The sequence below is a fragment of the Berghia stephanieae genome, chromosome 5 (assembly GCF_034508935.2).
Source record: "Berghia stephanieae isolate SIO BIC M18660-M18661 chromosome 5, UCSD_Bste_1.3, whole genome shotgun sequence".
Lineage (NCBI taxonomy): Eukaryota > Metazoa > Mollusca > Gastropoda > Nudibranchia > Aeolidiidae > Berghia > Berghia stephanieae.
Window position 1 is genome coordinate 5005483 of NC_088364.1, and position 144179 is coordinate 5149661.

The following is a 144179-nucleotide window of genomic DNA, read 5'->3' on the forward strand; positions in this document are numbered from 1 at the left end:
GTTATTGTTTTTAGTCAACCGTTTTTATGAGTAGCTCTCACTAAATTGTATTATTTAGACTATAGATAGTTCGAAGATGACATCACTCAGGTCTTTGTTATTGTTTTTTGCCATCCGCGTTTGTGAATAATGCTCACTGAACTGTATTAACCTGACTATAAACGTTCATGAATACACACAGTTTTGTGTGTTGGTCCGTTACACTTCCGGATGGCAATGTTATGAGCTTCTTAGCCAAGCGCATACTATCTATAGATGCTGTGTGCTTAGCTATGAAACTCACAACATTGCCATCCAGGAATATAACGGACCAACATATAAAACTATGTGTAACCTTGAGCGTTTAGAGTATGGATAATACCGCTGAGTGAGAATTACTCATAAACATGGATGGCAAAATAAAAACAACAAAAAAAAAAAAACAATAACAAAGACTTCGTTTTATTTATAAACGTTTAAGGTTACACATAGTTTTGTGTGTTGGTACGTTATGTCCAGCTGGTGAATGTGGCTCAGCGCAGAGTATCAAATCGACAGGAAATGTATTAGTATTAGTATAAATAAAATATTCGCCATTGCTGACCGCCAAATTGATCGCACCAGCACACAACATTATGTTTTCGGAGAGAATTCAGTGAGAACTATTCATCTAACTTGCTGTCTAAAAACAACGAAGAACTGACCGATCTCATCTCGAATTCATTCATTCTATAGATAGAATGCGCTTGGCCAAGGAGTTCACAACATTGCCATCCGGAAGTATAACGGACCAACACACAAACTCTGTGTAACCATGAACTTTTATAGAGCAGTAAAGTTAGGTGCCCCAAACGTAAACAATAACAAGTTGCTAGTGATTTCCGTTAGGGACCGGAACAATTTACGCACAATATAGGTCTCCCAATTTTGTAGTTTGAGTTGTAGGCAATACACTTTCAGTATTGAAAATATGTTTACATAAAATCTAACAGTTGCAGAAATAATAATATAAGGCTAAATTATTATGAAAATCAGGCTCCGAATAATTCTCGTTTTGTTCACACCAGCGCAATAATTTGCTCTGGTCTAAAAATAGATAGACTGTAACTTTTGATAAATTTTAGAAAATTTTACCTTTTGTTCCATAAAATATCCATATCTAGACATTATTTGATGCATGATCGAGTATTTATGAATATGCGTTTCTTTTGCCACCTAACAGCCAAATTTTAAAGGTTATTTTTTTCTATTATTTACATTGGAACGTGAGCTGTCAAGACAGGAACATGTGGTTTGCCACGTGCTTCTCGACCTTTGTTTACGTTTTGGGCACCTAACTTTACTGCTTTATAGTCTGGTTAATACAGTTTAGTGAGAACAACTCACAAACGCGGATGGCAAAACCAATAACAAAGGCCTGAGTGACGTCATCTGCATACTATCTATAGATAGTGAAGTTGATGTCACTCGGGTCTTTTTTGTTGTTGTTGTTTTAGCGAGCCATTTTTATGAGTAGTTCTCACTAATCTGTATTCATCAGACTCTATAGATAGTATGCGCTTGGCTAAGAAGCTCACAACGTTGCCATCCGGAAGTATAACGGACCAACACACAGAACTCTGTGTAACCATGACATTATATAGTCTGGTTCACACAGTTTAGTGAAAAGTACTCATAAACGTGGATGGCAAAAAACAATAACAAAGACATGAGTGACGTCATCTTCGTTCTATCTATAAGACAATCTGTTAGTATTGAAAGTGTCCAGAGGAGAGCTACCAAAAAGATTTATGCCATACAGTATTTATCTTATAGATAGAATGCGCTTGGCCAAGGAGTTCACAACATTGCCATCCGGAAGTATAACGGACCAACACACAAACTCTGTGTAACCATGAACTTTTATAGTCTGGTTAATACAGTTTAGTGAGAACAACTCACAAACGCGGATGGCAAAAACAATAACAAAGGCCTGAGTGACGTCATCTGCATACTATCTATAGATAGTATGCGCTTGGCCAAGGAGTTCACAACATTGCCATCCGGAAGTATAACGGACCAACACACAAACTCTGTGTAACCATGAACTTTTATAGTCTGGTTAATACAGTTTAGTGAGAACAACTCACAAACGCGGATGGCAAAAACAATAACAAAGGCCTGAGTGACGTCATCTGCATACTATCTATAAGGAGAAGTTAGAATTTCTTGACTTACCAAGTTTGAAATATAGAAGGAAACGTGGGGATTTAATTCAGGTTGATAGATTGGTACATGGTCTGGATGGGATAGACTTTTCTGATTTTTTTGCATATTCTAACATTACTTTTACTAGAGGGGACAAGTTTAAGATTTTTGTCACTAGATGCAAGACAAACATAAGACAAAACTGGTTCTGTATTCGTATTGTCCAGAAATGGAGCAATTTGAAATTTGAAACAAAGAATGCAAAAGCTATGGATTATTTCAAGGTGTTAGTAGATAGGGAATGATATGATGGGAGATTTATATATGACGAATGATGCTTGTTTGCACTGCTGTTGACATGGCTTTCAATCTTGTATGTAAATATCATGCATTGTTACCTTATTAGGTTATCTTCTATATGTATGGATGTATGAGTGTTTTGTGTGTGTGCGTGTGTGTGTGTGTGTGTGTGTGTGTGCCTTGCATGTCAAGGTTAAAGATATATGTTTGAACATCACACATACATGAGTACATTTTAGTTGTTATACTAGCTGTACCACGTGTATCCTTATTGTAATCTTTCAATCAATTTAATATTAAGCCCATTCAAGGAAGTTTATCCTATTTGGCCCTTTTCCATATGTTATGTTATGTTATAGATAGTTCGAAGATGACGTCACTCAGGCCTTTGTTATTGTTTTTTGCCATCCGCGTTTATGAGTAATGCACACTGAACTGTATTAACTGGACTATAAACCATCATGGATAGACACAGTTTTGTGTGTTAAGCGTTCATGGTTACACATAATTGTGTGTGTTGGTACGTTATTTCCGACTGGCAAATGTGCTATTTTTGGCAAAGCGCAAACATCAATAAAGTCTAACAAAAAAGCGATTTCAACCACAGCTGTGTTAAAACAAAATTGTGATAAATACTCACAACTGGCACGCCTTTGGTGAGCGATGGATGTGTCGTGTGTAGCCCTTTTGTGGCCATGTCATGACACAACGATTTGACCATCACTTCACAAGAAACTGTATCAGCAGAGGGACATACTGTCTACAGTCTACATTGTCGCAACACAGGGTGAAACCACAACTAATCTCAACAGTAAGTTGACGGGGTTTTTTTTAAAACTGTTGTCGAAATTCCACATAGGTACATGCGCCACTTCAATGACTTATGGAAAATATACTGAGTTACTCACAAGGAGTTAAGTTTTATTTATCTTAAGAAACTGGTTAATATTAAATAGGCAAATCTAGCGTCTACAATTAATCTTTAATTTGGTGGGTTGGAACGGTCGGGAGTCTCGTTCACAACTGGGGTGAAATTCCACATACAGGCGCCACTTCAACGATTAATAATAAATATTATACAGACTTGCTCACGTGGAGTTAGTGATATTATCCAAATGAAAAAAGGGAGGAATTCCATATACAGGCACCACTTCAATAACTATTAACTTTAATTGCTCGTCTTGAATTAGTTTTACTTATTTAAATAAAGAAGCAAATAGACCTCCGTTAAGCCACCAAAACGACGCGTTTTCATTATTTTCGTGGTTATAATATTTTCAGTCGAGCGAAAGTTTACGGCCATCTTGGTTAGTACCACCGTTTTATATGGAGTTCCACCCCGATTTTCAGAACACACAGTAGAAGGTGCAAAGCGCGGGTGGTTGGATGGGAGCATCACCCTTGAATCATATACCTATGATGTTCGCATGGGTGTACGATCCGATAGTGATGTCGTTTCTTCTTCTCTTTACTAGCCTATCCTGCTTCTTTGTGATTGTATTTTTGACAGGGGATATTTTTTTTCTGTAAATCTTCTGCCTGTTCTTGGTTATTTATAATTTAGCTTATGATATCTTTAGGTTATGATTTTGATTTACATTTGTACTATTTTTGTTAGATTGCTTGTTTTTTTTTTTGTTTCAGCGGTCTCTCATATAACCTCAATTGTGTTGGAAGAGACCTAAAGCAACAAACAAACAAAAAAAGGTGCAAAGCTTTAGTCTAACACGAACTTGTATAATTAGGGTAATATTCTCTAAATCTCACCCATCGCCTCAAAACCAACGTGGACTTATTTGCAAGTCTTAACCCAATTGGTTATGGGCTCATTGTTGTAATGGAAATACCGAGAAATATTCTCCATTACAATGTTAAATCTGGCCCATAATTGCACTCGCGGTTGTCAGACCTGCAAATACGGGCACGTAGCTCATAACAGTATTGTCTCGGGTTGCTAACACTGAATTTGTAGTCTGAAATAAATAGGAGTTAAATGTTTTGAGGAGGGAAATAATCTACTTTTCTTATTTTAACTTTCTGACAGACACCGGAAGGCTTTTCCGTTTATAAAAGTTATGGTCCTCGAGATAAAGGAGCTGCTTCAAAACGCTGCTTACCCTGTTTTGTTTTGTTTTTTGTTTTTCTATAACTGCACGTTTTTAGTTATTTGAAGAGGGAGGGAGGGGGTTAATTCGGACTAGTAGCATTTTGAGCCGGTTTCGTTACCACGAGGACCTTACGGAATGTTTCCCAAGACTCCTTTTTTGGCATCCGGTTGAAACTGAAACCCACACGACGACAGTGATGATGCAGAATTCTTTTAAAAACACCCTAAAACGCTTCTTTTTAATATGTAGCATATAGTAGAATTATATTGCTTTGTTTCATATCGCATGTTTGAGTGGTTGTGTGTTTGAGTGAAAGTAGCCACGTTAATGTTAAGCGCTTTGAGCTTGTTGATATACGGGGAAAGGCGCGATATAAAACCATATTATTATTATTATTATTATTATTATTATTATTATTATTATTATCATTATTATTATTATTATTATTATTGTTATCATGTGGTCTAGTGGTATGACACTCGCTTTCGGATCGGTAGGTCCTGGGTTCGTCCCTCGATCGGCGCATAGTTGAGTCCTTGGAAAAGGCTCTTTACTCACATTCTCTCACCGCACTCAGGTGTAAAATAAGTACCTAGTCGTTAACAGCGTTGTCTTTGTCCGGAAAAAAATTGCAATATCTAAGTGTTGCTGTTGGTTAGTGACCGCTTGTAAAGCGCTTTGAGCACGTTTAGTGGAAATTGGGCTATATAAAAGCTCAAGTTTTTAAACATTATCATTATTATTAATTTATTATTATTATCATTATTATTATTATTATTATTATTATTATTATTATTATTATTATTATTATTATTATTATTATTATTATTATTATTATTAATATTAATATTAATATTAATATTAATATTAATATTAATATTATTATTATTATTATTATTATTATTATTATTATTATTATTATTATTATTATTATTATTACGTTTTGAGGAAATGCACGTTGCGAGGAGGTCGAATCTAATGCCCATATTCAAATAAATAAATGTTCCTACCTCCCATAGTGGGCAGGGAGGTACGTATTGTGTCTTCTATCCCCCTATATTGTTTTCCAACTTGCATTCTGTCTTTGTCTTGGAATGAGATTGCTTGGTTTTGTCCTGGCCCTGGTCGGGTCCTGGCTGGGAGGAAGACAGTCAAATGCATAGTTATTGTTTTGGGAGATGATATTTTTTTTCCTTGTAAATCATCTCTCTGTTATGTATTATTATATATGTTATAATTTATAATGTAAGCATTTGAGTGTGTTCCTCTTAGTGGGGGCCGTGCTTGTGTCCGGATGAGACTTATTGGTGATCTCAAACTAAGTACATTGAAGGTATGCTCTTGGAATCTACATCTGATCCCTATTTATTCCCAGTTCCCCTTTGTCTTACTTTTTCTTGGATGCTTTAATTGTAATTCTAGAACTTTTTACTACCCCATTTTCTTCCTTTTTACTGGCGCTGATATAACCTAAATGTGTTGCAAGCGCCGTAAAACCCTTAAAAACAAAACAAAAAAAACAAGTAAATAAATAAATAACAAACATTGAACGCGCATTTCCAATGTGTCACCACGCTCTATGCGATTACTAGTGGAAATCCACTTCCTGCGGGGAGGAAGGGTGCGTTGACGACTGACGGCCCTTCGGGCTGTGGAATCTTCAGCGGGCGGTTCACACTGATGTGGACATATAGATAGTATGCAGATGACGTCACTCAGGCCTTTGTTATTGTTTTTGCCATCCGCGTTTGTGAGTTGTTCTCACCAAACTGTATTAACCAGACTATAAAAGTTCATGGTTACACAGAGTTTGTGTGTTGGTCCGTTATACTTCCGGATGGCAATGTTGTGAACTCCTTGGCCAAGCGCATTCTATCTATTGGCAGCCCTGATAGCCCAACGCAATTTGCGGGCTTGATATGACATTGTTGTAGTGGACAATATTTTGCGTTTGTTCGAGAATATAATTTACATTACAAAACAATGAGCCCATAAAGATGTGTACTTGTTTGCAGTTTTGATAAGCGAAAGTTTTAGTCTCATTGTTGTAATGGAAATACTATCAAATCAACGCAAATATATTCCCCTTTACAACGTTAAAACGAGCCCATAATTGTGTCCGGTTATCAGACCTGCAAATATGTACACCCCAGTTCACAACCTTTCTGTCTCTTAAAATGTGTCCCATCACGTCAAAGTGGTGTTTTCTCGGAATGAACCAATTAAATCAAATTTGAGTTACGAGTCAAAATGATCAGAATATAGAAATTAGGGGAGGACTTCCGTAGTTTCACACCACATAAAGAGGGGATTTTTTCCTTATTGTGTGTGTGTGTGGGGGGGGGGGGGGGGGCATCAACTCAAACATATGGGGATCGCTTGCTGGACGACCGTTGTCGTTTGAGATATGCGGCGAGGGAGGGAGTCAAGGTAGGTGAGATGAGAAAAAAAAGTTTGAACCAATTACCGTTCGTCTTAATTTTCCTTGGGTGATTTAATTGTAATTCTAGAAATTTTGACTATCCCACTTCCTTTTTACTAGCGCTGATATGACCTAAATGTGTTTGTTGCAAGCGCCGTAAAACCTTTTAAATAGTTTTCTTTTAATGGAACAACCTACATGCCTGTATCAAAGTCAAAGCTGTACTCGAGCTTCAAAGCAATATTTTTTTTATTTGATTTTGTTTTTTGTTTGTTTGTTTGTTTGTTTGTTTGTTTTTTTTTTTTTTTTTTGTTTTTTTTTTTAAATGTACATTAATGATAATACTTCGTCTGGTTGAGTCGTTTTGTTATCAGGAGGAGGAGGAGGAGGAGGAAGAAAAGGAAGAAAACCATGAAAACAGGATTAATATGCCAACCAGTAGTGTTTGAGGAGCTGGGTCTGCTAGTTGCGGTGGACAGGCGGAAATTACTTTTCAATGGTCGATTGTCCTTTCCAAATCGTACTAAGTAATGTTGATATCCATTTAATGCCCGAGAACACGGGTCAGGGGTCAGGGGGCCTTATTAATCTTGACTGGTTTTTTCCCCTCATATTATGTGCATATTATTGTAACAGTTGCGTCTCATTCAACTTTTATTTCAGATGGATGAAGCAGGGGCGGCACCACACGATGGAAACGAGGACCAGAGGCGCCGTTCGGACCTGAGATACCGTCCGGGTGTCGTCCTCATTTTGGTAGGAAACTCGGGAGTTGGGAAAACTGCCATCATGAACCGTTACGTTCAAGGCATTTTTGAAGAAGTTGAGAGATATGAAAATAGAGGGGATGGAGATCTTCGAACCACCCCCAAAACGATTCGAATCGGAGGGAGAGAAGTAACGTTGTCGTTCGTGGATGGCTCTGGGACGCACGAGTAAATATCATTTTCATTTGTCTTTCGATATAAAGTAACAAACAAAAATGAATATTACGGCTTCAAAACACAAACAAAAGAACGTCAAACACGGAACTTTTCGGGCTCAAAACCCTTCTTCAGTCAAAAAAAAAACTTAACATGAATTACATTTCTTAAAAACCCAGATAGACGGCAGACAAAAAAAAATTGAGCCCGTCCTTTCTGACGCCAAGATCTTTTTACAGAAAGGACGTGTTTATTTTTCTTTCTCAGGCCAGGCCTTTTCGTTGACTGAAAATATAGACGAGAGCCAAATGACAGGATATAATTACAATTAGCTAATACTTAGGCTCGAACGGTCAATTATGGCCTTGATTCGCGTTATTCAATGGACAATATTTTGATAACTTGAGAGTTTATCAATAATAACAATTTGAGTTTTCAGACTAACGTCAATATTACGTCATAAACATAAAAATGTGCTTTTAATTTTTTTTTTCAGGGTTACAGAACAAACTGTTAGCGATTTGAGGAATCACCCACGTGCCATTATGATGGTTTATGACGTAACGGAACCGCGCAGTTTCATCAGCCTCAACGGATGGATTACGAGAATTGAGAATAACAACACCGATATATCGCCTGATTGCTGCCTCCTCGTTGGAAACAAGACAGACTCCAACCCGATACGGGTCCCGTCTAATATGGGTATGCAGTATGTACTAGTACACGGGTACCGCTGACTCTGGTTCAATTGATGTCTAAATACTGACATTTGTACAAAGCACTTCTATAGATCTTGTCTATTCTCCCCTTCCCCCTTAGCAGTAGCGAGCCGTGATCACCACAGCATAGTAATAGCTGGCACGATTAGAAAAAAAAAAACTTCAGTTAAAAAATAAAACGAAAATAAATTCGGTTTCTTTTGGGCACCACCTTAACAAATAACACAACCCCCCCCCCCCCCCCCCCCCACCCCCTGTTGCTTTTTCTACCTTTTTTGTTCTTGCATCCTTAAAATATCAGTCACTACTCAAGCCAGGTACTGATTCTAACCAGATTCTACGACTGTTTCCATACATTGGTAGGTGCTTGTACGGGGAGGCGAACTGAAATGGTCTTAAAATTTTGCATCGCCGTAAAACTTGTTTCTAGTGGGACATTTCGTAAAGGGGGGAGGTCCTTCTTGTTGCCTCTTCATGAACCCTTTTGGTTATACATTGGCCATTATGACTTGAGGGTTTTCGTTGAATTGAAAGAGGCCCTTTGTCCCCCAAAATAGATAGGGAGGTCACTAAAACTAAATGCATCTTCTATCCCCTGGATATGTTTTCCAACTTGTTTTCGATCTGTTTTGGAATGAGATTTCTTGGGTTTTGTCGGCCTCGCCGAAGTCCTTGGTTCTGAGGAAAGTCAAATAAGTTATAGTTTTGGGAGATGATATTTTCCCCCTGTAAATCACTTCTGTTGTGTACTACTACCGTATATACAATGGCGTGGCATGGTTACAGTATAAGGTGGTGCCAGAATCAAAAGAAAATGACTTAAAACATGCTGTATTTGTAAATACCATTTCTGTTTTATTTTTTTAAAATGCTGTATTCCATATTTAAAAGATGGATGGCAGGCACCAAATCAACCAATATTCCCACGCCCCTGTATATATATATATATATATATATATATATATATATATATATATATATATATATATATATATATATATATATATATATATATTTGTACACACTCGAGTGTATCAGTATCAGTTATCTTCTTGGGATCCTGTGCCTATATGAGACTAGGAGATTTCAAATCAAGTCAAGACTTCTTGTTGGTCCCAAACGTTTTTTTATATCAGTATATTCCATTGATGGAGTCAACCTTATTACAGTTACCGTGCTTTAAAGTAACTGGTACTACTGAGTACTGCAAGGGCACAAAAGGTTAAAGCCAACCAATCTTTCTGCTCAGACAGGTGGCGTTTGTATTATCAGGATTCCGCTGTATTCTTGGAAAATACTTCTGGTCCCAATTCGAAGCAGTTACTTTGTCGTACTTTCCATTCTGTGCTTTGATTGTAAATCTATAAATGTTCTTCCCTTTTACCGGCCCTGATATGGCCTAACTGTGCGGCTGTGGTCTAGTGGTATGACACTCGCCTTTGGATCGGCAGGTCCTGGTTCGAATCCCGCTCTAAGCGATGCATAGTTGAGTCCTTGGAAAAGGCTCTTTCCTCACAATCTCACTGCACTAGACAGTAAAATGAGTACCTGGCCGTTAACAGCGTGTCTCTGTCGGGGAAAAAATTGTAATATCGCTAAACAGGTGTCATGTCACGTTCTACATGTTAAATGTTGTGTTGCTAGGGCCCCCCTGTAAAGCGCCTTGAGCATGATTAGTTGATATAGCGCTATGGGAAACACGTATAATTTTAAAAAAAAACAACTCATATTTTATAACTTTATATTTGTATTGTCTACAGCTCAAGACTGGGTAGGCAGCAAGGGAATTCACAATTTCGTCGAGATGAGCGCCAAGGACAACATAAACATCAAGGAGGCGATCGAGAGCCTCGCTGTGAGGGTGTTGGCAAAGTACGGGGTTCATTTCGACACGGGGGCGGAAGCAAGACACGTTAACGCTGGCAATCAAAATGATGGTGCTGGTAACCGTAATCGTCGTTTTTTTGGTATTCCGAATTATGGTGGTGATTACGGTTATGTTTGTGGTTTTGCCAATCGAAATTATGGTGCTGGTTACGGCAATGCCGGTGGTTTTGGCAATCAGAATTATCGTGCTCGTGACTTTAATCGTCGTTATTTTGGTATTCATAATTATGGTGGTGATTACGGTTATGTTTGTGGTTTTGGCAATCGAAATTATGGTGCTGGTTACGGTAATGGTGGTGGTTTTGGCCAAATTTATGGTCCTCGTTACGGCAATGGTGGTGGTTTTGGCAATCAAAATTATGGTGCTGGTTATGGTAATGGTGGTGGTTTTGGCAATCAAAATTATGGTGCTGGTTATGGCAATCAAAATTATGGTGCTGGTTTTAGCAATCAAAATTATGGTGCTGGTTACGGTAATGCTGGTGGTTTTGGCAATCAAAATTATGGTGCTGGTTATGGTAATGCTGGTGGTTTTGGCAATCAAAATTATGGTGCTGGTTATGGTAATGCTGGTGGTTTTGGCAATCAAAATTATGGTGCTGGTTATGGTAATGCTGGTGGTTTTGGCAATCAAAATTATGGTGCAGGTAATGGTGGGAATGTTGGCAATCAAAATTATGGTGCAGGTAATGGTAGGAATGTTGGCAATCCAAATTATGGTGCAGGTAATGGTAGGAATGTTGGCAATCCAAATTATGGTGCAGGTAATCCTAGGAATGTTGGCAATCCAAATTATGGTGCAGGTAATCCTAGGAATGTTGGCAATCCAAATTATGGTGCAGGTAATGGTAGGAATGTTGGCAATCCAAATTATGGTGCAGGTAATGGTAGGAATGTTGGCAATCCAAATTATGGTGCAGGTAATCCTAGGAATGTTGGCAATCCAAATTATGGTGCAGGTAATCCTAGGAATGTTGGCAATCCAAATTATGGTGCAGGTAATCCTAGGAATGTTGGCAATCCAAATTATGGTGCAGGTAATCCTAGGAATGTTGGCAATCCAAATTATGGTGCAGGTAATGGTAGGAATGTTGGCAATCAAAATTATGGTGCAGGTAATCCTAGGAATGTTGGCAATCAAAATTATGGTGCAGGTAATGGTAGGAATGTTGGCAATCAAAATTATGGTGCAGGTAATCCTAGGAATGTTGGCAATCAAAATTATGGTGCAGGTAATGGTAGGAATGTTGGCAATCAAAATTATGGTGCAGGTAATAGTAGGAATGTTGGCAATCAAAATTATGGTGCGGGTAATGGTAGGAATGTTGGCAATCAAAATTATGGTGCGGGTAATGGTAGGAATGTTGGCAATCAAAATTATGGTGCAGGTAATGGAAATGGTGCTGCTGCTGCTGCTGAAAGCAATGACGAGAATTCCAATGCTGCTGGCGGTAGACGTAGAGGTGGTATTTTTCCGATGGGTTTTCCTTTTTGATGACAATGGTGCTTACTGCACATCTTATTACATGTTTTTTAAAATATAACTTTAGCACTTTTAAAAACAATATTTTTATGTCACAGAAAATAATATATTATGTTCCCTCAATGCCCTTTATCTTTTAACTTTATACCGTAGCTCATACAGCAGGTTTTAAGTGCAATTATTGTATATGTTTAAGTTTTTATCTAAATAAAATTTTTAACTCCACGATTTGTCTTTTTCCTTTTTTAAATTTACAAAGAGAAATAGAAAAAATATTCTTTTCTAATACCAGTGTCCGACGAGTGCAAATATACATCCTTGTTTTGGCACACAAACCTAATTATGGGCCTAGTTGAACATTGATGTAATGGTCAATATTTTGCACCATTTTATTTCTTGAGATTTCCATTACAAAAATTGAGCCCATAACGAATTGGGTTGTCAGACCTGCATATTGGTGCACGTCACCACGCCTCTAGCTATCTGAGTTATCGTGTTTTGTTGACAAACAGGAAATCTTAACGTCCACATTGTCTTCGATAATAAAAAAAAACAAAATACTTGAGCTTTTATATAGCGCAATATCCACTAAACATGCTCAAAGCGCTTTACAAGGGGTCCCTGATCAACATCAACACTTAACATGTAGAACGAGACTTGACGCCTGTTAGGCAATATTACATTTTTTTTTCCGATAGAGACAAACCTGTTAACGGCCAGGTACTCATTTTACACATGAGTAAAATGAGAAAATGTGAGTAGTAAAAAGCCTTTTTCAAGGACTCAACTATGTGCTGAGTGAGGCTCAAACCCCGGACCTTCTGATCTGAAAAAAAAGTGTCATACCACAAGACCACATAGCCGCACAATTGAAGCTTCCATTTGACTATTGCATTTCATTTCTTTGAGCTAAAGCACCATTTGCAAAACGCAATGTGTACTTATTCATAGGTCTGATGACCCAAATTGTTATGGGCTCATTGTTGAAATGGAAATACTCTCAAATAATATAAGATATTGTCCCATTACAACGTTATATCAAGCCCATAATTGCATTCGATTATCAGACCTACAAATATGTGAACGTCAGCAAAAAAGGATTGCAAAGTAAATATGACTTGTTGAGTTGGGGTCCTTGACCTCCCACGGTGGAAAGGTTACTGTGTTTTCTACTTCTATACCCTTTAATCTGCTCTCCGGACTCTCCGAGTTGTTTTCTGTCTTTTGCTTGGAATGGGATTGCTTGGTTTTGTCCTGGGCCTTGCCAGAGTCCTCAGTGAGAGGAAACAATGTCAATGTTTATTGGTTTTGAAAGATGATTTTTTTTCCTTGTAATTCATCTCTCTGTTCTGTATTGATAGCAATGTTTTGTTTTTGGATATATTCTGTAGACATTTGAGTATTCCTCTTGCTGGGATCCTGCGCTTAATCCAGATGAGACATTGAGGCGATCTCAAACTGTCAAACCTGATAGGATCGATGCTCTTGAAATCTACACCCTTTCCCTATTCGAACAATTCCCCTTTGTCTTACTTTTCCTTGGGTATCTTTACTTGATGACCTAAATGTGTTGCCAGCACAGTAAAAAACCTTTAAAAACAAAAACAAAATGACTTAGAATTATTTGTCAGATTTTTTTTAAAGATTGATAATTTTCCAAAATTAAAATTTCAACTATCCAAACATATCGTTTTGAGATGGGTGCACGTCGCCAATGAGTCTAGCTGAGTTACAAATGTGATCAAAACTCGGTGGGGTTCCTGACCTCCCATAGTGGGCGGGGAGGTACATACTGCGTCTTCTATCCCCTTATCTGTTTTCCAACTTGCTTTCTGTCTTTGTCTTGGAATGAGATTACTTGGTTTTGTCCTGGCCCTGGCTGGAGTCCTGGCTGGGAGGGAAACAGTCAAATGCATAGTTATTGTTTTGGGAGATGATATTTTTTTCTTTGTCAATCATCTCTCTGTAGATCTTCAGAGATAATAGGCCAATGGAACCAGAGTTTATCCTGGTTTCAATATATAGCGTGAAACTGACAATGACAATTGCTTGCTACCATTTGGAAAGGACTCTAGTAATCACAAAGTACTTTCCACCAGATCTAACAGACCCAGCTACCCAATCAACGCTGAGTGGACAGAGGGGTGGGAAGAAAAATCTTGACTTCACTGTCTGTTCCTTTATGTCTGAAGCGAGTGCTCTACAAACTGAGCTATTGGGACCTCCAAAAGCTTACATATATATAGATAGAAGAAAAAGAAAAGACATCAATTGCACCCAAGACAGATCACGATGTTTGTGCTTGTGATCGAGATCTTTACCAATAGGGTTCAACAGTCGTGACATCACTTCCCTTGTTATGACGTATAGTAACTGGTTTTAAACTATCGGAACAATGGCGGACACCATTATCTCCATCACCACCCTTATAAAATACTTCTCTGATGAGCATAAAAGTGTATCCAGATGAGAAAATCATTATAAATCTGATCATGTTTTGACTAATACATTCTGATCACATGACATGTGAAAAAGTTCTAGCCAGCATGAAGAATAAAAAGTACAGATTTTTCTTGTTTAAAACCAAGGTGCTGTTTGCTGAGTGGATGTGACGTCATCAGACTATTGAATCCTATTCAGCTGTTGGGACCTTAGAAATCTTTTGTTTGTTTGTTTCTTTAGGTCTCTTCCAACACAATTGAGGTTATATCAGAGACCGCTGAAACAAAAAAACAAGCAATCTAACAAAAATAGTACAAATGTAAATCAAAATCATAACCTAAAGATATAAGCTAAATTATAAATAACCAAGAACAAACAGGCAGAAGATTTACAGGAAAAAAAAAAATATCCCCTGTCAAAAATACAATCACAAACCAAAGAAGCAGGATAGGCTAGTAAAGAGAAGAAGAAACGACATCACTATCGGATCGTACACCCATGCGAACATCATAATCATAGGTATATGATTCAAGGGTGATGCTCCCATCCAACCACCCGCTTAGAAATCTAAAAAGGTTTGTTTGAATCTGTGCCAGACACAGCAGAAATATAAATACAAATACAAGAAAAAAAACCATCTCAACTTCCTCACTCTACATACTGTCAACTGGGGTAACTTTGCTTTAACTGGAATCTTTGCCTCTGTGAATTTCAGCTCTGTTGTCGACATTTTCCTGACTTGGCTTGTTATCAAGAGAAATGATTTGACACATTACTAAATATAATCTAAATGGCCCAAAATTCAAGAGGAAAATTAATCGTTTAAGGCAAAGTTACTCCAGTCCATGATACTATATAAGGAAATAAAAAAAGAGAGGTTGGAAACGTGTAGGATCACCAAGATTTATTGAAGACGAGGGGTAAGTCGATGACTGATTGAATGAGATGAAAGAAAACAGTTGAATTTATTTACAGAAAACAAAGCAAATAATCCACAATGAGAATGTATTACCATCAATCCTTTTGGATGACAAAATTCTCCAAATTTCTTTTGAGAGTGCGAGGTGCCAATTCTAAGGGAGTTTTCTTGTCCTGTAATTAGACAAAAAATAAAAAATTGGGCTTTTATTTAACACAAGATCCACTAGTATTTTTTGGGAGACATAAATTGTAGTCGCGATAGTTGATTTTAAAAATCAACTATATACCTTCACAGGGATTAAATGGCACTTCAAAATCCTTAAACTTATGAAGTCTGGCATCAACTTTCATTTTCGATAAGATTTAATGACCAAGAGATGCTCATGAAGGTCTGAAATTGGAGGCAAAATTTCGTAATTTTACGATTTTATGTTATTGCAGGGAGGTCTGTCAAACCGAGGACCTACCAGTCTTTAGGTAGGTGTCTTACCACAAGACTGCAAGTAGGAAAGAAGAAGAGAGAGAAAAAAAATGGCTCTTCTTCTGGAATAAGAAACAATAAAAACAAAAAAAATATATGTACTTCTTTAATTTCAACCCATCAACATGGACTGAGAACCATGAGTGTCCGAGGTTAGATGGACTCAAACTTTAAACACAAATGTCAACATTTTACGAAACCAGAATAGAAGAAGCTCAAACTTTGAATCAACATCCACATTACAATTAATTGGACTTCTGATCTTTAAACCAAAAAGATTTATGATATTGCCAATCTCTTTTCATATAACATTTTCCACAGACAATTTATTTGGGACTAGATTGTGCAGCAATGAGGTCTATCCAGTGGTATGACAGTCTCTTTCGGATTGGAAGGTCCTGGGTTCGAGCCTCACTCAGCGCATAGTTGAGACCTTGGAGAAGACTCTTTACTCACATTCTCTTATCTTACTCAGATGTAAAATGAATACCTGGCTGTTAGCAGTATTGTCTCTGTCAGAAATATGGTAACATTGCCTAGTAGGCGTCATTTCTTGTTCTATATGTTACTACTAATAAATCTTTATTGTCCTCAAAAAAGTGGCATTGCTGTTGGTCAGGGACCCTTTGTAAAGCACTTTGAGCATGCTTAGTGGATATTACACTAAATAAAAGCTCAAGCTCAAATTTTTTAAACCAGATGTTTCCAGTTACCAATATTGTGAAACCAGAATTCTGGATAAACCTGAGAAGCATCACCCATGCTGGGAAAGCCTCCACTACAGTCAAACTTAATCCTGGGAACAGACGCCGAAAAAATATTAATTTTTAAATTAAAATCTGAATTTTAAGAAAAGAAAATCTGAATTTTAAGAAAATAATATCTGAATTTTAAGAAAAGAAAATCTGAATTTTAAGAAAAGAATATGTATGAGTTTTAAGAAAAGAAAATCTAAATTAAAAGGGAAAAATAATCTGAATTTTAAGTTTTAAATATTTATATAGAAATATCTAATTTCAACTATTTATATGAATTTCAATAAAATACCCAGACTGCCTGGTTTGTATTTTATTTCCCAATCTTACATTGTTGAGTACATCAGTTCTGGCCCCGCTTTTAATTAACAACATGGCAACCTCTCCGTTGTCATCCTCACAAGCCAAGTGTCTGAGATTTTTAAAAAATAAATTTAAAACTTTGAAGGAAAAGGGCAGGCAGTGTTAGAGATCATGTATGAAGAGAAGGGGGGGAAATGAAAATTGAAAATATAACGATAAAAACAACAAACAAGAGAGGTTTCTGGTCGTAGATCCAATATGACCAACAAAAATCCTGTGTATAAAAATATGAATAAGGAATAGCTCAGCTGGGGCAGACTTTCTACCATTTGTTTATCCCAATAGAATTCAATAGTTTGATGTCACGTCCGTCCAGCAACGAGCAGCTTGGTTTTAAAAAAGAAAATATGTACTTTTTATTCTTCATCTGGCTAGAACTTTTTCACATGTCACGTGGTCAGAATGTATAAAAGTCAAAACATGATCAGATTTATGTTTATCTCCTCTGGATACACTTTTGTGCTCGCCGGAGAAATATTTAATAAGGGCATCCGCCATTGTTCGAGTGGTTTAGAACCAGTTACTAAGTTACTATGCGTCATTACAAGGGAAGTGACGTCATGACTGTTGAAGCCTATTGGATTGGCAGAGACCCTTTATCTGGTTAAAAAATTTTTGTTGTTTGCAAGAGAAAGGCGTTGATTTTGAAATGTTTTGAATGAATGAATTTATATAGCGCCTAGATCCACAAAGTGCTCAGAGGCGCTTTACAATATGCAAATAAAACAAAATAATAAATTAATAGGTTTTGTGTTAAGTATTTTGTTCTTTTTATGAAACTGTTATCATATTCTATTTTGTTGATCGACACTAAATTCACAATTTTGTTTGATAACTAAATTCACAGTTGGGAGTCCCAGTAGCTCAGTAGGTAGATCACTCACTTCACATACAAAGGGAATTGGATTGAACCGGATTGAAGTTGAGATTTATTTATTTCTATCCCAATTGCCCATTTAGCACCGTAGAAACCAGAATTAACTCCTGTCCCTTGGTCCTTTGGCTTTTGTTTTGTTTTTAAGGGTTTTACGGTGCTTGCGACTCATTTAAGTCATTTCAGTGTCAGTAAAAAGGAAGAAATGGAATAGTCAAATAAATTATAGATTTACAATTAGTACACAAGAGTACACAAGAAAAAGTAAAACAAAGGAGAATAGTTTTAAATAGGGAACAGATGTAGATTCTAAAACCGCACCACTTAGTCTGAGATCACCAAAAAGTCTCATCCTGACGCAAGCACAGGAAAAAAGGAACACACTCAAATGTTTACAAAGCATTATAAACATATAAAACAATTAAAACAGCGCATAACAGAGAGATGATTTAAAATATTTAAAAAATCATTCCCAAAACTAACACTATACATTTTACTGTTTCCATTTCAGCCAAAGACTCCTGCAAGGGAAAGGATAAAATGAAGTAATCTCATTCCAATACAAGGACAAAAAGCAAATGGAAAATGGATATACGGGTATAGAAGACATAGTAAGCCATCTCCCTGCCCACCATGGGAGGTCAGGAACCCCAGCCTGGCCGTTGGCTTTGAAGGACTAATCTCTTTTTTATTTTTCATAACAAAATATACAAGGAAATCAGCGGAGAGTTCTTTATACTAGACTATTGCCTATCCAAAGGCTAGCAAGCAATCACTATTACCTGTTTAGTGTTAAAGAAACTGGGATTAACATCGGCTTCATCGGTCTTATGGCTCTAAAGGACTACTTTTAAAAATATTTCATAGTAGGACATACAAGGAAAACAGCAGGAAATAATTTACGATATATAGACTATTGTCCTATCCTAAGGGGTGGCAAGCAATCACTGTTGCCTGTTTAACAATATTGAATTTGGGATAAACTCCAGCTCCATGAATCCTATGATTTATGATTCTGAGGGACTACTTTCTCTTCGAAACTGAGAGTAAGACCTACAAGGGAGTGCACCCCGTGTTATCCTTCATGTTCATCTTGGCTGACTTGGACAAGAGCAGAGTGACCACAGTCAGGTTGCCTTTGCTAGCACTGCGGTGGAGAGGGGTGTGGCCAACAGAGTCCACACAGTCAATGTCTGCTTCGTGGTTGATCAGGGTCTTGGCTATCTGGACAATGGAAACCAGTGGCATGTCAGATAAACATTTATTGACGGTTCAAAAAGTAACCCAGACCTACCAAAGGGGACCAAAAAAAAAAGAAAAAAAAAGAAAAGAAATTGAAATAATAAATTTTTAAAAATTAATCCGAATATGAAGATTAAAAAATTTGTGTTTACCAATGTGTACTTATATGCAGGTGTTGTTTTTTTTTAGTTGTTGTTGGCTGAAGAAGGGTTTTGAGCCCAAAATGTTTGTGTTTGGTATTTTGTTCTTTTATGAAGCTGTTATATTCATTTTTGTTTATTACTATTACAGTCCACAGCTTCTACTATCAAAGTATCACTTTGACTCATCTCAACTTTTTTTAAAACGTTTTATTAATAGCAATATCATAGAAGGAAAATAAATTTTTAAAAAACAACAATACTGTCAAGCCTTACTATTAGAAATATATGCTGACCCCTTCCCCACAACTGTTTTCAGGCTAACATTGGGAGAGCTGGATTGCTACAATGACTGGGTCCCACTCTTTCAGTGATATTGATCTTATTGTTTTGATCAGTGCTGATGGTGACAAAAAGTGAAAAGGGAGGAAAATCATGAACGATTGCCTTTAAGCCCCAACTTTTGCTGCACTAACTCCCACTTTTAGAGCAATTGAGATGATAAACTATCAAGTGATAATCTAGCTTAATTCTTGAGAGTTAGAAACTGCCCCTAAATGTTCCATCACACATCAAGTCTCTCACTGTCAGGGAATTTGATTAGGGGAAATTAATCTTTTTAAAGGAAGAAATTCCTTCTCTGGACTCCAGAATTGTGTGTTTCTGTGGATCCAAGGAAAACCATTAGCACTGATTGATTTGTGTTTTACAGCAACAACCTGGTCGAAAACCCAAGAGTATCACAACAGCTTCGTCTGAGGGACTGTTGCATGTAGGGACTGTTGCATGTAGGGACTGTTGCATGTAGGGACTGTTGCATGTGCTTATCCACAATATTCAACCCTTTGAGAAAAGCATACTTATTTCATCGGGTAACTTGTAATTTACCCACCCTGGAATAAAACTAGATTGAAGTCAAAGGTCACAAATCAACACTTTTCAAGCTTGCCTGTCATTTAAAAATCAACAAACACAAACCTCAAGATGTCCTTTGGAGGCGGCATAGTGTAAGGAACTCTGACCAGTACTGTTGACGGCATTCACCTGAGCTCCGTGACCCAAAAGATCATAGACTATCTGGGTACGTCCAGCAGATGAAGCAATCATCAAAGGGGTCCACTGGGTCTGAGGAAAGCAAGACAACCAATCAAACTTCACCTTTCATCTTTTAAAATTTGGCAGTGGCTTTTGAAGAGATACTTCACATCCAGGGATAGCTGAACTGCTTTTAAGTTTTTAAGGCAAATAATTTTTTTTTAAAATAAAAATTCCAAATTTGAGGAAAATAATCTGTTGTTATCAAAAATTCATGATAACCAATTTTTAAAAATACATTAGTGCCAGCACCCGCGGTTTGAAAAACCAGCAGGACTGGAAAGTTTTTAAAGAAAAACTCTGCAAACTTCCTTCCTTTAGGAGCAAATCTGAGGTTATCCGATAAACAATAAACTTACCTATATCAGAAATGGAGCTCGCTTATACAGAAAGATTTTTTTAAAAACTGGCCAAACTTTTTAAAAGGTAGCTATATCAGGATTTCTGAAAAGCAGGTTTGCTGGCCAAGGTCAGCAATCTAGTACCCATTTTTATATGAACTGTCACTTTAAAATGTTTTGTATTTGATGATGTGAAGTTCCATTTAGTCACATATCCGTTCCTGGTGAAAATAATATTTTGATCAATTTTCCCTAAAATTTTCGATTGAAAAAAAAATCAAAATATGGCTAAAATCTGGCTACCAAAATTAAATGTTATAATGGCAAGTCTTTGACAGACAATCCATATTGATAAAATTTATATAAACTTTAGAAATTTAGAGACTGGGGAGCCATCGTGTAAAAACAACAAATGTTATTAAAGCCATCCATATCAATAGGAAAAGGGATGAAAGAGTAGTGCCATTCCTACCTTCTAACCATCTGGATGTATAAGATTTGCATCACAATTGTTACATTGTATGGTCCATAACAAGTAATGGTGTCCTAACTCACAAGGTGTTGTTCTTATGGCATTCATAACAAACCTATGCGATGTTTATCCTTGAATAAAAATTAACATTTATTGGATTAAAATTTTAGTAGTCCTTCAGAGCCATTATATCCATGGAGTTTATCCCAGTTTCTATGCATGAAACAGACAACAGCAACTGCTTGCTACCCTTTGGGTGGACAGGGGGGTAGAAAAAATCTTGACTGCACCCAGGATCGATATTGATCCCTTTTGTGTGTGAAACGAGTGCTCTACCAACTGACCTATTGGATCCCCATTGGATAAATATAATCAAGGTTTAACATGATTAATGCTTACACCAAAAAAGAAAAAAAAAAAAAAGAAAGAAAAGTCCAAACCTCATCTCGTTCATCCACTGGGACTTTCAACGTCAGCAAGAAAATGACAATGTCTTCATGACCACCTGATGCTGCCCAATGAAGTGGAGCCCTTCCACTCTGGATTACATACAAAAAAAGAGCAAATAAATTGTCATTACTGTATCCTCTTTGTCCAGCTGTGTCTTTGATTATTATCAAGGGGAGACCCCCTCCCCCCCACCCCCATCCCCAAAAGAACCCCAACTAAAGATACAAAAACCAGATGAAACATAATGTTTACCATCACTTACAATATCGAAACTGATGGGAAACTCAGTAAGTAATAAATGGCATCGGCCGGAGTCATAAATGACAGATGACTCAGCAAATTGATTTTGAAATTAGAAAAATCACACCACTTATAAAAATGAAACTTATCTTTAAAACAGTAATATTTATTGGACATTGTAACTTATTGAAAGTTCACAATGGCTAAAACATTAAGTAATATAATAAAAGTGCTGTGAAAATACAGACTCTGAATTGAAGAAAAGTATACATTATCTTTAACTGAAACTTAGAAAAAGTGCTTAGCCCGAATTAAAAATCACACCACTTATAAAAATGAAACATCTTTAAAACAGTAATATTTATTGGACATTGTAGCTAATTGAAAGTCCATAATGGCTGAAACATTAAGTAATATAATAAAAGTTTCATGAAACTAAGATTAACTAGCTAGGCCTTAGATTTAGATAGATGAAAACAAATGATTACAGCAGAGAAAAAAAAAATTTCTCAGTTCTTGTTTGCATCAGATAATTTTTACTTTGATATTTTAAAACTGGCTATTTACCCATAAACAAAGCCATTTAGGCTGGTTTTCACGAGAAGTCTTGTGAATTTTATTAAAATAAAATGTTATACTAATATGGGCTTGACTCTCAAGTTAAGTTGGTTTAAGTTGTTCACTGTTTACAAACTTGAAATACCTCTCCTTTCGTTTTAGTTTTAGATACGATACAGCGACTAAAATTGTGTTCATTTATAAAATGTTAATACCATTCCTACACTATATACAGTAGAACTCGGAAATAGCGAGTTCGACGGGTCCACTCCTGATTACTCGCTATTTCCGAGTTCTCGCTATTCCCGAGTTGCCAGGAAAGGTCACTCGGCCGGTGGAAGAAAAGGTTATAATACTGCTGGTTATTTCCCTCGAGTATGTACTTCGAGTAAAAGCCGTCGCCCCTATTTCAATTTCTTCACAGAAGTGGCAGAATGCTTGGTTTTTTGGGTTTTTTTGTAAAATCATGACTAGAAAAAACAAGAACATAGAAGTATGTGTGTGTGTGTGTGTGTGTGTGTGTGTGTGCGCGCGCGAGTGTTTGTATGCACCATAGATAACACAGGACCCCTCCTAGTAGTCTTTGGTATGCACTAGGCATGTTTGATGAGGTAAGCAAGCGCATCACTCAATCACTGACCCACTGAAATAATGGTTCCAAGCTCCCCTCTCTCACTGATCGTGTCGTTCGTTAACGAATGCTACCCGCTGACCGATGCTGCGAAGTGAGGCATGTTGACATGTTGGCTGCCAGTGCTTACCTCGCGCGTCGCGTGGCACCACATTGGGTGAATAATTGACCCCCACCCCCAATACACACACATGCACACAAACACACACACCCAAGCCCCACCCAAATTTGTTTCGCCTACTATGTACTACTACAGACTAGGCTACTATGTAATATTACTCGTAACAAAAAATAAGAAAAGAAAAGAAACTAGGCTAAAAATATTTAAATCGCCCTTGTCTCTTGTTTTGCTTTACTTCGTACGCAGTCCTAGGCTGGGGCAGGAAATGCTCGTTATTTCCGAGTTTACCTCTTTTTCATACTCGCTACTTTCACTTTCACGTTCATGTATTGACTCAAATGAGGGGGAAAAAACGGGGATTTAGATTTTACTCGCTATTTCTGAGTACGTTACTTTCATCTGTATCTTGTTGATAATATATCAGGAGTGAATGAGCATCAAATTGGGACCGGGGGAAAGATTTCGTCGTAGTCTGACTGCTATGTGACACTCACTCATCACCAACATCTCTAACTCGAATGAGAATGCATTGCTGTCTGTCGCTCGTGGGTGAAGAATTTGACTAAGACTAATTCGGTAAATTGGTTACAGATAGTATGACTGAGTGAGGGCCGAGGGACCACACTGTACAACTTCGTCTAATTAGAGTTAGTGAGACTGTGGTGAGGGTCGAGGGACTCGACTTGAACTTGAACTTGAACGTGAAATTGAAACTTGAACTCGTAGGGAGTTTAATAGAAATTCTAAATGTACCTCACACGCTTGAAACCAATGTCATATGAAAGAGCTGGCAACACAGATTACAAAACAGTTTGAATTTTGTTTCTATCTTGATTAGAAATGTAGTTACGACAGTTCGAAGTCTCAAATTTCAGACGGATTTTTACCCCAAAATTACCATTGCAAAGTTGTGACCGAAATCGCGTGATGTTAATAAAAAATGGTTAAAACAGTCAATATGGAGTTCTTATCATATATTGTATACCAAAATGTTCGTCTTATCGAGGACAATGCATTTACATTAATAAAGAGGAAGATAAACATTTCAAATTAACACATTATTACATAATATGACGCAAATGTTACACAATCAAAAACTCGGCTAGACGTAAGAAATAATTTGCTCTATCACTTTTGGATTTATCCCCAATATCTCACTGAAACAATTGCAAATAATTACCCTCTTTTAATTAATACATAGAGAATAAAAAAGGGTTTGAGTAGTTTGAGAGAATTTAAATGAAAAGATATAAACATGTTGTGTAATGACATAATGAGTTTATTTTTACCTATGGCAATTTAATTGCATATAAATGAAATGGTAGATTGAAGAAGTTCAAATAAATTGAAACAGATTCCCTATTATAATTAGAAGGAAAGTTCTGGCTTTTAATACTTTAAAAAATTCTGCTGAACCACTTTGGGTTTATTGCTATTACACCATTTGAACTGACAATTAATATAATTTTATCCCCCCCCCCCCCCTTCTCTCTCAATGTATGGGGGTGTCAAAACTAATAGAACTTCTTACCATAATAATTATTAAGGCTAAGGCCTTTAAAATATGGATACAAATGATAAACATATCTAAACATATGGGAAAGAAACTTGATGATTTGATGGCAAAGTAAAATAAAATAAAATTAAAGCAATTGGTATTTTTAAAATATCGATATTATTAATATCGGATTTCACAAAGAGAAGAAATGTACGAACTTTTAAAACAAAAACTATAAAATGCCTATAAATAAAGTTGGAAAGTATGATTCAAAATAAAAACATAGTAAATAATAGTACTGAAAATATTATGTACTAAATTTAACATTATACATAACTAAATTAAAAATATCGATATGAATATCGATATCGCCCGGCAGCCATGATGAGAAGATAATGTAAACAAGGCATTTCGGCGCAGAGTTAAAAGGTGTCTGCGCATCGATATAGAGCCCTGAAATTTGGCATGAATAAAGTTTAGATGTTATTCTAAAAACAAGCGTTTAAATTTTTAAAACACACGCGGTAAATAAAAAAATAAATGCATTTGAAAATTGCCAAATTTTAACTTCATATAACTTCTGGAATTATTCATTGGCACCATTTAAAAGGAAATTGAAAGACGAAAATAATGATACCAAAATATCTGCGATATTCCTCTTTATAACGAAGTTATGCATCTTTAATTGAACCCCCCAAAACGCGAACGGCAATTTCCAGTCACAACTTTCCTATGGGCGAGTTGGGTCAAAATTTGACTGCCACTGCTGCTGCTCACTAAACTGCCTACTCGAACCCAATTTTGCACTGTCACCCTGTCTGAGTGGACTGAGAAACTTCGAGTGAACGGCAACTTAGTTGGCTTTTAAACATATCGATTTACCGTATCTTTCTTTGACGCCAATGCAGTGTTTTGGCTAATTTTTGCTTTTAACAGGCCAATACTACCGAGAAATGCGTGCTTGCAGACTTCATCGGCAGTTGGAGCTGCCGCCATTGTTGTTGATATTGTTACCACTTCCGTTTATTCTCGTAACTCAATGAGCTCGTATTTTTTGTAAGTATGTTTTTACATTGAGTGTGATTTCCAGCATTAATGTGTGCTCAAAGCGCTGTACAAGGTCCTAGCAAACAGCAACAATTAAGATATACTAAAATGAGACGTGATGCTTTTAGTACGCAATTAGATATATTGTTTTAGTTTTTAAGACGCTGTTACTGGCCAGACACTAATTGCTCATATGAATATGATGAGAAAATGCAAGTAAAGAGCCTCGCCCAAGGACTCAACTTTGCCCACCGAAATCGTGACTAGAACCTTTAACCTACAAGTCACAGGCCAAATGCGATACCACTGTATTAGAGAATCACAAATATGTAACTTCTTTGTTACTCCATTGCCTTCATGTCGAGTCTGTGAAGGAACGCCTTTGTCATATACCCCATACACTGGTGCAAGTTCGTTTCACAAATATTGCAGCCAGCTTTACCCCATCCATAAGTCATAAGGGGAATTCTCATCATGTCTATCGGAGTGGTTGTTAGTTTATTTGTTTTAAGGGATTTTACAGCACTTGTTACATATTTAGGTCATTTCAGTGGTGAATGCACTGTATATACCAATAATAATAATAATAATAATAATAATAATAATAATAATAATAATAATAATAATAATAATAATAATAATAATAATAATAATAATAATTATTATTATTATTATTATTATTATTATTATTATTATTATTATTATTATAAAAAGTCATTCAAACGTTTACAAAGTATAATGAATTAAAAACTAAATACATGTACTTTACACAAGGACAAAGGAATATCTCACACACAAAAAAAAAGAAAAAAAAAAAAGAAAAACAAGCTAAACATTTTGAATGTTTCCCTCCAAGCTAAGGACCCCCCCCCCCTCCCCCTTTCCCATTCCAATGACAATGAAAAAAAACACGAGCAATCTCAATCAGAACTAAGACAGATAGTAACTTATTGTTTTTGTTTTTAAGGGTGGCAGAGTAAGCAACAAGTTAGTAAGTCACATCAGCGCCATTAAAAAGGTTAGTAATTCGGAGGAATCAAATATTCTAGATTTACAATTAAAAGCACACAAGAAAAAGTAAGACAAAGAGTGAGGAATGGTTCGAATAAGGAACATGTAGATTTCAAGAGCATACCAGCAGTGTCAGTTTAGGATTACCTTAAAGTACCATCCAGATATATACGCAGGTCCCCCCCTAAGAAAAAACATACTCAAATGCTTACAGGACATCATATTGATTCAAAACAAAAAATATGTAAAATATGTAAAAGCCAACAGAAATATGATTTACAAGGGAAAAACTATAATTATGCATTTCATTGTTTCCCTCTCAGCAAAAGACCCGAACCAGGGCCATGACGAAACTTAATCTCATACCAGGACAAAGACAGAAAGCAGATTGGAAAACAGGTATATGGGGGGTAAGGGACACAGCAAACTATGATAGTTTGGGAGAAACAGCAAGTGACCTCCTTGCCCACTATGGAAGACAAAGCAAGTGACCTCCCTGTCCACTAAGGAAGACAAAGCAAGTGACCACCTTGCCCACTATGGGAAACAGCAAGTGACCTCCCTGCCTACTAAGGGAGACAAAGCAAGTGACCTCCCTGCCCACTATGGGAGACAAAGCAAGTGACCTCCTTGTTCACTAAGGGAGACAAAGCAAGTGACCTCCCTGCCAACTATGGGAGACAAAGCAAGTGACCTCCTTGTCCACTATGGGAGACACAGCAAGTGACCTCCCTACCAACTATGGGAGACACAGCAAGTGACCTCCCTGCCCACTATGGGAGACAAAGCAAGTGACCTCCCTGCCCACTATGGGAAGACCAAACAAAAAAAAAAAAAAAACACCCAGAAAGAGCAACAAAGCTAGGGATAGTAGACATAGCAAAAGTGACCTCTATCCGCACATCATGGGAGATCAGAAAACCCCAACCAGTGATCAGACAGAGAACAGAAGAGCTTTATTATGATTTATGAGGGGACAAAAATATCTCTCAAAATAGGCACCTATACATTTGACTGCCTTCCTCTCAGATAAGGACCTCTGCCAGAACCAGGAAAAAAGCAGAGCAATCTCAATCCAGACCAAAGACAGACAGCGACATGGAATGGAAAAACATAATAAATATAAAGAGGGATAGAAGATAAAGCAAAAGGGACCTCTCCACCATGGAGGTAGGAAGAGCCAACCAAGGTATTGTCTTTTCGTACAGGACAGGTTTGTACAATTAATAAGAACTTGAGGAAAAAGTAAGACAAAGAGGAGTTGGTTCAAATAGGGAACAGATGTAGATTCCAAGAGCACACTATCAAAGTACTTAGTTTGTTTTTTTTTATGTTGTTTTTTTTGTTTTTAAGGGTTTTACGGCGCTTGCAACACATTTAGGTTATATCAGCGCCAGTAAAAAGGAAGAAAATGGGATAGTAAAAAATTCTAGAATTACAATTAAAGCACCCAAGAAAAAGTAAGACAAAGGGGAAATGGGAACAAATAGGGATCAGATGTAGATTCCAAGAGCATACCACCAATGTACTTAGTTTGAAATCACCTATGTCTCATCCAGACACAAGAACAAAATCCAACAAAGAGGAACACACTCAAATGCTTACATTATACATTCAAAATAAAAATAATAATACATAACAGAGAGATGATTTACAAGGAAAAAAATATCATCTCCCAAAACAATAACTATGCATTTGACTGTTTCCCTCCCAGCCAGGATTCCGGCCAGTGCCAGGACAAAACCAAGTAATCTCATTCCGAGACAAAGACAGAAAGCATGTTGGATAACAGATATAAGGGGATAGAAGACACAGTATGTACCTCCCTGCCCACTATGGGAGGTCAGGATCCCCACCCAGAAAGTACTTAGTTTGAGATCACCTAAATCACCCAGACACTAGCACAGGATCCCACCAAGAGGAATACAATCAAATTCAAATGCTTAGATTATACATTCAAAATAACAAATATAACTATACATAACAGAGAGATGATTTACAAAGAAAAATATATTAAATTATCTCCCAAAACAATTATGCATTTGACTGTTTCCCTCTCAGCCAAGCACTACGGCCAGGGTAAAACCAAGAAATCTCATTCTAAGACAAAGACAGAAGGCAAATTGGAAAACATATAAGGGGATAGAAGACACAGTAAATGCCATCCTGCCCACTATAGGAGGCAAGGAACCCCACCCAGCAGGATGGGTTTTTGTTTTAAAAAAAAAAAAAAAAAAAAAAATAAACAAAAAAAAAAAAAAAAAATATATATATATATATATATATATATATATATATATATATATATATATATATATATATAATATATATATATATATATATATATATAAAGAAAAAAAAAATAATTTAATGAAATTAATTCCAAATAACCAAACAGTGACTATTGAAACGAAATACAAATTTGTTCAAGATCTTTATTTGAATTTATTTACTCATAACACAAAATTTAAGTTGTCAAGATTTTCTTTACTTTTTTTTTTTTTGTTTTTTTTTTTTAAATCTAAGAATTCTCAGGACATTGTTACTAACCCTGAGCGACATACTGAATGATGACAATGATGATTATGATGATGACGATAATGACAATGATGATGGAAAAAGCGTAGGCTGCCAAAAAACTTTACATTACAAGTTTGGCAAACATGGGTTTGCCATTCTTTAAAGAGACAAACTGGTAACATTTTGCATGACAATCACAATTAATGAATGATAAACAAATCACATATCCATAAATCGTACATAATTTACAATCTTACACTAAATTATAATATTGTCCAGTTCTGTGATATGAAAACTGCCATACAGGGACAAAACATCTTTATCTCATTTTAGCCAGAAAATTTATTTTATCATCAGATTGCTAAGACGACCCCACAAACTTTTCCCAGTAACAAAGTCTTACAGAGGGGAAAGACTAGATGCATAATGATACCGATTTGCATGACTGCCTATTGTATGAATGCAGTTGGCCATTAAGCACAATCAGTGCATCCAGCTCCATTCTACATAGTGGCCATCCGCATCCATACAATCAGCATGTCAATGTCATGCTATTAAACCTGAGACTTCTTTAGAACTCAGAATCCGGACTATTTGAAAATTTGGTGGACCATCTTAATCTTAACGACATAAGTAAACATTTTCTGGTCAAACAGTGTTTTGTGAGAATACAACAGAATAGCCAGCAAAGAGGAGCCATATATATTCCGACTTCTTTCCTTTAAACCGACCAACTCAGTTTTGTCAAGCCCATGGTTTACTCCTCGACCTCTCTTAAAAGCTGTGAACACGCTGCTTTGTTTATCAATTTTGTAAACAAAACCTACAACTACAAGTCTAAGCTCCATCAATTATATTGATGACAATTTTCGAAGTTGTGATCACTGTGACTAATGTGGGTTGTTTTAGACACACTTTTTTGTATTGTTAGTGACACTAGAACTTGGAAAAATTACACAGTAGAAAATATTATTTCAATTTGTCTTAGAACATTTAATCCTGCCCCCCCCCAACCCCTTCCTGCCCAAAACATTCCTTTCAACCATCCCCATCTAAGTCACTTATCATCTGCTTCGATTGATTATGTTTTAAGAGACTGTAACTATATATATATATATATAAGAATTTAAAAAAAGAAAGATGATAGCCATTTCAAAACACTTTATGCTCAATTATTCCAAACAAAACAAGCATCCAGTAAAAGGTAAGAAATATGGAAAAGTTCCAATACAGGGTGATTCCAAAGTCCAGTCAGGGTTTGTATCTTGAATTGTAAAAATATTGAAGAGATGAAAACGAAATGGTTTTCTCAACACTTTGCAACAAACTCTAGAATTTTCATTCAAATCATATCTAACTGTAAACAACTTTGTTAATACTCTATCCAGTGTAGTTTGGAGATGGTGAAGCAACTTTGTCTTAGAACCCTTGTCGGGGTTAAGAATTTAATTGCTAAAGAACCATTAATGTCTCCAACATGCGTTTTTTTGACATGTCAGCACAAACTTGAGGAATTTTTGGAATGTGAACAAGACTCTCAAGAATTGCTGTTTTCTGTGCGACATCAAAATCAAAATGTGATGGTTCTTTCTTTTTTACAGAAAACACAATAATCGGCGATTCTTATCTCCACGTGTTGTGAATCCGTGGCCAATGCCTCAACTTAATGACAATTCTACAATCTGTATCCTTCAACAAGATATAGATAGCTCCACCACATTGGCATTTGGAGCTTTGACGATATCTGAAAAATGAACTCTCACAACAAATGCTTGGATGCATTGGCATGAATAATCAGCTATTTGAAAGCCAGTCCCCTAATTACCAGACCTATCCCTTTGAGATCTTTTTTTTTGGGGGGGGGGGTTAATTTATCAACCACCATTACCATCATCAATAGACGATTTGAACAGGAGAATAAAAAAAAAAACACAACAGAGTCTGTAACACAAGTGATGGAAGATCGAATAAGGGAAAGTTTGCGTCACTGTCTCCAAACTACACAGGAGAAACATGGTGGCTCTTCACAGTATTAGTCAAGTTGTTTACGTTCCATCATGGTTTGAATTAAAATTCCAAATTTGTTACATAATGTGCAAAATTTTCTCACATTGAAAAAAAAAAAGGTACAAAAATAGCATTAATTAAATTGAAATAAATTAAAATCAAATTTATGACAGCAATACAATGATCCACTCTATAAGTCTGACTGGGTGTATGCATAGCCTGACGCTAACCTAATAGGCAATGATCACCAAATGAGTGAGTTGTCATTAGAAATTCTCAAGACAACAAATGATCCCATGGATTAAACTACTGAATACAAATCTCTATTCACTTTCTTTTGGTGATCGTCGCCTTGCTTTGTGATGTAATTTGTTGGTCAGTGTCAGGCCAAGAGCTTAGTTAGGCTACTGTGTATGTGAGATTTGACTCGCAATCCCCTTTGTCACAAACAAAGAAAGAGACACGCACAACTAATTTATCATTTTTATACTGATTATTTTCTTTAGCTCCAAATCATGCATGAATAATAATTTTTTTTGTTATTGGACAAATGCTGCCACTTTTCGATCTTTGTCGCTGATGAAGAAACAATCAGGGGGGGGGCAAAACATTCAACACATATATGACTGACGCCTCATCAAGGGTGTAAGCAATACTGGCACTCTTGTTTCAATTTGTTTTCTTTTTTTTCTTATTAGGTATTTTTGAAATTGTCATACTGTTGGTTCCTATAAGGATATTTTAAAGAGAGACATTCCACAAGTGGTCAACCACAAGAGCTTTGCCCTACTGTCGTAGTCCAAAGCAATTAGAATGTTGATTTCAAATTATCTTGAAATTTATAGCATTTTGATTGATGAAAGTAGGAAATCTAACTAGCAGTCAAAAATCTCTAGAACATTTCTTGAAGATGAACACATCTAAATATTCTTGAAAAATAGTCTAGTGCTATAGAAAAAAGAAGAATTAAGGTGTGAAGAATAGCTTGGGAAATCATAACATTTTTCTGAAACAGTGTGGACAAAACAGTGCAGACAAAGCAGAAAGAAAAATAAAACCATCACCAAATCAAATCCGTCAGCTTCGACTGGCAGGCTGATTGATTTCTTGGATTTTTTCTTTACGCTTAGTCTGGCACTGTTTACGACTCACCTTTTCACATTGTTATCTGATACCAGTGCCTGCTCTTAATTTGTCGTATTGGCATAAAGTATACTGTTTCTCTGTGTTCACTTTGTAAGAAGTACATACAATCTTAATCCATCAAATCCTTGCACAGAAATGAGCACGAGAAGTAAGAAGACTGATCTCATTCAAAGATAATAGTAATAACCAAGAAGATACTTGGAGAAAGGTTACTGATACACTCCTGTGGTACACGCACCATTCCAATGAATAGGTCCGGTTTATTTCCAATGGTATATGAAAAGACTGCAACAAAAAGTTATTGTAACATTCGAAACACAATGACATAGGTATTAAGGAATTTATGTAACTATACTATGAAATTATACAATTTTCATTAGATTCTCTTGAGTTGAACGATGATAAATGATTCAAAAACTGTGAGACTGACATGAGAAGATGAGTGGGTATAACTTTACAAACTGATGTAAAAGAAAGGACAAGATGCCATTTACCCCCCCCCCCCCCCCCCCCCCCAGTTCACTACACTTTGAGACGCTGTTCCTGATATTCCTTTGGACTTAGTTTTAGTCTCTCATTTTTTTTTACATTAGAGTTAGAGGGCAGCCTGGCCTAACAGTGTGGCCTTTGGTTCGTGCCCCGAATACAGTGTTTGATCATCCCTGCCAAGCAGTGTGACCTTGAGCAAGTCACCTCGATCACACTTACTTTGCAGAGCTGCACTGGGACAGATGCCTAGGCTATTTTACTCTAATCTTACCTTGGAATAGACCAGTGAAAAAATTTCCATTGGGATGAATAAATGGAATTTTATTAATTATTCTATAGTTGCATATCATTCAACTCAAAGAAATGGATTAATATGAACTAGATCATCCCATAGTTACAAAATAACTTAACATCATTGTCTTTCTGCATCAAAACATTACAAGAGGGTCCATTGTCACGGTCTAATATATACAAAAAGCAATCACCACACACTTGAACAGACAACAAATCTATAACACGACCAGACATCGGCATTCCCACACACAATGGCAGATTCCAGAGTGGTGGGGCGTATTATCTATGTGTGTGTGTGTGTGTGTATGTGAATGATTTTTTTTGTCTAAGCCAGCAGCCGTCGTTAAGACAATGGCTGTTCACTGGAGGGAAAACTGTAGGGGGAGAGTGCTATTTTGTCCAGTATGTCGCACACATATGTTGACACGTCTACCTCCAACTCTTCATAACGTTTGATGAATGGATCCTCCTGTAAAAAAGAATAAGAAATAATAATGATGATGATGATAATGATAATAATAATAATAATAATAATAATAATAATAACAATAATAATAATATAATAATAATAATAATAATAATAATAATAATAATAATAATAATAATAATAATAATAATAATAATTTGTTTTTTGTTTTTTTTGTTTTTAAGAAATTTAAGGCGCTTGCAACACATTGCCCATTGGGATGAAAACTAGAAGAATAAAAGTCTCATTTGGCTAATACAAATGCAAACCACACTACGACATAGCATTCAACCAAAAAGCATAAGCTCAAAGGCCCTTGTATTAGAGACAATAACAACAACAAAATACAAATGCCAAAGATGACACTCACCAATAATTTGTTATATTTTGGTCGTTGTCGATCTTCTTTTGTCAAACTGAAAAACAAAAACAAAACAATTAGTCCATATATAGCATATTTATTTCAATCTAACACCTTCATGTGCCTTTGTATATTCTAAACCAAGGAAAAGTTTTTCAGACAAAAATTCATATATCCTTTTCACAAAGTACGATGCAATAACGAATTTACCAATAAACCTACCAAGTATTGATAAAACTGATACACTCGGGAGAAAAAGTTCCGTTGTTGGGTAGTCTGGGGGCCGATCCCTGCACCACCTGTTGCAGCTGATCAAAGACACTCTGCCACTTGGGATAAGGAAATCGACCAGTAGCCAGCTCCATCTGGGGAGATAAACAAAATTGCGAGTGATTCAACAGTTACCTTAGAGAGGTAGAAAGCTGGCCCAGAACAGGTGGAAATGGAAGAGCATAGTTGCACCCCTTCATCCAAACAGGGGCCAAGAGGATTAAGTAAGTGAGTAATTCATTAATAAGATTCCAGGGTACTGAGCAATACAGGAGATACGTGGGCCAGTTTAGGACGAAAAAAAATGTACTAAATTTTACGCAAACACATCTGCTGACCCCTAACTGAAGTCTTGGGTTTAAGAATCTCTAAACAGGTAGGACAACATTTTTATTGATTGATATTTGAAGAATAAGTTTTCTGCCCACTATGTCAATAAACGCATTTTAAAATAAAATAAAATAAAATTCCTTTTATTCATCCCATTGGAGAAATTTGTCTCTTGGGTCTATACCAAGGGAAGACTGGAATAACCCAGACATCAGCCGCAGTGCAGCACTGCAAATTGAGCTAGGCTGAGGTGACTTATTCAAGGTCATACAGCACAGTGGAGGGTGATCAAACTCAGCACCTTTTGGGTATGAAGAAAAGACCGCATCGCTGAGCCACACTGCCCATGTACTGCAGAATACAACGCTGTATAACGTAAAAACACCTCCCTCCAACTTTTTTATTGGTCTGGTTTGAGTATAACGTTCGACAATGATTCAGGCGAATAGCTTGTGTAGAATGACCAGAACTTGACAAGAGTTTGAGCTTTTAAGTTTGCAGCCCTCTCAAGAGAAGGTTTAACAAAGGGAGCTGAATTAAGTGAGGAAGCAGTAAGAATTCTTTAAAGCCACAATCACATACACACACACACAACAAAAAAAGAAAAAAGAGGAAAAAAGAAAAGAAAACCTAGAAAAAGCAAACACTCACAAAATTATAATAATTAAACAAGCCTAGTTAACTTTTGTTTTTCAGACGAAATGATTGAGAACAAAATATATTTTAAAGTGATCAATTTCCTCACCAGGGTAATGCCTAAACTCCAAACATCTGATCGCACATCATAGCCTCGACTTGATGCCTTGGGGTCTATTCTTTCAGGCTGAAATACAGAATAATACATGAAAAATATGAATCCATTGATTCAAAATTTAAGGAAAGTTTTTTTTTAGTTTGTCACAGGAAGAACCTTTTCCAATCCATTCCTGACAGTCATTTTGAAGGCAACACTGCCATTATTTCAAAGTTCTTGCATCCATTACAACTGCCATACTTGTATATCATGTGACTCTTGTTTTATCAAACATTGAAGAAATAGTGGCCAAGTGATATAGTTTTTATGTTTTTTGTTTTTAAGGGTTTTACGGCGCTTGCAACACATTAAGGTCATATCAGCGCCAGTAAAAAGGAAGAAAATGGGATAGTAAAAAGTTCTAGAATTAGAATTAAAGCACAAAAGAAAAGGTAAGACAAAGGGGAATTGGTTCAAATAGGGAACAGGTGTAGATTCCAAGAGCACACTGTCAAAGTACTTAGTTTGAGATCACCTAAAAATCTCATCCAGACACAAGCACAGGTCCCAACTAAGAGGAATACACTCAAATGTTTACCAATCTTATAATACAAGGAAAAAAATATCATTTCCCAAAACTATAACTATACATTCGACTATATCCCTCCCAGCTAAGGAACTCCGGCAAGGATCAGGACAAAACCAAGTAATCTCATTCCAAGACAATGACAGGAAACAATTGAAAAGCAGGTACAGGGGGATAGAAGACACAGTAAGTACCTCCCTAGTGGGCAAGTGATATAGTGGCATGATTTGGAACACAAGAGGTTCATCATCATCCTGGTCTGTGGTAGTCTGAATTGTTTGAAGATCAATCCACAGTTTACAATTTCACTTTCTTTCTCTCCCTCACACATTTTGTACACCAAAATAATGTAGACACACACAGGTACATACAGGACATATTTAGAAACAGGATATTTAGTTATTTCTAAAGTGGAACCTTGATGGATGATTACTTCAAACAATGAGCCAATTACAGAGGATGTACACCAACTTCACTTCAACAGCATTGAATCAGATCTCAACAAAAACCAAATATATTCAGAAACAACAACTGAAGAACTGATTTCAACAACACAACGAAACATCCAATTGCCCAGCACCTTAACACACATGACCACCTTAAAAATCAATTGCACTGAACAGAGACTTATAGAAACAAATCAGTAAATGGATACAATGAACACACTGATATACTCGAAATAACACACATATTGTTCACATAGCGTCCATAGAGACAGTGAAGCCATATTCATTCATTCAAAGTAGAAATGAATCATTTGTACGCAAGCTTTGACAGAGTTTATTTCTGTGAAAGGTATTTTACATGAATAGCCCAACACGACTCAGGCCTGAATGAGTTGAATCACTGACTCATTATCAAATTAACCATAAGCAAGGCTGGCAGCTTAATGAAATTTTTACTGTAATTTTCTTGTATAAAGATCTGTTGCTATAAAATCAAAATCATTTTCAATAATTAAATTTAAACAAAATAATTAATTTGTATAAGTGGTACTGAGGACAACAATATCAAAAATCAAAAGAATATTGCAAACATAAATCTGACAGAAGTTACTCACAGCCATGTACGGCCGACAGCCGGCATCCCGACTTTTGGCGATGGAATCTACAAGATGGCCACTGATACCAAAGTCACACAACTTGATGTTGCCCTTTCTGTCCAGCAGAATATTAGAAGGCTTTACATCTGGCGGAAAATTCAATAAAGGCTTATGTGAGACTGAGTATTGAGATAAAATGGAATTAGAAACGCCATTAATCAATCAAAACTGTCAAAGATATCAACAGTGAAAAAATAACATTCAATTATTACAAGGAAATAAAAGTTTCTGTAAGAACTGTGTCGGCGTTGATGTCTTTTATTCTAATCACATTACAATTCCATTTTTAAAAATTCAATTCTATCTATCTGTATTTTTACAGCTTTGCTTGTACCAGCTACACATTTTATTTTATCTTGAAATAGCTTCGTATTTTTATCAATTAGTTTATGATAATGTATAAATCTTTGTTAATATAACAAGGACTGATGTGCACCATATTAAGATAATTTCCATTCAGGATCATTAAAGTATACCTTGTCTCTATAAACCAATGTCTTGGCATAGTTGAGTCATTGGAAAAGGCCCTTTACTCACATTCTCTCACCGTACTCGGGTGTAAAATGTGTACCTGGCCATTCACAGCATTGTCTCGGTTGGAAAAAAAAAATGTAATATCGCCTAACAGGCGTCATGTCTGATGCTGTTGGTCAGGGACCCTTTGAAAAGAAATTTGAGCACGTTGAGTGGATATTGTGCTATATCAAAGCTCAAGCTCAAGAAACCATTCCATCGTGGTGGCAGCAGTGGTCCATACAAATACTATGGTGTTAATGTTCAGGGCTATCATTTGTTGTGGTGTTGTATTCTGTGATAGCGGTGTCGGTGGAATGTCCATGATCCTGCAATGATATTGGTGGTATTGGTAATATTCTGCTCACTGAATTAAGACTATCAAGACAGAAAAAAAAATTAAGTTAAATGAAATTAATCCTTTTTTTTTTCTTAAAAGAACCTTTTCTCCAAATAAATTTGCAACAAGCTTAAGAAAGACAAACTCACCTCTGTGTATGATTTTCAGCTTTTCTTTTAAATAATTAAGTGCTTTTAAAGTCTGGGGATGTAGACAAAAATGAAGGAATTTGGCTTATAATAGGAATAATGATAATGATGGTGATAATGATTATTATGATAACAATAATAATAATAATGATGATGATGATGCACACATTCACACTAAATCCAACACAAAATAGATGAATGGGTTGCATGGTAAATTTATCACACCTTAGTTTTAACATCATTTTGACACAACCTGACTACACAGTTATAGATGATATATTGTTACAATGACAAGGACCAAAAAAACAAAAGATTGTCTCTTCCAATAATTGATTTGACATGATAACTGACATATCACCAGGTTGAAATAAGAAAGAATGACAGCGTTTCCATGTAGAGATTATCAAGCTGTAATAATTCAATGGAATAATTTCAATCATTTTATTTATTACTTGAAACTTGAAACCAATTGTATCTTCATACAAATACAACAAATACACGTTTTGGATAAACCATTGGAGGAGAGAGAAATTGTAAAACAGACACACACACACACACACAAATATACCTATTCAAACACTAGCATAGACACATGCCATAGTTGATTTCGTCAACTCCCAGCAATTATTCAAAAGCTTGAATAATCCAGGTTTTTGTTGGGTTTTTTCCCCCTCTTTACTTCACTGATACTGACTTCAGTAACATTAGAACAATATTAAGAAAAGAAGCATAAGAGTTTTTAGAAAGACAACAAAAAACCACCACTCACAGCTACTGTAATCTTTCCTATGATTTCTTCTGGAATGGATGCGAGCAGCTCGGTATATACAAACTTGTAAAACTTGTCTAGTGAGATGTCCATTAGCTCCATACAGATCCAACAATCACCCTGTAATCAAACCAGCATACATTTTAATTTATTTTATGCGATGCAACAGACTAACCCAAAGGTTATGAAATTGATCAGCCCTTTGGACTTGATTTCTAAACACAAAGTTTTTTAAAATGAAAAATTGAAAAACAAATTTCTATTTTTTATCAAAATCATGTAAAGCAATCTGTAAAAATAATGAACTTTTTATAAGTTACCGCTGTCCCCAATCTCCACCCATTCTATGTTTGGTATTTTACTCTTTTACGAAGCTGTTGTATTCATCCTTCTTCATTACTTTTCACAGTCCTCACAGCTTCTAGTAGCCTAGTATCACAAATGATTGCATTGCGTACCTCTTTGAAAAGTGCCCCAAAAAACTGTACAATGTAAGGACAATCGTTACTCCTCATCACCACATCCAGATCCATTAACAACTGTTTCTGGTCTCCTTCTTCCACTGTTGATCTGATTCGCTGAGGAAAGGCAATCATGGATTCAATACTGGTAAAACGTTATTAGCTTTAATCAAGACAACTGCTTTCAAAAAAGATTTTTTTTAAACTCATGGAAAAAAACAAAAAACAAGTTTCCCTTCCTTTAAATTTTGTGAGGGAATGATAGGAATAATCATAATAATAATAATAATAATAATAATAATAATAATAATAATAATAATAATAATAATAATAATAATAATAATGATGATGATGATGAAGATCTTTAATAATAATAATATCAATCATACTATGCAGGACGCATGTTAATTGTCTACTTCTTTTCTGTCATTATCATTGTTTTTTCATATGGTGGTAATCAATTCTGCGTACCAACTTAAACTTTGATAATAATAATAATGATGATGATGATGATGAAGATAATAATAATAATAATGATGAAGATAATAATAATAATAATAATAATAATAATAATAATAAGAAGAAGAAGAAGAAGAAGAAGAAGAAGAAGAAGAAGAAGAAGAAGAAGAAGAAGAAGAAGAAGAAGAAGAAGAAGAAGAAGAAGAAGAAGAAGAAGAAGAAGAAGAAGAAGAAGAATATTAATAAAAAATTACTTTCTTTTAAAAAAAATAGGGTGAGGATGAACATTGCTCCGTAGAGCCAATGTTAAATTTTCACTATCCAACACAGAATTACTGGCAAATCTAAAAATTATAAAACTATTTTTCACAGATTAATAATTGATAGTAATTCTATTGCCCATTGATTCAAATAGTTATTTAGAATATCTGATGGGGCATAATCATGAGTCCTTTGACCTTTGGCCTTCAGATTTGACATAATTTGGCCGCTGATGGCTCAAAAGATCAGTCTCGATTAAATTACATAACTCTTTTGTTTCGTTCCTTCATAAATGTCTTATGTTATTTATATTAATTTGTTTTAATCATGAAGATGTACATGACTCAATTGGGATTTCCTGCTTTCATAACTGTTGTATTCTAGGATGACATAGGAGCTTTCCCTAATGTCCGCGTTGGAACTGAAATTAGCCAAAAACATTGCACTTGAATCATTCTGTTGTCACTATTGCCCAAACATCAGTAACATCATCTAACGATTTAAAAAGATCATAAGATAAGTTGGCCTGGGATTTTTAAAAAACAACAAAAAAACGTTACTCTTGAATAAAGCCTTCCTTCATTGTAAAATTTATCTTTTTAAAAAGCGTCCCCTCACTTGGGCATTATGATCAGTTATTTGACGTTGGGAATTGTAATCTTGCTGGCTGCCTTATTGCCAAATTCATTTAATGTGCACCAACACACTTTATACCTAACCAATTTTGATCGTTGATGGCTCAAAAGACTTATTTCGACCTGTGTTAATTTCCACAATATGGTAGTATAATAATAATAATAATAATAATAATAATAATAATAATAATAATAATAATAATAATAATAAAATAATAACAATAATAATAATAATAATAATAATAATAAAATAATAATAATAATATAATAACAATAATAATAATAATAATAATAATAATAATAATAATAATAATAATAATAATAGCAACAAAAACAATCATAACAATATGTTATTAATAAGAACTTTGCTATACAGAGGGTTAAAGTGCTCAAAATAATTTTAAAATTTGAAATATTTAATGGAATAATTCTTCAATACGTATAGTGAATCAAAAAACGAACTAGATTTATCAAGGGATAAAATAGCTGGCAACGTATCAGATTTTTATTATTTTCTTTACCTTTACGGCCATGATCGTCCCACTCTTGTCATGCCTCATCTTGTTGACAAAGCCATAATTACCCCTCCCCATCTCACCCAGGTCTACAAGGTCATTGGATGTAAACTCAAACGACTGGGGGGGGGGGGGGGGGGGGGGAGAAATTGTGTGATAATGATGGAAATAAATAACTAAGAATAATAATAGCAATACTAATACTACAATTATTAATAATATTGATACAGTAGAACATGAAAGTAACGTACTCGGAAATAGCGAGAACTCGGAAATAGCGAGTAAAATCTAAATCCCCGTTTTTTTTCCCTTATTTGAGTCAATAAAATTAGCATGAAAGTAGCGAGTATGAAAAAGAGGTCAACTCGGAAATAACGAGCATTTCCTGCCCCAGCCTAGGACTGCGACAAAGTAAAGCAAAACAAGAGACAATGGCAATTTAAATATTTTTAGCCTAGCCTCTTTTCTTTTCTTATTTTTCGTTACGAGTAATATTACATAGTAGCCTAGTCTGTAGTAGTACATAATAGGCGACACAAATTTGGGTGGGGGTTGGGTTTGTGTGCGTGTGTGTGTATTGGGGGTGGGGGTCAATTATTCACCTAATGTGGTGCCACGCGACGCGCGAGGTAAGCACATGTCAACATGCCTCACTTCGCAGCATCGGTCAGCGAGTAGCATCGTTAACGAACGACACGATCAGCGAGAGAGGGGAGTGTGGAACCATTATTTCAATGGGTCAGTGATTGAGTGATGCGCTTGCTTACCTCATCAAACATGCCGAGTGCATACAAACACTCGCGCGCACACGCACACACACACTTCTATGTTCTTGTTTTTTTCTAGTCATGATTTTACTTGAAAAAAAAAAAACAAAAAAAAAAAAACAAGCATTCTGCCACTTCTGTGAAGAAATTGAAATAGGGGCGACGGCTTTTACTCGAATTACACACTGAGGGGAATAACCAGCAATATTATTATAACCTTTCCTGGCAACTCGGGAATAGCGAGAACTCGGAAATAGCGAGTAATCAGGAGTGGACCCGTCGAACTCGCTATTTCCGAGTTCTACTGTAATAATAATAATAATAATAATAATAATAATAATAATAATAATAATAATAATTTTTTAATAATAATATCAAGGAATCAAAGTGTCGGATTTCACAAATATGCAAGAATGTGTTTAACAAATGCAATAAAAAACTTTTGAGATAAGTTGGTAGAACACTTGACTTTCAAGCAAAATGATTATCATAAGTCTTGAGTTCCTGCAAGACTTTCTCCTGAACCCCTTGCACACTCAGCAGATATGAGTTTCCTGGGTCTGCTTGATCTGATGGAAATCATTTTGACATGGACTAACATCCAATCCAAAGGGTAGCAAGCAATTGTTACTGACAGTTTAAGAACACTACAATAATCGAAGTAAAAAACTAAATTTAAGTCACATTATTTCTATTCACCCAAGACTATGACTTACAACATCAGGTGATATCTGTAACTTCCCTGTGGAACGTTCTATACCCCTGGACCTTAACCGTTCTCTGAAAATAAAACAGTGAAATAACAAAATGAGAATTGGCATTGGTTACTTACTGGTAGGAACTAAAAATTGTGACCTGAAACTTTTAACATGCAGTTTTCTTAAGGGAGAAAAAATAGGTTTCAACATTGAAAAGCATCGCTGTTTTTATTTCACTTGCAGAAAACTAATTTTTAATCAATAATAAAATTAAAACCAATACAAAATAAAAAACACCATAAAATCCTCATTATAATTAAATTTAAAAATAAAAGGTCCCAATAAGTCAATTGGAAGAGAAGTAACTTTTACTGCTCAACTTCATGAGCTGCACGGCTCTGAATGCAATTTCGACACGTTTTCTCTCTTTTTTGTCTATTAAAACATCCATATGTTCAACAAGTGCAACGATAAAAATCTGCATTTAACATTCGCTGAATTTAAGGGATGGTTTAGGCCTTTTCTAAAAAAAATTTAAGTTCCTGTATTGGCTGTAATAATTCTGTATTGTCATTATAGGATTAAAAAAACAATATTTTTGGTGAAAAAAATACATTATCTGTGTTGATACCCATTTTGCATCCTGATTCGAGGATCTGGCATCACGATGTATAACAATCGTGTGGTAAATTTTAAAACTAATGGAGGCATAACCTCCATATTCTTCCCTCTTTTCAAAAGTGTAGCATTTTGTCTCACCATAGAGATTTTACATTTTTAGCTTATGGGATTTCTTTTAGAACATTACAAAGTGGTAAATCAAAATTTCTCAACAAAACAGGATGAATGAAAGGGGAAACCTGAAACATCCATTTTATCTGTTTTCGTATAATAAATTGACGTTTACATTCAATTTCACATTGTGTCATTTATTTCTTCAAGCAGCACCATTTCTGTTTTCACCAAAACCTTAAAATCAATTTTTTGAAATCTCTCTAGTTATTAGACCCAAACTGCCCCTTAAGGAAACTTATCAAGCTAGCAGATGGAAGGAAAATCTGTAATCCCAGTGACAGCCATCTGTCTTGCTACCTGGCTCCATACAAGGTAAGACAGTAACCTAATCTTTTTTCTCTACTTTCGTTATAAACTACTTTTGCACTTGGCATATATTGGTTAACATTGCTACATTATCATTTCATGGATTTTAAACCACAATAAGTAAAACATGAGAAATAATACTGGTTTGCAAGTCTGATCTATGACACGAGTGATGATTCGATGACTCACATTTGTGTGGTGTGTCCTAGATTGGCAACAATGGATGAATTGGAGGGAGAGATGTGTGGTATGTGAGACGCAGTTGTAGTAGTCGTCGTGCTCGTCTGCTGGAGTGGGGCTGAAGGGGCTGGGACTGGGGCTGGGGCTGGGGCAGGGGGAGGGGGAGGAGGAGGACAGGTCTTGGCCGATTTGAAATCCAAGCGGAGGCCCTGTCGGATCTCGGCTGTCGATGAAAGAAACAAATTCAGCAAAAATTCAACCAAATTAGTTTTATAAATAAAAGAGTTTACTTTCACAGTTGATCTGCGAGTCAGTGAGTGTCTGTATATAAACGGTTTAATCCTCCATTCCATGATCTTTTAATATTTGCTTCATTCTTTACAGATACGATTCACTTTTACTTTTCGTTTTATCATGACATCCTATCTTATCTTTTCACCAAGAGAGCAGAAACAGCGAACCCAGTCGGACTTTGATGAAGCAAGAGTCACATTGCTCTTACAACTCTCCTTGTGTAAACAGGTCTGAAATTGCAACCCGATAGCTAAAGGTAGACATTAAGACAGAAACTCCCACCCTTAAAGAGAAAAATAAATAATGTTGGTAACCCTTTTATACTTCAAGGATTATTTTCCATCCTATTACTATTAATATTCTCGTATGTAAAGTAACTCTAGCTGAGAAATAATTCTCTGTCGTGGTCTCAAAAGTATGGAACAAATTAGAGAAATCAAAGATGCCCCTAAGCTAACTAACGTTAGTAAACTGTTAAAAATATCTTTGTTCAGGCAGGCTTTTGAGCAGCAACAGTATTTGTGTTTTGTGTTACCTTTTGTCTTTGCATTTGAAACGCCTTAGAGCACTTTGTGGATTCTGCGTGCTGTACAAATGAATTATTACATTACATATTGAACAATATTCTAATGAGGCAGAATTTTTTAGTGCACCCATCATTTATTAAGATTCTTCAGTTATATCAATTTGACAGACAGCCTTAAAATCAATTTCAAAATGAAAAAATAAATAAAATAAAATAATAAATTAATAAATAAATAAAATGCCCATTATTTATCCCCAAAGATAATTTTTTTTACTAAAGGCCTATTCTAACACTGGAATAGCTGAGGATTCAGCTGCAGTGCAGTACTACAAAGTGACTCAAGGTGAGGTGAATCACTCAAGGTAACATCGAAAGAATCAAACTCAGTAGGGATTTTCGAAATATGAGGCAAAAATTATACTACTGATACACAAAACTGCAATGGACAAAATCATTGCATTGGATTCATAAAATGAAATATATAAATAAGTAAAAAAAAATAATTTTCTCAGTCTGTTGCAATAGAGATCTCATTGCTTATTTTACAGTGAAACGTCCCATAGTTATGCAGCAAATTATTTAACCATATATATACTTATTTCAGGCATTAATATCATTCTTATAATCTTTTTTTCATAATCCTCTCTGAAATGTGCCCTAAGGACAAATTTCACCACCATCATAAAGAACATTTTATCTTTAATATTATTATTATTATTAAATGATGTGCGACAAAATATGACTTGAACTTACAGTTAAGGATGGACACAAAAAGTTAGAAAATATCAAATATGATTGAAAGCGCTGATTGGTTAGAAGTAAAGCAATTCAATAAGATATCAAAACTTAAAGTTAAAGGGGAAAAAAAAAAATAATAAAATATAGCCAGAAACCAGAAAACCCACACGGCTCCTATAACTTAGACTCAGTGTCACTATCACACTGGTGTAAAAACTTTGTATAGCTGTTATGTGTAGTATGTAGTGAAGAAAAAATGTTTCCAGCTCTTGAATAATTGAATTTAGTACTAGTACCTTTGGAATGGAAAGGAAAAGAAATGAAGAAATTTTAGAAATGGCAAACAGAAAAAGATCACTGATAACAAAAATCATCAAACGCCAAATGGAATTTTTAGGACACATTATCCGCCACCCTGGTTTGGAAATACTCGCCTTGACTGGAAAGATGAATGGAAAAAGAATAAGAGGAAGACAAAGAATAACGTATTTGAAAGGGATAAGAACTTGGACAGATGAAGCTGAGAAAGGTGGCGCTGCTTTAATAGAATTGGCAAGAGATAGATCAGCTTGGCGGAAGATGACCTCCAACGTCTGCTTCAGATATGGAACTACATGAGATGAGATGAGAGACTAGTACCTTTGTGGTTGTAATAAAATATCTTTTTGTTTTCTTGTTCACATTTTTTTTTACTTACATATGAATAGTCTTGTTATTGCAAACCTCAAAAAAAAAAATATTAAAAAACCCAGAAAAACTATCTTTTCAATATAATACCAGCTGTAACTATACTTCTTTAGAAATTTAAAATTCCAAAATTTGAAAAAAAAAAGAATTATATGTTGAGAAATAAATTTCTTTCTCTAAAAAAGTGACATAGGCTTTTTGTTACCAGCTTATCAGACGTTATAAATAATTTAAAATGTAACCTAATTTACAACAATATGACAACATCAATCTATTGGACAATGATCAATGTTAACATCAACTCACAACAAACATGCAAACCCCAATGAAAACAGACCTGGCAATCTTTTCTTTTTGGTATCATACCAAGCGGACATCTTAAACATATGTTGCTGTTTAAAAACTATACAAACTGACTGAATGCTGTTAATGATGAAGTATACAGAAGAAGAAAGGTGTCACTAACTCTAACACGGTAGTGAATGGACCGCGCCTGGATCTAACAGAATTGGACCTCCGAACAATGACTGAATATTTCTTTAAATCCATTTTATTATTTTATGTATTTAAAATCCCTAGGACGACAATTTTAACATGCAAATTGAGAAATGACACATCCTTTGGATACAACTTTGCAGACAGGGTCTCACACAAACAAAATGGAAAGATCGAAGTGGGCCCGTGATTTACCTAATGGTATTTCACTACTAAGGCATAAAAATGTCAAGGAGCTAGAGAGGAAGTTGGGTGGGACGTTCTAATAATGCAGTAGGTTTTGTCACAGGTCAATGATTTCAAAGACCGAGAGGCGGAATTGTTGGGACAGGAAGACATTGACAACACTTTCGACCCTCAAATTCAATCAACAATGGACTTCGGCTTCGGATAATATTTTGTTGTTGAACTCCTACTCAAATTGAGATTGATCTGACAGGATTTTTTATAAAATATCGAAACATATTTAATTCGGTTCCTTTAAGGCTTTGATCTTGAAGGTAAAGTTGAAGGTTGGTGACAGTGACACGGACGAAGGCCAAAGGAATTGTTCTCTTTTTCTGGGAAGTGAGAGAGAATGGAGGCGAGATTGGAGGTCGTGTCCCCATTTGAAAAAAAACAAAATAAACAAACGAAAATAAAGGCCGGGTCAGCGAGCATATGCTTTAACGAGTAATTTTAATACTTTTTCAGAACTTAAGGACTCTAGCCACCGTTAATGACTCATTCAGCCTAAAATAGGAAGGTTCACATGGGGTTCCTGAAAACAACACAGATACCTTGTTTACCCGAGTCCGAGGCCGCCATCTTGGAGTTTCGGCTGAAATTTGCCAGATTTGTAGAACCCTGGTGGGCAGCGTTTTGCCCATATAAAACGTTGTTTTGTGTCCAGTCTCTTGTAACAGTTTGTCGACGACTTAACGAAGGTAGTCTTAGACCTCCAAATAACGTGAGTGGACGTTTAACATCATTTCTTTTAGATGACTCATCGATGATATCGTCGGGAAAATCCCTTGACGTCATCGAGCTACCTCTTTACAGTCTCTCACGAGATCACGCGAATTTCTCGACAAGGCGGATAAGGTCAAATTTTGTCATTGCGTCAGTTCAGCGAGGACAATCGGTCTAAGGGGGAGAAGCGATGATTTTCAAACAGAAGAATAGTTTATCGTTGATTACATACCTTTTTATACATCCCTCTTTGGTTTTTTTGAACGATCGGGTAAAACCTCTGTAGTGTACAGGATAAACTCGAGCACATATAGAGCAATATCTAACAAATGGTCTTAAATAGCTTTGCAAAAGGCACATACCTAGCCTACAGCTATACTTAATACGTAAGCAGGATACATGACGCCTGTAAGGCAATATTACGATTTTTCGACCAGGAACTCATACACCTCATCACGATCAAATAATGTCAGTATAGAGCCTTTTCCAATGACTCAAATTTGGGATGTTCCTAACGGGCGGAATAAAATTCAGAAAAGGTGTGGAGAAGTCACTTGTATCAATAATGATGAGGAAAAAATGGTATGGAGAAGTGCCAGATGAAAACAGAGAATAAAAAGTCACGGATCAATTGTATCCTGAGTTTGGCACTGACCACGTGACCTTTTATTCTCTGCTTTCATCTGACACTTCTCCATACCCTATTTTTCTCATCGGTGTTCAGTATGGGAATCGAATTTGAGGCGAAGGTGAGTGTCATAACACAGATCTACAAATCCAGGGAGAAATATGAGGTCTGAGGTTTTATATCCCCTGTCAAGACAGGCAGGGTTTTTTAAAGGGGTTTTTTGTTTTTTCGTGACTTTTTCTTGTATTTTTCTCACTTCTTGTTTGGCACTACTTCATAATTTAGTGATTATTTTGTCATTAAACACGAGCTTTTATATAGTGCAATATCAACTAAACGTGCACAAATCGCTGTACAAAGGGTCCCTGGTCAACAGCAACACTTAAAAAATCAGTTTTGCGTCTCTGTCTTGAATATTTTGCAAACGCATCAACTTGGATTCACACCTAAAAGCAACGAATTCCAGTCAGTCACACCTGTTGGTTAGCAAGGGCTTTTACTTCAAATATCGACTTGTTGAGATTTAGAGTTCGTATGATTAATTGGATTCAGTAGTCTGATGTCACGCGCCCGGCAACGGCGGCCATCTTGGTTCTAAACAAAGAAAATCTTTACTTTTTATTCTTCATGCTGGCGAGAACTGTTCATTCCCTTTTCATATGCCTTGTGATCAGAATGTGTAAAAGTCAAAACGTGATCAAATTGATGGGGTTTTTTCCCCTCTGGATTCACGTTTAAGCTCGCCGGAGAAATATTTCATACGGCGTCCGCCATTGTTCCGATAGTTTAGAGCCAGTGTTACTAAGTTACCATGCGTCATTAGGAAGGAAGTGGCGTTATGACTGTTGAAGATATTAAAAGGTAACAAAATATTATGTACCCTTCACTTAAACAAGAATGGTCAGAGACACCAAACAATATCATTTTGACATCTCCTACTCAGCTATAAAAACATCACATTACTTACATTTTTTTTTCTTTTCTTTTTTTTTTTCTTTTTTGTCTATCCTTTTCTATTCATTTTCTTTCAACATTGCCATCCGGAAGTATAACGGACCAACACACAAAACTGTGTGTATCCATGAACGTTTATAGTCAGGTTAATACAGTTCAGTGAGCATTATTCACAAACGCGGATGGCAAAAAACAATAACAAAGGCCTGAATGACGTCATCTACGTTCTATCTATATATTCTTTCTTTTGAACATTATTATTCGTTTTACTTGACGTGTGCCGTTTAATGTGGACGTCGATTTGACCTGTTAAAATATATGTGAAAAAAAATATTTTTCATTTTTTGTTTTTGATGTTGTTCTGGGTCTCTCATCTACGTCTTTGTTCTTCTTCAAATGCTACACCGGAACCAACGTTTTCCCCCACTCTACAATAGATAGTTCGAAGATGACGTCAATCAGGTCTTTGTTATTGTTTTTTTTTTTTGCCATCCGCGTTTATGAGTAATGCTCAATGAACTGTATTAACCAGACTATAAACGTTCATGGATACACACAGTTTTGTGTGTTGGTCCGTTGTACTTCCGGATGACAATGTTATGAGCTTCTTAGCCAAGCGCATACTATCTATATCAGGGCATTCTGTCCAGTCCGGTTGTGTTAAAAAAAAAAATTATTGTATTAGTTCATTCACGACTCTTATGTCGTGTTCTCTTCCAGACCAATCCGACAATGAGTGAGTGATAGTCCGTCCCATAATCCGTGTGCACGCGTTAAGGTGGATATCTTCCTTCTGGTGGATTTTAATGATAATGGGCTCGAACACTAGAATTGTTAGTGACATCAAGTCGATTTTTTTTTTTTTTTTTTGCATCGGTTACAGTATCAAAATTGAGAATCTTTCTTCTTTACGGTAGATATAAAACGAAGGGTCTGGGATGAGTGAACATTTTGATGTTTTACAATGCCATCCGGAAGTATAACTGACCAACACACAAAACTGTGTGTATCCATGAACGTTTATAGATAGTATGCAGATGACGTCACTCAGCCTTGTTATTGTTTGCACCGCGTTTGTGAGTTGCTCTCACTAAACTGTTTTAACCAGACTATAAAGTTAATGTTACACAGAGTTTGTGTGTTGGTCGTTATACTTCCGATGGCATGTTGTAACTCCTTGGCCAAGCGCATTCTATTTATAGTCTGGTTAATACAGTTCAGTGAGCATTACTCATAAACGCGGATGGCAAAAAACAATAACAAAGACCTGAGTGACGTCATCCTCGAACTATCTATACACACACAGTGAATTCTGTTGTGATAACGATCGCTAAACTCGCCCACAGGCTTGACCAGGGGTTTCCATTTCACGAGATTCACGTGCAATACTCACTATTATTGCCATCTTGAGCTCAAACTGACACAGCAAAATGTGAACTTTGTGTACACTTTACATGAACAATAGTCTTCAACAGTCGTACTGTCACTTCCTTCCTTATGACGTATGGTAACTTAGTAACACTGGCTCTAAACTATCGGAACAATGGCTGACGCCGAATGAAATATTTCCCCGGCGAGCTTAAACGCGTATCCAGAGGTAAAAAACCCCATCAATTTGATCATGTATTGACTTTTACACATTCTGATCACAAGGCATATGAAAAGGGAATGAAAAGTTCTAGCCAGCATGAAGAATAAAAAGTAATGATTTTCTTTGTTTAGAACCAAGATGGCCGCCGTTGCCGGGCGCGTGACATCAGACTATTGAATCCAATTGTTACAATTTAATATTTGAAAACCAGAGGCGTAGCTTCCCGTTGCGAATTCTAGATTCATAAAATCTGATTAAAAATATGGATTAAACATGCACATTTGTAACAGAGGACAATTTACAAGTAGAGAGGTGAAGCGGGGAATTCTTTTTCAATGCGACAAATAGCAGCAGGAACTCAGAGGGGAGAGGTCAAATTAATAAATGTTTATGTCATCTTAATTATGTCTCTTGTATTTGAAAACTGCGGTTCCTTTGAAAGATAGTATGCGCTTGGCTAAGAAGCTCACAACATTGCCATCCGGAAGTAATACAGACCAACACTCAAAACAATGTGTAACCATGAACTTTTATAGTCTGGATAATACAGTTAAGTGAGAATTGGATTCAGTAGTCTGATGTCACGCGCCCGGCAACGGCGGCCATCTTGGTTCTAAATAAAGAAAATCATTACTTTTTATTCTTCATGCTGGCTTGAACTTTTCATTCCCTTTTCATAGGCCTTGTGATCAGAATGTGTAAAAGTCAAAACATGATCAAATTGATGGGGTTTTTTTCCCTCTGGATACGCGTTTAAGCTCGCTGGAGAAATATTTCATACGGCGTCCGCCATTGTTCCGATAGTTTAGAGCCAGTGTTACTAAGTTACCATGCGTCATTAGGAAGGAAGTGACGTTATGACTGTTGAAGACTATTACTCATAAACGTGGATGTAAAAAAAAAATCACTAACAAAGACTTGGGTGAAGTCAACTTCGTTTTATCTATACTGTACAAACTTACACGGATTCTGGTGTTAAAAATTTTTGCACTCAGTGATATTTCACATTAATACATTCCCCTGTTTTTTAACATTTATGTTTTTGACTTTGTCCGAAAAATGTATAAGCACCTAACGGTTTGCTTGTGTCGTCCAATGTATTATTTGGCCGTTTCCCACTAGGGTAGAGATATCGTATAAACACCGCATGTTTTCAATGCTGTGAAGTACTAGATAAATGTTATCTATAATTAAACTATTTTAAACAACCCAAAAATATTTGTTAACGGCCAGGTACTCATTTTACACCTGAGTACGGTGAGAGAATGTGAGTAAAGAGTCTTTTCCAAGGACTCAACTATGCGCCGAGCGAGGCTCGAACCCAGGACCTTCCGATCCGAAAGCGAGTGTCATACCACTAGACCACATAGCCGCACATATATTTATAAAAGTTGAAAAGATTTAAGTTTAAGTTTATTGACAAAGTGCGTGCGGGAATTAATATTTCTTCTTTGCATTTAGGAAACCCTGCAATCAGCCTTCTAATGGAAGAATTTACTTTGTCTCCAATTTTATAATTAAGCCTTTACATTCAATTTTCACATAAGGTAAACTCTGACATAAATTACTGCATGAATCACTACCAGGTAGGTACTAATTCAAACCTGAGTAGACACCTGGTAATAACAACGACAACCACTCTATATATGACAAGCAGGAAAATGATCGACCACTTAAAGTGATATGATTGATACCATATACTCAATATAATTACCAAAATTAAACTAATTAAATTAAAGTATTAAATTTTATGTTATTGAGCTCCGCTCCACTGCAAAAAGAAACTTATTATCTTTTTTTTCTTCTTTTTCTACACAAACTATTCACGAAGGAAGGTTCTTTCTAGTTTACCAGTTTGGTAGTTTGGTTCTTCAATTTGGTTTTAACTGCAGTTTTATAGTTACTTATTAATAGGGACCACATTAATATTACACAGACAGGGACCGATTAATAAATCTCATCAATGAGTTAAGCCGAATGATCTAATAAATTTAAGTTGTTTTCATTGTAATTTGAAATCATGATCTTTATATATTATGTCGCATATGTTAATTACGGATGATACTTTATGTTCACTTAATGCTTTCAAATGACAAAAAACCCAGAAAAAATCCCCAACATTACTCTATCTTAACAAGACAAAACAAAAAAATCTCTTTTCAATTACGTCAAAATCCATAAATCTATGATCAAATTGTATCTTTAATTACGATTATAAGAGGATTGAGAATTTTCATATAGCGAAACCTATGTGTATGTGTCCTAAGCGTAGAAAATTAAATTTGGTTCTTGTTATAATAACAAACTGGCATTCTTTTTCATTGATTTGTGACAGAAGTCAGGGTTGCCAGTTTGGCATTTTAAATGCCAGATTCCAAAAATCTGGCATTTTTAAAAACCGTTTGGCATTAGAAAAATCATTTGGCATTTGGCATTTTCATTTGGCATTTTCTTTTCTTGTATATTATACTTCAAATGACACCTTTCCTTAATTATTTCTAAACGCGTCATGTTAATGTATTTCTTTTTCATTCTTAAAATCCAACCCTGGTGTAGTGGTTTAGCACTCCACTTAGTAGTCAGTAGGTAAAAAAATTACCCCAACAGGAAATTTAGTATAATTAAAAAAAAAAAAAAAGAAAACACGCAAGCCACCAGGATAGGATAGTAAATTGTCTATCAAAAGTGAGTAGTTTTCTTAGTGGGGGTGGGAGTCAACAGACTTTGGCATTTTTTTGAGTGTTTTGGCATTTTTTGAGTCTTCCCCTGGCATTTTGTTGAAAAATAATCTGGCAACCCTGACAGAAGTAAGCAGAGGTTTCTGAGTCATTTGACAGACATAGATTACAAGATAAAAATAGTGACCCAAGACAGACCTATCGGCTTTTGTTGTTGAATTTGTTTTGTGCTTTCTGATAGCACCGGTCAAATATGTTTTCAAGTTCTTCATCAAATTTTAATCGTAATTTAGGTGAGTTCATTATGTACGGTTCTGTCACCTCGGCTTGAGATTGACTGACTGAGACTCGAGAGATCCACCAATTCAACAGTCATCAGTGTCACTTTGTACTTTGTTGTGGCTTTGTGATTGTGACTGTGATAATTATAATGACAAAACAGAGACAAAAGGGATAGCGTCAACACAGAAACTGTATATTTATGTAAATGTGATAGTTTTAAATAACGGTCCATATATATATATTTATTTTAAATACGCTTGAAATTAAAGATTAATATGAAGGACAGATCAATTCTTTGATTCTGGTTTTCGACGTATGTGTAAAAATACGTCGTTTCAATTTGTTGTTGAATTGTGAGGTGCTTATGCCTATTATTTATTTATTAATTAAAAAACCCCCAACAACTTGCCTAATTATAATAATGTTTGCTGCATTTTGATTTTGACAGAGAAGGCAACCAGCCAACTCCTTCTAGAACCAGACTGGGACTCGGTACTTCAAATTGTGGACAGCATCAGACAAGGAGATGTGCTGTAAGTTCTTACTTTAGAGCTTTGAAAAATTCACCTTTATTTCTATAATTTAAGAATTTTTATATTAACATTTATTAACAGAAGAATTCAATCCTTCTCATTTACGATTTGACATGCACAGCTGTTACAGATCGAATCGGTATAACATTGCATATTTTCTTGTGGTCAAATTTGTCCAAATTCACATGTTCATGTTCATTGTTGATTTGATATCTTGTTGTCCATATGTATTCCTTTAATTTTTTTTTCAGAGTTATAAGATCTTTAAGGGATCCCACTATCTCAGCGGTTTAACGCTCTTCTCACAAACAAAGGGACCTATTTTGATCTCAGGCATTGTCAAATTCTTTTCTGGTGGAAATTACTTTGTGAACTAGTGGTTAGAAATTCCATACATGCAGGCCCCTCTTCAATGACTATTTATTAAGTTATTATACTGCATTGTTCACTTTGAAATAGTTTTATTTATCCAAAGAAAGAAACAAATTGATTGCTATCAAGCCAGTAACACAAGTTTTTATTATTTTCATGGTTTGAAAATTTCAAGTTGAGTGAACGTTGTACAGCCATCTTGGTTAGCTATCAGTTGTGTCTGAGAGTCCTGGGCATTCCATCCCAACCAAACAAAATAAAGACTCTAACTGTGGATGCAAAATTTATCCGTTTAATATTAATCCTGCCGACCCAGTCTATTTCTTTAAATAAATAAAGCTTTCATTTAAACTCCAGGTGAGCAACTCAGTATATATACTAATGGTCATTGCAGTGCGCCTGTATATGGAATTTCTCCCGCTTTGTGTTGTTTAATTCTAAGGTTGTATCAGTGCCAATACCTTAAGTCTTATTATCAGTGTCAGTTTATAGTCTGAATCTTATTTCTCAATCAAGAGTCGATTGATCATAATATGTCTAACAGTTTTGAAGGAATGTTCCATCCAGTCATCAACTATACATGGAAAAGAAATTTTAAAAACTTTGATAAATTGGGGGCACGTGGCTCAGCAGTACGGTCTCTGCTGTGTATGGTTCCGAGTTTGATCACCCGCCGATGCGCTGTGTGGCCTTGAGCAAGTCACCTCGCTCACCAAGCTGCACTGCGGCTGATGCCTGGTTTATTCCAGTCTTCCCTTTGAATAGACCCTAGAGAAAAATTACCCCTATGGGATGAATAAAGGGATTTTTTTTTTTTTAAAGATTAATGCCAGTGATAATGGTAATTTTGTGTGTTACTTTATATTTTCAGACCCAAGCCAGCTTTACAAGCAATCAAAAAGAAGATTGTCATGGAAAATCCCCATGTCAGCCTGTATGCCCTCCAGGCAAGTTTTGTTCATTTTTTTTAATGCGATGGATTGAAACTGATTTGACTGATTTTCCAAAGTTGATATTGATTTTCCCTTTTTATTTATTACTTATTTTAAAAACCATATTTTGGACAATAAGTTATTTCCAGACATTTTTTTTACTGACCTCTTGTCTACCAGTAGTGATTGTGTGGCTGGGTCTGGCAGAATAGACCAGTGTCCTATCCAAAGAGTAACAAGCAATTACTCTTTGATCGTTTAACTCTATACGCGTTATGGCTCTGAAGGACTACTTTGATTGTATATCTAGGGATCAAGATTTTATTTAATTAAAAAGTTTTATTTTAATTGTATTGTATATCCAGTTATTGGAGGCTGTGGTAAAGAATTGTGGGGATGGAGTCCATACTGAGCTGGCTACCAAAGAGTTTATGGAATTTATGAGAGATCAAGCCAAGGTAATATTTGAATGTGGACGTCTTGTGTCTGTCTGTCTAGATGGGACTTGATTTTTAACTGTTTTTACACTAAACTCAAGGTTTGCTCCTGCCATCTATTTCTGATACATATTTCTAGTTTACTTTTACGTATGTGTTTGTAGGCAAAGGGAAATGTATATTCTGTGGTGGTTTACCATAAGCAGAGGTTGGAAAAGACCTTTGGTTTTTTTTATTTTCTTAAATTTTTTTTCTTTTTTTCTTATTTTGCATCATTTCATCGAATCATATATACCTAGATTCACATGCAATGAAACCAGAGAGTTTTCTCTGATTTGGTTTCTTAAATTATAGTTGACGTTTAGCAACATACATGATTCTGTTATAAATAGTAATAGACAAAGTCAATTGGATGTTATAGTTGAGACAGAGTGCAATTATAAATGATTTAAACAGTCCAAATTCATTTCTGTTTGTGTGCTAAAAGTTTTCTTGTTTATTTTTTTCTGATTTATTGACCTTTGCTAAAATTTTATAACTTTTCTCCTGTTTCACAGATAAAATTCAATGACCTGTTTACCTATGCATATTTTTTTTTGTTTTCTTGTTTTGCCAAAGTAAATTGTTAGATTGCCTTTACATTTTTCAATCACACAAGCAGGCATGGTGAAATTGTTATTAATCCTAATTTCATTGTTTTCGTAATGCATGATGTTGGTTTTATTTTAAAATTAAAAAAAAATGAAACCCCAAAAACCCTCCACTTTTATGGCTTAATCAGAAAGAATTAATGAAAAATGACTGGGAATTTAAGAAAAAAATTAAAGGCTGTTCTGTCTGATATCCTCATTTATTTATTTCTTTTTTTCTTTCTTTCTTCATGTGTTATTATTAAATGTCCCAAAACAACTAGTTTTCCATCTTTCTTTTTCTAAGATCCGAAATGACCCCGTCAAGGAAAAAATTCTGGAACTGATCCAAGTTTGGTCTCATGCCTTTCGTAATGAACCAAAGCTTAAAGCTGTGGAAGACACATTTTATTTGCTTAAAACAGAAGGTATGTCTCTTGTTTTGATTGGATTGAAGAGAAGCCTTTGATTGGACCACAAATTTGATGTCTATTTTAGAGTTATGGACATGAATTTTTAATTCAGAAAAGTGAGTGGAGCAGGCACTTATGTTGGTAACAACAAGATATGAAGTGAGTAGAAAAGTGCCAGAAGACAATAGAGAATAAAAATTTTTCGCGGCGGTGGTGGGGTTTGAACCTGCGACCTTATTGGTACGACAACTCCGCCTGGCAGGTGAGAGCGTGGCTCTACCGTGTGAGCTATCCACGAACACAAAAATATTCGTTTCAAACCCAAGTCATTTCTAGATCCCTCTCTCACCCACTTCTGACAGAAGTTTAATTTAAGACTATTGAGGAGGAAGTGTATGTGTTTATGTAAACAGCAAATGGTCTGACAATATCAAAGTCTTATACACTATTAGTCAACCTGAATATGAATTTCTCTCTACACAAATATAGGAAACTCAGATCGCAATCCACTCCATCTACTTCCAACTAATAAACAAAAGTTAAAAATTGAAAAGCCAGAAACAAGAAGACAAAGAGTATGACGATGTATTATGATAATATTCATACATTTATATGCCTATTATATTTGTTTGAGCAATGTAAACCACTGAAAATTTTCTATTTTGTGGACAGTAAAGATTTATTATTGTTAATTGTTATTATTATATATTATTATTATTATTATTATTATTATTATTATTATTATTATTATTATTATTATTATTATTATTATTATTATTATTATTATTATTATTATTATTATTATTTTTTTTCTTCTTCTTCTTCTTCTTCTTCTTCTTCTTCTTCTTCTTCTTCTTCTTCTTCTTCTTCTTCTTCTTCTTCTTCTTCTTATTTTTATATATCTGAAATATTTGATCACATATGAATTTCACTATTTCTAAAAAAATTCTGTCTGTACAAGATGGACATTCTATCTCTCTCTCTCTCTCTCTCTCTCTCTCTCTCTCTCTCTCTCTCTCTCTCTCTCTCTCTCTCTCTCTCTCTTTCTCTCTCTCTCTCTCTCTCTCTCTCTCTCTCTCTCTCAATTGCTTTGAATTAGTCAGAAAAGGTAGATGAGTTTAATAACATAGAAGCTAATATTCTTTGAAAATTAATCTCTACGTGATGAAATAAAAATTTCTCTTGAATTACAGGACACCAATTTCCAGCTCTGAAAGAAGCAGATGCCATGTTTGATGCTGAGAAAGCACCGGATTGGAAAGATGGAGAGACATGTTCTCGGTGTCGGGTACAATTTGGAGTGGTGCAGAGGAAGGTTTGTGGTCTTGAAAATGACTCTTTTTCCCCACAAGTCTTACCTTGTTTTTTTCTTCCCACTTTTAGTTTGTTCAGGTTATCATTGTTTTAACCAAGAGAAAAGTAACAAAGAAATGTATGTCTCATAGCTGAACCATCTGACAACAAGAAGTAAACATGACAGACTATCTGTGTTTTAGAAATTCCATCATGGATAAACAAAAATCTTCAATCTCACAAAACCACAAATATCAACAAATTGAAAATTAATAAATAAAATGTTTCAATATACAGATTGCAACCGATACAAAATGTTTTTAAAAAAAAATTCAACACGAAAAAAGATTTTTTGTACTAAAAGTTCGCAAACAATGATCAATCATGCTCAAAAAGTAGAGATGTTATCTATTTTTCCCCCACAAGGTTGAGATAGGAACGCAATGCCAATGCCCTATTTTATCTTTCTCTGGACTTAACTCCAACTTGAAATACATCACTCCTTTTGTAAACTGATTTTATGTCAGGGTTTTAATCATTAGAAGGATGAAATCTAAATTATTGGTAGATTTTCCTGATGATCTCATATAAGATGTTTACCGATGAAATGGAATTTGATAGTTTATATATTTTTTATTGTCATTTGGTTAGAATGGTTAGAAACCAATTTTTAAAACGTTCTCTCCTGAATGCATTATTTTGAACCAAGTCTTTCAAACTTGATGGAAGGTCATGTCTTAGCCATCCTTCTTGGATAGCCTTTCACTTTACTAGCTGAATGGATTTCTGATGATAATTTATCAGGCTTCTTAAATTGATGAGTGATTCCCCCCCCCCCCCCCCCCCCCCCCTGGATTAAAAAAAATAATTATATATTTATATTTGTTAATCATGGTAAGTCATTGTATCTTGTTTATCCAGCATCACTGCCGTAACTGTGGGGAGGTGTTTTGTGGCAAATGTACCACCAAGACTTCTATCATCCCCAAACTTGGATTTGAGAGAGAGGTCAGGGTTTGTGACTCCTGCTATGACAAGATCAAGGGAGCTAAGTAAGGACTTGTGTATATATATTATATGCATGTATAAAATTGACTCTATATTGGATATTTCTTGAAATAACTTAGTTATTATCAGAGTTTGCTTCTGTAATGAATTTTTAAAAGCTTATTCTGATCATAGTTTGGATTTTCTAACAAAAAATCAAAGCAAACTGACAAACAAACCATTAAGGCTGTCAACAATTACTCTGAAATTATGTAGCTGGGTGGGGTTCCCTCCCTCCACAGTGGGCAGGGAGGTACTTACCATGTCTTCTATCCCCTTATATCTGATTTCCAACATGCTTTCTGTCTTTGTCTTGGTATGAGATTGCTTGGTTTTGTCCCGAACCTGGTCTGAGTCCTTGGCTGGGAGGGAAACAGTCAAATGCATAGTTATTATTTTGGGAGATGATATTTTTTTTCCTTGTAAATCATCTATCTCTCTGTTATGTATTATTATATTTATTATTTTTAATGTATAATGAAATGTAAGCATTTGAGTGTATTCCTCTTTGTTGGATCTTGTGCTTGTGTCTGGGTGAGACGTATAGGTGATATCACACTAAGTACATTGGTGGTATGCTCTTGGAATCTACATCTGATCGCTATTTGTTCCCAGTTCCCCTTTGTCTTACTCTCTCTTGGGTGCTTTAATTGTAATTCTAGAACTTTCAACTATCCCATTTTCTTCCTTTTTACTGGCGCTGATATAACCTAAATGTGTTGCAAGTGCCGTAAAACCCTTAAAAATAAATAAATAAATAAATAAAGTATGTAGGTTTTAATGTATAGAAATGATATAATAAGCAAAAATAGTGTCTGAATTGACAAGAGGAAGAATCACTATGATGTAAGTTGTGACGGCATGTAGAGTACCATAAGATCCCGTTGCCTGGGCTTTCCATGAAGGAATATAGATAATCCATCAAACAGGATGTCTGATATCAATAGGAATCACCTATGTTGTCCAAGTGAGCAAATTGGGGGTTAATAATCTTGCCCAAGATAAAAAACGAAAGTGCCCGAAGCAGGGCTCGAACTCGGAACCTTCCGGATCACAGTGCAATGCCTTAACCACTCGGCCACTTCACCGCCCATGTAGAGTATAGAATATACAAAAATATTGTCTGGATATAAAAGAGGAAGAGAATGGAAACTGTTTATAATAGTTATTATATAAGTATTATAAACAGTTTCCATTCTCTTCCTCTTAATAATAGTTATTATAACAGTTTATTTTCTAAAATACTTATTAGGGACAAGAAAGAGGATGACCTACCAGCAGAGTATTTGAATAGCCCTTTATCTAAACAATCCCAGGTAAGTTCATATGGAAAACTCATATTGACTGTTTCACTTATATTTTCTCCGAGCTTTAATTTAAGAGTTGCACAAATTCCTGCTATGACAAACAATGATTATTAAGGGTCATGTATATAATGTCTCCTTTTGAGAAACAGTATTCTATTTTTAAAAATATTTTTATACGACTGGTTATCAAGAGGCTCAGAATAAATAATGTTATTGAATGATATTTTATTTTTTAAATTTAAAAACAAATCCAATTGGTAGAAGTATTTTGGTTTATATCAACTCTTGTTGTTATGTGTTTTGTATCTCACAAATTTGTTAAGCCTTCTTTATAAGCAGTGTTTGATTTCACTCTAATCTTAACACACAATAAACTCTCCCATTATTTATCCGATGCCTTAGTGAGAGCGGTATGGTCTGGGGTTACAGTCAGACAGATAACAGGAGAGTTTATTGTTTGAAAAATACAGGTTTTCTGTTTAAGTGTAAACATGCTCTGCTTGTTCTCAACACATTTTTAATTCATTCTGTCTGCTTTATTGCCTATGGATGTTAGAACAACATCTTGTTTACCTGTACACTTTTGTTATTTATTAATGTTGCATTGAAATATTTGTAATTTTTTTCTTTCTGTTTTTATTTTTATTTGTTAATTTTTTTTGTTTTTCACTAGTTTTTAATTTAAAACACCTCAAAACATGTTTTAGTAATAGTATGTGTTATTACATTGTTTTGACATTTTGAATTCTAACGTCTTTTCATAAATACTATTGATGTTAAATTTTAATTTATTTTAAAATTTCAATATTATAAATTTTATTTTAGATGTCATTTTCACATCAGTTGTTCTTTATTTATTGATTTAAAATAAAAAAATCTGCTTTAACTGTGCTTTATATTATATTTCAGCATCAAGAGAAATCAAATTTGACTTTTTCATTTCTTTTGTTTGCTTTTGTGATTTATCTATATTCTAGCAGCTTTCGTTTGCTTACTTTATGCAATTGATTTCCTTTTGTTGTTGTTGTTTTTTTTTTTTTGCTCGCTATGTTGCTTTTGTCTTGTCTTCTTGCAGCGCAGACCATTGACAGAGCGCAATCTAACCTTTGACCCATTATTGCAGGCACCACCATCCAAATCGGAGCAAGAACAGCAAGAAGAAGATGAGCTGCAGCTTGCTTTGGCTCTGTCCAAGTCTGAGCATGAAAGCAAGGAGAAGGAAGTAGGCAGTATTTTACTTTCTATTTATTTACATGTTTTAAAAAAAGAAATGAAATTTGATGATAAGGGACTATGATTCATAGATAGACTTACATGTAAATGAATTTGGTATATTTGCCATAAATTACTTCTCCTGTCCCTCGAATAATTAAGAAGTGATTAGGTTGTTAGGTCTATTATAGATTTGGTGGAAAGTACATTGTCTCTCATTTCCATTGGGTAGCAAGCAAATCGTCTAAAGCAAATTATTTATTTCTATATCAAGCCCCAAAGGGCGCCATGGCATAAAAGAGTAACAAGTTTACTGCATGGCTAGGACTGGTTTCTCCCCAACCTACAACCCAATGAAAAGATCATCTTCTTTGAAATTTGAAATGAATTGTCATGGTCAAACAGGAAATCTCAAGAGGAGGAATTCCTGGAATTCATTGGTGAAACATTGTGTAGGATTAGGCTGTTGCTGTTGTCTGTTTTAGGCATTTGGAATTGAGATTTTGGAGACAATTGGTGATATTTTAAGTCATTGATAATTCTAACATTTGATTTCATATAAGAAATTTCTCAACATTCATCCCTTTTTTTTTAAAACCATTTATCTTAGGGTGCTTTTTTTTCCTTCTTATTTAAAAAAAATTATTTCAGCCTCTAATATTTACTTTATGAAACCTTTCTTTTTTCTTTCATTCATCCATTCATTCTCTTTATCTTTATTTCTTTCTTTCCTTCTAACCTTTTCTCTTTCTTTACCATTTACCTAATGCTTTCCCCCCCTTTTCCCTCTCTTTCTTCCTTTCTAAATCACACACCTTATACCATATGGTGTAAGAGTGCATCGGAAAAGAAGATCTTGAAAAAACAGGTGAGGTTGGCTTGCTGGTTATCTATCGGCTTTGCCAGATTGGTCTATTTGGAGTGTCATATTATTTTCTATATCGATGTGAAAAGTAAAAGGCTGCCTATCTATATAACATGTGTCCATCTATGATTTGTTATTCACCTTTGTGGCTACATTATCTGTCTGGAATATTGTAACATGTTTTTTGTTTTTTTTTGTTTTTTTTAATGATTATGTTTGACATGCGACTATATCTGTGTTCTTCAGTTCATTCATATTTTAGTTTAAAGTAGAATATCTTTCTGTATTCTGTTACTGTGCCTGTCCGATTCGCTTTCCCAGACCTGCCATTTTTTATGATATGCATTTAGTTAGAAAACTCACAACATCCACCAGCTGGATATATTGTACCAACACACAAAACAATGTGTAACCTGATAAATACTGTTTTTAGTGAGAACTACTCATAAAAATGGCGAAAAACAACAACAAGAGCTGTGTGACGTCAATTTAGTTTTATCTATATAGATTTATTTGGTATATGTAGATTATTAGACCTATTTGGCCAAAGGTTTTTTTCCCCCTCCAGGTTAGGATTTTTAACCAATTAAAAAAAATTAGATTAAAAAAAATATTGGATTTGGACTAAGAAAGGGATATTTGACAAATCTTAATCACACCATAACATTCTAAAGTGTTTTTAAGGGATAATTTATATAGCTAAGAATAGTACACATGCAATATGGAGTCATACAGATTTTTTTCCATTTAATTTCCCCCCCCCCCCCCTACCCCCTCCCCCACCCAAAATATACAGATCTTTTTTTTTTGGTTAGTTTTGTCTGCCCGTGTCAGGCTTGCTTGAATAGAAATTTTTTTTTTATCGTGCTGTTTTCAGCTGCTCCACTAAAATAATCAAATTTATTGTGATAATCACAGTATGGTTTCCATATGACAACATTGAAATACAATACAAAATAGAGACAAATGGGAGTGAGAGCTTTGATTGCAAAGGAAGAAAAACAAAACAGCAAAACTACAATATCTGGTGGCCAGATGAAGGCATTGAGTGATTAAGTTAATAATTCAGTAAAAAAAAATTAGTTGAACCTCACAGAGATAAATGAGAGAGCTTTCACTGCAGAGGGGAACATTTTTTATAAACAGTCAAAGCGGCATAATAATGTATATCAAGAGAAATAAAAAAACCTAGGCCATTGATGAGACTCAAGGCAGACTAATGATATAGTACACCCCCAACCATCCTCTGTGAAATAAAATCTTTTCTGAGTGTCAAGATATCTTTGTCAAGTAGTTTTCCAAAATCACCAAGCCAAAACATATACAGCAAAGCTTAGACCACTTCATTTGGGATTTTGATAAAGTGGGCATTATAACAAGACGTGTCCTCATACAAAGTGGATGCTATAGTTATACAGAAATCATGATTACACCTTTCGGTCTACACATAAAATGTTGCTGCTTGCTTGAGACTCCTTTTAAAGTGCTTGAGTACTTAAGTGGGTATTGCGCCACAGAAAAAAGATAACATGTTTTTCAGTGTAACTTTTTTTATATTTCTTTCTCTAACTCCAAAAAATAAATATCTAAATTGTAGTTTTCATTCTTTGGGTACAAGAGAATGAAGTCATGAAAATTTATGTGCAGATTGAGTTGAATTTGTTTGAAAAATTGTTTTTTAAAACTGACATTGAGTTTGAAAAAAAAAAAAAGTTGATGTTTTAATTTGATTATTTCCCTTGGTAGCATTATAATTTTCTGTCATATTTTGAAAATACTTTCCTGAAGTCTTATATATAAAACTTACTTGTTTGTGTGTGTGTATGTAGGGGGAAGGGAGGGGGTATATATTGCTAAAACTTAGCATAATAGGATCCATGCTCTTTGTATATTGATATTTCTAAGTTTGGTGGTCTCGATGACTCCACCTCACTAGCAAGTGGACCAAAAAGACAGTGTTTTTTTCTGCTCCCCCCTCCCTCTGTAACTAGAGGTCCAAAGCCAAAAGTAATACTTAATATATAGGATTCGACATCATCTGTTTAATCCTGCTCAAACTGGCATAAAAAATATTAATAAAAATTCTTTTGATATTTTGATAAATTCTTACCCATCTGCATTTATCCAGTTGCCATTCCACAGTGTACAATAACAATAATAATAATAAATTACTTTTGTATAGCATCCTACCCCGATTACGACAGGATCTAGGAACTTGACATTCATAAAAATAGCAGATTAGATATTGGGGATGGCGATATAATTTGAATTTGGGATGGTTTATGGATCAGAAATCTCCAAAGAATTTATGATTGTGTCGGATATGAATATGGAAATGACATTGAGCATAGTGGATTAAAAAAAGAAGAAAACAAAGGATGAGTAAGCATCATATACAAACATTCCAGTTTTTTCAACCTCAGGTACAATGGGCATAAAAGTTCCATTCAAGAATATACGATTCTTTCATCTCTTTGTATTTATTAAACAAGTTATTTTTATTGTGCCAAATAACGCAACGAGCTATTGCGTATTTACTAAGAAATGATAGGGTTTTCCAATGAGAGGGGTGGAATAATAAAAATATTTAACACTAGACATTACTGACTAAAACCCTTCTTCCTTAAAACGGTAATACTTTTTGTAAAATTCAGGTAGACAGATTTTGTATGCAGTGTTCCAGTTTTAATTGTTACTATTGTTTGCTGGATCAGGGTTTTGATCCAGAATCATTCTCTGTGAAGCTTGTTTTTATTAAACTCATTTTGGTTCAATACTTATTATAGACCACAGTGTATATCAGCTTAGTATCCACAGCAACTACAGGCTGGTATAGTGTATGAAGTCTGTCCTCAAAGTTCTTGCCTTTGTTTTATTTATTTATTTAGTATTTATTTTTTCATCTTCTTTTTCTTGCACTGTATTCCTTGTTGCTTTCGATATTCAAATTCTGAACTCCTCATGGTCTTGATGTAAAATATACCATATCATCCCTATGAACTGTATCACATTCTTAAAATATTGCTGTTAAACAGTACACTTGATTTTATCAAGCTCTGAAATGTGTTTCTGTGAATGTCTTTGTGTGCATATGTGTGTGTGTGTGTGTGTGTGTGTGTGTGTGTGTGTGTGTGTGTATAAATAAATAAATAAATAGTAATTAATAGATTAAATTATTGCATGGAGACATTTTTTTCCAAAGCGATAGCTGTTGTGAGCTAGGATGAGGTGACTTGCTTAAGTTTACGCAACGTGGTGGGGGGAATTGAACTCTTTACATTCAGCAAAGTGAAGACTAATCTTGTGCCCTACTGTCTCCAGGAGTTCAGGGTTGGGGGGGGGGGGGGGTGAGGAATTCTATTATCCAAAAGGATACAATATTCAACAACTGTCAGTTATCATATCTCACCCAGCGTTATATTCACTTGTAGATGCCTTACAAAACTAGTGTGATTGTGAGGCTTATGCTTGTATTTGTCTACTTCTTCAATTTTTCTTTTCTCCTGTTTTCTTAGATACTAACAAAATAGGAAAGCCTTGGTGATGATATCTTATGATGTCGTGGCGGAAGGGCATAATTATAAAAAAATAAATAAATAGAAGTACTAAGTAAATTGTAAGAACATGTACTACGGTACACTGACAAACTAACTTTTAAAATTAAAGTTTGGCCAGAAAAGTTTTACCTTATATATTGATTGATTGAAATAAGCTTTGACTTGACAAATATTATTTAACCTGAGATTTCTTTGAAGGCGGGGGTCTCGATAGCTCAGTCTGTAGAGCCCTCGCTTCACACTTGAATGTTGGGTTCAATCCTGGAAGATACATCTTGTTGACCTTCAGCCATAAAGATATCATGGGGGGGGGGGGGGGGGGGGGAAAGAAAAAGAAGAATCCTGGAAAAACTGACCCCCCCCACCCCCTCTCTCCCTGTCCACCCAGCAGTGATTGTCTGTTAGACTGGGTGGAAAGCACTTTGCGATAGACAAGTGTCCTATCCAAAGGGTAGTCAGGAGTTGCTTTTGTCGGCTTCACACCATAGAAACCAGGACAACCTCCGGTTCCATGGGCCTAATGGCTCTGAAGGACTTTTATTTTTTTTTGTGAAGGCACATACAATACTTTTTTGAAGCCTCAGGTTTTGAAATCTATGAGAATTATTTTAGTCAATCAATATATGAGATATTATAAGTTTCTGGCCAAAATGTGAAATATCAATATGTCTGTGTTTGGCAGAGTGGGGATGATACGGTATATTATGATATTATATACGATATGATTTTATGGAAGACGTAGATCTATGTACTGCTTCTCTCACAAGTTCCTTGCTTTGGAACAAACTGGCCTTGCAGAATCCACATTGTCCCCCACTTTTTTTCCTAGTATTTCTCACAATATAGGAACATTGTTGTAGCTTCTTGTAAAAAAATTATTAAATTGTTCCATCCAGAGGGAACGCCTGAGATCAAACTACGGCGTGTACAAGGCACCGGCAAATGACAGGCCTGTCTCCCCGGCCAAGACCACTTCTAATGTGGCTGTAAGTATTTATATATTGATAGGGAGGGTATGCCAGATATGCCTGTTTGAAATTTAGAAATAAATGACTTAGTAGTCTTTAAGCCATTTTCTGACAAAATACAAGTTTTTTTTCATATTTGCCAGAAATTTTTTCTTCAAATATGGATGAATTAAGATGGCCCTCAATTTGTCAAAAATATTCTTGAAAACGACTTTTAACTAAATTAAAACATGCCCCAGCACCTCAAATTGGTATTATGTCAAAGTGAAATAAATACTTAAATGGTTAAAATGATCTGAAAATGTGTAATTTCAGCCTTTCATCGTTTAAGGAATTCTATTTATTATTGTAAATAATAGTATAAATTTAAGCCAAGTTTCATATTTTGGACTATTAATTCAATTTTCAGCCTCGAGATTACACCAACATAATATCGATTTGAGGTGATGGATTACAAGTTTGTTGATTCAGGTGTTAAACTAAAATTTGAGTTACTTTTTGTAGAATCGCCTTAATAAGATAAGATATGATAAGAGTGATGTGATGACACCTTATTATTATTGTAATAACAACTAGTAATAGTAAATTAGTATTTATAGATGATTATCTGAGGGATTCCTGAAAGCTCTTTGGAAGAGCACTTGCTTCACAAACAAAGGGACTAGTATCGATTCCGGGTTTCTGACCTCTCAGTCAACCCAGCAACAAATGGGTAGCTGGGTGTGTTAACTGTGGTTGAAAATTCTTGTCATTGACTGGTGTCGTAACCGAAGGGTAGCAAGCCATTGCTCTTGTTCCATGGGTCTAGTGGTTCTGAGGGGATTTATATTTTGAAATGAAAAAAGTTGCTACACATGGATTGTGATTTGATTTGAATAAAATATGAAAGAACAGGAAGTAGATTGATTGAGTGAATGCTGGGATGCATGCATTGTGAATAATAATAAGAAATGTGTCAGAGGGGAAGAGAACTAGTATTAAATTTCACCCATCCGTGAAGAGTTTAAAGGATAAATTCACATCAGCATATTTTTAAACAATAGTTTTAACCAAATGTGATGATCACAACCTTTTGAAAAATGTTTTACCCGCATGATAGATTTTGAATACAAGATTGAGCAAGGATAGTTGCTTTTTTTTTCGATTGAACGCTGCTTTTGGCACAAGGATGGTGTAATAATAATAATAATAATAATGATAATAATAATAATAATAATATTAATAATAATAATAATAATAATAATAATAATAATAATAATAATATAATAATAATAATAATGATAATAATAATAATAATATAATGATGATAATAATAATAATAATAATAATAAATAATAAATAATAATAATAATAATAATAATAATAATATTAATAATAATAATAATAATAATATTAATAATAATAATAATAATAATAATAATAATAATAATAAAAATAATAATAATAATAATAATAATAATAATAATAATAATAATAATAATAATAATAATATAATATAATGATGATGATGATAATAATAATAATAATAATAATAATAATAATAATAATAATAGTAATAATTATGATAATAATAATAGTAATAATTATGAAAATAATAATAATAGTAATTATTATAGTAATAATAATAATTATAATGATGATGATAATAATTATAATAATGATAATAATAATAAGCAATTTATGACATAGTAACAATAAGAAATAATAGTATAGAGGGTGTTATGATTTTGTATTGAGCTAACATTTTCTTTTTAAAATATATTTATCTATGGCTGTCATAGCATTTTTAGTAGTTTGTTTACATAAGTGTAAAGTTTCCATTTCAATATAGAGTAATTTTGGTGTAAAGGTTATAAAGAATAAAAGAATCTCAATATTATAAACTTGAAATAAGTTTTTTTAAGAAAGATGCAAACATGGGGAAAATGTGGACCAAAGTATAAGGTGTATGTAGCACTGTTGATTGACTCATTGAAAGCACGCAGCAGTCAATGCATTGCTTATCAGTTGGATGCCTGTGTGCTGTTTATAACACAAATCTCCCCTTTAATTTATGATTTGACACATTACACACATACAAACGTGTTTTACATGATTACCCTTACATTTCTGTGTGTCACCAATCACTGGTGTTTGTGTGCTGGGGACGTATAAATGTCCCTTTTAACCACTTAACTCCCAAATTTTTAAATACGAGTTTTTTCAGGTTACAGCAGTTAACTGGTTAAAATAAATAAAACATTGTGACACATTACACAAACACGCTTGTTTTATATGATAAGTATCAGGATAGTCATCAGACACTGATACCCATTCATAGGTAACAAACACAACAAATACATGGAATGTTTGAATGCTGTATGATCACTTGTTTTCATGATAATATTATGGTGGCTCTGGTCCTAGAGGCAGGTGGGTGAATACGCGGAATAGCTGTAAATTGTAATTTCTCATTAAATATTAGTCAATTGTGAATGAAAAAAAAAAAAATTTATTTCACCCCAAAAATCTGCCTTACAGACAGTGTTCTCAGTGACTGTATTAAGTTTATGGATTGAAAATAGTTTTTGTATTTTTGTTGTTATTGCTCAGTTGGTTGAGTTCTCGATTCACAAGCAAAGGGACCATCGTCAGTCTTTGATTCAGTCCAGGTTTTTTATCTGACTGCCCAGCTGTTGTTATGTCACCAGGTCTGTTATAAGCATGAAGAAAGATCGGTGCTGACCCAAAGGGTAGCAAGCAATTGCTTCAAATCTCAATGTTGGCACTCTAGGTCTTCTGACTCTCAATATCCTTTTTAAAAATATGTCCCTGCTATCCTTCATAAATTTTAGTCGTTTATTTCCCACAGATCAACCCATGTCCATCACGGATGTGACATTTTTCTTCCCTAGGAATATTTACTATGCACTTGCACAACACTCACTTTACCTTTGATGCAATTGTTTGATATTTCAGTCACTGTGTTCAGTGTCCCCATTTCTGTATTTGTGCTACACATTTAATTGTTTACCAATAAATTCGTTTATTACTGCAAATTCCTAGCTGTTGAAGGTTTGGATTGAAAAAGAAAATGTATTGAATATAACAACTTCAAAAACGAACAGAATACAAGAAGAGTCAATGTTTTGGGCTCAAATCCTACTTCAGTCAATAACAAAAAGTTTCAATATAAATATAAAGCAATTATAAGTTTTATATTATGTTGTTGGCTAAAGATGGGTTTGATCATACATATTATGTGTTTAAAAAATTGTCACAGTATATTAATTTGTTTTTTTAAAAAATGTGATTGTTACTTTAATTGTTTTGGAGATCGATACTCAAATATCATTTATCTGTATGAAATCTTAAAGTATTGCAAGGGTCATACAACTTCTAAAATAAAATAAACATTAGAGAATAACAGAAAAGAAAAAAGAAAGACCTTGTGTATGATTCATATTTTTGTTGTCAGAATCATCCCCTGTACCTATCCACACCTTTTATTTTATGATTGGAAAACATAGAAACAATTCTTTTGTAAATTTACATTCGATGATGATGATGAATAGGTTTTAAACTTTCCTGTAAAATCAGATGTTACCATTATTTATAGGGTATGTCAAATATGTAAAGAGCTTAGAGCATACTATTACAACTAGTAGATAAAATCTATATAAATATGGTATTTCTACTGGCATTTCCAGCCTATGACAGCCATTGACACATCTGACATGGATCCAGAGCTGGCTCGTTATCTTAATCGTCATTACTGGCAACAGAAGTCTGAGGAACAGCAGACGCAGCAACCCACGACTATACCATCTGCTCCTGCCGCATCCAGCTCTGAACCGGCCAGGGCCACGAGTAACCAGATTGGAGGGGTAATTGTCTTTATACAGTTCAATTCATCTATTTGTGATTCATTGCCTCAATTTGGTTTGATGCTGGTGAGAACCAGATGCCCAAAGCTGAACAACTTTCCCCAAGAAATGATTTGCCCAGAAACATTTGAACAAAATTTGGTCATTGTTTTTCTTCCTTGAGTTATGTCATTGTGGTATAGTCTTTGCTTTTTACCCAGACGGTACCAGGTTTGACTCCCCACCATGCTGTGTGGCCTCGAGCAAGTCCAAAAAGAAAATCCAAAAAATACTTTATTTTATATAGTGCAATGTCCACTAGACATGCTCAAAACGCTTTACAAAGAGTCCCTAGCCAACAGCAACACTTAACGTATAGGACGAGACATGATATCTGTTAGGCGATATTACAATCTTATCGGGCAGAGACAACGGTGTTAATAACCAGGTACTCATTTTACACCTGAGTACGGTGAGAGAATGTGAGTAAAGAATCTTTTCCAAGGACTCAACTATGCGTCGAGCGAGGCTCGACCCCAGGACCTTCCGATCCGAAAGCGAGTGTCATACCACAAGACCACATAACTGCCACATAGCCACATCACCTAAGCTCACTTTACAGTGCTGCCCTATGGCTACTGCCCGGGCTATTCCAGTCTTCCCTTGGGAAAGACCCTAAAGACAAATTTCCCATTGAGGTTGAATTAAAGGAATCTGTTATTTTTATATCTATGTAAAATCCAGATCTCTATATTATTTTTATTCTGTCTCATTCATCTCACCAGCAACCACAAGTCATCTCCTCCCACATGTACCAAAATGGCGACAGCGACAACTCACAGGAACAGTTTCTATCAGCCCTTCAAGGATCCTTGGAGATCTTTGTGAATCGTATGCGCAGCAACTCCCAGCGAGGTCGCCCCATCGCCAATGACTCGGCTGTCCAGTCTTTGTTTGCTGTCATCAGTGAGATGCACCCACAGTTAATGACTCACATCCAGGACAGAGAGGACGCTAGAGGTATGATGGGAAGGACGCTATAGAGGATGTGGAATAGGATTTTGTCAATCAGTGCTGATAGTTTTCCTCTGAGTCGTGGAAATCTGTGATTTTGGAGTTAAGAAGGAGTCAGAGACGAATTTCCTCTAGAAAAAAATACACTTCCCCCAATCATTGTGCTGGCAGTGAGACAAGTTGTATGTGATGGAACAAACAGGTGGAGTTTCCCACTCTCTACAAGTTAGCTAGAGTATCAATGATGATGTATCATCTCAATTGCTCTAAAAATGGGGACATCGTTCAAAATATTCCTCCTTATTCACTTTTGTCACCATCAGCACTGGTCAATGGAAGGTTCATATAGAGTTACACTTCATCATTTCCAAAGCTTTTTGAAGAGATAATTCATAGAAATAAGGGTGGAAATAAGGCATTGTTAGTTTATACAGATTTAAAAAGAAAATTTATACAGAGCAATATTAACGAAGGTGCTTTACAAGATTTCATCTTGAAATTATGATTTAATTGTTGGGAAACTGTGCTAATAAAAAAAAATAAAAGAAATAGAAAGAATAATAAAAGAAATATAATATATAATATATATATAATATATAATATATATATATATTATATAATATATATATATATATATATATATATATATATATATATATATATATATATGTGTGTGTGTGGCTTACAAATGGCATGTGTCATTCTTTATGGTCAATGATGCTGTTGGTTTAGAACATCTTGTACATTAAGTAGATATTGTTCTAAAAGCTCATGATTTTTATTTTAAAACTTTTAATCATAGGCTACTACGAAGGTCTACAGGACAAGTTGACCCAGCTGAGAGATGCGAGGGAGGCACTGGATTCACTGAGGGAGGAGCACAGGGAGAAGAGGAGGAGGGAGGCGGAGGAACTGGAGAGGATTCGCCAGATACAGATGATGCAGAAATTGGAAGTGATGAGACAGAAGAAACATGTGAGTTTGTGGGAAGGAAGATTTTATGTTGAAAAAGTAGGGACGAAATGGTTTTAACTTGTTTTCCACGATCAAGTTTTTCTCTTTCAAGCTGTTGTCATATCCATAATAATATTGTGTTTTGTATCAATGTACATGGTCTCGTTTGTGATTTTTTTGTGATAGATTTTGTTTCTTTAAACCTTGACCTAATTCATGATGTCGTCAAGGTGCTGTCTTGTTTATATTTCTGAATGTTTTATCTGATACTTTTTGTTTTTAAAGGATTGTTCTTTTCATAATGCTTGTGAAGATTGTTATCAATCTCAATGTATCTAAAATATTGATTCATTTGAAAATGAAATTCAACTAGCTGTATTGGAGATGTATTTAAACAGTTTTCCAAAGCTATGTTTTACTTTGTGTTGATTAAAGATTCTTTTTCTTGAACCCAGGAATATTTGGAGATGCAGCGTCAGCTGGGGTTACAGCGTCTGCAAGACCAGGAGAGGGAAATGGCTGCTAGATTGGAGCAGCAGAAACACTTGACCCACATGAGGCAGATGCAGGCCTATGGATTCCCACAGGTACTGCACACAGTTATCATGTACTGCTCTATTCATTTACATACCATTACTTGGCATTGATTTTTAGCCCGCACACACACACACATACACAACTTGCATTCTACTATGAATGGGCACCTACAAAGTTTGATGTCACAGACACATTTGTTATGAACTAATGTCGTTCAGAGCCTTTTGTGTTTGGCCAAGCGTTCAAGTTGAGAGATTATTGTTTTCTGGTGATAATGCATCATTTTATTTGATGTTTCATTCCTCTTAATTCAGAATTACCAACAACCCCAGATGATGGGCCCTCAAGGACCTGGAATGGTTCCCCCCCAACCTCAAGGCATGGCTCCGGGCATAATTCCCCACGGATACAATCCACAAACTGGATCCACGGATGGATCACCAGTCCACAGAATGGCACCAGCGACCGTTGGTGCAGACCCTTACTCCAGCATGTCCATGGTAAGTATTACAAATCAAATTCCTCATTTGATTTTGACTGAGAATAGCTTACACTCACTCATTAAGTAGTCTTTCAGAGCCATGAGGCTCATAGAGCCGGAGTTAATCCTGGTTTCTATAGCGTGAAATGGACAATACCAATTGTTTGCTACCCTTTGAATAGGATGCTAGTCAATTGCAAATTACTTTCTGCCAGATTTAACATTCCTAGCTACCCATTCACTGCTGTGCGGGTCAGGGTAAGAAAAAAAGCTCAACTTTACTCATTTGTCAAGTCACGGCATTTATTAGTAAATTGGCAACTGCATCACACCTCTCGACTCTTGAAATGAGATCATGAAAAAAATGTATTATTCTGCTTTAATATATATTTTTAAAATGAAGTCCTATGATGTTGGTCAGCAATCTAGCTTCAACTTTTTGAGTCTGTACTACAGTACGAGTTTTACCTATTGTAAAAAGTGATAAACAAAAATGAATAGAACAAATTTAAAAAAAAAAAAAAGAACAAAATACTAAACTCAGAACGTTTCGGGAGCAATACCCTTCCTTCTTCAGCCAACAACAAAAAATCAATGAAAACATAAATACATTACTAAAAATCTTGTTGATGACAGAGAAATATTCAGTATGACCTCTCTGTAGAAAAATCTTGGAAACGAAACCCATGAGGGGACATGCTAAATATTTCTCTGCTATCAATCTGGTTTTTTAAGTAATTTATTCCCACTTATTAATCAATTTATTGTGACAGTTTTAATTATTTTACAGTGTTGAAATTATTCATATGAAGCGCGGCTCTGGTTGTGGAACTGCTCCTTTTTTATATATACATCATATTTCCATTATCTTTTTATCTTATTGTGTAAATTATAACACGTCTGTGCAAAAAATTTCCTTTTTGGGGTGCAATCAAGTATTATTATTATTATTATTATTATTATTATGATTATTATTATTATTATTATTATTATTATTATTATTATTATTATTTATGTTTTCAATGTTTTTTTTGTTTGTTTGCTGAAGAAGGGTTTTGAACCCGAAATGTTCCGTGTTTGGTATTTTGTTCATTTTTGAAGCTGTTCTATTCATGACTCTTTTTATTACTTTTTACAGTCCACCTCTTCTTGCAGCTTTGTATGACTTTGACTTGTTTTACCCCCTTGGTTTCTGGGTGGGGTTCCTACCTCCTAGTGGGCAGGGAGGTACTTATTGTGTCTTCTATCCCCCTATATATGTTTTCCAACTTGCATTCTGTCTGTCTTGGAATGAGATTGCTTGGTTTTGTCCTGGCCCTGGTCGGGGTCCTGGCTGGGAGGGAAACAGTCGAATGCATAGTTATTGTTTTGGGAGATATTTTTTTTCCTTGTAAATCATCTCTCTGTTATGTATTATTATATTTGTTCTAATTTATATTGTAAGCATTTGAGTGTATTCCTCTTAGTGGGGGCCGTGCTTGTGTCCGGATGAGACTTATTGGTGATCTCAAACTAAGAACATTGATGGTATGCTCTTGGAATCTACATCTGATCCATATTTGTTCCCAGTTCCCCTTTGTCTTACTTTTTCTTGGATGCTTTAATTGTAATTCTAGAACTTTTTACTGTCCCATTTTCTTCCTTTTTACTGGCGCTGATATAACCTAAATGTGTTGCAAGCGCCGTAAAACCCTTAAAAACAAACATTACCCCTTGGTTTGTTTTCTATCTTTCAGCCAATGGGAGGAGGACCGGCCAGCATTGGAGGCCCACCTTCTGGAATGTACAATACGAACACAACTACAATGGGTCCTCAACATGGATACCCTGGTCCAGGAGGCACCCAGCCTCCCCCTCCCAGTGGAAATTACGTCCCCCCTGACCCAGCACAAGGTGTGATGCCACAGGCTGGTGGTGGATATCATGGACAGGTGAGAGATGCTGTCATCAAAGAGCAAAGGTTTTGGGCAAGGAAATTTTGAAAGGATTAAATAAAGTATCAAATTATTGTTATTATTATTATTATGATAATAATAATAATAATAATAATTATTATTATTATTATTATTATTATTATTATTATTTATTATTTTTAAATTTATTATTATTATTTTATTATTATTATTATTATTATTATTATTATTATAATAAAAATAATAGTAATATTTCACATGGCTCAAGATAAAAGATAAAGTTATTGAGCAGGGTAGATGTTTATACAACATAACATTAACAATGTATCATGAACTGGATGGCATTTAGTGTCGTAGAGGACATACAGATCATTCATTCTCATAATAGCACTTATTTACGTTCCCACTTATTAAGTGAAATAATAATGTTAATCCAATAAAGAAGCGTTTACACTACATACCAATAATATTAATTTGCATTATCAATTAACAAATGACATTTGATAATTCCTAATTGTAGCGGGTAGTAATGATTTGCTATTGTGTTCTTTGTTTGCTTTTAAGTACAATGCCCTATAACATCTATTGCCCCATTTGATTTGAGGGTACAGAGTATGACTTTCATCTCTAATTATCTTATTCAATTTCTTATTACACAAGGTTTTTAAACAGGTTTCAAATTCATAATATCTTTTTAGAACCTCCGGTAATTTTAGTTCCAAACTTGAGGACTATGTTGATTTTAATAACATCAGTATTCCCAAGGTTACCATCCCATGCAGGGAGTCAGAAACTTATTAAACTTAGAAATGTTAATTCGAAAAATATTGATGGTTGTTTTTTTTTCAATTATAAAGTTATTTAGTCGTCTCATTATCACCATCATTCATAATCATTATCATCATCATCGTCATCGTCATCATTAACATCATCTTGAACAACAACTGACTTATGTTTTTGACATATGGCTTTATTTTTGCCAGATGGATCAAGGGCCGATGAGTTTACCACCTCACTCCAACTTGGCAGGCAATATGGGTAAAGCTTGTGATTTAAATTAATATTTATTACTGACACATTAGACTTAAAATGTTGACTTCTAACTTATTTCTAGTCTACTTTCATGTCTTACTTACTTTTCTTCTTTGTGCGTGAGCAGCACACATGGTTGATACATTGGATCTCCTCTCTATTAGTCTTATCAGAAGCCATTTTTGTTACTTGACCCCACATTCAACCCTGTTATTTCATCAGCTTTTCAATGCCTCCTCTTCAGGTCTCTATATTCGCACTTTTTTTTTCTAGCAGGTTTTTGTTTGATACAGTTTAAGGCCAAAATATTCTACTCCATTGCTAAGTCATAGATTCATAATTCTCTTGTTCAATAAATGTGTTCAATTTTTATTCATGTTGAACTCAAAAAGTTTTTTTTTTTTTTTTCTCTTACGATTTCGACAAGTCAATTCTTTTTTTCTTTTAAAAAATCCTATCCTTTTGCTTTAAAATCCTGTCGTTAAAAAAAAACCCTCATATCTTTTTATATAATTAAGATCAGACATTTAGTGACGGTTTAAGACAACAAGGGAAATATTGTCCAAATGTTGATATAAAGTGAGAGTTGACATTGATGGAGTTGTCATAATTGCTTTTACAACTTAATTAACGAACATTTATAAAGTGCATTCTTAAGGAATCATTTACTATCATTTTTAGAATATCAATTATCTTTCATTCACAATAACCATTCGCATAAGTCAAGTAGGGTGATGTTTGTTGAGAGACTCACACAAAGAAACAATGAAAGGGCTAGAGTTTTACAATCATTGTCACTGATGATTCTCAACATTGCCATCATCTGCTTAACCAAGACCACTTGGGGACGCCACTATACTTTGTTCTCTGCCATCTTGTTCTATTCTTAAGAAATCTAATCTTACTAATATTGTTTACTAGCCCGCATTTCTTTCTTTCCATACCTTCCCCAGGTGGTTTCTCCAACCTCCCTGGCCAGTTGGTGACGGCCCCCACCACCTCCATGCCCGGCCAGATGCCACCCATGATGGCCCCTGGTTTAGAGAGTCAGACAGGTGGTTACTCGGCCATGCCCCCACCCAACCAGCCCACGACCGACTACTCGGGCGCATACAACATGCAAGGTAACAATGAAAAATACATTAATTTAAAGATGCACTTTTTAATGGAAGTCTGGGTGGGGTTCCCGATATCCCATAGTGGGCGGGGAAGTACTTGCTGTCTCTTCTATCCCCTGTATCTGTTTTCCAATTGCTTTCTGTCTTGGTCTTGGGATGAGATTACTTAGTTTTGTCCTGACCAAGGCTGGAGTCCTTGGCTGGGAGGGAAACAGTTGAATGTATAGTTATAGTTTTTGGAGATTATATTTTTTTTCCTTGTAAATCATCTCTCTTTTATGTACTGTTATTTTTTATTTTATACATATTATTTGTAAACATTTGAATGTATTCCTCTTAGTGGGATCTTGTGCTAGTGTCGGGGTGAGACTTTTAGGTGATCTCAAACTAAGTACACTGATAGAGTGCTCTTGGAATCTACATCTGTTCCCTATTTGAACCATTTCCCCTTTGTCTTACTTACTCCTCATTTCCTTTTAATTGTTCATCTGAAATGTTATTACCATCCAATTTTCTTCCTTTTTACTGGCGCTGATATGACCTAAATGTGATGCAAGAGTTGTAAAACCCTTAAAAACAAAAAGTTTATGGAAGTGACAAACTAGGGAGCAGGCACTGGTGTAAGATAAAAATCTGAAAAAGTTTGTATGAAACAGTTCTAGGCAAAGCAAAGCGATACTAAGCTGCTAGAAGAAATAGATAAAAATGATTATAACAGTCTCAAAATAGAGCAAAATACCAAACACAGAACGTTTCGGACTCAAAAAAACATTCTTCAGAAAACAGCAAAAAAACGATATCGTTATTGAGCCCGAAACGTTCCGTGCTTGGTATTTTGTTCTTTTTGTATTAACCTGTCATATTCATTTTTGTTTATGACTTTTTAGACAAAGCAGAAAGAAAAAGATCATCCCAAAATATCAACCTGCCTAAGAAAAGAACAGGATAAAATCAACCCCCCCCCCCCCCCCCCAAAAAAAAAAAAAAAAAAAAAAAACCCCAGCCTGTCTCTTTTTTTCTTGTATTTTCCTTTTTTGATTTGTCTGGCACTGTTTCATACACAGCTTTTTAAGAGTTCGATATTTACCATCCTCATCATGTTAAATGGCCTTCTTCATATTGCTCCATTTATTCCCCCCACCCCCTCTGACACACAGCATTCCGTGTGGAAACAAATTATTTCCATAACATACAGTACAAACTGCTTGTTAGGCATCCTTAGCATCTGTCAGCACTCTTACAATACCAATCACTACGTATAAATGGGTACTCATTCTATTAAAACCAACAACTGGGTGTGTGACATGCCTTACCCAAGGATATCAAAGGGTAAAGTCCTAGGGTCAGAGTTATATGATCCTTGTCACCCATCTGGTCATTAGCTTCAGAAGAGAACAAATTCCCAAATCTAAAACTTGTCTTTTAACTGTATTGTTGTTGACTGATGAAGGGTTTTGAGCCGCAATATTCCTTGGTATTGGTAAGCGTTTCGTTCTTTTTTTTAATTTGATAGAAATTATTTATGTTCAAATCCTTTGGATTTAATTTTTTTTTTTAGCTCTTGACGTGTTTCAAAGTCTGCCTAAATGTGTAAGAAAGAGAATTGCGATTTAAAGGTGCTCGATTTCCCTACATCTCAACCGATGTTGTCATATTGACATGATTAAAAACGTTGACAGTTACATCTTTCTGGGTGGGGTTACTGACCTCCCATAGTAGGCAGTGAGGTAATTGCTGTGTCTTCCATCCCACTCTATCTGTCTTTGTTTTGGGATGAGATAACTTAGTTTTGTCCTGATCCTGGTTGGAGTCCCTGGCTGAGAGGGAATCAGTCGAATGTGTAGTTAATAGTTTTGGGAGATGATATTTATTTCCTTGTTAATCTGTTATGTATCTGTTATATGTTCTGTATACATATTATATATGATTTGTAAACATTTAAGTGTATTCTTCTTAGTAGGGACCTGTGCTTGTGTCTAGATGAGACTTTTAGATTATCTCAAAGTACCTTGACAGTGTGCTCTTGGAATCTACACCTATTTCCTATTTGAACCTATTCCCCTTTGTCTTCCCTTTTCTTGGGTGCTTTAATTGTAATTTTAGAACTTTTTACTTTCCCATTTTCTTCCTTTTTACTGACTGATATGATCAAAATGTGTTACAAGCGCCGTAAAACCCTTAAAAACATAAAAACTCAAGTTACATCTTTCTTTTTTTGTTTGTTTCCTATGAATTACTCCAGGTTTAGCCACTGCCCTTCCATCCCAGCCCAATCAAGCCATGTACAGCAATCAGCCACCACCTCAACAACAATACAATGGACAGCCACCTCAGCAACATTTTACATCTCCTCAGCCACAGCAACCCATGGTGGGTCCTTACCAGCAGCCACCCATGCCCCAGCAGCAACAACAACCCATGCCACCACCACAGCAACAACTACAACCTCAAGAACAGCAAAATGAAGTTCAACTTATTTCCTTTGACTAAAATGACATATTGAAACTATACTACACTTCAGTAATTGACTATTTGTTTTCGAACTTATCCTTTTTGATGTCTTTATCAACACATTTGCTCGGGTAAATTTGGTAGATTTCATGCTTAAACGTATGGTGCTGATATGACTTATCATAGATATTGTAAGCGTCGTTTAACTCCTTAAAACTATATATAACTTAATACAGTGCAGCAATAATGTTTAGATAGACATTACACATAATCAGTGCTGATGGTGACAAAAAGTGAAACAGGAGGAAAATTTTTGAACAATTGTCTTTCATCCCCACTTTTATTGTACTAAACTCTAATTTTCGAGCAATTCAGATGATAAACTATCATTGATATTTTACCTAACTTCTGGATAGTGGGAAACTGCACCTATTTGTCCCACCACACATCAAGTCTCTCACTGCCAGTACATTGGATTGGGGGAAAATCATTTTGTTAAGGAGGAAACTCCTCCAACTCCTCCTTTAAAATCGCAGATCTCCACAGATCCAAGGAAAACCATCTGCACTGCGTAATATATCAAAAGGGCATTAAGTAATATATCAAAAGGGCATAAAGGTTTTTTTTTTCTCTCTAAGTAAATAACACAAAAGTAAATTTTGACATAGAAGATCCGACCAGGAAATGTTTATACCAGTATTGAAATCAGGTAATGCTAAGATATTAAAATCATACTGCTAAGAATAACAATAGCTTTTCGGCAAATTAAAAAAAAAAAACTAGGTTATTTTCTGATGATATCCAGCGGTGATGAAAATTGATGGCCATTGAAAATGTGAACAATTTTAGAACTTTTTACAATCCCATTTTCTTCCTTTTTACCGGCGCTGATATGACCTTGATGTGTTGCAAGTGCTGCAAAACTCTTAAAAACAAACAAAACAACAAACAAAATGTGAACAAAGCCCTTCTTCAGCCAATAACAAAAACGGTAAAAACGTTAAAATGTAATTTAAATTCAGGGTAGACATGTAAAAAGTTATTGTAAAAATCTGAAAAAGCCATATCTGAAACTGTGCCAGATATAACGGAAAGAAATATATAAGAAAAAAATAATCCCTAGAAATCAGCATGCCTCGACTCGGGATCAAACCGCAGACCTCCTGATGACTGGCCAGACATGCTACCATTACACCACAGAGATTACTTGATAATTGGGATGTCCTATTCTTCAGAAGGGTATGTGTTTCCACTGTGAACCTTGGCTTGCATCATGATACAGAAGGAACGAAATTGATGTCACTCAGCTCTTTGTCATTGTTTTTAGCCAGCCATTTTTAAATGTGTAGTTCTCATTAAATTGTATCAATCAGACTATAAACGTTCAAGGTTGCACATAGTTTTGTGTGTTGGTAATTTATATTCAGTTGGAGGATGTCTGACTTTTTTGACTGGGCGGGGTTCCTGACCTCCCATAGTGAGCAGGGGGGGGGGGGGGGGTACATACTGTGTCTTCTATCCCCATATATCTATTTTCCAACATGCTTTCTGTCTTTGTCTTGGAATGAGATGACTTGGTTTTTTCCTGGCCCTGGTCGGAGTCCTGGCTGGGAGGGAAACAGTCAAATGCATAGTTATTGTTTTGGGAGGTGATATTTTTTTCCTTGTAAATCATCTCTCTGTTATGCATTGTATTTTGTTTAGTTTACATATTATATTATATGATTTATAAACATTTGAGTGTATTCCTCTTAGTTGGGGCCTGTGCTTGTGTCTGGATGAGACTTTTAGGTGATCTCAAACGAAGTACATTGGTGGTATGCTCTTGGAATCTACATCTGATCCCTATTTGAACCAATTCCCCTTTGTCTCACCTTTTCTTTTGTGCTTTAATTGTAATTCTAGAACTTTTTACAATCCCATTTTCTTCCTTTTTACTGGCGCTTATATGACCTTAATGTGTTGCAAGCGCCGTAAAACCCTTAAAAACAAAAACAAAACGACTTTTTTGATAAATGCATAGCAGTTAGTGTGGTCCCGTCTTAGCTCTTTGAAAAGTTGGTCACTATGGGTTTAGTATTACTGAAATTTTACCAATTACTTCTGATGAATTCTGTGTCGGTTACTGATTTTGAAATTTTAAAGCAGGCAGGTATGGTATGTCTACGATATCTAGATGTAGGGTTGTTCCCTATATCAAAACATTACGTGGGTGTAAACATGCTGTACCGTATTTTGTTTTATTGAGGCAGAAAATGTTGGAATGGCTCTTGACTTGATATTGTGTTCCATTAGGATAATAATAATAATTATAATAATATGCTTTATTTAGTGTGCTATGTGTATTGTTTATGTGAAGCATACTGGTCAATCATTTCTCAGGTTTATACTTCTATAATACACTTTGCATGTTTTTTTCTTATGCACCAAACGTTGACTGCCTCTTATAGATTAACAATTCTTTGGAAGAAGTGTGGAAAGAGGCCAATTGTGGCCAAATTTCTATTCTATCCTCCAAATTATAATGTTAAAGTTGAATTTATAGTATAAAATATGGTGAAAATATCCTTTTTATTCTCAAATGGCTATGTGACAACACGGAAGTACAGCACGTTTATTCTGAATTGGTTTAAAGTGATAATTCATATAAATAAGACAGGAAATCGTCCATTTTGAGTTGATATATATTTCTATTTTTTTTTTTCAAATTTGAATTTTTTATCCGAAAACCTGTTTGCTGCCTATGACTATGATACATCTGCTTGGCATGCAAGTAGCAAAACGCTTGTGGTCTTTTGGTATGACACTTACTTTAACTCTGGTACCTTGTTTTTTGTCTCTGGGCAGTGCAAAGACCCTGGAAAAGGCTTTTTACTCAGTGTACTTGGGTGTAAGATGAGTAAATGGACAGTCACAGCTTTGTTTGAAATGAGTTATAATTGTGCCCAACAAGCGTTGCGTCTCGACTTGCATGTTAGATGTTGCTGTTGGCTTTGACCCCTTGGGACGCATTTAGAGCAGATATTGCACTATATAAAATGGCCTGCTTCTCAAAGGTGTTTGACTAGGGGGGGGGGGGGTGGTTCCCCGACCTCCCATAGTGGCACTTGCGTCTAATATCCCATTATATCTGTTTTCCAATGTGCTTTCTTTGTCTTGGAATGAGATTACTTGGTTTTGACCTGGAAACAGTCAAATGTATAGTTGTTTTGGGAGATTTTTTCCCTTTCTGTTATGTATTGTTAAATTATTTTCATTGTGTAAACATTTGAGTGTAGGTAGTCCTCTTCAGTTGGATCCTGTGCAGGTGTCCGGATGGGACTTTTAAGGTGATCTCCCAGTATTACGTTGATGGTATGCTCTTGGAATCTTCATCTGATCCCTATTTGTTCCAGTTCCCCTTTGTCTTGAGTGCTTTGTTATTCTAGAATTTGCATATCCCTTTTACTGGCGTTGATATATATTAAATGTGTTGCAAGCGCCGTAAAACCCTTAACAAAAAACGTCTTTGAAGTGAATAGTTCTGGGAGAATACAAGTGTCATGGATACAGGTAGTTTCTTTCTTTTTGCGGGTGGTTGGATGGGAGCATCACCCTTGAATCATATACCTATGATGTTCGCATGGGTGTACGATCCGATAGTGATGTCGTTTCTTTTCTCTTTACTAGCCTATCCTGCTTCTTTGGTTTGTGATTGTATTTTTGACAGGGGATATTTTTTTCCTGTAAATCCTCTGCCTGTTTGTTCTTGGTTATTTATAATTTAGCTTATGATATCTTTAGGTTATGATTTTGATTGACATTTGTACTATTTTTGTTAGATTGTTTGTTTTTTTTGTTTCAGCGGTCTCTCATATAACCTCAATTGTGTTGGAAGAGACCTAAAGCAACAAACAAACAAAAAAAAAAAAATTTCTTTCTTTTGGGAACGATTATCAATCTCCAAATCTATGGACTTTTTTTTTTGACGTGGCTGATTCCTGTTGACATCAGATATTGTTTGATGAACTATCTCATTATCTGTATTCTGTCACGGAATGCCTAGGTGATGTTGCAGAGCATCTTAGGTACTGCATAGAAAATCATAATTACAGTTACATAACTACAGTTACAGTAAGTTTAGATGTAAGACTAACAAATTTATTAATATCTTAATAAGTAGTAGTCCTTCAAAGCCATTTGGCCCACGAGCCGGAGTTTATCTCGGTTTCTATAGCGTGAAACGGAAAATAGTAATTTCTTGGTACCCTTTGGATAGGAAACTAGTCTGTCGCAAAGTACTTCCCACCAGATCTAAGAGAGCCAGCTACCCAATCACTACTGTGGACAGGGGGGGTCGGAAAAAATCTCAGACTGCACCCGGGATCGATCTCGGTCCCTTTGCTTGTGAAGCAAGTGCTCTACCAACTGAACTATCAGGAGCCCCCTTCTTTATAAGATACCCAATGTATTTAAAATTGCTTCAAAATCCTTTTTACTGCATCTAGACTTCTATGTTTAAGTTTAAACATACCACTACCACACAGTATGTTATCGTTTTGTCTATATGTATGTGATGAGATCAGAACTGATTATAACTTATTGAAATATGGATTTGTGATACAATGTTTAACCATTTATATATTCTATTTTTCTTAGCCCATAAACTGATGTCACTGTTATGTTTGAATAGAAAAAGAAGTAAAAGGCTGGTGACTTGTACTATTCTGTTCGTTATCTATAATCAAATCAATAAAGAACTCTTAATGTGATGATGAATTTTTGTTCTTCCATTTATTGAGGGACTCGCAAATATCCATTGGAAAACTGTCCTGTTGCCGCCACCCCCTTATAAGACATCCATTGAAAAAGCTTTTTGCTGTCTCTTCCTGCATAGAGATTGTTTTTAAGGGTTTTATGGCGTTTGCAACACACTCAGGTCATGTCAGCGCCAGTGCACTCAGGTCACCTAAATGGCTCATCCTGACACAAGCACAGGTCCCCACTGAGAGGAACACATTCAAATCATACATTACATATGTAAAACAATACATTTGGACTGCTTCCCTCCACGCCAAGGACACCCACCAGCCAGGATCAAGAGAAACTGAACAACCTCAATCAAGATCAAAGAACAACAGATAGAGAGGATAGAAGACATAGGAAAGGACCTATCTGCCCTGGGAGGTTAGAAGCCCCCATTCAGTCAAAAGGAGAATGCAAATAAAAAATCCAAAACAAATGGACACAGATACATTGAAATTTATTAACCTTGTATACATTACATGCACTTACACCAAGTGTTCCAACGCTGCAAAAGTCAACTCTTGACTATGTAATTACCATTATTTCATGAACAGACTAAAATCTATGACGAGGTTGTCTTAAGGAATCAACCCACCAATCGTATCAAACAAATCATCGTAATGGAATGAGATGATACCGGCTAACGCAAAGGCGTACCAATTTTAATTCAACATTTCAAACAATGGAAGGTAAAAACATGAGCTTTGCTGATGATTGAGTGAAGAAAAAAAAAAACTCCTCTAGGCTAAATAATTGACTATTACAACTATCATCACTATACGTGCATTCATTGCATATACAAGTCAAACGATATCACATGCTATCCCTCAAGTTTCATTCAAACGCCAAGATATTGCCCTTCATTCGCAATGAATGAAATTTCCAAAAAAATAAAAATAAATTAGAAATATATAAATAAAACTTTAAATAAGATAAACAATTACATGATAATTTAAAGCACATGAAAAAGCCAGTAATTGAGTAACAACTTAATTTTAACAAATGGAGAAAGAAAAAAAAAAGTCCAAAGGGAAGTGGTGCATCCGAGTCTTTTGTTCAACAGAAAATTGTGTGCTTTGCAGAGATAAAGGCTGGTGAGTAAGAATGACTTCCCAATGGATTTTTTCTTCTTCCTAAACCTAGCAAAGCAATTATTGTTATTCTAATCCTCATTCAAACATTTCATCTACGTAAATAAGGTAAACAAACAAAACAAACCCTTCTTGAAACAGACTGATGATCTCAATTACACTTGCATTCACTGCATAAAAAATACAAAATTCTTCATTTATTTTTTCCTCTCCGAAAACAAAAAAAGGGGTCAACATGAGGTCAGCTGCTGTGAGAATTGAGTGCTTGAAAATTTGAATATCATAAATATCACTGTAAGTTTTTCATTTCTCTATAGACTCAGTAATGATGATAATAATATCTTTGATTATACAGTAAGAAACAGTTGAAAGGGAAAGTTAAAAAAAAAAGGCCATGCACATCGTGTCTTGCTTCGATTCATTCGACCTTCAGTCAGCTCTTCTGTTCATCATTTAGGCTTCAAACTCCAAGCCAAATCCAACCTTTGAGGGGAAAAATGAGAAAAAAGATATTTGTTTTCAAGGGTTTAACGTGTGCTTGCAACCCATTTAGGTTATTTCAGCACCACTAATAAAGAAGAAAATAGGATAATAATAGGGAACATGAAAATTCCAAGAGCACTCCATCAATGTACTCAAACACCTAATAGTCTCATCCGGACTCAATCACAGGTCCCCACTAAGACCAACACACTCAAATATTTACAAATCATCATAATGTAAAGCAAAAAATAATACATTTAGTCCACAACACAGATGATTTACAAGACAAAAAATATTATCTCCCAAGACTCAACTATACATTCGACTGTTTCCCTCCCAGCCAGGGCAAAACCTAAGTTATCTCATTCCAAGACAGAAAGAATGTTGGGAACTGGATATAGTGGGATAGAAGGCAAAGTAAGTTCTTCCCTGCCCAGGTCAGGAACCCCACCAAGGATCCAGATTGAACTACATAGCTATATTTGTATGAAATGGACAGTAACCAATGCTTGTTACCCCTTGGACAAGACGCAAATTGCATTGTCCGTGGATTTAAGACCTATAATATCTGTCCATTGCAGCTGGGTCAATCCATGTGTGTAAAAAAAAAAAAAGAAAAGAAAATTAGACTTGTCCAATATACTGTGTTAATGAGTCAGTTTAACTCGTCTGTGGTTCATGTGAGATGTTTAAATCTCTGTTGCGGTGTGTAACACAAAATAATGACTGTCCAGCACAAAGATTAATCCTCCCAAAAATAAAATAGATTAAAATTAAAGACATTCTTTCAATCTAAAATTAATTTTGAAAAAATTGCATGTAAAAGAGTTAAAATACTAATTTTAAAAATTGATCAGTGAAAAGAGAACTGTCATCATACCTTATGGCCACCGGCGTTAATGTTCTTTCCATCAATCAAACCAGAAAGTGTCACTTTAATACCTAGAAGAAAGTAACAAATAGAAAACATTCAACCTAATTTTGCATAGAATAATTTACAAATAAACTTGGAGTCACTAAAAAGGTAATTAAAAAAAACAAGGATTAAGATATGTTTGCTTGTTTTTAAGGGTTTTACCGCGCTTGCAACACATTTAGGTCATATCAGCCTTCCATCAAATCTAACAGACCCAGGTACCCCTAAGTGGGCGCTCCAGGATGAAGCAATCGTGACTCAAAATGCATTTCTAAAAGGATATAGTAATCTACTGATCACACTCATGGAATGAACGGAAAAGTTACCAAAGTGGACAAATTTGGGGGTAAAATAAACATGAAAAACAAAATTATGAAAATATCTCACTCAGGCTATGCAATGCCTTTCCATTTCGCCATCTCCAGCCAGCCCTCGTAAAAGAGGGGACCATCAAACCTCAAAATACAATGTAAAAAAATACCAGTGCCTAAATCTTTAAAGAGAGAAAAAATAAATAAATAAATAAAACCTTGCCCTTACCTTCTCTCAATTTCTGGGTGTATCCCAAACCAATATGGCTCTGGTTGTTTACTTTTGCCTGAAAATAAAGAAAATTATTTTTTGAAGTTTGAGATAAAATGAAGCTTGATGTATTCAAAGATATGGAGCCTTGAAACAAAATTTCTGTACGACACAAAAATGTAGAAAATTTGAGAAATGACTTAAAATAGCACAGAAGGCAGACGAATGACTCAAGTCAGAAATTCAAACAAACCAAAAACCTGAAAACCTATCTCTTAAGAGATGCTTTTGAATAAAATAACAATTATAACTACAACAGTGATGACGATAATAAGGAAGCAGAGTAGGTGTGGGAAGAGGAAAGAATGAGGAAAAGGAGACTTCAGAGTATTACAAGAACCAGCCCCAAGTTTCAAATTTATTGCATCTACTGTAATTTGTGATTCTTGATATCACCTGAAAGTGTATGGGATTATTACAGTATTAAGAACAACCACGGGTCTCAAATCAGAATAATTTTTCAAAAAGGATGGAATTATTCACGGTTTTCTCAAAATTTGCATTTTACCATAAATAATGAGGAGCAATATCCCCCATCATTGACAAAACTGGTAAAATATAGAATTACTATTAACATACAAATCATACCATAAAAAGGGAAAAAAGATTAAAGAACTAATAACCATGGACAAGTCCCTAGCAAACCAGACAGTTAACAATGACTTTTGAAGATGTATAGATACTATCGAAGGCCTTGACCCGAAGTGGAAGAAAATAGCACAGGACTTGAAATAGTGGAAATTTGAGACCCATGAGCAACATCAGAAATGAAGCAGTAGAACTTACGCTGATTGTGGCATCAGAGTCCAACTTGTATTTGGCACCCAAACCAAAGGAGGTGTTTCCACTGCCAGCAGCCCAGGCAAGGCTAACAGCAGCCTCCAGATCATCATTAATCTTCTGATGAACGGACCCAGTGAATTCTTGGCCATCATTTCTGATGGAAGGGAGAAAAAAAAAAAAAAATAAATGCAACAATCTAGCACAAGGCCTGTGTCCAATTAATCTCGTCTACGATAATGAAGCTGATGTTTGAAAAGCACATTCAGAATCATGGACAGTTTTTAAACTATAAATTCTAATTACTGGACTTTAGGATCTGAGTTAATATATCCGATTATTTTAAAACTGATAATGAAACTATCATTTCACAAAGGTGATGATGACAGATAGTTTAATACTTTTTTGCAATTTAACATTTAACCATTAGGTTTTCATGATATTGATATGATAATACATACACTACAGCCATTGATATCATTGTAGTATACGTCTTATATATGGACATTTTGTACATTTATTTGTAAAAGGCACCGAGCATCACATAGTATTGAAAATGCGCGATATAAATGCCATGTATTATTATTAATACTATTATTATACTTTAATCATTTTATATAATATAAATATTTTAAAAAAAAGACCAAATCAATAGAATTTATGATAGGCTAATCATAAATTTAAAAAAAAATCATGCAAATTATGAGTCAACTAAAAATCCTCTTTTATCAATTATTAATGTTTATCATACAAAATAAACAATCAAACACACAATTTGAATTGGAATTACACGCTAACAGAGATTTAATAAAGAGACTGATCTCATGGATACGTTATGTGGCGTGTCATGTAAAGATAAGGATACCCACCCCACAATTTTTTAAAAAATGTGTAAATGATAACACTAACAATGATTGACATTTAACAGTGAAAACATATTTCTAACCATATCTAACGAAGAAAGAAAACATTTGAATGCAAACAAACAATTGTTGCTAACAATAAAAGTAAAACAAATTTCAAAATAATGCCTTCCAAGACAAAAATTACAGAGATCACTGCAAATGAGTGACAAATTTTTCTTACTGCAAGTTGTTCCTGAAAATCCATAAAACAATAGATTGTATTAATGACAATTCATAAGGTAATCTTCACTGGGGAGCAGTAAAAACACAGCTTTATTGAAACTCAAGGGACTTTATTCCCAACCTAGAACCTGATGCACATTACACATTGTGCATGAAAAGCAATACAAAATACTAAAAACAGGCATTAAATATCCGAGCAATAGAGATATGAACAATGTTATGCAAGAGACCCTAGGAAATAGAACGGCATTGGTTGTGAATTTTTGTAATTAAGAGACAGCAGGGCTCAAACCAAGATGTTTCAGGTGCAAGTACAATGCCCTTATCCCCATGGCCATCACATTCAAGACGCCAAGAAAAATTTATTGAAACAGAAATTTAAAAAAAAAAAAAAAGGTGAGCTTTTATACAGCGCAATATCCACTAAATGTGCTCAAAGCGCTTTACAAGGGGTCCCTGACCAATAGCAACACGTAACATAGCGATATTACAATTTTTTTGTGACAGAGGCGACACTGTCAATGGCCAGGTACTCATTTTACACACGAGTATGGTGAGAGAATGTGAGTAAAGAGCCTTTTCCAAGGACTCAACTGTGCACCGAGCGAGGCTCGAACCCAGGACCTTCCGATCTGAAAGCGAGTGTGATAACTACAAGACCACACAAATAATTCTACTTCTATCTTAAACCTGTGATCTTCAGTAACAAGCACAACAGGTAATGAGACCTCATAAAAATTGTTACACCGATAACTCATATGCAACAATAAAAAACAATGGCAGACAGGTAGAAGGTTTTGAAAAACTCATGAAAAACTTACACATTTGTGGTGAAGGAGAAATCGCCACCATCATAGCCAAATCCAAAGTTGCTGCGGGTCAACTTAGACTTGGAGGAATCAAAAGACATTTGGTAACCAGCAAGCCACCCCTCGTATCTGGAAATGTAAGAAATTTGAAATTTAATACAGGAAGTCCAGATCTAAAAACACAGAAAATATTGCAATCTCAGCCGGACAGAGATTATTAAAATTCTAACACAAGCTTTGAGACACTTTGTAAGGAAAGTTCTATATAAATGCTTAAAAAACAAACAAACTAAAAATGGTCAAAATTTGAACAAAACAACAATGCACTGCATAATTTTCATCTGTACAGTTAACATGTAGTGCTCATCTCTTTCTCTCTCTCAGATTTTAAGTTATGGATATAGCTGTTAACACACTATAAAGCAAATAAAAATGAGTGTGGAAATAAAAACCTACCCCAATACACCAGCTCCATGGATGACGGGGCCTGCAAAGTCCAAGTCGACATCCAAATTCAAATGGGCGTATGTCATCTTGTACTCAGTCTTCACCTTGGCACTCTTTTTCCTACAACCAAACCAATACACATGTGAAGTGAAATTTAAAGAAGAAAAAAATCCAATCATATACCGAATAACAATAGCTCAGGAGATGCCGCAATCTCAACAAAGAGAAATGCGTAATTTGTGAGAAAATAATTTTTTATTTTTGCCCCCCGCCCAAATGAGAGAACACAAAAAGTTGAAATCCAGTGCAGTTCCCATTTCATGAATAAAATTGAACACTGTTCACAATGTCATGATATGCATAACCTTTCATAATAGTTGGCATCTAAACAATAAAAAGGTAAATCCTATGAAACTGAATACATTCACATAAAAAAAACATGAGAAGATAATAAATTGGATGACCTAAATTATGTAATTGAGAGATACAAAATATAATTATAATATATATATATATTGTGCCAATCCTGCAATACCACAGCTCTAGGTGCACATAGGCAAGAGAAGAAAACCACACAACAATTACAGAACTCAGAAATAGACCAGGGATTTATATGCATATAATTTTCAATATGCCACTGAACAGATCTATTAATCAAATTATTTTGTTAAAGAAGAAATATTCACAAGATGCGTTTTAATACTGTAATACTTCTTGAAAGCCAAATATAAATTAAATATCAAATATTACTATAAAAAAAAATAAAAACAGAGAAAAAAAGCAAAAACCACGACTCACCCAGTGGTAGGAGCAAAGGATGCATCAAAACTTAGATCTAGACCTTCAGCCAACTGGTTCTCAATTTTAATTTCTGTGTTTAATACATTTTCTGTGTTCCATTTCTCATTGAAAGTGAGACCTGAGGATAAAAACAAGAAAAACCTCGAACATAATAAAACCATAAATTTTCTATCTCCTTTCATACCCATATTATTAAATCTACAGTAAATTGTACATTCTAATGACCAAAATTATCTTCTCAAAAATAACAACCCCCCCCCCCCCCCCTAAAAAAAACCCCCACAATACAAAACAGTCCCAAAAGTACTTGAATATCAAAATTCAATACCATAACACTTACCATAATCAGCCCATTTATATTTTGTTTCTAGATTTCCAGCAAGTTTACTGGTGTCTCTGTTGGATGTGAGGTTTGCTTTGAACTCAACCTTACTTTCCGTCTTCGTCTTAGCATCAATCTTGAAGAGAGGGAAGTCTGGGGAATAAACACAACAACTGTTGAGAACAAACACACAAAATCTATAACTAATGACAAAATTTACAATTTGCAAGATTTTGCTTGAATCTGTGTAATGTTTTTATCATTTATAAATCTGTTTAAGATTAATCACTGAACAACTGCATTGAAAGGGATCTTTCACCTTTCTTCATATTCCTAATTTTCTTGTTTGTACTTGTAGTTGTAGTAGTACCCCCATTGACACATAACAGTAACAAGGCAATAGTCAAATTCCGTATAGATGCTCAGTATAGCCAAGGAAAATGAAAATTACTGTACTGCACATTCTGAAATATCCTTGGAATTTTTAACAAAACATTCAACGGATATTTGTATGGATGTCAAAATAAAAATACTCACTATATCCTTTTGAGAAGACATCCTTGGCAGCCTTTCCCAAGTCTGAGTATGATTGAGGAGCCATTTTATTTTCTGTAACAAGGGAAATTATAGGCCATCATTAATTGTGCAAAGTAAGTTATGGAATCAAGAAATATTGAAAATAACAATAATAATATGTTTAAATAATGAACACTCTGCCCATGCAGATCAAAGATCACAACAACTAGTAATTCAGTCAATAAAAATAATTTTTCTTTAAAAAGTGTGGCAGTCGTATTTCAATATCTTCCACAATGGAGTCGTATGGTAAAGAAAATATTCTCAGCTTCACTGCTACTGGTATTTGAATAAACAACAGGGACGTTGGTATTATAAATAAAATAATAAACAATTCCTAAAGTATAAGTACATCTAAAAACAGCGAACTGTCATTGCTACAGTTTGTATTGAAGAGAACCTCTAAATTGTAGATCTCTGGTTAAGAGTTGTGTTGTAGGCAGCATTAATTCACCATCCTCGGGTATAATGTCAGTAAAAAAAAAATAAATTGTCATAGCACCTTACAGATGTGTGTTATCCTAAATAAATTGTGTAAAAGGAGGACCAGAACATTGATGACATAGAAGCAAATGCTAATAAATCAGTAGACTTCCTGTGATGAAATCTATACTATTTCCCATTGACAGTAATACCAAAACTTACAATGCATTGGAAGGCCTATACTTGAAAATATATGCACAATTTTGACTGAATCATCAAGTTCATATCTATATGATCCAACATCAACAAGTACAGGCAACAGCCTCAAGATCTGACATCAAATTTAACTCATGCAAACAATGATGATCCCCATATTTGTATGTATTTTGCGGGGAGATCTTCTGTAATACCCTGAGGTAGCTTCCTTTTATATTCTTATATTAACCGTGGATATTTTGTAAGATGTTTAACTATTCAATTTGTCAATTTAAAAGCATTTTAAAAACTGTAGAACAAACATTGTTTTTAAGGGTTTTACGGCGCTTGCAACACATTAAGGTCATATCAGCACCAGTAAAAAGGAAGAAAATGGGATAATAAAAAGTTATAGAATTACAATTAAAGCACCCAAGAAAAGGTAAGACAAAGGGGAATTGGTTCAAATAAGGAACAGATGTAGATTCCAAGAACACACTATCAAAGTACTTAGTTTGAGATCACCTAAGTCTCATCCAGACACAAGCACAGGTCTCAACTACGAGGGATACACTCAAATGTTTACAAATCATAATCATATGTAATATGTAAAAAAAACAAACAAACAAGATAGTGTATAACAGAGAGATGACTTAAAAGGAAAAAAAATATATAATCTCCCAAAACTCTAACTATACATTTGACCTTTTCCATCCCAGCCAGGGCCTGGACAAAACCAAGTAATGTCATTCCAAGACAAAGACAGAAATCATGTTGGAAAAAAGATATAGGGGGAGAGAAGACACAGTAAGTACCTCCCTGCCCACTATGGGAGGTTAGGAACTACACCCAGGAACAAACCTTGATAGATTATTGAAAGCTTAAAATTTCCTTATATAACAATTGTATTTGTCCCCTGCCGCCATTGTGGATAAAGGACATTGAAAGTATAGAAGGGTAGTGAAGAGCAGTATCCAGTACCAGGGGGTCAACTGGCACTATATATTTAAAACGGCACTATCTATGTATTAATAGACAGTTTTGAAATTTTAAAAATGGAACGCTTCGGGCTGCAACCCCTTTCTTCAGGGAACAAAGTGGTAAACAGGTTATGGGTTTTAAATATAGATGGGTTTCTGCCTCTTTTAATACTTGGTTGATTTCCTTAGCTCGAGGAAAGTGTGGAAGGCCTCCCATTTTGAGTAATTGAATATGAAAATGTCATTATTTTTGGGTGCAAGTTTCTAAATTGTTGTGTATAATTAATTGGTAGCTCTGGCGAAATAATATCCTTCCGTCTTAGATTGACAGGGTCATTTTCCAATTAAAGCTGGTCAAGACCCCCCCCCCCCCCCCCCCTGAAAAAGTAACAAGAACAAATATTATTATTATTAGTATTAAATCAGTCTACCCCAAACTTTTAAGATTTGAAAAGTGATTTGCACACGTTTCCAGCATCATTCTTCTAATGCTCTACATCAACATCCGGAGTGAGAAGTGTTACAAAAACCTTGTTAAAGTTGAAGTGTTATATGCTACAAATTGACCAAGATGGAAAAAAATAATTTCTTTCATAGTCACCGCTACAAGTTTGCAACTTTATTTCTTCAGAGTGTCTACATACAATGTAAGTTTAGGCAGTTTAGTGAGCAGCAGCAGTGGGAGTCAAATTGTGACGCAACTCGCCCATAAGAAAGTTACTGGAAATTGCCGTTCGCTTTTACTAAGTTTTAGGGGGGTTCAATTAAAGATGCATAACTTCGTTATAAAGAGGAATACCGCAGATATCATGGTATCATTATTTTCGTTACCAACCGGGCACCTAGCCTCAGGATCTTTTCATTTATTCGTGGCCGTGGTATATTCCTTGCTCACAGGCCAGATGCAGAAAGACGTTGACCTTGAAGAAATGTTGACTGAAAAAAAAGGGAGGCCTTCCGAAAGCTCCTACATCCCCAGTATCTTTTTTTCTATAATGTTCTTTCTAGTGTAGAGGGTTTGAGTTTGAGATTGGGAGGAGGGGGGACTTTAAAAATAAAAGTCTTCCCCCCTCCCACACCCCCTACTAGAACTAGAACATTATTAAAAAAAAAAGAATACTGGGGATGTAGGAGCTTTCGGAAGGCCTCCCACATCCTACTCTCCAGCCCAGCAGTGACTCCTGCCGTGTCACAACGATTCAACAATGGATGCGCTCGAGTCCTGATTTTCTTGATTTACCACTACCACTCCACTACCACCGCCACCACACACTTCGATTGGGAAAACAAAGCTTGCAAATATCAAGAACACACATTTATTATTTACTTGACGAGCCAGTATGGTCATCATCTGTCTAGGGCCGTAAAATTAAACTGATATAAGTGAATATTTGAATGGCTGCGCATTTGATTTTGAGTGAGGAGTGGTGTCACTCACACATGACAATTCAATGAGAATGACTGAGAATGTCCACATCGATTTCACGCAAACTAAGAAAATAAAACGGAACATTTCAGCACATGATAAAATGCAGACATAAAAGATCATTTGGATGTGTATGGCACTGAACAATTTGCAATCCCAGTTAAATTTCAAAGCAAAGATAATGCACTTACTTGTATGCTAAGACTTGGTGTGTGTAGACACGACAAGGTCACCGATTTGCCGATGCAATATGTCGGAAGGAACAGGAAAGGAGGAAGATGAAATAAAAAGAAGAAAAAGAGGTGAAAGGGGGCCGGAAGTGATTTTTTTTTATTAGCCCTGAAACAAAAATCTTATTATTTTTTTTCACTCTTATTTTATAATTTGATCAATGTTATGATGTTTTAATAGTGAATGTATGCAATGTGTCCGAAAAAGAGTATCTGACTTCCATAGGAGGTTAATTGGGGACGAATCTGTCAGAATGTTTTTGTCGAAAAGAACCATCAGAAATCCACTAGATATTTTATTTCATTTATTCCACCGCCTCAGATGAGGGCTCTCGTTCGACTCGAGGGCAAATGTGGATTTGACCAAATACAAGACAAAATATGCATGTATTGTGGCGAAATGAAAACTTTGCATGTTTGAGTAATAAATGATGCATTGTGAAACGCTATGAATATGAACACGGTTATCGTGTGAAAATGTGCTATATAAATGTGCAAATTCATTTATTTGGTGACAGAACTCCGCATATGCCACGTTTTTATGGCATCTCGGGGCTTTGTCGGTTTCTTGATAATATAATTTTTCGTAGGTATGATCCATCTGATGAATTCGCTAGAGTTCGGAGGTCATGAAAGTTCATACAGTTCAATATACCTATGTCTTTTTTCCCCCAGGTCACTACATCTATGGGTCACTAATGTCCTTTAAGGTCACTAGGTTTTACTCTGCCAAACTCAAACAGTATCAAACAAATGACATTTTGGCATATATACGGCTAGATTAGTTATATCAATTACATATTCTAATATCAAGTTATTTTTTATTGTTACATGGTCTGTAAAAGTTATCGGAGGTCATGAAAGTTCATACAGTTCAATATACCTATGTCTTTTTTTTTCAGGTCACTACATCTATGGGTCACTAGTGTCCTTTAAGGTCACTAGGTTTTACTCTGCTAAACTAAAACAGTATCAAACAAATTACATTTTGGCGTATATACGGCTAGAGTAATTTTACTTCAAGAGTGAGGATTTTATGATAAAAAATGTTTTCGAAATTACAACCATTTTAGTTATATCAATTACATATTCTAAAATCAAGTTATTTTTTTAAATTGTTACATGGTCTGTAAAAGTTTTCGGAGGTCATGAAAGTTCATAAGTTCTTGTCTTTTTTTTTCAGGTCACTACATCTGGGTCACTAGTGTCCTTAAGGTCACAGTTTTACAAACAGTATCAAGCAAATGCCATTTGGGCGTATATACGGCTAGAGTAATTTTACTTTAAGAATGAGGATTTTATGATAAAAAATGTTTCGAAATTACAACCATTTTAGTTATATCGATTACATCATTCCAATATCAAGTTTATTTTTATTGTTACATGGTCTGTAAAAGGAAGTTGCTAACTTGAATTTAATTCAGTTGAAAGTCAAAAATTCATGCTGGCCAACTGTGAACTTCGACACTAGTGTTGGGTTATTTGATCGCTTTTACTCGATCGACGATCGAGCGCCAAGCCACGAGCCAGTGCTCGATCTCAATGCCGGAAGAGCGAGTTAGTAAAACGATCACTCGATCGTAAAACGATCAGGCGGGTTGTGAGCTTGAGACGATCTTGACACGTGAGACGAGCTTGAGACGATCAGGATTCGAGCGAGCGGAGGGGTAACGAGTGTTTCGAATCATTTCAAATTCAAACGATCACAGTTTGTCATCCGATACCAATCGCCAATGTTTGCACACGGTAGTCTGTGGTTCTTCCACAGCCCTCACTCCTTGTCAGATGTTAGTGTGTCTGGGTGGCAGTGGCAGGGAAATTCGTATAGGTGTATTACGCGTGTGTGACAAGACTTCATTAAACCTACTAAAGTTTGACTATCACACACACAAACACACACACACATACACACACACACACACACACACACACACACACTAAGGCTATTTCTATGACACACACGCATCCCTCTATCAATGAACACTCCTACAGTAGTGCGGCTATGAGGTCTAGTCATGACGTAACTATAGGTAGTACTCTAGTCGACCATGGGTCTCGTGCATTATAATGGTCTAGTGGTATGATACCCGCTTTGGGGTCGGAAAGTCCTGGGTTCGAGCCTCGCGCTCGGTGCATAGTTGAGTCTTTGGACAAGGCTCTTTACTCACATTCTCTCACCGTACTCAGGTGTAAAATGAGTACCTGGCCGTTAACAGCGTTGTCTTTGTCTGAAAAATTGTAATATCGCCTAACAGGCGGCATGTCCCGTCCTACATTTTAAATGTTGCTGTTGACCGGGGACCCCTTTACAAAGCGCATTGATCACATTTAGTGGATATTGTAAAGCTCAATTTTTTAAAGTAAAACATTAGCTTTGAATATGGAATGTTTCAATTTTAGATGCCTGTGTATTCTTTGTTAGTTCCCATCATCATCATCATCATCATCATCATCATCATCATCATCATCATCATCATCATCATCATCATCATCATCATCATCATCATCAGGGGCAGCGGTACGGTCTTTGGTTGGCACCCGAAAGGTACCGAGTTCGATCACCCGCCGCTGAGTGGTCTTGAGCAAGTCACCTTGCCCTAACTAAATTTGCGGCGCTGCACTGTGGCTATCGCTTGGGTTATTCCAGTCTTCCCTTAGAATAGACCCGAAAGACGAATCTCCCCTATGGGATGAATAAAGGGAATTATGTTTAATTTATTTATCATCACCATCATATCAGCGGGATCATCATCATCACCACCACCACCACCACCACCCTAATAATAATGGATAAAATAAATATCAACACATTTCAATGTAATAATCAATCTAAAATCAATCAGTGCTCCTAAAAGACCCTTTGATTTCTTTGTCTAATTCGTTCCATACTTTTGGAGTCCCGACAAAGAAAGATTTTCAGCTAACTATAGTTTATATATGGGAATATTAATCAGTCGTTTATATTGGAATCGGAGTTGTCTAGCAGGTGTATTAGTTCAAAGCGCATTTCCAAGGATTTACCATGCTCAATGAACTTCACAATATTTAATTTAATTTATTCCTCCGGCACGCCATATCGACCATACATCCATTTTGTACAGTAGGTACCGATCGCTGTTTGGAGTCTTTTTGTATTAAAGCTCTTTACAATACCCGTCATTGCTTATAAGATAAGAATACATTCACACCTGAGTCAAGTGCCTGACACACGGACTTAACGTCTGGATCACAATTTTCAACAATCACTGTCACTCATCCGGCCATTGACAAGGCTTGATTTTGTGACAAGAGACACCGTACCACTGAGCGACCGAACAAATAATCACCATCTGCGCCATCGTCATCATCATCATCATCATCATCATCATTATCATCATCCTCATCACAGCCGTAACAGCCAGCAAAACCACAATCATCTTCTTCGGGTCCGGTCTATCCGTGTGGGGGGTGGGGGTGGAACCTGCTAAAGTATTTCATTTTTTAAACAGAAACACGATAATCATCATCATCATCATCATCATCGTCATCCATTGTCGTCGGCATCGTTATCATCGTGTCCGGCAATCCGTGTGTGTCTGGGTGTGGAAACTGCTAAATATTATTATTATCTACCTACCTAATAAAAACACACCATTCTTGTTCATTTATTGTTCAAATAATGTAATGAAAGGCACGACCTTTCCCGCACACACAAGAGGCGATGACGACCAGTGACAAATTATGGGAGGTGGGGGCGGCCGACAACTTTTGGCGCGACATAAATATGAAATGTTAAGGTGACAGCGGGATGATGGTGGTGGGAAGGGGGGGGGGGGTCTCAACCCTTCACCATCAACAACTGTTTGATGGCGTGTGTGTGTGTGTGTGTGTGTGTGTGTATGTGTGTGTGATGCGACGAACGATCATAATCAAGGCTGCCAGACAGCCAGATTTCTTCTTGCCCAAGTAGTCAAATAGACCCCAAATAGCCAAACACCACAAGCATTCTGACTCCCTTGAAAAACTCATTTGTTTTGATTAACAAAACAATCGACTACAGTTGGATAAACTTATCTTTTCATTTTTTTTAAAATAAAAGATTTTTTTTTAAAATGAATAATAATAGAAAAGCGTTTCTTAGTAACCAATTTTGAACTTGGCCATCTGGCAGCCCCCATCATAACCAGCTGCAGTCAAGCCAGCCACAGACATAAGAGAGGGAGGGGTATGTGAAGTTTCCTGTGGCAAACGAGTTGCTCGTGTTTTTTTTTTCAAACGAATCACTGCTCGATGACGTCACTGACTCGAAACCCGCTCGAAACCGACTCGATTTTAGAGGACTCGATCGAAAACCCGCTCGATTTGATCCGTTTCAAACTCGACCCAGCACTATTCGACACTCACTTAGGGGAGGAGTAGTGCTGGGTCGAGTTTGAAACGATCAAATCGAGCGGGTTTTCGATCGAGTCCTCTAAAATCGAGTCGGTTTCGAGCGGGTTTCGAGTCAGTGACGTCATCGAGCAGTGATTCGTTTGAAAAAAAAAAAACACGAGCATCTCGGTTGCCACAGGAAACTTCACAGTCCCCTCCCTCTCTTATGTCTGTGGCTGGCTTGACTGCAGCTGGTTATGATGGGGGCTGCCAGATGGCCAAGTTCAAAATTGGTTACTAAGAAATGTTTTTCTATTATTATTCATTTTAAAAAAGAAAAAAATTATTTTTAAAAAAATGAAAAGATAAGTTTTATCCAACTGTAGTCGATTGTTTTATTAATTAAAATCAATGAGTTTTTCAAGGGAGTCAGGATGATTGTGGTGTTTGATAATGTGAGGTTCTATTTGACTATTTGGCCAAGAAAAAATCTGGCTGTTTGGAAGCCTTGATTTTATTTATTTTAATTAAATTTTTTTATGATCGTTCGTCGCATCACACGCACACACCCACACACGCATGCACACACACGCACACACACACACACACACACACGCCATCAAAACTGCATCAGTTGTTGATTTGGTGATGGGGTGGCACGTCAACCCCCCCCCCCCCCCCTACCCCCCTAATCAGAGAAGGAATACAGTGATATTCACCTTGACATATTTCATATTTATGTCGCGCCAAAAGTTGTCGGGTGTAACCTACATGACCGCCCCCACCTCACGTTTGTCACTGGTCGTCATCGAGGCGCGCGCTTTCTTGCTTTGTCGGTTACCTTTCATCACATATGTTCAAATCTTTATCTTATAGCCTATTTACTACTGCTATTAATTTTATTTAAACAGGTGATATTACGGTTATTGCCTTTCCTGCTCTCGGCTTAGTTAGGTTGCTTTAAAATTTGGGCAGGAATATGAATATTTAACATTGTTACTTCCTGTTTAGTTTTTCTTTGTGTATGTATGTGTGTGTGTGTGTGTGTGTGTGTTGTTGTTGTTGTTGTTGTTGTGGCTGTTGTTGTTTTGTTGAGTTTTGGGTTTTTTTTTTTTTTTTTTTTTTTTTTTTTTTTGGGGGGGGGGGGGGGTGCTTTTCTGACATTCAAACACCAAGCCCGAGACTATTTATTTATTTACATTTAGTTACTTTGTTTGGTTTCTTTTTTTTCTCTTCATTTTGTTGTGTTTTTTTTTGTTTTTTGTTTTTTGTTTTTGTTTTGTTTGTTTTTGTTTCCTTTTTTTGGGAATGGGAAGAAGGGGTAGTTTTATCCATAGTCTTTTTAAAAGATGTATGGGATTACCTAACTTGGAACGCACAATAGGGATCGGCGTCGTTTCTGAGTTCAGTCAATTTTTTTTCCTTTTTTTTATTGCTCAGTCCATTAAAGTGGAAGTAGGTATGTAGCTGGGTGGACGCTATTTTAGATCAACGGAAAGCACTTTTCGATTTACTAGCAGCCTATTAAAAGTTTGGGGTCCCAATAGCTCAGTAGGTAGTGCACTCGCTTAACATGCAAGGGAACCGAGCTCGATTCCGGGTGAAGTAGATACATATATTCTGACCCCTTGTCTACCTAGTAGTGATTGGGAAGCAAAGTCTGTTAGATCTGGCGGAAAGTTCCTTGCGATAGACTAATGGGCAATTGCTTTCGTAAGTTTTCCGATATGGAAACCGGACTGAACTCCGGCTTCATCGGGCCCAATAGCTCTGAAGAAGTACTTTTAAATAAAAGATTAAAAGCATGCATTTGTTGCGATCCTTAATGTTGTGATTATTAGTTGTTCTGTGGCTCAGCGGTAAGGTGTCTCTTCTTGTCATAAATCAAGCGATGTTAAGCGTTGTAAGTGGTCGAGTGGGTGACAGTGATCCTGGAAAATTCTGATCCCGAAGTTAAGTCCTTGTGTAAGGCACTTACCACACATTACTTTACTCGACTCAGGTGTGAATGTATAACTATCTATAAGCAGTGACGGATACTATTAAGAGTTTTAGTACAAAAAAGACCCGAAACAGGCGACTGGTACTTTATGAAATGGATGTAGGTTTGTATGGCCTGCTAGGGGGAAAATTGAATTATTATGAAGTTCATTGATCCGTGGAAATGAGCTTTGAATTCATACACCTGCTTGACCACTCCGATTCCAATATAAACGACTGATTAATGTTCCCATATTATAAACTATAGTTAGCTGAAAATCTTTCTCTGTCGGGGCCCCAAAAGTATGGAATAAATTAGACAAAGAAATCAAAGACGCTCCCGAGCTTTAATAATTTTAGGATTCTTTTGAAACTATTCCTTTTCAGATAAGTTAGCAATAGTATTTGTTTTGTTTTTTTCCTAGGTATGGTCTTTTAGGAGCAATTTGTGAATTCTGCGAGCTGTTTTGATTGATGATTACATTAACATGTGTTGATATTTATTTTATTTATTATAATTAAGGTGATGATGATGCTGGGCTGCTGCTCCTGCTGATAATGATAGTGAAGATAAATAAATTATAAAAATAATAATAAATAAAATTCCCGTTATTCATCCCATAGGGGAGGTTTTTCTCTACGGTCTATTCTAAGGGAAGACTGGAATAACCCAGGCGTCAGCCACAGTGCAGCGCCGCAAATTGAGCTAGGACGAGGTGACTTGCTCAAGGCCACACAGTGCAGCGGCGGGTGATCGAACTCGGTACCTTTGGGGTGCGAACCAAAGACCGAACCGCTGAGCCACGCTGCCCCTAATGATGATGATGATGATAATGATGATGATGGGAACTAACAAATTACACAGGCATCTAACATTGAAACATTCCATATTCAAAGCTAACGTTTTACTTTACTGTAGGGTAGTGCTCATTGATAGATGGATGCGTGTGTGTCATAGAAATAGCCATAGTGTCTGTCTGTCTGTGTGTGTGTGTGTGTGTGTGTGTGTGTGTGTGTGTGATATTCAACCTTTAGTAGGTTTAATGAAGTCTTGTCACACACGCGTGATACACCTACACGAATTTCCCTGCCACCCAGACACACTAACATCTGACAAGGAATGAGGGCTGTGGAAGAACCACAGATTACCGTGTGCAAACGTTGGCGATTGGTATCGGATGGCAAACTGTGATCGTTTGAAATGATTCGAAACACTCGTTACTCGTTACCCCTCAACTCGCTCGGATCGTGATCGTCTCAAGTCTCAAGATCGTCTCAAGCTCGTCTCAAGTCTCAAGATCGTCTCAAGCTCGTCTCTACTCGTCAACTCGAATGATCGTTTTATCAACTCGCTCTTCCGGAATTGAGATCGGACGGTGAATCGTGGCTTCGCGCTCGAATGTCGATCGAGTAAAAGCGATCGAATAACCCAACACTAGGGAGGAGGCAGGAGGGAGTAGAAGTAGAAGGCAGAAGGCTTGGTCTACCGGTGATTCCGTGATTTATAGTGAAATGCAGTTGTCTCGTCTAATTTTGAATGTTGTGGCTAACTGATAAATGGATCTGATAACTTCAATTATAGAATTATAACCATGTTCCTATAGCCTATTTGTTGTACCGAACTATCTCCTGTCTCTACCATGGCTGGCCCAGATATTTCACGTGTTAAGTCTTGGTCATGCGAAGAAGTTGGACAGTGGCTAGAGAGTGTTGGATTCAAAAAGTACAACCGATTGTTTTCAGTGGAACATCAGATTGATGGTGCAGTCTTGGTAACGTTATCTGAAAGCGATCTTCGCCAACCCCCTCTACAGTTAGCAATTTTAGGCGACATTAAACGTCTGTGTGTGAAAATTGACGAAGTTCGTCATGCCTCTTCAAAGAAGAAACAAAATGCAAACAGTTTATTACCTGTGTCATCGGGAAGTGAAATTGATATAAGAGAGGGGACGAGAAACAGAAAGGTACAATTCTCTTCTGAAAGTTTAGAATCTGATGATGTGGATTCTGCATGTGATTTTGATAACATTTCCAAAGACATTCCTACAGAAATTTGGAAAACAGCCCTTAGTTTTGTATACCTTTTTACAGTGTTTCTCATTACAGCGTTTGTGATGGTGGTTGTTCATGATCGGGTACCAGAAATGGACAAATATCCACCGCTTCCTGATCTCTTTCTGGACAACATGCCTCATGTTCCATGGGCCTTTGATGTGTGCGAAATGGTTGGTATCATATTATCACTCATCTGGTGTGCAATTCTGGTCTTTCACAAACACAGGTAAGTTGCTTCCCTTTGCCTTTAAACACTTCTCGAGGATATCAACAAGTGATATGCCTAAAAAAAACAAAAAAACCCCCAATTCTTTTCTGATTTTGACAATGTTGCTACGGGGAAAAAAAATTACAAATATATTTATATATGACAGTGCATCTCCATAATTACATCGGGACTAGAAAAGTGTTGTTATAGCGGGACAACAAAAAATGGTGGGGAGAGACAACGATAGCGAGTCTTATTGAGGCGTATTCTCTTGCTGTGGAGTGTTAATTATCTGGTCGACCGCCTTGGTACTTGCTCGCAACACGGCAGTCGACCGGCTTGTGTGCAATGCGACGTGCCAGGTAAGCTAGGTTTTTGGCTCGTTTTGCCACACTTATGGAAAATGCCAATTCCAACTGGCCTGAATGGGACTGGATATAATTGATGGGCCAGTCAAGCATTTTATTGACTACTTCTTCAGGATTCATAAAATTGGCCTTTCTTAGATATGATAAGGCCCAATAGAGTTGGGAATGCTCCTACTTTTTAGTAGTAGTAGGGTCAAACGGATGAAATAATTGCTTACTACCTTTTAGGACTGTAGTCTTTTGCAGTATTTTCCTCTAGATCTATTCAAACTGCTAGATGGGTTACGGGATTAGAACCCCCTCCTCTCACACAGTTCATGATTCTATCGGCAATTTTAAAAAGTTGTATGTATCTGAGTTGAGTGCTCTACAAACTGAGCTATCCAGATCTCCCAGACCAAACTGGTTAAAATGACTATCAACATTTCTTACAGATTCATCATCATGAGACGCATGTTTTCCTTGATGGGGACCATTTTCCTGTTGAGGTGTGTTACCATGTTGATCACATCCCTCTCAGTGCCTGGCAGACATCTCACATGTAGTGGCAAGGTTTGTCTTATAAAGTTTTGAGACTTATTGACAAGATGAGGATCATTTAAATCGATGATAGTTGAAGGACGACTTTTCTGGCTTAAAAACGTGTTTTTCTAGATTGCAGTGATAAACTGGTCAATTGATGGATATGAAATAGTTTTCCAGTTGAAATATTGAAAGGCATTTTGTCAGTATATTGTTTATCTTCATGCCCCCTTTGAAGGTTTACAATCTAACCTTTACATTTCATCATGATGAGATTTTCTCTTGAATTTCTTGAGCATTTTTACAGAAGAGTCCACTTATATTATAATGAATACTTTTATAGCAAATTGATGGATATAATGAGCACATTTATTATGTGCTGCCATTTTTTAGAGGTAGTAAATAACTTTTTATTTCTGCTTGGGGTGTGGTATTCTTTATATATCTTTAGACTTTGTATTTCATAGCTGTATATTTTGTATGAGAGCCTTGCGTGAACCAGGTTTGTTGTCATATTTTATGCACATCAGATCACGTCTGTCTTGTGATTAATTCATTTAAACACATAAGCCTCATTCAAATGTATTTTATCTTTTTAATAAAGACTGTTTAAAGAGTAAACTTTGTCTTAAATTTAAGATAAACCAATTACATGTAAAACAAAGGACGTTTCGGGCTCAAAACCTTTCTTCAGCCATTAACCAAATGCAATTAAAATGTTAATGTATTACTTAGTATCTTATCTCACATGGCCTTTGAGTCCAAAACATTCCTTGTTTGGTATTTTGTTCTGTTTGAAGCTGTCATTTTCATTGTTGTACTTTACTCTTTACTGGCACAGGCTCATGAAGGGTTTGGATTTACATATGACTTTATTAATAAGCAATGCTAAATTGCATTAAACCTTTTTTTGCTTACATTAAACTCCCCCCCCCCCCCCCCATAGACTTATGGAACATTGTATGCCAAGATAGAACGTACTCTAGAGATTTGGCGTGGCCTTGGGATGTCCCTACAAGGAGTGAGGACCTGTGGTGACTACATGTTTAGTGGACACACATCCATCATCACTCAACTCAATTTCTTCATCACAGAGTGTAAGTGGTTGTTGTTGTCGTTGTTGTTGTTCTTCTTCCTCCACCTCCTTTTTTTATGCGGCTATGTTTTCACGGTGCAGCTTGGCTCATTGGTATGGTCTTTGCTACGTACCCAAAAGGTACGGAGTTTGATTACCAGCTTCGCTGTGTGGCCTTGAGCAATTTCAATTTGTGGCACTGCACTGCGGCTGACACCTGGGTTATTCCAGTCCTTCCTTGGAATACACCATAGACAAATTTCCCCTATGGGATGAATAAAGGGAATTTTTTTATTTTTAAAAATTTATTTATTCTATTTTATTGTGGTATAACTCTTCCCTTTCATCCGAATTTGAGCTCTTAGGAAAGGCTCTTTACTCACATTCTCTCACGGTCCCCAGGTGACCTGTCTGGATAATGGCCGGATTGTGGAGTTGCGGATTAGAGAGACGTGATTATTATGTGATAAGAGGAATATCCAGCATTCTTATTTGTTAATCATCATCTCAAAACAGTGTTATTTCAGAATGATGTTGATGAGGAAAATTGAGTTTATGACAAAAGAAAACAAAACGCTTGGAAAAGGTTTATATCTTTTATGGAGAAGAATAAATTACCTTACCTTGCTGAAGTTCCATCTCCCTACAGAGGTTGAATGGCATGGCACGTCATACTTCACGCTCAAGGGCCATTACCAAGTGGTTCTTTATCTTTTTGCCAGTTGTTGCTTCCACATTTCCTATCCAGAGCTTCCTTGGTTACTTTCGTGCCTTTCTACCAGCTACTTTTCCCTCTAGCACTAACTTTGATGGGAGAATGAATATAATGTCATAAAGTGCATAATCCCAAATGTTCATATTATTAATCTCTTGAACATTTTATATTCATCTCTTTGGTATCTGCTTCATGCAGAGGTAATGCCAGTTTGGAGCGATGAGTCATGTTTTATGTAATTTGATGTTGCCAGGCTAAAATGAAAAAGGAGATTCATTTACTCTTAAATTGGATCCTTGGTAAAGGCTCATTACACACATTACCCCTCCCAACAAAGGTGTGAATGAGTACCTAGCAATTGACAGTGTGACCTTCAGTTCAAAAAGATGCCTTACTGGCATGCAACTTGTTCTGGATAAAATAGAAATTTAGTTCTATATGGTTTTCTTGGGGTTTAAAAAATGCATTGTAAAGTAAATTGATTGTGGTAAATGTAATGCGCTTTGAGCATCTTAAGTGGATATTGCTCTGTATAAAAGCTCAAGTTTTATTTTAATTTATTTTGTTTATTTTTTTTTAATCAGTAGGATTTATTATATAAATATCCATATTTATTTATCATTCAATTCATGAATATGTCATGATATATTGTCTTTGTTTTCCCCTACCAAAAAAGACACCCCTAGGAAGTTCTACTATCTGCATATTGTGTCCTGGTGCCTCAACTTCTTTGGAATCTTCTTCCTCCTGGCTGCCCATGAGCATTACTCCATCGACGTATTTATGGCCTTCTACCTCAACTCCCGGCTGTTCATGTACTACCACACACTGGCCAACAACCGAGCGCTGATGCAGCAAGACGCCAACAGGACCCGCGTCTGGTTCCCGCTGTTTTCATTCTTCGAGTCGAAGTGTCATGGCAGGGTGCCCAACGAGTTTGAGTCCCCGCTTAATATTATATTTTATCTGGTCAAAAGAGCCAAGAGCTTCGTCATGCTGCGTAAATCCTCGACCTCAACTTGTCCAACGGATGGTCATGAAGTCATTCCAGTCAAATCCAATCGCAGAAGGAAACATAATTGACCAGTAGATTTTTGACCAATCAAAACATGGCATTTGTGGCATATCTTTACAGGTGATCGGATAATCATAGTTGGCTGTTTATAAACAATAATGTGAATGGAATCGAACTCTCTGATCATTGTTATTGTTTTTATACCGCCAAATGGATGGCTAGTAATCACACTATTTATTCAATGACATTATAAATGTTTAAGTTTACACATAGTTTTCTGTGTTGGTTCTATTGATCAAATGGTAGAGCAGTGGGTATTTTTCCTAGACACAAAACATTGGAAGTAAAACCTGTGCAGTGTGCCATGTTTGCCAATCACTGCCATTGTTTACATTATAAGGACTGTCCCAGAGATGTGGTTATGATCCCGTCCACTAGTTGTCTATTGATTTTGAATGTAGACATATAAATACAATATTTTGATAGGCAATATTGGTTGCACACTGCTTCAAATGGGTACTGTATCAGGGTGAACCAGACACAAAATTACATTTTGATTCAAAACGATTAAATTTATGAAATAAGGTTTCCTTTTTTTTTGTCCATGCAAGAAACGGCAATAATTTTTCTCAGTAATAATATATGGATTTAACTAAAATGTGATAATTTTAGATAGTTTTTCAGAGCCCATAGAGATGGAATTCTCCCAGTTTTCGGTAGTGTTAAATTGACAGTGGCAATTACTTGCTACCCTTTGGATTAGACGCTGGTCTATCACAAAGTACTTTCCACAAGATCTAACACACACAACTACCCTAGTGGACAAAGAGAGGTCAGAGAAAAGTCTTGTCTGTTCCCTAGAACGATACTGGTCTCATAATTATTTAAGTTAATTTTCACCTGTTTGCTTATACTGAACAATACCAGTTTGATTATATACATTTTAACATATGTATTGTATTCGAGGCTGTGGCTGTGCCTAAAATGTCGATTTTAATTTTTAACAGTCAGCACAAATTTAAATAGAAATTCATCAATGTTAAATCAGTTTGAAAAGTTGTGGAAACATTTAATTTTCATTCGTTCCTCTGAGATAAACAAGAAAAAGTAAGCCAAAAGACTGCCAGTCTAGCATCATATGAACAGCAAAATAGCTTCTGAAATGGTCGAAAATAACGTGTTCAGTTTATTCTATATCCACACTTTTTTTTGCATTTTAAAAAGCTATAACCATATAATATATGTATAAATATATTATTGTCCCAGTGATCAATGTGTAGAAATAATGATACATTTACAGCAACGATTGTTGTTGTATAGAATGTTCAAAAGAATAATTTTTTTTGAGTGAAAGAAATATGTTTATTTTTCTTTTTGATTGATGTCAACTGAAGGAATTTTTTTGGGGTTTTTTTTTTTTCACATCAGGCCAACTCAACCCTTTTGTGACATTTATATAAAATTTCATTTAAAGAAGAACCGTAAGACTTTCCTCAATTCTGAATGGATTCGTTTGTGGAAAACGAGGTCTAATAAAATTTTTTTTCAAAATATTACATTGAAATATAATCTGATACAGAATTTAGCTAAGAAAATTTGGATCTCTACTTTTTATTTTTTTAAGCAGGTTGGGGAAACTCTCTTCAATGGTATTGTTGTATTGTAAAGCTTCAACTTACAAGAGATTATTTTTCTAATGAAAATTATATGATTGAAGTCTAAGTTTATTCTCTTATTATTGGAGAAAATCAAACTTAAATAGTTTTGCTAGTTACATTAATAAATAACAGATGAGTATTTCAAATTTTGGTAATGATCCAGATTTCAATGGTCTCCAGTACGTGCTGGTACGCCAGATCATTGAACCATCCAGTTTGTGAGTATCAATCATAATGTCATGACTTTTAATTATATTAAATTATATTAAATTGAGCTTTTATATAGCGTGATATCCACTTAATGTGCTCAAAGCGCTTTACAAGGGATCCCTGACCAACAGCAACATTTAACATAAGGAATGAAACACAGAGTTGGATAGAATTATACCACAACATTGTATAAAGTAGGAAACAAAAATGAATATAACTATAATAGTTGCAAAAAAACAAGTACAAAATACCAAACACAGGATGTTTCGGGCTCAAAATCTTTTGTCAGCCAACGATAAATACAACAAAAACATACATGATTACTTAAAAAACAGATAGACAGCATAAAATTTCTCTGATTGTAGTGAATGTGACCTATCCTCTCAAATTGGTATTATGTCTGGATGGATTAGATGCTACAAAGTCGAATTTAATTGAAATTGATCAAAAATATGAAATTCTTGTTTTAGCACTTTGAAATATTAAATTCATTCTCCGAGGAGTTGTCGAGATAAAACATGGAAACTGGACATTTGAGTCTGATATTTTTTGGCTATAATTCACTTCTCAACATCATTCAGATATAAAATGCGGCTATGTGGTCTTATGGTATGACACTTGGTTTTGGATCGGAAGGTCCTGGTTTTGAGTTTTGCTCTGTGCATAGTTGAGTCCTTGGAAAGGGCTCTTTACTTACATTCTCTCACCATACTCGGGTGTAAAATGAGTACCTGGCCATTAACAGTGTTGTCTCTGTCGGAAAAAATTGTAATATCGGGCATCATATCTCGTTCTATATGTTACGCGTTACTGTTGGTCAGGGACGTTCTGTAAAGTGCTTTGAGCACATTTAGTGGATATTGGGCTATATAAAAGCTCAAGTTTTAAGGTGTTGAAACACAAATGACTATTGTAGTGTGTTATATTGTTATATTGATGTTATTCCAATTGCTGGCTTGACTTGTACATGTGTTCACATGAACATGACTCATTGCCCGTCGTGTAGGATCTTTCAAACATCAACGTCCAATGGCCATCCTTCCACATATTCCCACCCCACCCCTTGCACGGAGGACTTTAATTAGAACTCTGGGTGGGGTTCCTGACCTCCTATAGGGGCAGGGGGTTACATACTGTGTCTTCTATCCCCTTATATCTGTTTTCCAACATGCTTTCTGTCTTTGTCTTGGAATGAGATTACTTGGTTTTGTCCTGGTCCTGGCAGGGAGGGAGACAGTCAGATGTTTAGTTAGAGTTTTGGGAGATGATCTTTTTTTCCTTGTAAATCATCTCTCTATTGTGCACTGTATTGTTTTGTTTACATGTTATATATGATTTGTAAAACATTTGAGTGCATCTCTCTTAGTTGGGACCTTTGCTTGTGTCTGGATGAGACTTTTAGGTGATCTCAAACTAAGTACTTTGATAGTGTGCTCTTGGAATCTACATCTGTTTCCTATTTGAATAAATTCCCCTTTGTCTTACCTTTTCTTGGGTGCTTTAATTGTAATTCTAGAACTTTTTACTATCCCATTTTCTTCCTTTTTAATGGCGCTGATATGACCTTAATGTTTTGCAAGCGCCGTAAAACTCTTAAAAACAAACAACAACAAACAACTGGGTGTGGTTTTTTGACCTCCCATGTTGGGCGGGTCAGTTTTGCCTGGACTGAGAGGTAAAGGTCAAATCTATAGTATTAGATGTTTGTATTTTTTGGAGAGATAATCATCTTGTAAATCATCTCTTTGTTATGTAGTCATAGCTTTTGTTTTGAATATATTATGGAAGCATTTGAGTGAGATCCTGTGTTTGTGTTTGGATAGACTTTTAGGTGATCTCAAATTAATTACACTGATATTTTGTGTCTTGGAAGCAACAGTTGTTCTCTATTTGAAACAGCCCCCTTCTGTCTTCTTTATTTTTTTTGGATTGCTTTAAAATGTAAATCTTTAATTTTTTTGTGACTGTCTGATATTCTTTGTTTTTACTGGCGATGCTGTAGATCATCTTAATTTGTTGATATTTGAACTTAAAGCTTTATTGCCAAAATGAAAAAAAAATATGTTTGTCATCATCGCACGGCTGATATAATGTAGTGAAAACCAAAAGTTGTCTTTTGGTATATCCATATTTATTTAATTATTATTGTTTGATATAAGATTTAAGATCATATTTTATTTATCTTTATTATTTGTTCTTTGATGTTTTCATTATTATTTTTTTAAAAGACAAATGAGACCTTGACAAAATGTCATTTTTGTGTCAAATGTCGAGGAAATACAAAGATGTACAGATATTTTTAAGATATAGAAACAGTGATCTCATGATAGGATGAAACTTCAAAAAACTGCTCCCACTATACTGTCAATCTCACTTACCAACCATAGGATGAAAATGAGGATTCTGGGTGGGGATCCTGATCTCCCATAGCGGGCAGGGAGGTACATACTGTGTCTTCTATCCCCTTATATCTGTTTTCCAACATGCTTTCTGTCTTTGTCTCGGAATGAGATTACTTGGTTTTGTCCTGGCTCTGGCTGGGAGGTAAATAGTCAAATGCATAGTTATTGTTTTGGGAGATGATTTTTTTTTTCCTTGTAAATCATCTCTCTGTTATGTATTATTATTTTTATTTTGAATGTATAATGTAAGCATTTGAGTGTGTTCCTCTTTGTTGGATTTTGTGCTTGTGTCTGGATGAGACTTGTAGGTGATTTCAAACTAAGTACATTGGTGGTATGCTCTTGGAATCTACATCTGATCCCTATTTGTTCTCAGTTCCCCTTTGTCTTACTTTTTCTTGGGTGCTTTAATTGTAATTCTAGAACTTTTTACTATCCCATTTTCTTCCTTTTTACTGGCGCTGATATAACCTAAATGTGTTGCAAGCGCCGTAAAACCCTTAAAAACAAAAACAAACAAAATGAGGATTGCGGGTGGTTGGATGGGAGCATCACCCTTGAATCATATACCTATGATGTTCGCATGGGTGTACGATCCGATAGTGATGTCGTTTCTTCTTCTCTTTACTAGCCTATCCTGCTTCTTTGGTTTGTGATTGTATTTTTGACAGGGGATATTTTTTTTTCTGTAAATCTTCTGTCTGTTTGTTCTTGGTTATTTATAATTTAGCTTATGATATCTTTAGGTTATGATTTTGATTTATATTTGTACTATTTTTGTTAGATTGCTTGTTTTTTTGTTTCAGCGGTCTCTCATATAACCTCAATTGTGTTGGAAGAGACCTAGAGCAAAAAACAAAAAATGAGGATTATGGATAGTGTAATAAATTCATGATAAATCACATTGTATTCACAACTTGTTGCACTGCCAGACTTACTAAAGTCTCAAACCAGATGGTATTTCAAATTTTAACTGTAATTCCCATCAATGTTCACGATTTGAACATTGATAAACGTTACGTTTGCTTGAGTAAACACCTCCAAAAACTGTAGCTGGATTTGCTTCTAAAGGTGTTGTGAACCACATTGGTTGCTTGATTTTTGCTAAGATTAGAGATGTCCGATTGTTTTAATTTGTGCCTTTGTCTTTTTGTTTTCAAAAATGCTACCATGCTGGTGGGTGAATTCCGTGTTAGACTGTATGCGCGGGTGGTTGGATGGGAGCATCACCCTTGAATCATATACCTATGATGTTCGCATGGGTGTACGATCCGATAGTGATGTCGTTTCTTCTTCTCTTTACTAGCCTATCCTGCTCTTGGTTGTGATTGTATTTTGACAGGGGATATTTTTTTTTCTGTAAATCTTCTGCCTGTTTGTTCTGTTATTTATAATTTAGCTTATGATATCTTTAGGTTATGATTTTGATTTACATTTGTACTATTTTTGTTAGATTGCTTGTTTTTTTGTTTCAGCGGTCTCTCATATAACCTCAATTGTGTTGGAAGAGACCTAAAGCAACAAACAAACAAAAGACTGTATGCATAGAGGTATTATAATTATCAATCCTTATGTCATGTATTTATAAAAATTAATGTCCAACATTTTTACATTTAAAAAATCAGTTTTATGGTTTAACTAGAAAGTATCGATCAAAATTACCTGGCTCAATTTTTTATTTTTTTAATTAAGGTTACTTCTGGTCTGTATTCTCTAAAAAAGCCACTTGAGCTTTAGAGTAGAAAAAACAATGAATTATAACTGAAAAAAAAAGTTCTTGAGTCATATCCATGACAAAACCTGGGTGGGGTTCCCGACCTCCCATAGTGGGCAGGGAGGTACTTATTCTGTCTTCTATCCACCTGTATCTGTTTTACAATTGCTTTCTGTCTTTGTCTTGGAATGAGATTACTTAGTTTTATCCTGACCCTGGCCGGAGTCCTTGGCTCGGAGGGAAACAGTCGAATGTATAGTTTTGGGAGATGATATTTTTTTCCTTGTATACCGTCTCTCTGTTAGGTACTCTTATTTGTTTTTATTTTAACATTTGAGTGTATTCATCTGAGTGGTGCTGGGGTCTGGGTGAGACTTTTAGGTGATCTCAAACTAAGTACACTGATAGAGTACTCTTGGAATCTCCATCTGTTCCCTATTTGAACCATTCCTCTTTGTCTTACTTTTTCCTCAAGTCCTTTTAACTGTTCATCTAGAATGTTTTTACTATCCAATTTTCTTCCTTTTTACTGGCGCTGATATGACCTAAATGTGTTGCAAGCGCCGTAAAACCCTTAAAAACAAACAACATGACATAATCTATTTGTAAAAATACGTTCTCTCATTGTTTTTCTTTGTTTCTGATATGATGAATTGTAAAATTACTTTGATTTACCCTTCACATCACATACGGCATATAGCAATGACCTTTTGACATTGACTCATATATTTTTTGTTTTTAATCAGATTTTTTTGACATTATTGTTATTTTATACTTTGTATTTAAACTAGCATAAAGATAAACCGGAATGTTTTTAAAGCTTTACGTGGTATATTTTTTTGTCACTCAGTATGAGGGAAATATTTATTGCCATTTTAAAATTTATGATTTAATTTATAAAAGAATAAACCAAACTCAAGATGATTCCAACCCCCCCCCCCCCCCCCCCCCCCCCCCCCAAAGAAAATAAGAAAAGAAAGAAAATGAAAGAAGAAATAGTGCACTCCAATTTTTCATGCACAAAGTGCCATTGAGAATAATTTTATTGAAATGTTACGATGATGTTTAATAATGATATTTTATGATGTGTAAGGACGTGAATATTTTATGAAATGATCATGTCAGTAGACTGCTGTAACAGCTACAGTTAACTGCCACCTTTCAGACATTAGAATGGTGTTTGTGTTTTGATCCCTGCCTTCACCTGACTTACTGTATCAGATGTTATAGGTTGTCAACAGGAACCAAGATTGGAGAGCAAAAATCCTGCGTGGGATCTTCTAACCTCTCATAGTGGGCAGGAGGTCACTTACTGTGTCTTCTATTCCTCTATATGTTTTCCCTTCCCATGTCACTGTCTGGCTTTGTTCTGGAAATCTGTAGCTGGGAGGGAGACTGTCAAACGTATAGTTCCTTTTTGAGAGATGATATTTATTTCCTTGTAAATGATCTCTCTGTTACTATTATGTTTTGTTATTGTTGTTAGTTTTGAATCCTGTATATTGTAATCTGTACTTTGTAAACATTTGAGTTTATCCATCATAGCGGGATCCTTTGTGCCTGGATGGGACTTTTAGGTCATGTCAAAACAGGTACATTAGATGGATTGCTGGTGGGGTCTTCTCTTCCCTATTTAAACCAGTTCCTCGTGTCTTTCTTTTTCTTCTTATCTACAACTTTCCTCTATCATCTTCCCTTTTACTGGCTCTGAAATGACCTAAAAGTGTCGTAAAACCCGTAAAATCAGCAAAATTCGATAACCAAAGTGATATTTAAAGAAACATAAGGGTTTATTTCCGCCAACTTAAATGAAATTAAAAAAAAAAACCCAAAAGCTTAAACCAACCATAAATCATTTTAAAAGAGTGTCTTATTTTATTCAAGTCATTTTTACTTTCCATTGTTTTATATCCTGTGTCTGGGTGGGGTTCCTACCTCCCATAGTGGGCAGGGAGGTACTTATTGTGTCTTCTATCCCCCTATATTGTTTTCCAACTTGCATTCTGTCTTTGTCTTGGAATGGGATTGCTTGGTTTTGTCCTGGCCCTGGTCGGGGTCCTGGCTGGGAGGAAGACAGTCAAATGCATAGTTATTGTTTTGGGAGATGATATTTTTTTCCTTGTAAATCATCTCTCTGTTATGTATTATTATATTTGTTATAATTTATAATGTAAGCATTTGAGTGTGTTCCTCTTAGTGGGGGCCGTGCATGTGTCCGGATAGACTTATTGGTGATCTCAAACTAAGTACATTGGGGATATGCTCTTGGAATCTACATCTGATCCCTATGTGTTCCCAGTTCCCCTTTGTCTTACTTTTTCTTGGATGCTTTAATTGTAATTCTAGAACTTTTTACTACCCCATTTTCTTCCTTTTTACTGGCGCTGATATAACCTAAATGTGTTGCAAGCGCCGTAAAACTCTTAAAAACAAACAAACAAACAAATATATCCTGTGTAAAGAGCTTAAGTCAAATTTTTCATTTCTGTTTTTTTTTTTTTTTGACAGCTTGAAAAATTGGCCTACCTCTGATGTTGAGATTACTTATGATTAATTGCATTTAATGGATAGGCTGACCTTTTTTCTTTTCTTTTTTTTTTTCTAGCCAAATTTGTTTTTGAGAATGTGCAATATATACATGTAATGCCTCTGGTGTGATAAACCCAAACGTCGAAGTTTCATTTGTCTTTTCCATGTGGCTTTTGTCTTTGTACTGAAATAGGCACATTTGGTTTCTCCTAAGCCCTGCAATGAAATCTTTTCTAGAGAGGGAAGCAGTTGGATGGATTTAGCTTTTCATAAGAGAGGATTTTTTCCCCCTTGTCAATCATTCCTCCATTAATGATTGCCACAGTCAGAATGTAACGATAATGCTTGTTTTGTAACCGTCTGGACACATTTCCATTGGTCGGGATCCTCTTGTGGCCAGTGTGGTGTGGAATTCTTTTTGGATGGTTTCAGACTATCTTCATGGATCTACAACTGATCTCTATTCAAAGTCTCTCTTTGTCTTGAGTTCTGGGTTGGGTTCCTGACTTCCCATATTGGGCAGGGAGGCACTCACTGTGTATTCTATCCCCCTATATATGTTTTCCAATATGCTTTCTGTCTTTGTCTTGGAGTGAGATTATTTGGTTTTGTCCTGGCCCTGGCCGCCCCCGACTGGGAGGGAAACTGTCTTGTCAATATTCTCTCTGTTATACACTGTATTATTTTTGTTTTAAATATATTATTATTTGTAAACATTTGAGTGTATTCCTCTTAGTGGGGACCTGTGCTTTTCTCGGGATGAAACATTTGGATGATCTCAAAGTATACTGATGGTGTGCTCTTGCAATCTATACCTGTTCGCTATTTGAAACAGTTCCCATTTGTATTACTTTTTCTTTGGTGCTTCTTTTACTACCCCATTTTCTTCTTTTGTACTGGTGTTGATATGACCTAAATGTGTTGCAAGTGCCGTAAAACCCTCATGAACAAACAACAAACATAAGTTGCCTCCATTCTGTCCTTGTCAAATTTTTAAACGCACTTTTTCTTTTCTTTTTTTTTTTTTTTATGTTAGTTCAATTTCCTCTACAATAATTTTGATAACTCTATTAACAGTTAAATAGGGAAGATTTTATACTTTTAGAAAATGTAGTAGTATTTACAATGAGGGAATTCTAGCTGGATTTTATGGCCAATTTTCAGAGAACCCATTCTTCCACTGTATAATGGAATTCTGCTTGTCTCACAAAATCCTCTGCTTCTTCATCCTCCATCCCTTCAGCTTGTTGACTTGCCATTAGAGGTAAGAAATTTGATTTTATGCTTCAAATGATGAATATTTTTGAGTAACTGAAATAACCAGGAATAAAATATAAGCTAAAACTGTGGTGTTACGTAATGAAAATTATCAGTGTAGGCCGATTTATTTGAAATTCTACGCGTTGTGCACTATTTCCTACTTTTCAGCTATTCTTCCTCCTTTTTCTAAATTCTATTACGGGGTCTCTGTATTTTGTTAATCCTTGTATGCCATGGCCCCATCCATCAACTGTTATTGTGTCATAATTGAATAAAAAAGGGGAGGCCATTGATAAAGTTGTCTCAATACATTTGTCTATAAATATGCCGCTTTGGTCTTGTGGGATGCATATGCCTTCAGTGTCTTCTATCACCCGGTACAAACTGTGTCATCTGTCCCCTTGTATCTGTCTTCCAACATGCTTTCTGTCTTTGTCTTGGAATGAGATTACTTGGTTTTGTCCTGGCCCTGGCTCGGAGGGAAACAGTCAAATGCATAGTTATTGTTTTGGGAGATGATATAATTTTCCTTCTAAATTATCTCTCTGTTATGTATTATTATATTTATTATTTTGAATGTATAATGTAAACATCTGAGTGTATTCCTCTTTGTTGGATCTTGTGCTTGTGTCCAGATGAGACTTATAGGTGATCTCAAGCTAAGTACATTGGTGGTAGTGGTAGGCTCTTGGAATCTGCATCTGATCCCTATTTGTTCCCAGTTCCCCTTTGTCTTACTTTCTCTAGAACTTTTTACTATCCCATTTTCTTCCTTTTTACTGGCGCTGATATAACCTTAATGTGTTGCAAGCGCCGTAAAACCCTTTAAAACATAAAACAAACATCTTCTATCACCCTATATGTTTTCTGAGTTGCTTTCTGTCTTTGTCTTTGAATGGAATTACTTGGTTTTATCTAGGCCCTTTCCAGAGTCTTTGTTTAGAGGGAAATAGTCAAATATATAGTGTTAGTTTTTATAATGGTTTGTAAACATTTGAGATTATTCCTCTCGATGAAATTTTTAGTTGATCTCAAGCTAAGTACACTGATTGTGTGCTCTGATAGTGTGCTGTTGGAAATTACATCTGTTCCATATTTGAACCAATTCCCCTGTCTTATTTTTTTCTTGGGTGCTTTCAATTGCAAACCAAGAGCTTTTTTACTTTTCCCATTTTCTTCTTTTTTACTGGGGTCGAAATGACCTAAAGGCGTCGCAATCGCAGTGAAACCCTTAAAAACAAACAAACATTTCCTGGTTTGAGTCCTGCTCTGGGCAGTGCAAATTTGAGTCCTTGGAAAAGGTTCTTTACTCACATTCTCTTTCGATTCTCAGGTATAAAATGACAATCTGGTTGATAACAGTGTCATCTCAGTCAAAAAAACCCCAATTATACTAGGCCTTACAGGCGTTTTGTCTCATTTTAAATATTAAATGTTGCTATCCGCTTGGGAGCCCTTGTAAAATGCTTTGGCACATTTAATATAATTATGATAATAATAATAATACAATAATGATAATAATAAAAATAATATATACTTTATTCATCCAAATAAAAATGGAAATTTGTTATATTAATATAGTGGATAATTTGCTTTTTAAAAACTCAAATTTTTGGGATTTTAGAAATGTTAAAGCGTTTTCCAATCTTTTACAAAATTCTGGTGCTGTTGACATTAACACTCAAGGGTAAAGGCCTCTCTTTTTTTTATCATTTTTTTTTTTCATATTTCTTGTCGTTTTCTATATAATGAATCCTTGTTACCAAGCCCGTTTGTGCTTTCCTCCATACGCATTTTAACCAGTCAATCATGTTATTTTAGTTATTATTTATTCTCTTAGGAATTAGTGGTGCTACGACAATTCAAAGATTAAATTCCAATTTAAGATGATATATTTTTTCTACTACATGCTCTTGAGATTAGCCGTGAGTTAATGCTTATTTAATATCTTGCACTCTGTATTTGTGTGTGTGTGTATGTGTGTGTGATCCATTCCCAAGTGTGAAAATGTGTGTTCTGTATGTCTATGTAATCCATTCACAAGTGTGAATATATGTGTGTATATATATGTGTGTGTGTCAGTTTGTAGAGCGCATCCAGCAGTACTTGGTACACAGTCAGTGTGCAGCTTATCTGCTCTAGTCTATTACATGTTATTTTGCTATATGTGAGATCTATTTTGGAAATGTACATAGAGCTTTTCATCCTAACTCCTTTCCCCCTCTCTCTCTCTCCCCTCCCCCCCCCAAAAATAAAAAATTAAAAAATCAAGCAATATATGTGTGTATATATATATATATATATATTGCTTGATTTATATTTTGTATTTATATATATATGGGATTTTTTCATTTGTTTGAGTAACAGACGTATGAATGTGGGAGACAGAAATATTACTTGCCTCATCGCAACTATCACTGAATGCATTGCTTTAATTTTTAATTTATTATTTATTTTCATCAGATTGATGTTGCTTTGTTGAATTGTAATTTTCGTGATGCCTGATGATCAGTCTTGCTTGGTAATGGCTATCGCTCTTTTGATACGAATGTTATGGTTTTAATGTCTATTTTGTTGTAATTGTTCATCATCATCATCATCATTATCATCATCCTGGGTGGGGATCCTGACCTCCCATAGCGGGCAGGGGGATCCATACTGTGTCTTCTATCCCCCCTATGTCTGTTTTCCAACATGCTTTCTGTCTTTGTCTTGGAATGTTTTTTTTTCCTGGCCCTTGTTGGAGTTCTGGCTGGGAGGGAAACAGTCAAATGCATAGTTATTGTTTTGGTAGATGATATTTTTTTCCTTGTAAATCATCTCTCTGTTATGTATTATTATATTTGTTATTTTTAATGTTTAATGTAAGATTTGAGTGTATCCAATTTTCTTCCTTTTTACTGGCACTGATATAACCTAAATGTGTTGCAAGCGCTGTAAAACCCTTAAAAACAAAAACAACAAGTCTTTTTAGGTGTACATCTAGAATGTTTTTTTAATCTAATTTCCTTCCTTTTTACTGGCGCTGATATGACTTAAATGTGTTGCAAGTGCCATAAAACCCTTAAAACAAAACAAAAACAATAATATGCGTTCATGGTATCAATTTGTAATGTTACATTTGATGTGGGTTTTTTGTTTCAATTTGCAATGTTTGTTATGGTTTCAATTCTTACTGTTAAGTTTGCTGTGAGTTTATCATTTCATTTATACTTTTTTCCCATTCTTTCAATTTTGTAATGTCACATTTATTGTAGGTTTATCATGGTGGGCAGGAGGTCACGGTGTGTCTTCTATCCCCTATGTCTGTTTTCCAACATGCTTTCTCTCTTTGTCGTGGAATGGGATTGCTTGGTTTTGACCTGGCCCTGGCTGAGAGGGTAAAAACAGTCAAATGTATAGTGTTATTTTTGGGAGATGATCTTTTTTCCCTTGTAAATCATATCTCTGTTATATCTGGGTGGGGTTCCTGACCTCCCATAGTGGGCAGGGAGGTACCTACTGTTACCTTTATCCCCCTATATCTATTTTCCAACATGGTTTCTGTCTTTGTCTTGGAATGAGATTACTTGGTTTTGTCCTGGCCCTGGCCGGCGTCCTAGCTGGGAGAGAAACAGTCAAATGCATATTGTTTTGGGAGATGATATTTTTTTCCTTGTAAATCATCTCTCTGTTATATATTATATTTGTTATTTTGAATGTATAATGTAAGCATTTGAGTGTCCGGATGAGACTTATAGGTGATCTCAAACTAAGTACATTGGTGGTGTGCTCTTGGAATCTACATATGATCCCTATTTGTTCCCAGTTCCCCTATGTCTTACTTTTTCTTGGGTGCTTTAATTGTAATTCTAGAACTTTTTACTATCCCATTTTCTTCCTTTTGACTGATGCTGATATAACCTAAATGTGTTGCAAGCGCTGTAACTGGGTGGGGATCCTGACCTCCCATAGTCGGCGGGGAGGTACATGCTGTGTCTTCTATCCCCCCATACCCGTTTTCCAATTGTTTCCTGTCATTGTCTTGGAATGAGATTACTTAGTTTTGTCCTGATCCTTGCCGGAGCCCTTTGGCTGGGAGGGAAACAGTCGAATGTATAGTTATAGTTTTGGGAGATGATATTTTTTTCCTTGTAAATTATCTCTCTGTTATGCATTGTATTATGTTGAGTTTACATATTATATTATATGATTGGTAAACATTTGAGTGTATTCCTCTTAGTTGGGACCTGTGCTTGTGTCTGGATGAGACTTTTAGGTGATCTCAAACTAAGTACATTGGTGGTATGCTCTTGGAATCTACATCTGATCCCTATTTGTTCCCAGTTCCCCTATGTCTTACTTTTTCTTGGGTGCTTACTTTGTAATTCTATAACTTTTTACTATCCCATTTTCTTCCCTTTTACTGGCGCTGATGTAACCTAAATGTGTTGCAAGCGCCGTAAAGCCCTTAAAAACAAAACAAACAAGCACTGTAAAACACTTAAAAACAAACAACAAACATATCTCTGTTAGCTATATACTGTAATATTTATTTATTTATGTTTTGAATTTCATGTTTTGTAAACATTTGAGTACATTCCTCTCAGTGGGCCCTGTGATTATGTCTGGATGAGACTTTTAGGTGGTCTCAAACTCAGTACACTGATGATAGTGTGCTTTTGGAATCCTATTTGAACCAGTTCCCCTTTGTCTTACTTTTCTCGTTTGCTTTCAATTGGAAATCTATAACTTTTTTTACTATCCCATTTTCTTCATTTTTACTGGCGCCGAAATGACCTAAAATTGTCACAAGCGCCGTAAAAGCCTTAAAAACAAAAAACCGAAATGATTTCATTTTGTAATTAAGTTTGATGTGGGTTTATTTGTGGCAATTTTCTACACATGACACCATATTATGATGACCATACCAGAGACAGCACACCAAATTGGATGCTGACCAACCATACGAGAGTACATTAAAACTGATTATTCATATTAAAGTTGGGTTTATTTTCACCACCAATTCTTTGTTTCTTCTTACTCATAGATACATGCATATTTTTTTCTCTGGAGCACGATTTAAAATACGCCGCAAGAGGTCGCTGTAACCAGTGCATTAAATTAGTCCTGAAATCGAATAGTAGTATTTCGTGAAGTCCCAAGGTTTGAGAGTTTTTAACGACGTTGAGGGTCATTTAAATCGACTTGCCGCTAGCGCAGTGAAGGGGGGAACATGATGATGATGATGGTGATGATTGTGCTGGTGTTGGTGGTGGTGATGCTGCTGCTGGTGACATGGTGGTGGTGGTGCTGGTGCTGAGGATGATGATTATGTTGATCATCATCATCATCATTATAGAGAAAAAGAGAGAACCAAGGAGTAAGAGAATATTATTGAATCAAGGGAAGCAATCCATGAATTACCAATATTCGATTTTAGGACAATTATCATGCAGTGATAACCGGCATATTTTAAATCGTGGGCCAGGGAATAAATACGTAATAAATAGTTTTCCTTTTGGCCAGACACGTCTATAGACTAGTATGGGACAGGAAATGCGGATTTATTTGTAGAGCAAGTTATTTTTAAAAATGGCATTTTCCCATAATATAATTTTGGTACCCTCAGTACAGGCGCCAACGCCTGTGGCCAGGTCAGAACTGACCAATAGGCACCAGTAGTTATTGGTCAGTACTGACCCCCAGGCGCTGGTGCTTGTTCGTCAGTACTGACCAGCGGGTGCCAGCTCCTGGGGGTCGTACTGACGAATAGCCACCCTGTTAAACTTTTGTATAGAATTGTTATTGTTATTATTGTATTGGGTGCTACTGTCTAGACTCACTTGTTATTAATACAATTAGTTATAAGGGATCCTAAGGCTATTCTTAATCATCAATGGATTAAACGCGATTCGTTTGTGGTATAGGTTAAGTGGCGCAGCTGGTAGGGATAGCCATAGCGCGAATACTAGGTTCGAACCCAGACCATTGAGTATATCCTTTGGACTCGAACCCGCAAGCGCAAATAAAAAACAGGTGAGGGAGGGATGTGGATAGAACCGTTTAAGGGGTAAATAGAAGAGATCATTGTTTAATGGTCATTGAACAGGAATGAACTGGAGTTTTTTAAAATATATATATACAAATAGTATTGATGAATTAGTAAAAATTAAAAGTAGATAAATAACTGAAAAAACCCAAACAAAACAAACAAATACACAATTTTAAATATTTAAAAAATCAAAAACAAACATAACGTATGAAAAACAAATTGTCACAATTACCAAAACAAAACAACAAATAAGACGATTACAAAACACAGAATAATAACCCTAGAACACCACGCATGCGTGCACACACATACAAACATGTGCGCGCACACACAACACGGATTGCTAACCTGTGGTGATACCTGGACTCCTATGGAAATTGAGCCCAAGTCCAGTGGAACTCCCAAGATTTAAGTAAAGGTAAGAAGTAGAATTCACAATTTGTTATTACATTAATGAGGCATACGTTTTACACATTATTATTATTATTATTATTATTATTATTATTATTATTATTATTCTTATTATTATTATTATTGGATAAAGCAAAATATTGATCAAAGATTCAAGATTTTATTTCGTAGGGCTAAGTTTTACAGAGTTCTCTTGATGCAGAACCATAAAATAATGCTCCTACGGTCAAAGGGAAATAATTCATGATTTGTTTCTTGGAACAAAGTCATTAAAGAGTTACTTTAATACAATGCTAGAATTTTTTTCTGGCACTGTATCAAAGTACCGTAATTCTGTAACAACTTCATGCCAATAAGTAAATCATGAATTATATCCCTTGGACAGATTTATTAATTTTTCCTGGCACTGTATTATTGTCATTTTTAAAAATTTTCCTTTTAATTTTTTAAAAATTATTTGCGTTATCAAGAAAAGTAATTCTGTAAGATCCTTAGACCGAAAAATTTATCATGAATTATTTCCCTTTGACCGTATTATATAATTTTAGGTCCTATTAATATTTCCTGACACTGTATTATTGTCTTTTTTTTTCTTTAAAAAAAATAAATTATTGGCGTTATTAAGAGAAGCAACTCCGTAAGAACTTCATACCAAATAATGTATCATGAATTATTTCCCTTTGACCGTTTATTAATAATTTTGGGTCCTTTTAGTATTTCCTGGCACTGTAGTAATGTCCTTATTTTCATTTTTTCTTTCTTTTTTTAAAAATATATATTATTATTGGCGTTTTAAAAGAAAAGTAACTCTGTAAGAACTTTGTACCGGAAAATTTATCATGAGTCATTGCCCTTTGACCGTGTTTAAATTTTAGTGGGTTTTTTTTTTTTTTTGGACACTGCATTATATAAGAGTAACACGTTACGACTTTATTTTCAGTAACTAAACAAAAAGAAATGTTTTGTTTTATTTTGCGTTTTCTTTTTTTTCTCTTTTTTTTTTCTTTAAAGTTTGTGCCTTTTTTCTTTTTTTTTTTTGTTTGTTTATTTTTGATTTGCACATATGAGGATTTGTGCCCGTTCCAACAAAACTTTGCTTCCTTCTTAATGTCAGTAGAGGAGTAGTGAACTGTTGTTCTCTTGTAACAAAGTCAAGTGATATCGACCGGTTCAGTGACTGAATGGGTGACAATGATTATGACAGCACAATCTGGCCCCGTCCTGAATTCCTTTAGAGTTAGACATTTATTTCTGAATTTCTTTTCTCGATTTAGGAGTGGTTGAGTCGAGAGCTTTAGGCTGTGATGGATTTTGTAAGAATTCTGGACTATAAAAGATGCCTAACGGGTAACTTGTACTGTATGTAATGACAGTGTAGTTACACCTGACCTGCTATTGGAAGACTGAACAATTGTGAAACAGCGCATTGGGCATTGTGGTGAATTCGTAGAAACACGTTTCATAAATACTGGTTTGTCAACGAAATACAGTGGTATTCGTTTATACGCACATCGGCTATAACCACAACCTGGATTAAGCTGTACTTAGCCTTGGTCCGTTTTTAGGCAAATGTCCTTTCCTGCAAGTTTTGGGTTATTTCAAAGGTGGCGCGACCGTTTCCACCATAGGACCATTATATCATGGGGCAGTACTATTGCCGTTAGCAATTTTAGGAATTTTGAGCGGTTACAAAATCACTAAATGTGCTCAAAATGCTTAACAAGAGGTCACAAGCCAACAGCACCACTTACTACTCAGCCAAAAAAAAAACAACAAACAAAAAAAAAAAAACAAAAAAAAAACAACCAAAAAACCCCCCAAAAATCAAAAACAAAACAACCCCAAAAGAAAAAAAAAACAAAACAAAACAAAACAAAACAAAAAAGAAAAGAAAATCAAAATAAAATTTTTTTAAAAATCTAAAAATCAAAAACAAACTTGATTGCGCCGATATTCAATCAGTAGGTAATTGGGTAGCAGGGTCTATTATATCTGTCCGGAAAGAACTTTATGATCGACAAGGGTCCCATTCAAAGGGTGGTTAGTAATAATCGTAAAGCGAGTAGTACCCAATTGAGCTACCAGGACCCTCTTGCATCGACAACAGATTACATTTACCAGTTAATAAAAACGAACAAACGCTATTTCATTGGCTGAAGTTGAAGTATTTATTTGACGTATCCACATATATCATTTAATTAAAAAAAAAGAACAACAACAACAACAACAACAACAACAACAACAACACACACACACACACACACACACACGACAAAGACAGATCACAACACACGCACACGTACATATTGTGTAGGTTTCCAATTGATTTGTAATGTCTATTTTATATCGTTGGTTTTTAAAACTTTGCTTGTTTGTTTTTAAGAGTTTTACAGCGCTTGCAACACATTTAGGTCATATCAGCGCCAGTATAAAGGGAGAATATGGGATAGTAAAAAGTTCATGAATTACAATTAAAGCACCCAAGAGAGTGTAAAACAAAGGGGAACTGGGAACAAATAGGGATCAGATGTAGATTTCAAGAGCACATCACCAATGTACTTAGTTTGAGATCATATATAAGTATCATCCGGACACAAGCACACAATCCAACAAAGAGGAATACACTCAAATGCTTACATTATACATTCAAAATAACAAATATAATAATACATAACAGAGAGATGATTTACAAGGAAAAAATATCATCTCCCAAAACAATAACTATGCATTTGACTGTTTCCCTCCCAGCCAGGACTCCGGCCAAGTAATCTCATTCCAAGACAAAGACAGAAAGCATGTTGGAAAATAGTCTCATTCCAAGACAAAGACAGAAAGCATTTTGGAAAACAGATACAGGGGGATATAGACACAATAAGTACCCCCCTCCCTGTCCACTATGGGAGGTCAGGAACCCCACCCAGAGGGGGATATAGACACAATAAGTACCTACCTCCCTGTCCACTATGGGAGGTCAGGAACCCCACCCAGAGGGGGATATAGACACAATAAGTACCTACCTCCCTGTCCACTATGGGAGGTCAGGAACTCCAAATGAAAGTTGATGACAGAGTGTATGAATATGAGGATTTTGGTTTGTTATTTAATCACTGTGAAGGTAAATGGTTGATCTATAAGGTTAACTATAGTGTTGACTATTTAATGAACTCATAAAAAGTACGAATTAAAAAAAAAATTCAAGTTGGCAGGTCTGGTTTAAATGTGTTTGACGTGTAGGGTTGCTGTCTCGTCGGCTGTTATTCCCCCTTGCCGAGTGAATGAACCCAGGGAATAATAGGGTTGGGGATATTATGGGATGGGGTTGGTCGAGTGGTCCCAAATACACATCCTCGCATTCTCTTAGAGTTAAAGGCAAAACCACATGCACGCTAACACACACACACACACACACACACACACTATCTCTCTCATACACATGCACACAATACTTTATACAAACAAATATAAATTCATTGAAAAATGCATGTTGGAAGAAACAATTAAAAAAACAAAACAAAACAACAACCCAAAATAAAAACACACAAAAAACAAACAAAAAACAAAACAAATACAAAAAACAACAAGACAAAACAAAAAGAAAATTATACATGAACAGACAGACTTTTAGAAGGATGGACCAGACAGATCCAAGACAGGGAGAGAGAAAGAAAGAAAGAAAGAAAGAGAGAAAGAAAGAAAGAAAGAAAGAGAGAGAGAGAGAGAGAGAGGGGGAGAGAGAGAGAAAGAAAGAAAGAAAGAAAGAAAGAGAGAGAGAGAGAGAGAGAGAGAGAGAGAGAGAGAGAGAGAGAGAAAGAGAGTTAATTAAGACACAGGTAATAATGATAATAATAACAACAACAAGAACAACAATAATGATAAAAATAATAATAATAATATAATAATAATAATAATAATAATAATAATAATAATAATAATAATAATAATAATAATGATGATGATGATGATGATGATGATGATGATGATGATGATGATGATGATGATGATGATGATGATGATAATAATAAAAAACAAAAAAAAACAAAACAAAAATGTAATAATAATAATAATAATAATAATAATAATAATAATAATAATAATAATAATAATAATAATAATAATAATAATAAATGATAATGATAATAATAATAATAATAATAATAATAATAATAATAATATAATAATAATAATAATAAATAATAATAATAATAATATAATAATAATAATAATAATAATAATATATAATATAATAATAATAATAATAATAATAATAATAATAATAATAATAATAATAATAATAAATAATAATAATAATAATAATATAATAATAATAATAATAATAATAATAATAATAATAATAATAATAATAATAATAATAATAATAATAATAATAATAATAATAGCAATAACAGATGCTTACATTTGAATGGAATCCAGCCACGGTCACAGCAAAACAAAAAAAAATAAGACAAGAATATAAAATGATGCTATTTAATTTTTTTTATTTTGGGGGGGGGGGGGGGGGTGTTTGGGGATTGTGAAGGTACACCGATGATAATGATGATGATGATGATGATGATGATGATGATGATGATGATGAGGATGATGATGATATCGGTGATGACGATGACTATGGTAATAGTGTTGATAATGGTGGTAATGATATCGACGGTGGTTGTGGTGTTTGTGGTGTTTGTGGTGCTGTTTGGATGTGAATAGGAATCACAATAATTATAATGATTTTATTATAGATACGTGTGGCTGGCTGAGAAAACCCGGAAAGATGCGCAATTTTTGTTTGTTTGTTTGTTTGTTGCTTTAGGTCTCTTCCAACACAATTGAGGTTATATGAGAGACCGCTGAAACAAAAAAACAAGCAATCTAACAAAAATAGTACAAATGTAAATCAAAATCATAACCTAAAGATATCATAAGCTAAATTATAAATAACCAAGAACAAACAGGCAGAAGATTTACAGAAAAAAAAATATCCCCTGTCAAAAATACAATCACAAACCAAAGAAGCAGGATAGGCTAGTAAAGAGAAGAAGAAACGACATCACTATCGGATCGTACACCCATGCGAACATCATAGGTATATGATTCAAGGGTGATGCTCCCATCCAACCACCCGCTTGCGCAATTTTCACAAATTAAGTTATGTATACAGTGGTGTAGAAAGACCACATCTTTCTGATCATTTACCACTTTAAATTTTCTTTCTATGTCTATTAGAACCCAAGTTATGATATTTTTTTCTGAATAAAATGTGTTGCTATGGAAAACTCTTTATCTTCGATTTTGGCTCATATCTCGAATCAAAGCTTGCCGCGTCATTCCGGGTTTTCCCAGCCAGACTCACATTTATGCATTTTTCCAAAGAATTTGATAAAAGAACAGAATAACACAAGATACAAGATGGATATTGATACTAAAAATAGTATAGCGAATATCAATATGATAAATATTCAAAATCATTCATTCTATTTATACGTGCGACAAGACCTTAATGACATGGTATACATATGAAATAGTACATATTATTTACATGTATTATACTGTATAATTATAAAGACAAACGGGATCCATCGCCCCTAAAATAGTATTATGTCGGATTGAACAAAGGGACAAAAATAAAACAAAACAAAAAACAATAAAAAACCCCCAACAAAACAAACAAAAAAAAAAAAAAAAAAAACAAACCAAAAAACAAAAACCAAAAACCAAAAACCAAAACAAAACAAAGAAAAGCTATGTTAAAAATAGAATGACCGGAAAGGGTGAGTGAGATTTCAGTTTTCGTTCCGTTTGAAGAAATTATATCGTGGCGTTCGATGAAAATAAATTTGGCCAGAAAAATAGTCCTTCAAATATCGAACGATTATACGACTCTTATCGTGGCAAAAACTATTAAACTTGCAAAGTCCCAGGTTTGAGATTTTTTGCCAAGACGCGGGTCATTTTAATCGATTGATATTTGAAGGACGAGTTTTCTGGTCAAAATTTAAAATACTTTTTAAAAAAAGAGTAACATTTTGCCCTTTCGCCACATCATAAGATATCGTCGCCCAGGCATTCCACGAAGGAATATAGATAATTCATCAAACAAAAGATGTCTGATGTCAACAGGAATCACCCACGTCGTCCAATGAGCAAATAAGGGGTTAAAAATCTTGCCCAAGGAAAAAAAACCCGAAAGTGCCTGAAGCGGGGCTCGAACCTGGGACCTTCCGGGTCACAGTACAATGCCTTAACCACTCCGCACCCCTCTCGTTATATAATAATATATAATATTCACCTAGATTTCATTTTTTCATTTACAAATTCAATTTTTGAGCATGAAATCCTATCCGACACATTACCGTTTTCATTCGATTGGTCACAAATAATACATGGTTAGATAAATAGAAGTTACAGCAAGTTTGAATTTTCAAGTTTATTTACTCTTAGGCTTTGACCAATAAAAACACGTTACGACATTTCAGCTCCTGCAAACAGGAAGATGATGGGAAAGTCAAACGGTTGTAAATTCATAGTTAAGTTGAGCTTAGAACAAAATAATATTTGACATGTCATGCCAGTGGCTAAAGTAGAAGCAATAGGCTTCAACAGTCGTGACGTCACTTCTCTCGTAATGACGCATAGTTACTAAGTAACTGGTTCTAAATTATCGGAACAATGGCGGAAGCCCTTATGAAATACTTCTCTGACGAGCATAAAGATGTATCCAGAGGAGAAAAACATTATAAATCTGATCATGTTTTGACTTTTATATACTCTGACCACATGACATGTGAAAAAGTTCTAGCCAGCATGAAGAATAAAAAGTAACGATTTTCTTTGTTTGGAACCAAGCTGCTGGTTGCTGGGCGGACGTGACATCAGACTATCGAATCCTATTGTGCTCAGTTCAAGTACAGGTCAAGAAAATAGAGATTTTTTTATTTTAAAACAAACAAACCGAAGAACAGATGTATTTTAAGAGCATTTTATCTGTATGTGGCTATGTGGTCTTGTAGTATGACACTCGCTTTCGGATCGGAAGGTCATGGGTTCGAGCCTCGCTCGGCGCATAGTTGAGTTCTTGGAAAATTCTCTATACTTACTATTTTCTTACGGAACTCAGGTGTAAAATGAATACCTGGCCGTTGTCTCCATCCGAAAAAATTATAACATCGCCTAACAGGCGTCATGTCACGTCCTACATGTTAAGTGTTGCTGTTGGCCTGGGACCCCTTGTAAAGCTCTATATAAAAGCTTGTTTTAAAAAAATGTTTAGAAGTCACCACCACCACCACCACCACCATCATCATCATCATCATCATCATCACCATCATCATCATCATCATCATCATCATCATCATCATCATCATCATCATCATTACAAACATCACCACCATCACAAGTACTACTACCACCACTTTCACCAACACCAAAATTGAGTGACTGTTTTATTTGAGCTTCCACAAAAATTAAATTTTTTTTTTTTTTAAAATGAGGCACTGTAAAACACACACACACACGCATACACACACACACACACATACACACACTCACACTCACACACACAGAATCACAATATTAAAGTTATAATATTTACAAATTAGATAAAATCCCCATACAACAACAACAACAACAACATTATCATCAATATTTACAACATAAACAGTCTTAATATTATCATAGTCTTTGCTTCGTCCCCCAAAAGGTACCAAGTTCGAATACCCGTCGCGCTATGTGGCCTTGAACAAGTCACCTCACCTTGGCTCACTTTGAGCGTAGTCTTTGTAAATAGAGACGAAAAGTCGTGACATCAAACCCTCCACTCTGTTGGTTCCTAAATCCTTGGAAGTGTGTATGTGACCAGTCCTTCGGAGTACTAATAATGAATAGGTTACATAAAGGTGGCATAACTATTTCAGTGGCAGGGTGTGTAGGCAAATTCTTAGGATTACGGGACGAAAAGAGCGAGGATGGATGATCTTTATTGACGGCCAGCATATATTTAGCTTGAAAATAAGATCCCATCACCCTGACACCAGAAGATCAATTACACAAAGTATGTATCCAGTCCTACGGAAGAGTGGTTTTACACTTCCAATGAAATAGGAATCAGTTTTTTTGATGTCACTGATCAAAAATTAGAAAGCAAATCGTGAGTTGTATTCAATACTTCAATGGGATCACAAGGGGAGCGTTGGTCAACGGTACGGTCTTTGCTTCGTATCCGAAAGGTACCGAGTTCGATCACCCTCCGCTGCGCCGTGTGGCCTTGAGCAAGTCATCTCGCCCTAGCTCAATTTGCGGCGCTGCACTACGGGTGACGTTGGGTTGTTCCAGTCTTTCCTGGGAGCAGACCCAAGAGACAAATTTCCCCTATAGGATGAGTAAAGGGATTTTTATTTTATTTTAATGTTATTATTTATTTGTCTGTTTTAGCACAAATAACGACAACTCACTAGGCGGTGCAGCAACCTGAAACAGGCGTTAAAATACAAGACGTGTCTAGTGTCAAACTGGGAGTTTTTTGACCAGTTGATGGTCGATATTTGAAACATCTTATGGCGTTCTGGACAACGTTTACAAAAGGCGTTTTGGTCAGTGGCAGGTCGTGTTCCGGCCTGTCGTCACCACAGAATAAAGAGGAGTAGAAGCGAGAACAGGGAGTGATACGTCATCAACAGTGGCTAGTGAGACGTCGTACGCCGCCATATTCCTTGATATGCAAACAAGGACGCTGTGCGATTTAGTCTCTATTCGATCACTTTGATAGAGCTAAATTAACCTTGATTCTGTGCTGGTCACCGATGATGAAAAGAAGAAAAATAAAAAAGGACTCACCGACCTGTTTTGTATTTTGACGCATCAACCAGTTAACTGACGTTTTATGGAAAGACGGGTATTTAAATATTTGGTCAGGAAACTCGTCCTTCCTATATTGATCAATGTAAACGACCACCATCTTGTTGTCTTTCCAGAGCACGGCTGTTAACTGGTTGAACTGATGTCGGAAAGTAAATTTAAATTCAAAATTATCAGAACAATGTCATTTTAGTAATTTTAGTTAAAAAAAACAACTGTTACTGAAGAGATCATGTTGTAATTCCTCACAGTAAAACAAATAAATTTTACGACGTATTATATATTTTGGTTGTAAATTCATTTTTCAATTTCTAGTTCGACTCGACATAAAACCTTTTCGACAATTTGGGTCACAATGTGTTTATCTATCGTTGGTGGCAAAGGCGTTGCTGCCATCGTCATTTGTTGGACTCTCCAGTGGCGGTTTGTGAGCTGGAGATGTAGATTTGCAGCTCCTTCCCATCCGCCAAATATGTTAGTGAACAACTCCTCAGTATTTGCACTAATGATTTGCCTTAAAACATTTAAGGATTATTGTTTTTAAAGAGGGGAGGGGGGGGGGGGGGTTGGAGAAATTTGGAATATTGATTCTGGTTTACAGTTGATCAAGAATTTGTCACAGGAGATTTTAAACAACTCGTTAACGCAGCAATTTGCTTTTGTGTCTCATTCTGGAGTGAACGGGGGTGTTGTAGATTTAGTGGGAGTTGATGGGAGTTGAGGCCGTTGTTCCTGTTGATGTTGTTGTTGTGGTGGTGGTGGTGGTGGTGGTGGTGGTGGTGGCGGCAGCGGTGGTGGTACAAGAACTGTTCCCCTTTCATCAACGGGCGTTGTGGTGACAGTTGTAGCATTTATAGTGATTGTTGCCGTCATAGTTGTGATTGTTTTCTTTATACTGGATGATCTCCCTTGAGGAGCTGGTTTATTCTTACCTGTGCTGTTGTAGATTGTAGCTTTGAAATGATGGGCCTGCTGCTGATGCTGCCGCTGCTGTTCCTGGTGTGCCCTGTGCGATTGAGAGTGTGTCATCGGCAAGGCTGCTGACGGGCGTGTAGTTGTTGCCGTTACACTTTGGTGATGTGTGTCGAGCTTTGAAATGAATCGACACGAGAGACCATGGTGTTGTAACGCGTACGCCGTTCGCCTCCGCCATAGAGATTCTGAAATCCTAAAGAATAATTAGAGAAATGTATGTAGAGATAAAAATATTCTAAAATTATAAAGAATAATTATAGAAATGTACGTATAAATATTCTCAAATTATAAAGAATAATTAGAGAAATGTATGTATAAATATTCTAAAATTAATAATAATAATAATAATAATAATAATACTTTATTGCATCCCAAAAAGGAAATTTTTTGTACAGACGTGTTATAATTTACACATAAGATAAAAATACAATGGAAATAGGATGTATATATATAAAAAAGGAGCAGCTCTATAACCAGAGCTGCGCTTTATAATATGAATAATTTCAAACACTGTAAAATAGTTAAAACTGTCACTATAAATTGAAAATTGAAAAGATTGCAAAACAAATAAATTAATAAATTAATATTTATATTTTTTTAAAGTAAAAATGAGAAATAATTATATAAAATGATTATTGCTTGTTGTTATAAAGCCTAATACTGGACGGCAGAAAAGATTTTCGGTGTCTCTCTGTTTTCGTTGAAATAGAGAAAGGGCGACCACTTCTTTCTGACATAATAATTGATGGTCTTAGTGGATGATACTGGTCATTTAATATTTTAGTTATTTTATTTATACAAAATTTCTCGTATAAAAGATCTACATCGTCAACATCATTTATATAGCGTTTAATGGATTTTTTAATATTTGAATTTATTTTGTTCCTTTCCACTGCTAAGCAATTGCCTCCCCAAGCTGTTATACAAAATGACAAAACACTTTCGATGACTGCTCTATAAAATAATGTGCAGAGGGTTTTATCTATTCTAAACTGAGAGAGTTTTGATATAAAATATGTACGTCTGCACATCTTATGCCTAATTATTTTCAAGTGTTCATCCCACTTGAGCCTGTCATCAATCGTTACACCAAGGTATTTGTAGTGAGGAACTCGCTGGACGAATTGGTCCTTTAATTTTAACGGTTCTATCGGTTCCTTCACTCTCCTAAAGTCAATCACTAGCTCCTTTGTCTTGCTTATGTTAAGCTCTAGGTGGTGGGCATCACACCAAGACACAAATCTATCAATTTCTTGCCTATAAGCCACTTCGTTGCCATTTGTTATGAGGCCTTGAAGAGCGGTGTCATCTGCAAACTTTATTAAAGGTACACTCAGGTTTTGACTTCTACAGTCATTCGTGTATATTGTGAATAATACAGGGGACAATACACAACCCTGAGGAGCACCAGTATTTGTAGTTATACAGGAAGATTTGTTTTGTCCTAATTGAACATATTGTGCTCTCTCCGTAAGAAATTCGAGCACCCAAGCAATTATATACTTGTTTAAATTCAGACTAGTCAATTTTTGAACAACCAACTGAGGTTGCATTGTATTGAACGCTGAAGAAAAATCTGCAAAAAGCAATCTGCAATAGCTCCTAGCGTGATCTAGATGCCTGTAGATGTTGTTTGTAAACAGCAAAATGGCATCCTCTACGCCACGTCCTGGTTTGTAAGCAAATTGATGACTATCACTCAATGGCATAAACTGATTCCTAATTTTAACAAGAACAAGTTTTTCTAAAGATTTCATGACTATTGAAGTCAGTGCAACAGGTCTGAGATCGTTCATAGTTTCAAGTTTTTCTTTTTTTGGAACAGGAATAATTTTTGAAGTTTTCCAAATTTCAGGGATCGAAACGCATTGGAGGGACCAGTTAAAAATATGTGTATAAATGGGGGAAAGCTGGTGGGCACATTCTTTTAATAGTTTTCCTTTCAATCCATCCGGCCCAGCAGCCTTCCTCTCGTTTAGTTTCGAAAATACGAATCTCGTTTCCTCTTCACTGACCTCAATAGTCATTTCATCTTCCAAAGCCCTGTCTAATTTATGTTTTTCATTTTCAATATCAAATTTGTTTGCTGTGTCGAAACGTGAATAAAATTTATTTAAAGTTTCAATTTCGATATCTTCTGATATAATCGTGGGCTTTGGATTATAGTTCACAGCAGTTTTAAGCCCCCGCCACGTGTCCCGTATATCCCCAGAAGAAAAGCATTTTTCAATTTTATTTTTGTACTTATCTCTACAACTAGATATTACCCTCTTTATCTCTTTTTGTTTTGTTTTCAGATCTTTTTTGTTTCCACTAGTATAGAGAGTTTTCTTTTGGTTCAATAAAAGTTTTAGATCTTTTGTTATCCAAGGCTTGTTGTTAGGATAATATTTTATTTCTTTTTTACAAGACACTAGCTGTTCACAGAATTTTAAATACTCACTCACACAGTCATTCAGCTCATCCACACTATCACATGATTCGATAAAAACATTCCAGTCTGTGCATTCAAAACAACCACGCAAATCTTCACACACACTTCCGTTCCAGATCTGTACACTTTTCTTTACTGGTTTTACACGTTTAAAAACAGGGCGGTAGGTGGGGAGTAGCAAGAGCATGCAGTGGTCAGATAAACCTAATGGGCACGGGGTAAACATTTATAACTATTTTTAATATTACACAGGAATAAATCTAATGTTTTTTTGTCCCTTGTCTCGCAGTCCACGTATTGATGAAGTCCCGGGAGAGTAAAATCGTTACATTGGTTAAAATCGCCAGTGACCATCAATACGGCATCGGGTGACTTAATTTGAATGTCCTGTATTTCTTTCCTCAAAATATTTTTCGCTGTGGTGTTGTCTGATGATGGTGGAATGTAGACGTTGATGATGATGACATGAGTATATTCTCGGGGTAGATAATATGGTCGTGACGAAACAGTAATAAATTCAATATAATCGTCACAATATATTTTCTTTATCTGACTGTTATTGGGGTGGCACCATTTGTTGTTAATATATGTGCACACCCCACCCCCAGTTCGTTTATTTACATTAGTCCGATCTCCTCGAAATAGTGAATATTGTTCAATATTAAAACATGATGATGGTATGTGAGGAGATAGCCAAGTCTCTGTTAACGCTATTATGGAGGCTTGACGATAGTCACTATTAAAACGACACAGTGAAAACAGTTCATCAATTTTATTTTTCAGTGATCTTACATTACCTGTCACTACACAGGGTAAAAATGGACGAAAAGGCCGTCTGTTAAATTTTGTTTTTATTCCTCCTTTTCTCCCCCTCTTTCTTACTTTAATAAACGATGTGTCAATAGTGGGTGGTGGGGGTGACACGGGTTGGAGGGATCGGAGAGTCTCTGAAGTATAAGTTATCGATAGGCTTATTTTGGCAGCAAAATCACAGGCTAAAACACCATTTATGCTTATAAATATACTAATAAATATAAAAATCAGGAACAATATATACTTCACATCCATTTTGAATAAAAATTAGGCTTAAATTCCGACGATTGAATGATAAATGAATAAAAATATGTGTAGAAAATAGGTAAACATTCACAACACGTCTGTTGTCGCCGGAAGCCAGCGCCATATATAAAGAATAATTAGAGAAATGTATGTATAAATATTCTAAAATTATAAAGAATAATTAGAGAAATGTACGTATAAATATTCTAAAATTATAAAGAATAATTAGAGAAATGTATGTATAAATATGAATAATTAGAGAAACGTACGTATAAATAGTCTCAAATTATAAAGAATAATTAGAGAAATGTATTTATAAATATTAAAAAATTAAAATAATAATTAGAGAAATGTATGTATAAATATTCTCAAATTATAAAGAATAATTAGAGAAAAAAAACAAACAAACAAACAACACAACTAGACCCTCTGCCTCAATATTCTGAAATCTTAAAGAATAATTTTACGTTATAAAATTCGGAAAGCCTAGAGTAAAGTAAGAAAACTAATTGTTTGAATATTCTGAAACCCTGAAGAATAATAAGAAAAATAGTATATAAAATATTGTATGTTCCCTCTTTATCAATATTACCGTCAACTGGCCAAACTAGTTTCCGTTTCTCTTCAACTTTTGGCCAAAAAACTTTTACTTCAATTGATTAAATTGAACTTGTGAAAAAAAAATATTCCAAACCTGAAATTTCAAGTTTACCATGAACTTGATAACATTATTCAAACCCTAGGCTTATTTTTAAGGCCCTATTGACTCAGTTGATAGAGCACTCACTTCACACACAAAGGGACCGAGATCAATCCCGGGTGAAGACGAGATATTTTCTAAAAAAGTGAGCTTTATATAGTGCAATATCCACTAAATGTGCTCAAAGCGCTTTACAAGGGGTCCCTTGCCAACAGCAACACTTAACATGTAGGACGGGACATGCCGCCTGTTAGGCGATATTACAATTTTTTTTTAAACAGACCACGCTGTTAACGGCCAGGTACTCATTTTACACCTGAGTACGGTGAGAGAATGTGAGTAAAGAGCCTTTTCCAAGGACTCAACTATGCGCCGATCGCGAGGCTCGAACCCAGAACCTTCCGATCCGAAAGCGGACTCACGTCACACACAAAGGTACCAAGATCAATCCCGGGTGAAGACGAGATTTTTCCCCACGGCCTACCCGTCCACCTAGCAGTAATTGAGTCGCTGAGTCATTTGGCTGAGCGGAAAGTAATTTGCGATAGACTAGCGTCCTATCCAAAGGGTAGTGCTGCCCGTTCACGCTATAGTCTGAGAAAATATTAGTGAGAAGAAATGACATCTGATTATAGAAAGCTGCGAAAACCCGTGACAAATTTCAATTGTATCTATCTATCTATCTATCCTATCCTATCTATCCTATCCTATCCTATCTATCCTATCCTATCCTATCTATCCTATCCTATCCTATCTATCCTATCCTATCCTATCTATCCTATCCTATCCTATCCTATCCTATCTATCCTATCCTATCCTATCTATCCTATCCTATACTATCTAACCTATCCTATCCTATCTATCCTATCCTATCCTATCTATCCTATCCTATCCTATCCTATCCTATCCTATCATATCTATCCTATCCTATCCTATCCTATCCTATCCTATCTATCCTATCCTATCCATCCTATCCTATCCTATCCTATCCTATCATCTATCCTATCCTATCCTATCCTATCCCATCCTATCCTATCTATCCTATCTATTCCTATCCTATATCCCTATCTATCTATCCTATCCTACTATCCTATCTATCCTATCCTATCTACTATCCTATCCTATCCTATCCTATCTATCCTATCCTACTCCTATCTATCTCTATCTATCCTATCCTATCCTATCCTATCCTATCCTCATCCTATCCTATCCTCTCCTTCTCCTATATCCTATCCTATCCTATCCTATTCCTATCCTATCTATCCTATCCTATCCTATCCAATATCCTATCCCTATCCTATCCTATCTATCCTATCATATCCTATCCTATCTATCCTATCCTATCCTATCCTATCTATCCTATCCTATCTATCCTATCTATCCTATCCTATCTATCCTATCCTATCCTATCCTATCTATCCTATCCTATCCTATCCTATCTATCCTATCCTATCCTATCCTCTCTTATCTATCCTATCCTATCCTATCTATCCTATCCTATCCTATCCTATCTATCCTATCCTATCCTATCTATCCTATCCTATCCTATCTATCCTATCCTATCCTATCTATCCTATCCTATCTATCCTATCCTATATATCCTATCCTATCTATCCTATCCTATCCTATCTATCCTATCCTATCCTATCTATCCTATCTATCCTATCCTATCCTATCCTATCCTATCCTATCCTATCCTATCCTCTCCTCTCCTATCATCCATCCTATCCTATCCTATCCTATCCTACCCTATCCTATCCTACTTCCTATCTATCCTATCTATCTATCTATCCATCTATCCTATCATAATCCTATCCTATCTATCCTATCCTATCCTATCCTATCTACCTATCTTATCCTATCCTATCCTATCCTATCCTATCCTATCCTATCTATCCTATCTATCCTATCCTATCCTACATCCTATCCTATCCTATTCCTATCTATCATATCTATCCTATCCTATCCTATCTATCCTATCCTATCCTATCTATCCTATCCTATCCTACTATCCCTATCCTATCCTATCCTATCTATCCTATCCTATCCTATCTATCCTATCACCTATCCTATCTATCCTATCCTATCCTATCTATCCTATCCTATCCTCTATCTATCCTATCCTACCTATCCTATCTATCACTATCCTATCTATCTATCCTATCCTATCTATCCTATCCTATCCTATCCTATCCTATCCTATCCTATCCTATCTATCCTCCTATTCCTATTTACCTATCTTATCCTATCCTATCTATCCTATCCTATCTATCCTATCCTATCACTATCCTATCCTATCCATCCTATCCTATCCTATCTATCTATCCTATCTATCTATCCTATCTATCCTACCTACCTATCCTATCCATCATCCTATCCTACCCTATCCTATCCCTATCTTCCTATCCTATCCTATCCTATCCATCTATCCTATCCATCTATCCTATCCATCTATCCTATCCATCTATCCTATCCATCTATCCTATCTATCCTATCTATCCTATCCTATCTATCCTATCTATCCTATCTATCCTATCTATCCTATCTATCTATCTATCTATCTATCTATCTATCTATCTATCCTATCTATCTATCTATCTATCTATCTATCTATCTATCTATCTATAAACATTATAACATGTTTACCAACTTGACACGACCTGGCATAGATACGCATCGTCTGCTATTAAAACTCTATTGCCACTTCAGAAGTTTCGCGTTTCTATAGATAGTATGCGTTTGACTAAGAAGCTCACGACATTGCCATCCGGAAGTATAACGGACCAACACACATAACTATGTGTAACCTTAAACGTTTATAGTCTGGTTAACACGGTTGAGTGAAAATTACTCATAAACGCGGATGGCAAAATCAATAACAAAGACCCGAGTGACGTCAAATTCATTCTATCTATATAAATTACCGTCTCTGGCGATATCTTGAAAGAGGATATTAAAAAAAAAGATCCTTTTAAAATTGAAAGGAACGTATGAGATTTTATTTTATTTAATTTTTTTTTTAAATTGAAATTTGATGCGGTCTTCACTGGAGTTAAGTTGCCTTTGAAGGAACACCACTTTAGGACAAAAGATTTGTGAACGTCAAAATAAGGAGGAAAATTGAGTGCCTCAAAAAATGCATTTCCGCTACATCACAAAAGGTGTCAGGATGCAAAAGAGATTAATCGGTGAGCAGGCTCTGGTGGTGCAGGAATGGGTTGCCAGATTTGAATTTTATTTGCCATTTTAATTTTTTGAAGCTGTTTGGAATTGTTCTTTTTTCATGGTAATCTAGAGAAATTTACTTAATTTGGTTTATTTACTAAACAAATCAAAACGATTTGTAATCAAACATCTTAAAGTGGGAGAAGCATGACGCTTAGGTACTATTGCAATCCCCTCCAACCCCCCCCCCTTAAAAAAATGGCATGCCAATATGAAACATTTCATAAAAATGAGACAAGCAAAGAAAATAAAGATTTATATAGAGTCTACTCTTCTGTGCATTTTAATAGACAACGTGAGACACGAGAAAAAAGTCATTTTTGGAGGACAATTTTCTATGACTTGTTTGGCATTTTTTGTAAAAATAAGACTGGCAACCCTTGTGCAAAAACATGTCAGACGACAAGAGGTTAAATACAAAACACGTCAGAAATAAATTTGTTCAACTAGAAACTTATGTTAGAATTAAATATAATATTAGAGAGATTGAAAATGAAAAGCAATTTTGTGATTTTTTTTTTTTTGGCTTTTGGTATTAAAAATACGTGCGTGAGAATCAACACTCAAAGACGGGGATGTCAAAATTAAACACATACAAAGAGTGCAAGAGTTAAAATAAATAACAGAGACCCATCACCATCATCGCAGGTTTAGTGGATATTGTGCTATATAAAAATGGATTACAATGTGAAATGGAATGTAAGCTTCAATTTAATATTACGAAAACAGATAAAATGGACGTTTCGGGAATCCCTTTTTTCAACAAAAAAAAAAAAAAAAAGGATGAATGAAACACAACAATCGAATGAGATAATGGGGTAGTGGCGTTGTTAAGATGAAAGATTCTGTACTCAAGTACTGACGATACAAGTTATCTTAAATTTTATTTTATTTTATTTGTTTTCCACGTTAATTTGTGTATAGTTGTGCTGACGAAGGTTTGTACCCGAAACGTCCATTGTCTGTATCGTTTCTATACGAACTTTGAAATGTTTCGTGCAGGCAGGCCTGTGATTGGGTGAGGTGTTAGTGTTGGTAGCTCTGTCTGTGATTGGGTGAGGTGTAGTGTTGGTAGCTTGTATGGTGAGTATTAGTGTTGTAGCTCTGTCTGTGATTGGTGAGGTGTTAGTGTGGTAGCCCTGTCTGTTATGGTAGTGTTAGTGTTGGTAGCTCTGTCTGTGATTGGGTGAGTGTTAGTGTGGCAGCTGTCTTTGATTGGTGAGGTGTTAGTGTTGAGCTCTGTCTGTGACTGGGTGAGGTGTTAGTGTGTAGCCCTGTCTGTGATTGGGTGAGGTGTTAGTGTTGGTAGCTCTGTCTGTGATTGGTGAGGTGTTAGTGTTGGCAGCCCTGTCTGTGACTGGGTGAGGTGTTAGTGTTGGCAGCCCTGTCTGTGACTGGGTAGGTGTTAGTGTTGGCAGCCTGTCTGTGATGGGTGAGGTGTTAGTGTTGGCAGCCTGTCTTGATTGCGTGAGGTGTTAGTGTTGGCAGCTCTGTCTGTGACTGGGTGAGGTGTTAGTGTTGGCAGCCCTGTCTGTGACTGGGTGAGGTGTTAGTGTTGGCAGCCTGTCTGTGATTGGGTGAGGTGTTAGTGTTGGTAGCTCTGTCTGTGATTGGGTGAGGTGTTAGTGTTGGCAGCCCTGTCTGTGATTGGGTGAGGTGTTAGAGGAAGCAAGAAATCCATGCACGTACCGTCTCTTACCTTTCTTGAAATTGTCGTTGAAGCCGGCGTAGATGAACGGGTTGACCATACTATTGACGTGGGCCAGGTAACGGGCGAAATAGTTAAAATCGTCGTACCAGGAGGGCAGCTGGAATAGAGATGTACATCTTGTTTGTTTGTAAAAAGTAATAAACAAAATAACAATGAATATAACAGCTTCAAAAAAATAACAAAATACCAAACACGGCACGCTT

The 144179-nt window shown here is 35.6% G+C and overlaps 7 protein-coding genes across 21 annotated transcripts in view; 3 read left to right on the forward strand and 4 right to left on the reverse strand.

Annotated features, from left to right (window-relative positions):
• Positions 1-3130: 3130 nt before the first annotated feature.
• Positions 3131-12233, forward strand: LOC144972272 (uncharacterized). 3 transcript variants are annotated; one of them, XM_078913347.1, is made up of 4 exons: positions 3131-3277; positions 7660-7931; positions 8416-8621; positions 10399-12233. In XM_078913347.1, exons 1-4 carry the CDS (start codon positions 3167-3169, stop codon positions 12018-12020), a joined length of 2211 nt encoding a protein of 736 aa, XP_078769473.1. In that variant the 5' UTR covers positions 3131-3166; the 3' UTR covers positions 12021-12233. The 3 variants fall into 3 exon arrangements, with proteins under 3 accessions (XP_078769473.1, XP_078769475.1, XP_078769474.1); XM_078913349.1 differs by having other exon boundaries at positions 3189-3277; positions 7660-7752; XM_078913348.1 differs by lacking the exon at positions 3131-3277 and adding an exon at positions 4111-4173.
• Positions 12234-15339: 3106 nt separating this feature from the next.
• On the reverse strand, positions 15340-25663 carry LOC144972277 (uncharacterized). The gene is made up of 6 exons (XM_078913364.1): positions 25515-25663; positions 21575-21673; positions 20205-20351; positions 18902-19068; positions 16938-17019; positions 15340-15542 (listed from the first exon to the last, which is right to left on the reverse strand). The coding sequence occupies exons 1-6, from the start codon at positions 25626-25628 to the stop codon at positions 15465-15467; spliced, it is 687 nt and encodes a 228-aa protein (XP_078769490.1). The 5' UTR covers positions 25629-25663; the 3' UTR covers positions 15340-15464.
• Positions 25664-29111: 3448 nt separating this feature from the next.
• On the reverse strand, positions 29112-47648 carry LOC144972275 (dual specificity mitogen-activated protein kinase kinase 4-like). Of its 3 annotated transcripts, none has more exons than XM_078913361.1 (12): positions 47371-47648; positions 43852-44065; positions 42580-42643; positions 41103-41216; positions 39224-39343; positions 38766-38885; positions 37997-38048; positions 36953-37080; positions 35319-35396; positions 34196-34338; positions 33983-34028; positions 29112-33615 (listed from the first exon to the last, which is right to left on the reverse strand). In XM_078913361.1, exons 1-12 carry the CDS (start codon positions 47603-47605, stop codon positions 33490-33492), a joined length of 1440 nt encoding a protein of 479 aa, XP_078769487.1. In that variant the 5' UTR covers positions 47606-47648; the 3' UTR covers positions 29112-33489. The 3 variants fall into 3 exon arrangements, with proteins under 3 accessions (XP_078769487.1, XP_078769485.1, XP_078769488.1); XM_078913359.1 differs by having other exon boundaries at positions 47362-47629; XM_078913362.1 differs by lacking the exon at positions 47371-47648 and adding an exon at positions 46425-46820.
• Positions 46920-85327, forward strand: LOC144972273 (hepatocyte growth factor-regulated tyrosine kinase substrate-like). 9 transcript variants are annotated; one of them, XM_078913357.1, is made up of 20 exons: positions 46920-47082; positions 54115-54199; positions 55443-55518; positions 55869-55961; positions 56877-56997; positions 58176-58297; positions 59197-59327; positions 60575-60638; positions 61753-61851; positions 62677-62709; positions 67160-67249; positions 70921-71097; positions 71862-72096; positions 72893-73065; positions 73500-73631; positions 73896-74081; positions 75799-75993; positions 76959-77013; positions 77961-78131; positions 80368-85327. In XM_078913357.1, exons 3-20 carry the CDS (start codon positions 55483-55485, stop codon positions 80613-80615), a joined length of 2361 nt encoding a protein of 786 aa, XP_078769483.1. In that variant the 5' UTR covers positions 46920-47082; positions 54115-54199; positions 55443-55482; the 3' UTR covers positions 80616-85327. The 9 variants fall into 9 exon arrangements, with proteins under 9 accessions (XP_078769483.1, XP_078769484.1, XP_078769482.1 ...); XM_078913356.1 differs by having other exon boundaries at positions 46951-47082; positions 61705-61851; XM_078913350.1 differs by lacking the exon at positions 46920-47082 and adding an exon at positions 53478-53677 and having other exon boundaries at positions 61705-61851.
• A 474-nt stretch (positions 85328-85801) lies between these two features.
• On the reverse strand, positions 85802-96750 carry LOC144972276 (non-selective voltage-gated ion channel VDAC2-like). Its single transcript, XM_078913363.1, has 10 exons — positions 96472-96750; positions 93218-93289; positions 92699-92833; positions 92356-92476; positions 91567-91677; positions 91123-91239; positions 89220-89370; positions 88392-88449; positions 87816-87877; positions 85802-86935 (listed from the first exon to the last, which is right to left on the reverse strand). The coding sequence occupies exons 2-10, from the start codon at positions 93279-93281 to the stop codon at positions 86906-86908; spliced, it is 849 nt and encodes a 282-aa protein (XP_078769489.1). The 5' UTR covers positions 93282-93289; positions 96472-96750; the 3' UTR covers positions 85802-86905.
• Positions 96751-104258: 7508 nt separating this feature from the next.
• On the forward strand, positions 104259-110874 carry LOC144972278 (sphingomyelin synthase-related protein 1-like). Its single transcript, XM_078913365.1, has 4 exons — positions 104259-105121; positions 105906-106023; positions 106940-107090; positions 108460-110874. The coding sequence occupies exons 1-4, from the start codon at positions 104481-104483 to the stop codon at positions 108864-108866; spliced, it is 1317 nt and encodes a 438-aa protein (XP_078769491.1). The 5' UTR covers positions 104259-104480; the 3' UTR covers positions 108867-110874.
• A 21613-nt stretch (positions 110875-132487) lies between these two features.
• LOC144972279 (substance-P receptor-like) overlaps positions 132488-144179 on the reverse strand; it is a 332733-nt gene continuing 321041 nt past the window's right edge. For 2 of the 3 annotated variants that reach the window (XM_078913366.1, XM_078913367.1), the window contains exons 8-9: positions 143965-144073; positions 132488-135040 (exon numbers count right to left, since the gene is read on the reverse strand). In XM_078913366.1, the coding sequence (XP_078769492.1) occupies positions 134937-135040; positions 143965-144073 (213 nt within the window). In that variant the 3' untranslated portion in view covers positions 132488-134936. Of the gene's footprint in view, positions 135041-143954; positions 144074-144179 lie in introns of all 3 variants that reach the window. The other variant, XM_078913368.1, reaches the window with a different exon arrangement.

Excerpts from the sequence above, each read along its gene's own strand:
- LOC144972277 (XM_078913364.1), bottom strand. The coding sequence starts at position 25,628 with ATGGCGGCAGCTCCAACTGCCGATGAAGTCTGCAAGCACGCATTTCTC. Across the intron at positions 17,020-18,901 it reads AACACGGGGTGCACTCCCTT|ACACTTGGCTTGTGAGGATG; the intron begins GTAGGTCTTACT and ends TAAAAATCTCAG. Across the intron at positions 15,543-16,937 it reads GAACTGATGTACTCAACAAT|GACAAGAAAACTCCCTTAGA; the intron begins GTAAGATTGGGA and ends GTCTAATTACAG.
- LOC144972272 (XM_078913347.1), top strand. The coding sequence starts at position 3,167 with ATGACACAACGATTTGACCATCACTTCACAAGAAACTGTATCAGCAGA. Across the intron at positions 7,932-8,415 it reads GATGGCTCTGGGACGCACGA|GGTTACAGAACAAACTGTTA; the intron begins GTAAATATCATT and ends TTTTTTTTTCAG. Across the intron at positions 8,622-10,398 it reads ACGGGTCCCGTCTAATATGG|CTCAAGACTGGGTAGGCAGC; the intron begins GTATGCAGTATG and ends TATTGTCTACAG.
- LOC144972278 (XM_078913365.1), top strand. The coding sequence starts at position 104,481 with ATGGCTGGCCCAGATATTTCACGTGTTAAGTCTTGGTCATGCGAAGAA. Across the intron at positions 105,122-105,905 it reads CTGGTCTTTCACAAACACAG|ATTCATCATCATGAGACGCA; the intron begins GTAAGTTGCTTC and ends CATTTCTTACAG. Across the intron at positions 106,024-106,939 it reads ATCTCACATGTAGTGGCAAG|ACTTATGGAACATTGTATGC; the intron begins GTTTGTCTTATA and ends CCCCCCCCATAG.
- LOC144972273 (XM_078913350.1), top strand. The coding sequence starts at position 53,638 with ATGTTTTCAAGTTCTTCATCAAATTTTAATCGTAATTTAG. Across the intron at positions 58,298-59,196 it reads TTGGAGTGGTGCAGAGGAAG|CATCACTGCCGTAACTGTGG; the intron begins GTTTGTGGTCTT and ends TTGTTTATCCAG. Across the intron at positions 74,082-75,798 it reads CTTACTCCAGCATGTCCATG|CCAATGGGAGGAGGACCGGC; the intron begins GTAAGTATTACA and ends TCTATCTTTCAG.
- LOC144972276 (XM_078913363.1), bottom strand. The coding sequence starts at position 93,281 with ATGGCTCCTCAATCATACTCAGACTTGGGAAAGGCTGCCAAGGATGTC. Across the intron at positions 88,450-89,219 it reads ACTCTGATGCCACAATCAGC|GCAAAAGTAAACAACCAGAG; the intron begins GTAAGTTCTACT and ends CTTTATTTTCAG. Across the intron at positions 86,936-87,815 it reads TTAACGCCGGTGGCCATAAG|GTTGGATTTGGCTTGGAGTT; the intron begins GTATGATGACAG and ends TTCCCCTCAAAG.
- LOC144972275 (XM_078913359.1), bottom strand. The coding sequence starts at position 47,605 with ATGACGTCAAGGGATTTTCCCGACGATATCATCGATGAGTCATCTAAA. Across the intron at positions 38,049-38,765 it reads TAGGAAAGATTACAGTAGCT|ACTTTAAAAGCACTTAATTA; the intron begins GTGAGTGGTGGT and ends CTACATCCCCAG. Across the intron at positions 37,081-37,996 it reads GCTGAAAATCATACACAGAG|ATGTAAAGCCTTCTAATATT; the intron begins GTGAGTTTGTCT and ends ATTTTCCGCCAG.